Source organism: Sycon ciliatum, chromosome 3 (genome assembly GCF_964019385.1).
Source record: "Sycon ciliatum chromosome 3, ocSycCili1.1, whole genome shotgun sequence".
In the NCBI taxonomy this organism is placed as follows: domain Eukaryota; kingdom Metazoa; phylum Porifera; class Calcarea; order Leucosolenida; family Sycettidae; genus Sycon; species Sycon ciliatum.
The window spans coordinates 6,043,421-6,175,920 of NC_088645.1; the positions used below are offsets into that span (position 1 = coordinate 6,043,421).

Here is a 132,500-nt window from a genome sequence, read left to right on the forward strand (position 1 = left end):
GCTGGACCACAGTTGCAGGAGAGGAAAACTGATAAAACGCATTATACAAGGCGGGCGGACCACGACCGTGCAGATCTGCCACTGGCATGTCCACAATCCACATACACGCGATCCAGTCTCACACGTACTGCGCGTGCATAGATGAAGATCGTCGACAAGAAGTCTGAACAAAGCACCTTACACTGGTCAATTGTTACTGTAGGGTTTATAGGGATTTCATCACTGTACTCAGCAAGGGAGTACTCAGTGCTCATACATGTATATGTGTAGAAGATATCATGACGATAAAGGTGCTCTCAACAAGATACAGGTATATACTATCTTATAATTATGGCTGCGTGCAACTGTAATTGCTCGCAATGAGACTGAACTCATGATGCTCGCAGCATCGACACATCCAGCCACGGAATCATTTACCATTTCTGATGCAATCTCGTCCTGCAAGCCACGTGATATTCCATTTACGATTCTGGCCATTAAAACTGACAACTATCAACGAATTTCCTGCTCGTCTCACAATAGAGAGTTCTGTCAAGCAGAGGATTCAACATCATTAGAACTTTCCATATACGTATAGGACGGTGTGAGCGGGATACCGGGAATACTTTGGTGCTCTGTTCTAGGATGGCGCTGCCATGGTTATTGCGAGCAGTGTGTGCTGAGCTGCTTTCCGCGCACTTACAAGTAACCAGCACTAGTGGATGTTGGTGGTGTATAGCTAGCGGGGAGGTGTATAGCTAGCGGGGAGGCGCACTTACTGCTGCCATAAAGGCCTACTGCTACCAGTCCGGATAGTCATGCCGTGTCGGTGAGTGTTGCTGATGGCGTACGTAGAGTGCATGATGGTCACAATGTAAATCCATAGCATCCTGCAGATAGGACACCAATGGCCAGGTACAATACACTCACGGAGATCAGACCTAGACGTGGTGTGGTGAGCGAACTGGCAGCACTCGAGTTGTCATCAAACCGACCCGAGGAGTTTGGATCATGAGGCAGAACATGCTCTTCTTCCATTTTGCCTTCTTCCTTGGCCACTTCGTCGAAGAGTTCACCAGCAGCAGCACCACCACCAGCACCACCACCAGTATTCTGAGCTGAGGGGTTTGCCTGAAGAAGGTCGGGGCTGAGTACCTCCGCCCCGTTAGGAGGTACCATCTCCTGTCTGGGACCCGGACTCTGTGCAACGGCTGGGAAGGTGTTGTGGTGACCCGGTAGTGCCACCGCGGCGTTCGGCTGTTGTCCCTGGTGATTGGACAGTACGGTTCTTGCACGGTGTTGCTGAGGTGAAAGGGTCGCCGCCTTCACACCAATGTACGTGGTCATACGCCGAGTCATGACGTCACGAGCCATGACGTCAATGTGGTATTCGGTCTGGGGTCTGAGGTTGGAAAGGCGGGCAAACGGGCGGCGGTCGCAGCGCTCTTTGACTGTGGTCGCCTGCTGGAATTGGTCAGCGTACGGACTACTGTGAACGTCCGAGCGTTGATGACTACGTGCTTCATGATACAGTACGCAATACTCGGTGCGCATCTGATACCGCTGCCGGACTGGCTGCCATTCGACGTTCAGAGCAGTCGCCTCTAGTGTCCCGACCCTGGCTTGGGGGTCGTCTGGCACACGAGGATAGGGACTCGTGCTGGGACGGAGTGTGGCATAGATATAGAAACTAGCCACTTCGTTCATGCGCTGGTTAGCTACCTCCATCGTGTAGACACCTCCCATGTCCTCTTTGATGTAGTTGATAGAGCCAACACCTATGCTCCGACCATTACCAGCATTCAGCTCTGTGACGTCGAAATCGAAATTTGACCTTACCGCCCCGGAGTAATACTGTCTCTTTGTGCGCCTCAGCTTTTCCTCCTTGGCTTGGCGGCGGAATCTCGTGTGTCCATTGTTGTTGTTGTTGTTGTTATTGGGTAGGGGTGCATACAGAACGTGCGTGAAGAACGGATGCTGCATCATGAAGACGTTGTCGTGTGAGATATTCCACGTAATGGCGCCTCGCCGTGGATGCACAGTAATTCCTACGCTGCCACCCTTCGGTACTGAGATCTCGAAGTGACGTCGCTGACCACCCCTGAGCTGCTGCGCCATCAGGCGATCCTGCACCATAGTCACAACTCCACCTCCGAACCCATTGCTTCCACCACCGCCACCACCCTGCCAGGGTGCTCCGAATGGGTTGTGCTGCTGCTGCTGCTGCTGTTGCGGATGAAACCCACCATAGTGTTGGGCGATAGGTGAGTGTTGGGGCTGCGGAACGTTCCATTGCCCCTGCGCTGCTGCCTCATACGCACCCAGGTAGGTTAGAGTCAGCAAGACACGAAGCAGAGCGATTGGTGTGAGAACCCCTAGAGGAGACATGACCAGCACAGTGCTACAAGACACGATCACCTACAGCGTCTCCGCTTGTACCTTCCTCGCGGCTACAGCCACCCAACAAACAGCAGAGGACGTGCCCACAAAGCCACCGCTCTACGGTGGTGACGGCGCCGTCCTGTAATTAATCGTACAGAGGACGTCGCGGGTTGCTCCACTGCTTGCAAACAACAAGCTCAGTCCAGAACGCCACCTCCTTCGCAGCACCGCCCGACCACGGTACGCTACACCAGCATGCGATGTCCTCACTGCTGTTGTCTAACGTCTTGTCTAACAGCGTGTCTTGTAGCTTGTAGTCTTTTGTTCAATCCGAGCGCAAACTAGGCAACAATGCTTGTAACATCGATTAGTCAGTCACCTTGCAGGCGGACACAAGAGAAGAATTGAAGCACAGTACCGATGTACCCTGAGTGCTTTCACTGACTGCTCTGCCTACGCTCGCTGTTCTGTGGCTGATGCCAGTGATGGTGGCAATTCTTCGCGTACAACTGGGCCAGCCGCAGCAGCATAATGGGATAGGTGGTCAGCCGCGACCGTACCTGTTAAAACAAACTGCTGCAGATTAGTGAGCCCAGCACAAGCAGCCGGTGTTGGCGTGAAGCAGCCTGGCGGTCGCTGCTGCTTGAAACTGAAACTGAAATGCTATCCAGCAGCAGCTGCAGGTGTTGCAGGCCAGGCTGCAGGGTTAGGCCTAGGGTGGCCCGGGCCGTCCTGACAGGCAATCCTAGCGGTTTCTGGGTCCGCCTACCGAAACCTCAGCTCACTATGACTGAGACTAGAGCTAGCTAGCAGTAATCCCGCGTAAAGTGCTCGCACCTGCGCGTGTGTTGCTACAGTACTGGTACTTTTACTAGTTTAGGTAGCAGTGCGGTATGAACAAACTCGGCTAATGATGTTGACCCAGGTCTGTGACAATACTGCTAATACTGCTAATACTGCTAATAGCCACTCGTGCACTCTACACACTGGCCTGTTAGTGGTGCACACAGGTGTAGTCAAATGATCGAAGAGACGCTTAGCGACGCAGAGCGGTTGATTCATGACGAAAGGAGAGCTCTAGGCTGCGCTTGCGCCGCGTCGACGCTGCCGCCGAGAAACTCGTCATCGTGATCAACACGTGTCTGTTGGAACACATGCCACGACGTGTAAATCAGTCTAACTGGATCGCTTTCGTGCTACTGTGGCATGCATAGCAGTCTATTATGTTGTATTGCAGACCACTGCTACTGACAGTGTACTAGCACACACGCCAGTTATTATAATATTATGACTATCGTGCATTTTAGTACTGGATCTGAGCAGAATAGTAGCGACGCAGTGCAGTGCAGTGCAGTGCAGTGCAGGGCAATTCCTGCGTCTCATGGCCGACCGCCGTACTGCCGGGTAAACCTGTGTTGCTGAGCGAGTCATTAGCCGGTTTGGGGGGGGGGGGGGGGTAGCGGGCCAGAGAAGCAGGCGAGAGAGTTAGAGACTAACCCATATGGCCATGCGCCACAGCACAATGATATTTAAAAAAAATTGCCGCCATCAATACTACCATGCTTTGACCTCTCTGGCTAATACTAGAGAGTCGACATCGCTCTTCACATTACAATCGTGTTAGTGCAGCACGAACGCATTGCCTACGAACGTTCTGGATAATGACACACTGTGTTATGGAGCAAGCGACAAGTCAGCACGTGTCCGCTGCGCCTCTCTGACCAGCCAGCGAGCCACCAAACCTTTTCTGTCTGGATCTCAAGAGGAATGCAATGTTGCTAATGCTAAGTAATTGCTAACGCATGCCAACACTCCCTGGGTTCCCTAGAGACGAACCAAGACACCATTGCCTTCCCACCAGGCCAGAATGGCTGGCTGTAATTGTGGTGATTACGGTCACCTGTGACGTCACACATTATCAGTTATCACTTGCACTGGTGATTGAACATGGTAAATGGTACTATTCTAGCGTGAGCCCGGTGAGGTGCCTATCTGAGTAGACTCAGAGTATGCTCAGAACATCATACTCATACGTGTAACATAATAATTATTATAACGCGGCTTGTGGCAGAACTTCAGTTCCAAACCGTTGATGGGGTGAGCTGGTTCAATCACGCCCCAGGCCAGCCAACGGGAAGAAAGAGGATCGTGTTGGTGGTCTAGTTACCAAACCCCCGTCCTCTTTTGCAGCGGCGACCATGTTCCCTTCTCCAAGCAGAGCCCCGCCAGAACTGTGCGGCCTTCACTTCGTTAGCACCATATATGGACACCACAGGAAAGGTGCGGATATTGCGCTGGGAACCGCTTGGAGTTTCACGGGATGTATGCCCGAAGAGAGTATATTTGCTCAAGCACGGCCTGTCATCACTGCATATCATCTTCATCACCCTCATCGTCGCGTTGACTGCCTTCCAAAGCTTAGCTCTGCTACCTTCTCGCTCCCGTTTTGGTGCTGAAAGTGAAGTCAGATATCGATTGGACTGCGCGCTCACAAAGGCTCTACACGATTGCATGTTGCAATGCGTGAGCGTGGTCATGTGTGTTATGTATGTTCTGCTGGACGCGGACGGGTCGGTAATGTGTCGAAAGGCAGCTCGGTTCGCTCCACCAGCCAGCAATCACATCAGAGCCGATCGCTGTGCCGGCTGTGTGCCGGTTTCGCTGAACCGCCGCTTGGCCCTCGCGCGACCGGTCGCCCTCAACACGCACACGCATGATCCCACGCACACACACGCACATACACACACGCGCGCAAAGAGAGAGACACACACAGTCACGGTTCAATTTTGGAATGTCACCAGGAGCTATTGGCTTAGCAAACAGAAACAGGAGAAAGTGCTCAGCTGCCCACACCTGTATCCACAGAGATTGAATTTCAAAATCACACATCCGCGTAGCAAATCCATTGAATTATTATTTCTATTGACAAAGTGTTAGGTGCATGTAGCTATGAACGCGGAGTCATAGGACGCGACATTCCCATTTCCGCCCGTTGTAAACAACCGCATTAGGTGTGTACAGTGCGACGCAATCAGGAGCAGCCCAGCGGGCAAGCTGAGAGGCGAAGGGAAAGCGGTGGAGACAGCCATGACCACGCTGAGCGGCCGTGAGTGAGATCTCGTATCCTGCCGTTATCATGTTGATACGCTCCTGGTCAGGATAAATCCAACCTCCATCGCATCCTGTCTCACTTTCACATCTAAAAGTGGCGTGCTTCATCTGCAGACTACTATCCAGCACTTCCTAGGGAGTATGTAGTCGTTGTTCCGGCACGATGTAATTGTCTGTCGTGCAAAGTAGCGGGAATATGCCCTGATTGTGCGTCATTTGCATAACATGACGAGTTGCCAATGCCCTACTGCCGCTGGTCCCACCCCGCCCCGCACGACTACAAAAGAAAGGACAGCTTGGAGACGGTTCGTGTTGGCGAGCACAAAGGGTACACGCGTACATCGTTCATGGTTTTAATCCAAACAGGACAAACTTGGCAACAGCTGTCAATGGTTGTTTTTGATTCATGTCCAGTGGTATTAGGGATGGGCCGATTCCGCCTACATTTGTGAATTCTTTCATTGCCAAATTCTTTCATTGTGTTGATGACAGCTCGGTGTCACTGGGTGGGTGTTTCATGCAGTGCGCTCGATCACAGAGCCTCCGTCAGCCTCAAAAAGGCCTGTGGGCAAATAATTACGCAGAGTCAATGCTCCGGATAGTCTTGTAGTAACACCAGCAGGGTACCGTGGTGTATCCACGTTTGAATGGGGTTTGATCGCTTTTATTGTGGTTTCTATGTTATGCTCTTCACTGAAAAGTGTGTGAGACTTCATTCACTCTTTGTCTCTTTCTTTTCGTCTTCTTTTATAGCACATTGGGTGTTTCTTGCGTACTTACCTTCATTTGCTGTTGCTCTATGCCCTATTTTTGATGGTTTTAATTAATTATTGGGATAAAAAAACGATTCGCCACCAGTAGTTTACCCCTCCCTGGTATTACATGGCCAGTGAAAACACGTGTCGTGTTATGTATGTATGTATGTATGTATGTATGTATGTATTCTTTATTAGTTGGATCTCACATTCAGCGGAATCATACGTGCGAATGCTGATTATGCCAAGTAACAGTTGGAATTTACACCAAACTTGCAAAAGGAGACGTGTGATTCTGATACAAAGTACCTGTGTTTAATAGTAATAGGAACCGATTACCGTCTGGTAGGAAGAAGAGCATCAAACTTTTCTCTCTCTCTCTCCCTCTCTCTCTCTCCCCCCCCCTCTCTCTCTCTCTCTCTCTCTCTCTCTCTCTCTCTCTCTCTCCCAGGAAAATAAGCATGTGGCCATTATCTTGAATGTTGATGGTATGTGTGAGAAACATACACGTGTCTCGTCTGACAATGACAGGCTGTCCATGCAGCGACGCTTGGGCAGTGGGCACGCAGAGACAATAATGTCACGCCCGTGCTGCAGAATTCGAAGAGGCACACGAGTGCTCTTTGCGGTACACAATCAGTGTGTTGTTATACATGATGTAAAACACAATGCTAACGTGTCTGTGGTACATGATCATGCATTATGTTCATGCTTATGTACAACAGCACAGACAAGAACGGTAACAACGTAGCCACAACACTACGACATCAGGGCAATAGTCAGCACCTCGACAGTTGAACTCCATTGCTACTACGGTACATGACGCTATACATATGATTGTACCTGTGCATACAACCCCCCCCCCCCCCTGTCCTGTGCATACACCCCCCCCCCCGCCCTGCCCGTTGCACACACAAACACCACCACTCCCTCCTCCCCTACCTGTGCATACATACAGTATTATAAGTGCTGTAGAAGGAGTTTAATACAGAGTTTAATTTTAATATAATATGATTCCCAGATAATGATATCAGGTATAAGTTGATATCGTTACGGGAAAGCGCGAGCTCCGGTGTAGGAATCTGGAAGCAACCACTTTCCCAGGTAGTATCCCTGGTATGCCGAGGAACGGTAAACCTTCTCAGAGTTCATGTCGTTCTCCAGTCTTAGCGTTTCAAACACAAGTAAATACAAACCCAAATCATCATGTCCACGCGCATGTGGGGGCTTCACTCCTCATGTTCAGCGCCGAAATGGTACATTGCATGTGCATGTATTACTAATACTATTACCCGTAGGCGTGAAATGTTCCTGCCAGCGCTAGTGGACGTGGGTGCATGATGGGGTTGAGTGGAATGGTTATGATTATTACAGTGCCAAGAGTGTACAGTCATGTATAAGCCTCTGGTCTGGGAGGTTATAATACTCTAGTAACAACCAGGGAGTAGTACAATACTATTGTACTACTCCCTGGTTGTTACTACCGTATCCATTGCTCCAAGTCTGCGCTATAGCATTCTGCGTGCTTCCTTCGTAGCCTACTTACACTGTACACTGACATAGCCAGGGTAGGAACATTGTCATTGCGGTGCGTCTGCAACCGAGAGCCTAGAACATGCACGAGCAGCACACCTACTTGTAGCTCCCAGACTGACCGACTGCACCTGCAGCACACCTAGCTCCCAGACTGACCGACTGCCCCGAGGTACTGTGGATAGAGCCGCATCCGCGCACACGCGTGATTTGTGTCTCTTCTCGCCGCGAGCATCTTGCCTCCAACGACGACGACAATGATGGTGCTGTTCTGCACGTTCCTGCCGCCATGATGGATTGTGCAACGTGTGCAAGAAGCCCTGACAACATGTTGCTGTCCTCAAGCTAGTAGTGCCCTGGATTCACTCTGAGCTAAATTGTTGCTAATGTTGTCCTGGGGTGGTGTTGACGACTGCACGAAATTGACCGACCCGCGGGATATTGCTGGTCTCTCCGACAGGGAATGTAATCATCTGATTGGGATAGGCGATTTCTGGGACGCAGCTCGGAAGCGTTTCAATGCCATGCAGCCTTGCAATGCCTGTTCGACCTGACAACAGCTTGCAAGTTTCAGCTTGCAAGTCTCAGCTTGCAAGTCTCAGCTTGCAAGTCTCAGCTTGCTCAGTGTTCGTGGGGTTGTGCAGCATGCTGCATGATGGATAGTGGACACCGACCGCATCATGTTAGGACAGAGAACAGCGTGATGGCAGTCAGTGTGCTGCAGGCACACATCCTTCACTGCCCGAGGTCGAGGGTACGGACGAAAAAAACAGTGTTTTATTTCAGCCTGAGAGAAGTGACGGCCAGCATGGTGAGCTCGTCCTCTATCTTTATAGGCGAGACAGGGAGGGAGTGGTGTAATCAGCTCTACTGATAAGATATTTTAGGACTCCCTGGCGCAGCTACAACATGTACATGAAACCAAGGAGTCGTAAAATACCGGTATTTTACGACTCCCTGCATGAAACCAAGGTTTCATGGCTGTACTCTTAGTTGCATATGCCTGCTGGCAATACTGCCAATAGTCGTTATGCCGGAGATCTCAAGTCACGTGACCAGACAGCGTCCGAGCCTGCCGGCGCAGCTGCTCCATTGCCAAAACTGGCAAAAGACACAAACTCCACGGACTGTGAACACAGTATGGAGTGTGTCATCTGCTAGGTAAGTACTCGGTGTAAGACGAACTATTGCTTAGGCCCATAGCAGGGCACGGCGTGACAGCAGCAGTGCGTGGTACACCACGGTATGCTACTGTGCAGCCATATACAGTGCTGGCAACTGAAATCCGACCCCCTCAGCGGTGCGCTCACATCGCAAAGACCCAACACGGGATGGTAAAACTACGAAACAGAGACCGCTAGAATGTGAACCCACCGCGCAGGGGTCGGATTTCAGTTGCCAGCACTGTACTTCAAGTGCATGTAACAGTGTGGCAGAATCGGTGTGATCAGCATTCGTTGGTGTTTGTGTGGTTCGCTGACGCTACTTTCACTTTCAGTGTGTGTGTGACACTTTCTTCGTTTGTAGTGTGCACTGACTTAAGGATGCGGGCCCGTGTGTGCGTGTGTGGGGGTCAGGTGGGTGTGGCCGTGTGGGTGCGTGCGTTGGCTTACCGTGTAGTGTGCTCAAGGCATGACAAACTGCAGATACACAGCTACACAAGCAAACCATCAAAAACTGTACAAAAGAGAGCAGCAGAAACAACAAAAGCCGAAGCGAGCAACAGCGCAGCACTAGCAACGATGTGGACTAAGATCAGGATCAGGAGAAAGAAAAAAAAGAAAAAGAAAGTGCCCCCTGTGAGGATCGAACTCACGACCTTCAGATTATGAGACTGACGCGCTGCCTACTGCGCTAAGGAGGCAGCTGAAAGACACACGCATATGAACGCGACTTGACCACAATGACCCCAGGCGCTTGGCCATATAAGGAGCCAGTCAACCGTGTGACTCGCCGAGCCCTTTGGGACCAACAACTGTGTACTGACGGCATCAAAATCATGCACAGAGGCCTACAACTTACAAGTAGAGATTGTAGAGGGTGTGGACAGGGAGTTGTGAATACATGTACTGGTACAGCTGTACCAGTATTCGTTCAAATTTCCTCTTTTTAGTTATACCAAGACAACAAGAGTCCATAAACATTTTTATGGACTCTTGGGTATACATACTTGGTCACATTACTTTATTTTAATGACAGGGAAGCTTGCTGTGAGAATGGAATTTCATTCGGACAGTTCTTCTGCTCCGCAATGTCGAGACGAGGAGTGAGGTAAATCCACATCAGCAAAACTGTATGCACTATGCACCATGCACACAGCACTATGCACACGACACTATGCACTATGCACACAGCACTATGCACACGGCACTATGCACACGGCACTATACACTATGCACACGGCATCACGTCGTGCAAGTAACCAAACTCCGAAGAGCCAGCATGCATGGCCCTGAAACTCCCACCCTGGTCCCAACCATTTGCCCAAATGTGAGCTGAATGCCAAGACAATCATCATTGTGGGTAGAGGACATTATTATGGTTACATGGTCAATACATCACCCGTCTAGATGTTGGTATGAAGTGGTATTACAAGCACGAGTTTGCCACTCCATACACACGAGCGCCCCCCCCCCCCCCCCCACACACACGTGATGATGTCATTAAAATTAAGGACTGTCTTCATTGCAAACTGCAGAATAAAGCTCGCGCAGAGCCAACATTGTGCACATGTACACATGTGGAGTCAGGCACATTGACAAATCACACGTACACTTCAGATCAGGTACATAATTGGTGGATCTAAGCAGCATAATTATAACAATAGCAATTCTGTTGATCGCAATTCTAAAATAACAATAGCAAGAGCAATAGCAATTTATTAGCAAAGTAAACATAATCAGCAGCGGGGATAACTCTCGCAGAGTCCAGCTGCTGCTCTGCAACGAATCAATGCAGTTATGAACAGCTGCTGCCGAAAAGGGCATGGTAAATATAGATATGTGGTGTGCTGCGGTGTGTGTGTGTGTGTGTGTGTGTGTGTGTGTGTGTATGTGTGTGTGTGCGTGTGTGTAAGTTGACATTAAGATTGCGGTGGGAGAATACAGCAAGGCGTACGGGAAACACACGGACGATAAGCGCACAAGGCGGCCAGCGGATGAGCACCATTGTGTAGACACGATGCAACAGCGAGCGCTGCACTTCACTTGGACATACTCGTGGTGGTGATGCTACTGATGCTATGGTGAGGAGATACGACAGGATGTGACGTGGGTATGTCCGGGATGATGGTGACATGATCCACAGTGGCATGATCCACACAGCAAGACAGGTGGTGGCAAGTCTTCAACATGGCCCACAGACAAGTGGCAAGTGCTTAGGTTGATCTCTCTGATGTTGCTACAGGATTCTAGCTAGTACATGGTGGAGGGGAGCTTCCAATTACTTCACCATACTAAACCGTTCAAATAGTGCGCTGTCCAGTTAGGGGCGTGTTTGTGTGTGTGTGTGTGTGTGTGTGTGTGTGTGTGTGTGTGTGTGTGTGTGTGTGTGTGTGTGTGTGCTCACATGCACAAACACACACACACCCCCGCTGTACACATCGTGTGTGTGTTTGTCTGTTTCAGCACGTTGCTTCACAGCCAGCATGCGCCACACACTCACACGCTAACACCAGTAGAGGAACCCAACGCCTGGGCCTACCTGAATTCCTTGCTCGGCAGGGACCTTCTTCCCCGTCATCTCCTACACCTGCCATTTCTCAAAGAAATCGTTTCCCTTGTCGTCGACAACGATGAAAGCGGGAAAGTCGACAACCTCAACCTTCCAGATAGCCTCCATGCCCAGCTCAGCATATTCGAGTACTTCAACTTTCTTGATGGACTCCTGCGCAAGCAATGCGGCTGGTCCGCCGATACTGCCAAGGTAGAAGCCGCCGTGTTGCTTGCAGGACTTGGTGACCTTCAACAACAAGAACAAGAACAAACGAAGATGACAACAACAGGTCAGAACAAGATCTTATAGGCTCCCATGTCCCCACCAGGCAAGCAGCGTCTGCTTGCAGGGTCCCTCTCACGTGAACACTTGCTTGCATGATGACTTTGTATGTATGTATGTATGTATGTATGTATGTATGTATGTATGCGAACAATGCCCACCGGCACACATACACACACAGACACATATCTATACAGAGAGAGAGAGAGAGAGAGAGAGAGCGAGAGCGAGAGAGAGAGAGAGAGAGAGCGAGAGAGAGAGAGAGAGAGAGACACACACACACACTGTACTGCACTCGCTCCCTGCCAAAACTGGTCCAGTGGGTCTCCCCGGGAGAGGGGAGAGAGACTCAAAACATCTTGGAAAGATGACTCAATTGGCTATTGAACCGCCCAACACCACCTGACATCCCCAAACTCTGGGTGGACTTGAAAGTGATCCCACTTATGGGCTCACTACACCTCAGTAAGTCGGCGAGGACAAGGTGCAGAAAAAGGATTGACGGCATCAGGGTATCCGTCCGGGGATCCAACTGCAGTTACCCCTGCCCCCAGTGAAGGTAATACTTGCTTGCTTGGTGGCAGGTGCAAAAATACACCTTCAAGCAGCCGAGCCCGGTGGCAACAGACCCAACACTATCTGGCCTAAGCGTACCCACCAACCGAACACACACACACACACACACACACACACACACACACACACACACACACACAGCCACACCTACACACACACATCCACCCACAGAGAGGTCCTTACCTGTCTGCTTCTATTGCCCTTAGCCAGCATAATCATACTGGCACCGACTTGCTGGAACTTTGATACATAGCTATCCATACGGCCGGCCGTCGTAGGGCCAAATGAACCAGAAGGCATACCCTGGCACAAAGAGGAATACACGGAACCCAAAGCAAACGAACACAAGAAGACATGATCGTGTAATGAACACAACTGTTCATGACAAACGGAGATCAGAAGTAGAGAAGTGAATGACAATCCCCAGCTCTCCAATAGAGAAGTGAATGACAATCCTCAGCTCTCCAAAAGAGAAGTTATCGACAATCCTCAGCTCTCCAATATGTACGGTACCTGTGCTGCCTGGTGTTGAAGAACTGCGGGTTCAGGTAGTAGACTAGGCTGTTCATATTATTTTGTCATGCAGAACTGTCTATACACAGTTCAGCAAGCGTGTACATAAGAGTATCCTGCACTTGGTAAAGTTCTAGCCTCTTAGTTCTTCTTCGGCGCATGGTTTTGCTGCGCCCGACAGTACTGTACGCACGCCAATACACTACTGCCGGGCGCTGAAGACTGTGACGGAGCGTGGAAGAACGACCAGCCAAGAATTTCACCAAGCACAGCATACCTGCAAGCCCACACGTTAACGGCGAGACCAAAGGTCGGTGTTGTGGGCTTGCCTCACCAGCACAGGCTTGCTTTGCAGCCCCTACTCTCCCTGCTGTTTTGTTATTGTATACTCTGTTGTCTTCTCCCCTTCTGACGAGTAGGTTGTGTACTCAGTAAAAACAAAAAACAAAAAAAATGTATACACGTTGACTCCACTGTGCATAGACTGTAATACATGAAAATAAGAACGGTCTAGGCTAGGAGGCTGACCCCCCCCCCCAGTTCTTCGCCACCAGATAGTACTGTAGACATAATAAATATGAGAAGAGGAGTAGATCCGGTGGAGCATGAAGTCACAGTGACGCTCACTAGTACTGAGTGAGTAGTGAAGAGCACCAGAGCAAGTACGCTGAGTTGCTCATATGTTGTCTGGCGTCGTCTGACTAAGACTCATGAAACTCAGAGTACGCTTGTAGCAACGGACAGGACTGTTTCATTGGCGAGCACTCTACTGGATTACTGGCCAAATTGCTCCCATTCCTCTGCACATACAAACAGTCTTCCAAGTACAAGTACAGCCGTGGACAAAGAAATCCGGCCCCCCGAATCAAAAGAGGCGCCGCGTTTCCATTCCAAATACAGTGGTCCCTCTATAATCCGGCACCATTTGTGCCACGAAAATCTGCTGGATTAGGGAGGGTGCTGGATTAACAAATCTGATTTACTGCTGCAATGTGCATGAAGAGGACATTTTGGCTACTGAAAATTGTGCTGGTTTATCGAGGGTGCTGGATTATAAAGTACCGGATTAGAGAGGGACGACTGTACATACATGTACATCTTGCATGGTCCAAACACCCAGGGAAGGGGTCCAAACACCCAGGGAAGGGGCCGCAGGTGCCGAATGAGCCTTGGCACTGCTTTCAGCAAACGGGTTGGATTTATTTGTCCATGACTGTACATCTCCCGGCACATCTCCCGGCACAAAAAAATCACGGTTCGCGTCAGACTGGACATAAGCACAAGCACCACACACAGCCAGCCACACCCACAACCACACACCCATACACTCCCCCCCCCCCCCCCCACACACACACACATTGGCTAACCTCCGGTGTCTTGGCCGGTCCGGCATAGTAGACGGGATGGTCCAGCATGTACTGCGGCATACCCTCACCATTGTCCAATCTCTCCTGTAGCTTAGCATGCGCTATGTCACGTGCCACCACTAATGTACCTGTTAGAGATACACGGGTACGAATAGGATGCTCTGAGAGAGTGCTCAGGATGCTCTTCATAGGCTGGTTCAGGTTAATCTGCAGGAGCATGAGCCAAAAACAAACACAACAACGAACATTGGAGTGAATGCCAAGAGCAGGAACAAGGACATAGGGGCACGGAGATGCACACGACAAGAGGGTCACAGAGAGAAAGAGAGGGGGGGGGGGGGGGGGAGAGAGAGAGAGAGATAGCGATAGATAGAGACATGCAGTTCTTACATTGACCACTTCACCACTCAGGTTATCCTCAGTGACCTGAGGTAGGTACTGTCCAGGGTCTGTCTCTAGCTGTTCCAAGAACACTCCCTCAGGGGTGATCTTACCAAGAATCTACAAGAACATACGACACATACACATACACACCAACACCCAGACACCCATAGATACACACACCAAGTCACATACATACATCAAGTCGTACACAGATGTACATTGTATAGGCATACTGTAAGCAGACATGTACAGATACATAGAACTATGCACAGAGATGGAGACTAAAAGGAGAGCGTGTGTGTGTGTGTGTGTGTGTGTGTGTGTGTGTGTGTGTGTGTGTGTGTGTGAGAGAGAGAGAGAGAGAGAGAGAGAGAGAGAGAGAGAGAGAGAGAGAGAGAGAGAGAGAGAGCGAGAGAGAGAGAGAGAGAGACTAAAAGAAGAGCGTGTGAGAGAGAGAGTGAGAGAGAGCCAAAGAGAGAGAGAGAGAGACAGACAGAGACAGAGACAGAGAGAGAGAGAGAGAGAGAGAGAGAGAGAGAGAGAGCCAAAGAGAGAGAGAGAGAGAGAGAGAGAGAGAGAGAGAGAGAGAGAGAGAGAGAGAGAGAGAGAGAGAGAGAAAGAGAGAGAGAGAGAGAGAGAGAGAGAGAGAGAGAGAGAGAGAGAAAGAGAGAGAGAGAGAGAGAGAGAGAGAGAGAGAGAGAGAGAGAGAGAGAGAGAGGAGAGAGATCCACATTGGACCACTGGAGAAAACACAGCACAGAAAGCCAGCATACATGGAGAAGAAAGACAACCACACACCAAATATCACATGACTCACTTGTCTGTCAGCCGAGCAGGAGACACCGATACCGACAGGACAGGATGCACCGTGGCGAGGCAGTCTGATGACACGCACATCATGACAGAAATACTTACCACCAAACTGTGCACCAATACCAGTGTTACGACACAGTTCCAATACCTGCAATACACAACACAGCAGCATGCAAGAACGTGTGCATACAGTAGTGATGCAAAGGAATATTCAAATTATTCGAATATTCTAGAATACCGGCGCCCGAAACAATATTCGAATGCAGACAGCAGCATCGATATTCGAAACATCGATATTCGAAAAATCACACTACAGTGTGCATGGTTGTGTTTGTAGCTGCAACATTGATCTCCTGAGCAGTGTTGAGGATGCTGATGTATAAATTATGCTCTGAGAACTGTGAAGCTTGTTCTTAGGTCAGATCTGCTCCTTAACCCTTTGACTGCCGCTGGGAGGTGCACCAGGGCTCTAAGGACCAGCAAAACGGGTCATTTTTTTACTGAAAACACGCCAAACGTAAAAATAAAAAAATCGTAACTCTGGCATCCATTCTCTACATGCCAAGGTCTTTAGGTTCCTGGGAAGCTACTACAGCAAGGAAAACAATGTGCGGTAACACCAGTCTTCACGACAGAGTTTCAAGCTGACGTCATGTTTAGAATACAGTGCGCATTGTACACGTATTATCATATGCATTCTGGGCATGTGATGGACAGATCCTCAATTGATTCTGCATGAACTAGTGCAAGGAAACACGTGTGATGCGTTGACACCCAGTGCAAACGGCGTATAGCACTCGAGCGAGTAGCTTTACATCTTTTAAAGATGACGTCGGGATAGCTCTGTATACGGGAGTTGAGCAGTATTGGGGGGTGTTTTTAAATATATTTTAAAACCTTATACATAGGGTAAGAGTCATGCTGTAGCTCAGTTGGTTAGAGCACTGCTCGCGAATAACAAGGTCCCTGGTTCGAGTCCCGGTGGTGTGACTGATGATTTCTTTTTTTTTTTCATATCTGGCTTGCAAGTGTTGAGTTTCGGAGAGAAAAGAGCAGTACGTGGCATGTGGCCTCTAACTTCCTAACACTTTAAAACCTTGGTATCACTACACACATTGATGTCGGTATCTATCTAGTATCTACACTTGCCTTCTGTTCCCAGTCCAGGTCGCGGAAGGCGTGTCCGTGTGAGTTGCCCTCGGTGGGCAGATCGTCGAGGTACTTGCACGATGCCATCTTCACCGTCTTCAGTGTCATCTCAGCACTCAGGCCGCCGACAACGATGGCCAGATGGTACGGCGGACAGGCAGCCGTGCCGATCGTCTTGATCTTCTCGTCAACAAACGCCGTCAACTTCTCCGGGTTAAGCAGCGCCTTTGTCTGGACGCACACACACGCACACACACACCAGCAGATCGACAACAGAAAAAATAGAGAGCAGTTTGAGCGTTGGTGAGTTAGAAGTGGGGATTCACGGAGCCCACGTAACAAGCACTGCACATCAAAAGCAACAGTGGCAGCGGAAGCAGCAGCAGCACTAGCATCAGCGTCATCGACATCACCACCAGCCTCATTGCTGATAAATCACTGCTGACTAGACATGACAACAGTATAGTGTGTGTGTGTGTGGGGGGGGGGGGGGGGGAGGGGGTCAACAAGCACATGTGAACAATATGTTCATACATGTGTGTGTTTGTGTACGCAGGAGAACATCACCAGGTGTTGGCTCACCCAAGCTGGCCGCATACCTGTTGATAAAGAAAGGTCTTGTTAGCAGAGCCGCCGCCCTTAGCAATGAACATGAACTTATACTCATCACCGGGCACGGAGTAGATGTCAATTTGCGCCGGCAGGTTGGTACCCGTGTTGGCTTCCTTGAACATGTCCAACGGAGCAACCTGTAGTCATGGTAACACAAACACATACAGCATGAATGGAAAGGTTCGTCAAGACAAGCACATGCACATGGCAGCACATTACATAAAACAGTTGTGCTCGGTGAAATCCGACCCAAAGTGGAAAGGTGGCGCTCTGGACTAGCTCTGATTACATCATTGAATTCGTACATGCGTACGTCCAGCCGCATCCGTGCCACTGCCAGGGCGTCAAGGGCCGTGCTAGTTGAGGGCGCCAAACACGCACTCTGGGTCGGATTTCACCGCGCGCATCTGTAGTACACAATATGAATAAACAATAGCTTAGTGTTAGAGCATGGCTGGCCATAAACGAGGCCAAGGGTCCCTTGGTTTGAGTTCTGGTGGCGACAGTCAATTTTCTCTTCAGACTTCCCCTGTTTGCAACTCCCTTACCCTCATGAATGCGTTACAGTACAGTGTATACTATCAATACCAAAGACCCCAGGGGGCGGGGGAGGACAGGCTGGGTATGCATCTGTTCTGTGTGTGCACTGCACATGAAGGTACTGTTGCGGCAATAACATACATGCTCGATGCAAGTACAGTCGAACTGCTGGTGGTGAACACCTGCCAAGGATGGATCCTTCACTTCCAAATGTTCCCAACCAAATCAGTTTGTAACCAGTTTGGCAACATGGCAGGGATCGATTTACTTTGATTTTTTTGCATAGCAGTCACTGCTACACAGTTTTACAATTGACTAGCAACTCCAAATATTGATTAGCAGTTTTCCGTCATCATAAGTTTACATGTATAGCTGTACAATAGCAGGATTTCGTAAAGAAGAGGACAATAGCTGCAGTTGCTATTTGCTTTTCCAAGCGAATGTTCAACCTGAATATTTACGTTAGAGTTTTCGCTTGGGCACGTTACATGTTCAGCGTCCATCCGTCTTCGAGTTCTTCACAACACAATGTCTTTCAACAGGGCAGTTCCACTGATTCCTTCGACAAAGAAACCTCAGGAAAGCGCTCAAACGATCGGGACATTTCGTGCAAAGCACATCGAATTTCGCTTTTCTCCTTTTCTTCATCGAAACGAATCGACATTCCTGGCGCGTCCAGTTCTTTGTCCCTCTTCTGGGCAGTGAATCACTGATCAGATTCACTGACATGTTGGCTACATGAGACTAAGAACCATCTACTTCAACTGTGCCTTGTCGAACAGAAACAAACTGAGCTTGACAGTGAAAGAAGAAAGGAGAACATCAGGAAAAGTCACCGCCGTGTACAAAACTTCAGAAGACTGCAGTCTAGTCATGTACGACCAGTGCTAGTGCAGTGTCCAAAATCGAAAGAGCGCGATCCGCGAGTCCGCGACCCGCGCGGACTGAGCAGGACAGGCCAGTTGGTTGGAGTAGTAAAATACTACTCCCTAGTCAGCGGTGTGTACATCAGTCGCATGTAGACTGCACACAACTGGTCTTTGTAGTGCATCGCAGTTTTGGGCGATAAAAAACGAAAAGCGAATCGCAGCCAGTGAATTTTGATTCGCAAACTGCGATGCGAACCCGGATAAATCGATCCCTGCATGGGCATAATTATAATACGATGCTGGGATTTTAGTACCATCACAGACACATGTCCGACTTCACAAGCTGTATGGCTTTGGAGTGGGACCAAGTTACGCATTTGTTTTGCTGGCACCGCAGATTACCGAACACTCCCCATGAAGACCAGATTAAATTGTGTCCATATGTGTGTGTGTGGGGGGGGGGGGGGGGGGGGCTATGGCTTCTGCTGTAGCATTGCTAATATGCTATCATCGCCTCTGGCGATGGGCGTTAAAATTAGGGCTCAAACGATTAGTCCGATTAACCGGTTGCAGACCGGTTACGAAGAATTAACGGTTAACCGATAAAGATAACGGTTACGCAGTAACTTTTCAGTCAATTTTTCAAGTATCAGATCGTTGCAAAGTGTGCACTTTCGCAGGCTGTCGCACGCGTACGCAATTTCTGGGCTGTCAACTCGGTCATATCTGGTCTCTTGGTGTGAGAGTACATGTATGTATGAATGAGCATGCAAGAGAATGTACATGTGTGCGTTGTATACTGAATAGGGTACATATTTTTTGAATAAGTATAGTCAAATATACGGTTAAAAAAGAGTCCGCAGGATTGCCGTGGCTTATAGGTTATAACCGGTTAACCGACCGTTAGCTTAGCAGTTAACCGTCAGGGGTAAAACCGTGACCGTTTGAGCCCTAGTTAAAATGTGTGAGTGCGTGTGTGTGTGTCAGCTAGTTTGGTTGGTGGGTACACTCATGCCAGATAGTGTTGGGTCTGTTGCCAATGGACTCGGCTGCTTGAGAGATTTACAGCAATGCAGGGCATCCCCACTGTTTCATTGCTTACGGGTCCATAGTCCATTGGCCAGTGACAAGTGGTACTTCGGAGTACTACGTACGTGTACATATACCACATGCGGAGTGCCTACCTGTGAGTAGCGGAGATTGCGTTGCGTGTATGCATCATAAATGCCATGAGAAAGCGATGATTCATCCTCATCACACATGACGCGACGGCCACGTTTGCCCATCACGATAGCCGTGCCTGTATCCTGACAGCCGGGCAACTTCATACCAGCAGCAATGTTCGCGTTCTTCAGCAGCTGAAAGGCCACGAAACGATCGTTGTCGCTCGCCTCCGGGTCATCTAAGATGGAGGAGAGTTGCTTCAAATGAGCAGGACGAAGCAAATGAGCAATGTCGATCATAGCCTGTTTGGACAAAAGTCGCAGAGCTTCAGGCTGCACGACCGTAAAGCCGTCCTTCACCGTCACCAAACCCTCAGACGAAGGTAGTTTTCGGTAGGAAATTCCAACATCGTTGGCTGTCTTCGGAGACATTATGTCTTCATAGTGGAAAGTAGGCGCCGTGGAGGCAAGGCGAATGGCCTGAAGCCTCAGCGGACTGCTGAGGCGACTCGCGCACCTCATAAGCAAGGCCATGATAGCTTGAAAGTCCGCAGGAGCCCACCCTCGACAAGAAGCAGGCACAAGCTCTTGCGGTGTTTGTGTGTGTTTGCTTGAAGATTTGAAGCAAGCTTGCTGACATCTTGCAAAATAAAAAATCTTTCGAAAGTTTCTTTCTTTGTCGGGACTCGGCAGCGCCATATTTTGTTGGGGAAGTCCCGAACATTGCCAACCACACACCCAAATCGTTGGGGTTAGCCCTTGTAAATCATAAATCATAAGATGAAACAGTTCGGCTGAAAACTTCCTTCACATGCACAGGCTGGACACCTCAAACCTCCGATTTCAGTTACAGATTTATACAAATTCGATGCGAAACCAGTGTTACGTTTTCCAAAAGAGACTCTCCATGGAAACCAAAATGGAGCCGAATTTGTTCAAGTTTTCGAAAGTGAAATTTCTTACGAAAAATTAATGGTTTATTTGGATTGTACTCCAGTACGGCAAAATTCGTACCAACGCGAAAAGTACTGTACGTGGAGTAGATACTGCCTACGCAGCATGCATGGTTGGTGTGGTTGACATCATTTTGGAAAGATTACTCTTGTCGAGCTCTTGCAACCCCTACACATTCCGTTGTTTTCCAGAAAGAGTATGAACGATTTGTGAGCGACAAAGAAGAAAAAGAGCCAGTAGATTTGAGTGTCTGTTACTGTTGGTACCTGCTTGTTGGTTGAGAGTTTCCTTGAGGTGTCAGCAGATGATGCGTCCCTAGTCTTGCTGGTGATGGAATAAAACCAGAGGTGATTATGCCTCGCACGTCTGCCCGTCGTCGATTCACTGCAGCAAAGCCGTACGATGCGACTGTGGATTTCAGCTCGCCGCAGTTCAACCCGCGGCGTGCCCTGAAAGCCGTGAACCTGAAGCCGCCACATCCCGACGTACCACCGCTGGACAATTTGTCGTCGTATTTAGCATGTGTTACCGGACATTCTACAGGACCGGCGGCGGGTGTAAAAAGTGCCAGTGAGGCTAAAGTTTGCGCTTCTCCCAGCACAAGTACTGGAGAGCAACATAGTGTAGCTGACAATGCTGTCAGATCGGCTGTAGGTAAAGCATCCATCCAGACTGCTGGCACTGGCTCAGATTTGGCCGTGACTAAAGACGGCCAGCCTGTACAAGGCGGCAAGGCTGACGACTCGTCGCTAGCCCCCAGCGGACAGCGTGTGAAGGGCAAGGGATTCCTGCGGCTGAACACCACAAAGGTGCCATCGTCTAGTGGCAGTGGAGATGAGTCGGCTGATGCGGATATTGGCGATGCAGGTGCAGGTTCTGGCACTGCAGACGCTACCGGGACAGCAAGAGGAAACAAAACGCTTGGCGGTGGCAGTGATGGCGTGTCGGCGTTAGCGAACGCGAGTGCGGAACCAGCTCATGCGGACGGCATTGTGAAGCGGAGTTCCGTAGAACTGTTTGACAAGGCTGGCCCAGCAAGCACTGCCGGTGGTACTGGCAGTGGTGGTAGACATCGGGGCGGGGTTGTGAGCAAGTACCGGAAGACCTTGGAGCCTTTCTGCATGAAAGGTATGGCGGGGATAGAGACATGCGAATACAGCATTGTAAAATCGCTGTCTTCTCTAGCTGAGTTTGGCTTTGTTAATAATGCTCTCGCCATGAGCTTTCCATTCAGCCACAGGTCATCACACCAGCAGTGTACTACTAGCTGGTCCTCCATTGTTTTGGAATACAATGTAGCACGAAATGCTTTGCCAACGTTTACCTGTCACCATGAACATTCTAGCGGCACCCCTTGAAAACCGTTTAGACCTGTTTGTTTAAAGCTGGTCTGTGGTTTATGTCATAATTAGGTCAATCTCCAGGATAGCGGGACAGTTTGTACTCTCTGTACTAATATGTTTGTGTGTGTGTCTGTCTCTCTCTCTCTCTCTCTCTCTCTCTCTCTCTCTCTCTCTCTCTCTCTCTCTCTCTCTCTCTCTCTCTCTCTTTGTCTCTCTCTCTCTTTGTCTCTCTCTCTCTCTCTCTCTCTCTCTCTCTCTCTCTCTCTCTCTCTCTCTCTCTCTCTCTCTCTCTCTCTCTCTCTCTCTTTGTCTCTCTCTCTCTCTCTCTCTCTCTCTCTCTCTCTCTCTTTGTCTCTCTCTCTCTCTCTCTCTCTCTCTCTCTCTCTCTCTCTCTCTCTCTCTCTCTCTCTCTCTCTCTCTTCACCTTACTGTGCAGAGGAAATCTCCGGGCCACTTGCTCTGCTCGCCAAGGCTGTGCAAGAGAAACGGAAAGTTCGCGTTCTCATCCGCCGCTTCCGCGGTGCACGCGGCTTCTGCGAGGGTTTTATCACAGCGTTTGATCGGCATATGAACATGGTACGTGCGGTAAAATCCAGTGCTTTCATAGGCGATGGGTTGGTGCTATGTTTGCTGCACTCCACCAATAACAGGTGATTTGACATGGCTGATACTGGATAACACGGTTATTTCGACTGGAACATTATTTTCGGTAATTTCAGTAGAGAAACCAGGCACCTGAATTTAGATTATGTCTAAAAGGCTCTAGAGTGTGCACTGTATGTGAAGGACCAGTGAGCCCTCGGGGGAACTACACTGCTCTGCGTTTTGATTGTGGAGCACCTCTGAAGCGATACTTATGCAATGGTACAAGTACTCCGGAAAACACGTTGTTTGGTTGAGAGCATGTTACAAGGCGGGGGATGCACTGTGCTTGAAAACAGTGCTCCTGACTACAGCCTCCACGGTTGCCAGAGCCCAGGTCTTTAGCGTGGATGTTGTAGTCAGGAGCACTGTTTTCAAGCACAGTGCGTCCCCCGCCTTGTAATATGCTCTCAACCAAACAGCGTGTTTTCAACCAAACAAGGCTTATCTAATGCCAAGTACTCCAGAGTACCACTGAGGGCTGCCACTGTGTGTTTCAATCGCGTATGTTTATCTTTAGTGTAATCCGTGGTCTATACCACACACGACCGGGAGCACAAACTGTCCCTTCTCCCGGGGGTACTCATACAGGCAGGCTGTGAGTGAGTCCCTAGATACTGTGTTACGTTGCAGTATACAGCTGTATTGTCTGGCTAGGTGCAGTGTTACGCTAGTGTGCAGAGATGAGGGCTGTGTTGTCTAAGCGCAGCCTCCCAATACCGTAAAAGTCCGTAAATAAGTACCTGCCCGAAAGAAATACCCCCTTCATTCTTTTGGCTCTGTCTGTTAAAGTCAAGTCAAGCCCGATAAACATACGGCCCGAAATAAGTACCGGTACGATTCGCGCATGCAGCACGTAGCATGTACATCGACATGCAAATGACTTCTCCACTACACACAAATCAGGTCCGAAAGTTAGTTCGTGCCCGAAAGTCAGCATCCGTCCGGAAGTTAGTACGGGTGTGATCACTAAATTCGAAAGTAAATACGTACTTATTTACGGACTTTTACGGTACTTGTCAATAGAACCCGGATGTTGAACCAATAGATTATCTATTATGTAAAAAGAAAGGACAAATCCGTTGATCCCCCAAGCTGCACAGAGTACCCAATGTCAGAGACGCAGCTTAGTACATAGCAGACTCAGCGGAGGACGTTCAGGTGGGTTGAAAAGAAAGGACATATAAGTTACTAGTTATGACTAACAGTCCACCAAGGTACCGAGATAATATACAGTCAGATAGTGCAACAACAAGGCACAAAGCTGACAGGGATATTGATTATTGAGACTTTTGACTACCTGACACCAGAACCTGTGTTCTGTTCAGAGGTAGACCGAGTCCCTTGTGTAGCTCTGAGTATCACTGGAATATCCCTATAGAGCTTATGCGATGACATCATCAGTTGAGAATCTTGAGATGCTTCGGCAAAGTCGTGGCACGGCGATGCACTAGCTAAAGCGAATCCGCCGACTCATGCTGTATGTGTGTGTGCATGCGTGTGTGTGCTTGTGCATGTGTGTGTGTGTGTGTGTGTGTGTGTGTGTGTGTGTGTTTGTTTGTGTGTGTTGTGTGTGTGTGTGTGTTTGTTTGTGTGTGTTGTGTGTGTGTGTCTGCCTGTGTGTATGTGTGTGCATGTATATGTGTGCTTGCATGTGTGTGTGCACGTGTGTGTGTGGACGTATGCTTATCTATGTACTACTCAGATATTGGTTGACGTGTACGAGGAGTACTGTCTGTTGCCATGGCAGGTCGCTATGACGGACGTTCCAAACAAGCGCGGTCGGCACGGGAAATTCCTACCGATTGCTTCGGACGATTTGGCCAGCGCTTCGACTGGTGAAGACTCCGGGGGCATGTCTGCTTGCGAGGGCCTAGCCTGTGAGGCCAAGAAACCTCACATGCAGAGGCAAGACTCCCGGTCTGAGACATTGCCAGCCATTGCCAAGACGCTGAAACCCGTGCTGCGACGCAACACAGACCAGGTCGGCTTGCCATCCTCCGAGTCGTTAAGCCTATCGTCCGCCACTCCAGCGCCGGCGCCGGAGAAAAAGAAGCGTGCTCGCAGCAAACACTTAACGCGCCGTGCAAAGGAACAGGCCGCCATGCTGGCTGCTGAAGAGAAAGCGCAGTCCACAGCTTTGCTGCTAGCCCAGGAAGAGCAAACAGAGGCGGTGGCAATGGACATCGGAACTGACAATGAGTCTGCTAACGAGTCGCAGCCGTTGACAGCTGGAGACGAGCGAGTAGTTGCCAGGAAGACCAGTACCGCCCGCGACCAGCATGCTTTCACCGCTGTGCCTACGTTCGGTGCTGCAACGAGTGCTGTACAGGCGAGTTCCGTGCCATCCTGGCCCTCGGCTGATCCCATTCCAGGATTACATCATCACCATCATTACACACTGCCTCCCGCTGCTGGTAATCCTGCTGTCGCTGGCGGCCTCGCAGGCATACCGGGCCCACTGCCATTGAGGTGTGAAGCTGCCGGTGCAAGCGCTACGACAAACACGGATGGCTTTGCAGGGTCTGGTCACACACGGTCGACATCGGCATCAGCGATGCCGGCAGCGGCGGCGGGAGAAGTCGGTAGTGTTACACCTCAGGCCATTCTCTCTCATCTACTTAGTCGTGTGCAAACTGTCCCCGCAGGCGCTGGCGCTGGCAGCGGGGGTGGAGTGTTAGCTAGCACGGACACACCACTGCTGCGGCGCGACCGGGCTATCTCGTCACGGCCTGCAGCCAACACCGGTGCGCTGGGTCCACCGGGAGCAACGACGACGACAACGACAACTGCACCGCGTAGCGTGGAGACCCCGAACACCGGGGGTGCGCGACGACCTCGAACCCGGCCATCACGGTTCAGCACCCGGCCATCTTCGACGGAAACTGAGAACGCTACGTCCACCACCTCCTCGACTACTGCTGTCACGCCTAGGGCACCAGCAACACCAACCATTGCCCAACCTCCATTACCTGCCGAACAGCCACTGCAAGAGGCTCCTCTGCCGCAGTCGCTGGCACCGTTCCAGCCACCACCAATGTTATCGTCGCCGTCCAACCAGAGTGCGGACAGCTCAGGCGCAGCAGCCATGACTGGATTACAGTTTCCTGCGGGCGGTGCTGCAGATGCTGACGGCAGTGGCGAGAAAAAGGAAGCACCGCCGGTCGAAGTCAAGAAGCCGCGCAAGAAGATCGACATCCAGAAGTACCGCAATCGCCTGGGTCAGAACCTGTCGCCCACCGGCACACCTGTATCTCCGGCACTTACCAGTGCCGTGTCCACTCCCACGTCCGGCGCTAGTTCAGCTTCCAACACACCCAGCGTGACCCCTGGCACACAATCACCGTCGGATGCCATGCTCCAGACGTCTAACAACTCAACGACAGCGTCGGCCTCCATCGGCACTGCCGACGCTGCGGCTACGGACAAAGCTAAAGCGTCCTCGTCGTCTAGCATGACCACTCCCAACGGCAAGGAGAAGTCGAGTGGCACCAAGTCATCTTCCAGCCAGCCCCGCTCCGGCGGGGGACAGAGGACTAGCTCGTCATCATCAACAACTAAGCCATCGTCCGCAAAGGGTAAAGATGGACAGCGCTCCAGTACAGGTAGCGCCAGTGGTGGCAACGCTGCCAGCAAATCCAGTCGGCCCAAACCAAAGCCAAAGAAGATCCTGCCCGAGGCCGCGGAATCTCTCAAGGACCCGCGTTCACCGAAAGAGTCTTGCGAAGCGCCATCGCTGATTGTGCCCGCTTTCGCTGTGCGTTACGCGAAACGAGCCAAGGCAGGTAGTGGTGACGGCGGAAGTAGTTCAAGCACCTCCACAGCCAAGCATAAACGATCGTCGTCGGGCGACCGGCACTCTAAGTCTTCTGTAAAGCCGACGTCTTCATCGTCAACACCGTCCCACGGCAGTGCTTCCTCCAGGCCCTCGACTACGACACCATCTTCTGCTAAGAAAGATGGCTCGAAGAAGGTGACCCCTGAAAAAGCGTCTTCGTCCGCCGCCCATTCCCATCGCCAGCGGCAAAGGTCCTCAAGCGTCCGAACAACGCCGAAGAAGTCCGCATCTACTTCTAGCAACAGTGCGCCTGCGTCTGCTACTACTGCTTCTGTTAATGCTGGTACAGATGAAGTGACTTTCCGTCCGTCTCTGCAGAGTATCCTTGCACAGATCTGTGATGAGGAGAGTGCTACGGCCGATGGCGATGCCAATGCTGCTGCTGTTGCTACGTCCACACCAGCGCAAAAGCAATCCTGCGATGACACAGTACAGGCAGCAGTACCTACTTCTACTGATAACGCTGACAGAACAGCAGCAGCAGCAACACCCTCGTCCTCCTCGGTATTCGCGCAGCCAGCACCTTCCCAAGACTCGGAATGCACACCCAGCATTGCAGTGACAGTAGCTGAACCGTCCTCATCATCGGCGCCCGGAGCCCCAACCAGCGAGAGTACGTTCGTTCCGCCGATGCTGGCAGACCTAGCTGGGTCGGAGAGCAGCGATGTGGATGATTCTGCCACCGCAAAGCTGGCAAAGAAAGCCAGCAGCGCAGTGCCCAATCCGCTGAGCTTACCGGCCAATCGTGACAGTGTTAGTAGTAGACTAACTGCTAGCAGCAGACCTCGAACTCCAGTGAGTGCACCTGCATACAATGTTGCAGTGCCGGCGGTGGTACCAGCAGCAGCAGCATCACCGAAATCACCTTGCCAGCCGCGACCAGGCGCTGTGAGCGCGCCAGGTTATGTCTGTGTCAAGAAGGAAGACTCGCCGAGTGATACTGTTCATGTGAAAACGGAACCAACTTTCGCTACCACCGTCGGCAGCAGTAGCAGTAGCTGCAGTGACGTTTCCACCAATGCTGTTACTGTAAAGAGGGAAGAAACAGCAGCTGAGCAGCCGGCCGGTGAAGAGGCTACTTTAGATATCTTCCAGTCAACGCCCATGGAGAATGAAGATGAGATACCGGGGCTAGGCGATCCCAAGTCGTCGCGTGTCTTACCACCCCGCCATCACCACCGCCACACTGCCTCTGCCTCTACCCCTGGCTCCGGCTCTGTTCCCAAACTGAGCAGCGACAGTGATGACAGCATAGCTCCGCCGGCATCCATCGTCCGCTTTCCTTTCAGGACGAAATGCCGCAGCAAGCGCTCCACAGCCGGCGAGGCGGATTCAGAGAGCAGCAGTGACCCTTCTGACAATGACGGGTCCGATGACGAAGAAGCAACAGCACCGGCAGCCACAACGCCAACAAGAAAAGCGAGCTGTGACAAAGCTGCTGCTTGCACGCAGGAAGATAGCTCATCGGGAGAGCTCACCGATGACAGTGGCAGCGAAGTGGATGCGCCGATGCCAGCACCAGCAGCAGCTAGTCGGTCCAGCAGTACCGCTAGCAATCACCCTAGCGGTGGTGTTAGCGCACTGCCCACCACTGCTGCTGACATGCCGAGCAGTGACGGAGAGATTACGGACAGCGACGATAACAATGAGACGTACTCTGCTGCTAATCGCACTGCTGGAACATCTTCATACAACAACTCATCATCTTCGGGAACAGCAGCTAAGCCTGTAGCAGCCAGCAGCAGCACCACGGCCAGTGGGAACACATCCCCAGGCGTTCGCTACTCACGGTACTGCGACATTTCCAGCACGGAACGGCCGTCGTACGCGCCGCCCTCCACCAAGGAGATCATCCTGCCGCCGATCGTCAAGTCGCCGACCACCGGGCGTATCCGACACTTGCCGTATCGCGACGAGGTCTTCCCGCCCGTCCTCTCACCCAGCTCGTCGTCGGATTCCGACTCGGGAGGCGGGGGACGCTCTCCGGGGGCGCTGCGACGTCGTACGTGTTGGAATGGTGGCAGTTCTAGTGCAGTTGGCGCCAGTGGTACCGGTGCTGCTGCTAATGCCACTGCTAAATCACCCTGGTCTGTGATCGCGGGGCGCGGTGCGAATAGCATCGGCGGCAACGATATGCCGTCAGCATCATCGTCTGCCAATCCAGCAGCCGGTGGTTTAAGTGGATCGCACTCCTCGCAGGACTATATGCACGAGAGCAGCAGTCATACACACTCGCGTCGCTCCAGTCCCGACCACCACCGCCTGCAATCCAGACCAATGTCACAGTCGGACTCCTCTCGTCCCAGTCCGCCGCTGTGCAAACCGCCGCCGCCAGGGTCGGAGCAGCGCGAGTCTCGCAGTCGCTTTGACCGCAGCATGTCGTCGGATAGCAGCAGCCGCACATCCAGTGTGTCGCCCGTGCAAAGAAGCGCTCGCACTCCAATGTCCTTGCCAATAGGCCCTGCTGCTGATGATGACTCTGTACAGCAGCCTAAACCAATCCTATCTGACCTGCACCGCTTTGCTGAAGAGCGCTTTGTACCTTCATCGTCATCCAGGAAATCTTCGCCGCCGCCATCGTCATCAAGGAGGACATCATCTCCGTCGGTCTTCACCCAACCGTCTCCAGTTGTTGCCTCAGCTGCTGCCATCACCACAGCCGCCGGTACTGTGACTAGTGGTGGTGTTGCTGTGTCTCCCTCCATCAGCTCCACCCCGGCGAAGCCAGCGCTTGCCTGGGAGCAGCCAGTGGCAGATCATGACAGTCCGCCGCTGGCGACCGGTGCTGCTGCTGGTGATAATGAGCTGCCGCGTAAAGACCCCGTCTCGTTCATATCCGCCACCGTCTTCACCAGCTCTGCCTATCAGCCGCAGGCCATGCTGTATGCATCAACACTGGCCACCGGTGCGTCTGCAGCACTCTCTGACGCCCCCACCACTACACCAACACTCGCAGCGGCAGCCATGGTATTGCCCGCCACCACCTCTGCCGCCTCCAGTACGGGTGCATCAGCAAGCCCGCAGCAGCTGGCCAGCCCTGGACATTCCGTATCTCCAGCCTTACTCTCCACCACTAACACGGCGGGACAGTCGCCGAAACGCTCGCCGCTCATCCTGCCGTTCAAGGTCACCTCACGGAACCGCACACTCGCTGGACCAAAGGTACACGGAGCTAGCCCGGTGGTAGACGTAGCTACAACGGGTGAGTGTGAAGATGGCAGTGGCACTAACAGCGCCTCTGCGTCGTGTCGTGCCTATGCCGATACTCCATCCGCTGGCGGCGGCGGCAGTGCACTTGCATCCACGTCTCTAATCGCCGGCTACTCGGAGGAGGAGTCCTTTCAAGTGGACATTCCCGTGTCGTTTCCGTCGCTTACAAACGATGGTGGCGCCAGCCATCGGTCGGTGTCCACTGACGATCAGCGTACGCGACCACAGCAGTTACATCTTAAGAGCATGGCTGCATCAGCAATGGCTAGTAGCAGCAGTCAGAACCGTGCTGCCAACACTACCGCCGATCAGCCTGGGAAACGGAAATATTCCGCGTCGTCTTCCAGGTCCAAGCAGCGTCACTACTCGTCGGGTGACTCGGACTATTCGCTGGACTCTCGCCGCCGTAAGTCTGACTATTCACGGTCAACGATAGGATCACGCGGCGGCGGTGGTGGGGGTTACTATTCCAGCGACGACGACCGTCGGGGGTCACGGCACGGAGACGCTAGCCAGTCGTCGAGACGCGACTCCTTTCATCGCGACACTGCTGCCCGATCATCGTCACGGCGAGACGGCAGTGGCGGTGGTGGTGGTGGTGGCAGTAGACGTGACAGTCGGGAACGCGAGCGTGCTTACGAGCGGCGCGGCAGTCGGCACGATGACAAGTACGACGACCATCACCGTCGCTACGACGATCGCTACTCCAGCCGAAGCAGCGCCACGAAGGACGGTCATGAGCGCAGCAACAAGGACGGGTCTGCGTCCAGGACGGCACGTGAGAAGTCCTACGACAGAGATCGGCGTGACGACCGCGGGCGTAGCTATGACGATCACTATGCCGACGATCGCTATAGAGATGCCGAACGATCTCGCGGCGCCAGTGATTATCACCGCAGCAAGGACAGGTCGAAGAGAGATCGCTACGATGCCGACTACTCCACACGCACGGGTGGTGGTGGCAGTGGCGGGGGCAGAGGGGACCGGGATAGAGGCAGATCAAGATCAGTGAGCTCTGACGATGGACGTCGCGGGCGCTATGTGGAGGATGACCGACTGGCCCCGACCACTGCTGGTGGTGGTGGTCAGTATTCGAAGAAACAGCGCAAGCAGCGGCGTAAGGACAAGCGCAAGGAAAAGCGCCAGCATTCACCGCCCAATCAGAGATCATTGTCGCCTAGGCAACGCTCACCTAGGCAACGATCGCCCACACGGTCAGCATCGCACGCTGGTAGCAAGCGCGCGGGCAGCCCCCCACCTCCTGGTCTTACCAGTTCTCGTCAGCGTGCCGCGACTGACTCGTCTAAATACCCGCCGGTACACTCCATACCGAGCAAGAGAAAGCATCCCACCTCTCCAACATCCTCGTCACCCGATCAACGCGAGAAGCGCAAGCAAGGCCGATCACTGAGCACCAGCTATGCCACTGCGGTGTCGAAGAGGGCAGATAAAAAACAACGCTCATCGACTGGTGCTGTTGTCGGGACAACCAGCCACTGTCATCCGTTGTTGAAACACCTAGGTGAGTACACTGATGATGATGACGATGATGATGGCTCAGACTCGGACATCGCACATAGCAAGGAGCAAGCGGAGAAGGCGGCTGAGACCAGTCGCTCTGTCAACCCAACCAGTGGCAGCTCTGCGATTTCTGGCACTGCTGATGCTTCTGTCCAGTCCTGTGGCGGTGGTGGTGGTGGTGGAGTCGGTGATGCTCGAGATGGCCGTGGCGATGGCCAGCGTGCTGCTCGCACTACGCTCAGTGCTGCAGATCCTGCTGCTGCTGGCACTGGCAGTGTAGTGGCAGGCAGTATCACTACACGGGATCATTATCACACTGCACAAGATGACAATGCTATGTCAGAACGCAGCCGATCGCTATCATCTCAACGACACGAGCAACAGCAACAGCAGCACTCTCCGTCACGCAATGGTGCCTCGCTAGGCACGCAGGAAGCGGCCGAAAGCGACGATGTCTGTGTTCAGACGATGGTCATTGAAATGGAAATGTCGCCACCGCAGCAGCAAGGCAATTCGCCTGTTATTTTACGCGCACACCAGCACACAGACGCCTCAACACACCAGCAACATGGTAGTCGTCAGCAACACACAGGCGATACCGCTAGGTATGGTACCTCACTACGTGCACAGCGTATTGGGGCCGCCACCACGTCGCATCTTGCCGACAATCCTGCAAAATCGTCGACTTTGACCGCTCACGATACAACCAGACTTAGCGCAGTGTCGGCTCACACACCACCACCACAATCATCACCAGCAGCACACGCGCTATCCGGTGGTGTCGGCCGCTCAACGAACACTCAGTCATCAGTACTGTCCCTGGCGGCAATGACGGCCACCGTGTCTACATCCGCTCAAACAACCAACGCAACCAGTGGCCATACACGGGCAAAGCCAGCAGCATCGCGCACCGCAGCGCAAGCGACTGAAGCAGTGAAGCCGCGGCGGAAGGCATTCACACCGCCAGAAATCACGTTCGACACGAGCCAGTACCGGACGGTACGTCGGCCCAAGACGGGCGGGAGTGCAGCAGTGGATTTGTCTGCCACCACCACCGATGGCACTGGCAATGACAGTAACGACGAAGAACTGGAACTTCCCACGAGTGCTTGGCTAAAGAAGTTTGCGGAGCGCTGGTGGCACATGCGCGGCTCCAAGCTGACGTTCCGCCGTCGCACCGCCAAGCAGTTGTTTGTACGCGGTGACAATGTTATGATGGTGTCCATCGTCTGAAGGAGAGTCTTGTCCCAACCCTGGTAAGTACTCGTTCTGTCTGTCAGGGAGCGCGGGGGGGGGGGGGGGAAGAATGGGGGTTACAACCCAGGCAAGTACTGTACACCACGTTGTTTTCGGTGTCATTTAAATTTCAGTAATTTCGGTAGAGAAACCAGTCACCTAAATGGCACTGTAGCATGTACAGTAGGTGCAGGGAACCGCTGAATGGAAGAAATAGACGCAAGCAAGCACGGGATCCTATCATTGCCTGACGAGTGCACAATACAGTCAATAGTAATAGTAGGGCTGCAACGGGTAGGGGTTTGGTCGGGTAACGAGTTCGCGTATTTCTGTCCGGCTAGCACGGGTACCCTATTAGATATTTGTTTGACATAGTTTGTGCAGTGAGTGTGCACTTTCGCTGCATTGAAAGTGTATAGTAAGCAGTACTAAGCACATGGCTGTGCTGTTTCCATGCACCGTTGCGAAAACACCGTACTCCCACTACCTGGTCAGGTTCTCAGGAGCAAACTGCTACCCGAATACCCGCTCTAATCACGGGTAGCACGGGTACTCTACTACCCGTCGTTGACACCCCTAGTTCTCTTACCACTCGCACTTTTCCGCCGACTGACTTGACACTTGAAAAGCGCGAGCTTCAGGGTGGAGAGCACTTTTCCAATAAATCCCTAGAGTAGTTAGAAGTGTTTTCCTCTAAGATTTGGGCGTTTGTTGTGTTTGCACGGTGCAAGTCGCGCACTGTGCAGAAACAAAGGTAAAAAATGTGTTCTGCTGAGTTTTACTCGTAAGTGCCCATGCCACAGCCGTCTCTAAGTGTAGCTGCACTGCTTTTCTCTGTGTGTGTGTGTGTGTGTGTCTGATTGTGTTGCTCTACAGCCACCAATAGTGTCGGGTTTGCTCTGCTGCGTGCACACTGCTCCATAGTCGTCTCCTGTCGGGTTTGATTGCAACTGCAACTGGTATGGATTGTTGCTGGTTCGTTTGTTGTCCTTAGCTTGTGTGTTCATTGTGTGCAGCGATGTGTCTGTGGCGTTCTTTGTCCTTGCATCATCCGACGTGCTGGTCTGATTGCGATACAGCCGTAGAAATTCTTGCCGCCGCCCCCGCAACGGCGTGTTAATATATTTGTGTGTGCGTGTGTGGTAATGTTGTCTGTTAGCTCGCCGTGTACTAGTACTAGCACACCCATTGTTGTTCGTGAGGCTCAGCACACATGGACCAGGGTATCTGCCTCGGCCCGTCCTCTTGTTCTGTCTTTTATTTCTCCAGTACAGCTCCTACATGATTTAACAGATACATTTCCAAGTCACTTTCATTCCTGTCTCGTTTCTTCCATACGTTTTATATATTTTTTATGTCATTCTGCTGGCTGCTTTTTAGACTACGGTATTCTCTCTCTCTCTCTTCTATTCTCTCTCTCTCTCTCTCTCTCTCTTTCTCTCTCTCTCTCTTTCTCTCTCTCTCTCTCTCTCTCTCTCTCTCTCTCTCTCTCTCTCTCTCTCTCTCTCTCTCTCTCTTTCTCTGAATCTCTCCTTCTCTATTTTTGGATACATATTTAGAGTATTAGCTTTGACCCATTAGCTACTTAGTGTGGCTGTCAGCATTTCTAGGCTTTCTTTCTCTTTTTAGTCTATTTTTGTCTCGTTGGGGAGGCGCCTTGCTGTTGTAGCTATATCAGGGCACACTGATCACATGCGCACACACACACACGCGCGCGTGCACGCACATACACACACACGCGTGTGCTCGCACATACACACGCACACGTGCGCGCTCATACTTTTCGTTTGCGTAGGTGGTTAGCAGTCCCTTGTTGTTGTTGCTTCTAAAGCGCTGGTTGCGTACCATGTTCCTTTGTCTTGAGCCAGATATCAATTTTTTGTACCATGTTCCTTTGTCTTGAGCCAGATATCAATTTTTTGGCTTGAAATTGAGCTACCGTCCGCAAGAAGCTTATCTTATCCAACCTCCATTCTCACCCAAGCATGGCACTTCAGACACTGATTGGCCACCGACTGGATTTGATTATTTTCACTGCTGTCCATTGCAGGTACAGTGTATCTCTCTTTTGTACTGTCTACAAGATCATGTTTTTTTCCGGATTCCGATTTACACACAAGTCGGCCACTGGGCCTCCATACTATATGTATGCCATCCGGGAACTCTCTTCTTGTTGTGCGCTGCGCTGCGGTGCGCTGCGTGTATGTGTGTGGGAGGAGGGGGGGGGGGGGGTTGTGTGTGGATATGGGTGGGAGTGTGTGTGTGGGTGAGTGTGGTTGGGAGTGGGTGTGGATGTGTGTGTGTGTGTGTGTGTGTGTGTGTGTGTGTGTGTGTGTGTGTGTGTGTGTGTGTGTGTGTGTGTGTGTGTGTGTGTGTGTGTGTGTGTGTGTGTGTGTGTGTGTGTGTGTGTGTGTGTGTGTGTGTGTGTGTGTGTGTGTGTGTGTGTGTGTGTGTGTGTGTGTGTGTGTGTGTGTGTGTGTGTGTGTGTGTGTGTGTGTGTGTGTGTGTGTGTGTGTGTGTGTGTGTGTGTGTGTGTGTGTGTGTGTGTGTGTGTGTGTGTGTGTGTGTGTGTGTGTGTGTGTGTGTGTGTGTGTGTGTGTGTGTGTGTGTGTGTGTGTGTGTGTGTGTGTGTGTGTGTGTGTGTGTGTGTGTGTGTGTGTGTGTGTGTGTGTGTGTGTGTGTGTGTGTGTGTGTGTGTGTGTGTGTGTGTGTGTGTGTGTGTGTGTGTGTGTGTGTGTGTGTGTGTGTGTGTGTGTGTGTGTGTGTGTGTGTGTGTGTGTGTGTGTGTGTGTGTGTGTGTGTGTGTGTGTGTGTGTGTGTGTGTGTGTGTGTGTGTGTGTGTGTGTGTGTGTGTGTGTGTGTGTGTGTGTGTGTGTGTGTGTGTGTGTGTGTGTGTGTGTGTGTGTGTGTGTGTGTGTGTGTGTGTGTGTGTGTGTGTGTGTGTGTGTGTGGTGTATAGGCATACATGTTATTGCGATTGTGCATAGTTAACTGTTGGTATGTGTGTAGGCACAGGCTCTGATCTGCTGTTGTGTTTGTGTGTAGGAATCCGTAGCCAGTCTACCATGGTCTACTAGTAGATCTGTGGGGATTGCCCTATCAACAATTTAATAATAATAATAATAATAGTATTAGTGATGTGCACGGGTAGTCGGGTACCCGTGCTACCCGTGAGGACCTCGGGTAGTCGGGTACAGAATAGTACCCGAAAACGCGAAGTCGCAGATGACATCATGTACAGTGAGTGCACGTGCACAAATTCATGCAAAACTCCGCATGTCTACCCAGTGTGTAAGGGAAGGGGTGCATTGTGGTGTTACCATGGAAACATTACCCGATCGGGTACCCGTGGAAAAATAAACTGCAATGTACTATGTACATTTATGTACTCTTGCTAGTACTACTGTGCTGGTACATGTGGAGGGATGCCTAGTTACTGAGTAGTTCATTCATTTTATTCATTCAGTCTGTCTGTGTGCTCCGCCCATACAACACAGCAAACAACAACAACAACAACAACAGAGTTGCATAGCCAGTGGCTGGCAATGGCAATTCATCCGTTCATTCATTCAGACTTTATTTGAAGGATTCTCCAAAAGTACATAACCCGGCCCAGGGGGTTACTACAATTGTACTTTTCCTGGTACAGTGTACACTGTACAGTGCTGCCCAATGAAATCCAATCACGTGTGTCAAGTTGGCGCCGTGCACCTTTTCGCAGCCCCGGTGTTCGCAGGTCTACAAAGCTGTGCAACGCCTGGCTCCTACTTGAGAAACTCAACTGGATGTCATCAAGCACTACTGTATGTGTGCGGGCACTGCGGGGATCTCGAACGTTATTCTGGTCTACTACTGTATGGGTTCATGTGTGGAGATCCCTAGTTAGTACTGTAGTTGGTATGTGTGTAGGCCTGTAGCCTGTAGGGATCCCTATGCTGGCGTATAGTATAATGCTTGTACCGGTACATGTACAGCAAGAGAACATGGAAACCATGACATTATACTCTTGCTGTATAGGGATCTCTGGTTGGTCTACAAGTGAACTGGTTTGCAGTGTGTAGGGATCCCTAGTCGGTAAAGTAGTGTGCCGGTAATAGCCTGGTATGCAACCAACCGATCCCCCGGGACATTACGGATGCATGGCCGTAGTCGCATAGTGGTGAAGTTGCTAGCTCTCACAGACCACAGACTTTCAATGATTCCTAGTAACCCGTTTCAGCAGACCAGCGCGCCAGTAACTAACTAATTGTACAGACCGTGATCACTGATGGCCAAAGACATCAGATTATTCTAACCTCATGAATAAAAGTAGCGCCACGTTAGAGTGCTGATCCTATTTTCTCTTGTTGTTGTTGTTGTTGTTGTTGTTGTTGTTGTTGTTGTTGAGGTAGTTGTTTCTTTGGCCAGCACTGCTGTAGTTGTGTGCACGATTCCAATGATTACCATGCAAGGTTGTGGGTTGCCATGCCGTTGCACCCCCCCCCCCCCCCCCTGGACTTGGCTGTGGGGACTCCCCAAGCAGCAGAGGGTAAAGTCATGAGATGATGGTGCTTCAAAGGCCTGAACATCATCTAGCTCAGGTGCCATGGTGGTGCCCTCTTGGAGAAGGGCCTGGACGTTGAGGCTTTGCAACCCTGAGCGGGGGTTATCATGGGCATGTACTGTTGGCCTTTGGCAGTATTCCGGGCAGTGTCCCTTGCATACCAGTTCGTGTGAGCAGTGCACACGCACATTGCCATCAGTTCTGATCATCATGGTCCTTGCCTGAGCGGCAGTGAGCAGCCTGATGTAGCCAGCCGATACACACACTAGCACGAGGGCCAGGTGTCCAAAATGTTTACTTTCGTTGCAGTGGAAAGCACCCAACTGTTCAGTGGGTGTCTCAACGTGTAGATGGGACCACAAGGAGCTCCACAATAATTTTTAAATAAGCTGTATAGCTATACATGTACCGTACCACACACACACACTGTAGCTGTACATGTACCGTACCACACACGCACACTGTAGCTGTACGAGTAGAGAGTGGCTCTATGTCATGACATCACCATCGTGGTTCAGTGTTCGGGTACCGCACACTGTATCATGGAAAGGTCAAACGGTGGTGTTGCAAAAGAAGGATCCACGAGCGGAATTCGAACCCAGCAGCCCTGTCTTTCCGGGACAGTGCCCTACCGATTAGGCTACGGGGATCACACACACACACGCATGGGTCCTTCTTGCTACACTGCTCCCCCGCCCCAACAGACTGTGTCCTCACGCCGTACCTACTCGCAGGGGGGGGGGGGGGTACGATGGGTCGTGGGTTCGAGCCATTGCCAGGCGTCAATGTTGCAAAAGAAGGATCCACGAGCGGGATTCGAACCCAACACCCCTGTCTTTCCGGGACAGTGCCGCGGCGTACCGATTAGGCTACCGGGGATCACACACACACTCATGGATCCTTCTTGCTACAGTGGATTGCCCAGCTCGACCGGATTCCACAGTGTAGTCAATGGTTTGCTGCTAAATGGCGTGTCGTGTGACAACGTCGGAAAGACTAGTTCCGGAGTCGCTCAGTGATTCAGTGTACCAGCATGGCCATGCAATGGGAACTGCCGCCGATTTTTGTTTGTTCTACATAGGCATAGGCCATTGTAATAGCCTTCTGCTCAGCAAGGATTCCAAGGAATCCCCCCCGGGAAGATACTTACCCCCATCATGCCGCCGAGCCCTGACATCAAACCAACAGCCGTCGAAACGCATGTACGTTGTCCAATGCCCGTGCCGCTCCGACAAAAACACTCTCGTGCGTGGTCATCGTCTCATCGATTCGTGAGGACTGAGGAGTCGTCAGATATATCGGTAACGCCCAGTCCACATTCCTTCTCCGTTTTTGTTTCCTTCCAGTGGCATCTTCCTTTCTGCTCTGTTTTACTTTTCTCCTTTCGTTCGTCCCTCTTGATATTTGTAGTCTTTGTACTGACTCTGTTGATCTCAAGGCAACGAACTGGTCAGAAATAATAAAAGCCAAACCAAACCAAACGACTTCCTGCTTGTAGTCTCGTCGTAGTCGTGCTACATGTACCATGACTTCTACTGTAGTACTGGGCCGTCCTTGTTATAGAGTAGTAGCTGCTAGTACTTGCATTTGCTGGGCTGGCATGCATGCACGCTGCACATGAGTCATGACCGTAAAAGACGCGTTGTACCTCCGACCTCGACCTTGAGGGCTCGAAGTCAGGGGTGTCGTAAAAATACTTTTTTTGACGACACCCTACTCGAAGTGCATGCTCCGAATATGGGGAAGGGAGATTTTTTATGACTTGACCAGTCCAGGTTCGGTCGTGTCGATCGACACGCCAAGATTCAAGAAAGAAGTTTGAGCGTCAGACGAACCCGAAACAGCGTATTTCGACATTGCTATCTTTTCATTACTACATTAGCATGACGGGCTGAACTGCTCCGGACAAGTAGTTTGTGAGTGGAACATGATCGCGGAGGCAATTTAGTGTAGTCCTAGGAGATGCCAAAGCAGCGTGGCTTTGTCAATGCTTGTCGCTCTGTGAGCAGTGTGAATTTCTCACCGCATATGGCACTTTCAGTCTTTGCATTTCCGATAAATTTCGAGCGTCAACAATGGTCAATGTTCAAGCAGCAAGCGAGAACAAGTCAATAATGTTTGCTCGAACAAGGTGATAATATAATTGCAGGAGTAGTTGTTGTTCTGGTTGTTGGACTTCTGCACTGTGGTGGCTGAGTAACACAGCCTGTAATGCCGTGGCTTGTTGAGTGCGTCCCTTCCTGCTGAAGCTCGAGTTCCAGGCTGGTCCAATTGTCAAGTACTCTCCACTCAGTGTCGGCTGAGAGCAGAGACAAGCTTGCAATAAATTCGGAGATCTCCAGTGGCGAGTGTAAGCTGTGAGGTAGACTGGCAAAACGAAACTGGATGCCCAGGAGATTGCGGAGCGGTTTCGACCGCTGCTGTCGTTTGTCGATGAAGACAATGTCCTGCCATTGCTCGTGCACTGGATACAAGGTGAGACTGATGCTGCAATACACTGCAATACACTGCAATACATTGACGTGTGCATGGGCTACCATGTGTGAGCAAATCTTCTTTGCACACACAGTAGCAGAGGAAGTAAGTTTAGTTGCCCATCATACTAGTAGTGGTAGGTGTATGTATGTAACTGATAATTATGTATGTATGTATGTATGTACATTGTATGTATGTATGTATGTATGTATGTATGTATGTATGCATGCATGCATGTATGTATGTATGTATGTATGTATGTATGCATGTATGTATGTATGTATGTATGTATGTATGTATGTATGTATGTATGTATGTATGTATGTATGTATGCATGCATGTATGTATGTATGTATGTATGTATGCACAGTAGCAGAGGAAGTTGTCTATTACTAGGGGTGTAGCTGCAGTGTCTGCCCCAGAGCCGGGTCAGTCGGGTCAGCGACCCGGTTGCAGGGTACAGTAGGTATCGGTTATAGCGTGGGTGTTTGAAAAACGACTTTCTATTCTTATTTCCGATATTTCTTACACACGATAAATCAAGTGTGGCATATCATATGCATATGCGCAGGGGCAGGAAGATCATCGTACATGCAACGCAGTACTTCTGTGCATGTGGCTGGTCATAGTCCCATAGGCTTACATGTGGCTATGCAATATGAGTTGCATGGGCACAACAGTTGAATCTGCAGCACTACGACGCAACGAGAGTCACATCAGAACGGAATTGGACAGATGTTATTACTACAGGCGATACACTTTGTACTAATCTGGCATGTTTCGCTACACAAAGTCCATTCTTAGGACCGACATATTCTACTATGGGATAAAATTGCTTGTAAGAATAAATGTGCACTTGAAATCCATGTTATGATTATGAAAACATGAGGGTTCATTCTTGTAGGCAGTATATTCTTTTACACGACCACGCTATAACCGATACGCACTGTACTTGGACCCGTTTGGAAAAAGAACACCGGGTCACCTGTGACCCGGTTGGGATTATACAGTAGGTATCGGTTATCGCGTGGGTGTTTGAAAAACGACTTTCTATTCTTATTTCCGATACCGTATATTCTCTATTATAAGCACAGGTCTCCATTACTAGCACAGTCTCTAATACTAGCACACTGTGAGCACCTTTAGAAACATTATAAGCACAGACTCTATTATTAGCACGGTCTTGGTGGAATCAATGCTGCATGCATGATATCTAGCATGCATTTCTTCTCGTTCTGTATGGATTGTATTGTCATAATTGATTGAAAAAATAAAAGCACGGTCTCCAATATAAGCACAGGGTAGAGGGGTGTTGAAAAAATATAAGCACGGCGCTTATAATAGAGAATATACGGTATTTGTTACACGCGATAAATATAGTGTGACGTATCATATGCATGTGCGCATAGCCAGGAAGATCATTATACATGTACGTACAACGTAGTGCTGCTGTGTATGCGGTTGCTCGTACTTCCAAAGTAGTCCCATACTGGGCCATGGCCTGCATAGGTTCACTATGTGGCTGAGCAACATGAGTTACATGACCACAACAGATGCGCTTGCAGCATTATGATGCAATTCGAGTCGGTTCAGAACGGTATCGGGCAGATGTTATTACTACAGGCGATACACTTTGTACTAATATGGCATATTTTGCTACACAAAGTCCATTGTTAGGACCGATATATTCTATTACACGATAACATTGCTTGTAAGAATAAATATACACATGAAATCCATGTTATGATTATGAAAACATGAGAGTTCATTCTTGTAGGCAGTATATTCTTTTACACGGCCACGCTATAACCGACACGCACTGTACACCAGGGAGTCCTATTATGTACAGCTGGGAGTACTATTATGTACAGCAGGGAGTACTATTATGTACAGCAGGGAGTACTATTATGTACAGCAGGGAGTACTATTATGTACAGCAGGGAGTACTATTATGTACAGCAGGGAGTACTATTATGTACAGCAGGGAGTACTATTATGTACAGCAGGGAGTACTATTATGTACAGCAGGGAGTACTATTATGTACAGCAGGGAGTACTATTATGTACAGCAGGGAGTACTATTATGTACAGCTACCTGATGCACATGTACATGCAGTAGCTGCACTTGAACGTTTGAAGTACCCGGCTCTGACCCGGCTCTGACCCGGCTCTGACCCGGCTCTGACCCAGTTGGAAGAGGTGTGCCAGGTACACGTGTACCCGGTTGGTTTGAAATCCTAAAGCAGACACTGAGCTGGTCCCCCTTTTAGAGAGGGGGGGGGGGGGGGTGGCACGGCCGCATACATGTACATGCAGGGTTCTAGCCAAAGGGGGGGGGGGGGGGCAGCGCCCCCCCCTACTCCGTTTGCGCGCCCCCTGTGAAAAAGCGCCGCCCCCCTACTCATTTCCCGATTTTTGTGTTTTTTCACGCCATTCAACGAAAATACAGTCGATAGTCACTACTAGAGGGTTCATAAAGGCACATTTGTGAGGGGTGAAGTCGGGGGTTCACCCTGTATGTTACATTTTGCATGGCAAGACAATTTTGGACAATGGAAAAAATGGGTCATGGGGTAACTTTTTCCCATGCCCCCCCCCCCCCCCTACTATTGACCTGGCTAGAACCCTGTACATGTTTTTCGATTTTGACAGCATGTTACAAGGCGAGGACGCGTAGTGCTCCTGACTACAACCATAACCCGGTTGGCAGAGTCCCGGTCTTGCGGAGCTACATGTACTGGTTGGGGTAGAGAATCCTAGAGAATATAATAATTAAATAATCGACGCGGAGACAACAATTTTATAATAGCTATAAAGAGAACAAATTCTGCTGTCATCGCCACACTACAACAAAGTCATGAAGGTTTACCAAAATCGATTTTCTTGTCACAATCATCAGTGGGGGGGGGGACGAGGTTGCGGTTGGTGGAGACGAGGAATCGGATGGTGATTGTGATCGTAAGAAGTCTGCCGTTTTTCTTCATCTGTTGTCTCACCCTAAGTGTCTGCAGGTGTATGATGATTTTAGTTTTTCTGTTCTTTGTCGTGCACGGTACGCTAGTCAGTTGAAAGTACTTGAGGCTGTTTGTATTCGTTTGCATAAGCCTGATCTTTGTAAGCAGAAGAAACATGTAGTTGCGTTAAGATTGTTTTCGTAGGTGCACAGCATGATTGTTTGTCTCACTACATAGTTCTAGCGTTGCAATTAGTTCCTCACCCCTGTTGCACTTAGCTCTCACTTTACTTCTATTGTCTCACCTTCCCTCATTCTATTTTTAGCACTTTGTTTTGTTCTCGTAACACGTTATTGAATGTAGATAAATTATTGATTTGGCATGGTTATTCTTCAGTCACGGCTTTCCACTGATGATTGTGACAAGAAAATCGATTTTGGTAAACCTTCATGACTTTGTTGTAGTGTGGCGATGACAGCAGAATTTGTTCTCTTTATAGCTAATATAATAATTATTATTCTCTAATAATTATTATCATAGAATGCCCCTCCTTGAACTGGTAGAGCTACTGGTTTCAATAGAGTACTGTAATTTCACAGATTTTCGGTGTACTTTTATTTTCGGTACTTTCTGTGCATCTGTTTCGTACCTAAAGTTTCAATACACCGAACAAACACTAACACACATAATCCAATAGGGACCAGCTACTCTGTACCTAAAATTTCTGTTCGCCTAACCTGGCCTTTTGCCCTCGTACCGAAAATACCTAAAATTTCTGAAATTAGAGCACCGCCAAACATAGCATGTGAAGAAGAGGTTGGTGTGACTTCGGCGATAGGAGGGAAAGAATGTGTTGCTCCCTACATGGGAGCTCGCGGTTTTCCTGCCGACAAACATGCCCTAGGCTTAACAGTTACTGTAAAGCATTTCACTAAATAACGAGGAGACAATACAGTCTGTATCGGCTATAGCGTGCCCATCACTATAACCGATGCATCACTATATGCGATACGATCGATTTTTTTCGATCGACACATGAAAGGCAAGGAAATACTTCCAGCATGCCGTTTTGACAAATGAGCATGCTGCATAGTTGACAGTGCCCGCATTTCCATAAAAAATTCTGTTATGTACATGTACATGTGTCACTATCAAAATAAGCAACGTGAAGAAAGTAAAAAAAATTGGGCCTTTGATATTATTCATTGCATTCCCAACTCATCACAACCACGCGCTCTTCAGCCAAACCATACAGACACCAGCAACGACACTTCCGTTGAGAGATAATAACTATTGCTCCACGCCTCTAGACAGCTGTTTCGCTCCCTGTCGGAGCTCATCAGTAGAGGATGATAATGATGATAATGGAGGAATGATCAGTCTTATACACTAGAAATGGCGCAAGTGCGCGCTTTCCACATATATCAATGGCATATGCAAGCTGCTAAAATGGTAAAGTGTGAGAACAGCGATAAATAATCATAGTACGCGCTCATTGGTGGAGAAACACACCACACAAGCGACGAAAATCTTACGCGGAATACTGATGCCAATGGAAAGTACAGTCATGTATGTTGTTTATTATTATGATGTTGCAATGGTTTGGCTGAAGAGCGCGTGGTTGTGATGAGTTGGGAATGCAATGAATTGAAAATATGGCCGAAAGCTCTGTCGCAATATTTAGTTTTGATATTATTGCTACATGTATTTTAAAGTTATCACTATAGCCGATAATAATAATAATACTAGTGTGTTATGCATGTTTTGATTCTTTGTTGCCATCATAATATCCGATATATCATTACATCCGATAATATTGGTTATAGTGATATTTGTACTCGATAAAATACGTTTTGCTTTTGATATTTCGTACCAATATCACTGTAGCCGATAATTATGTTCTTATATCCGGTCACTCTATAGCCGATGCAGACTGTAGTCGTAGCAATGAATAAAACTAATTGTTAACTGGTTTGAGGGAAAGAGACAAACGGGAAAAGTCTGAAGAAAAAATTGACTAATTGTGCACTCATAACCATGTATAAAACAATTATTAAAATGAATAAATTCCCAAATGCTTTCTCATGACTATCATCAGTGGAATCACAAGCTGCTATTTGTGATTATTATTCTAGCTATATAACTGGTTGTTTTAGTGATTCTTACTATGTGACGATGATCCACTGATGATAGTCACGAGAAAACGTTCTGGAATATTTTCATTTTAATTATTTTTTTCTGTCCTCCTATTGTTTGTTTTAATTGTTTTATACATGTATATGATTGTACATGGTTATGAGTGCACAATTAGTTTTATTCATTTGCTATTTTTCTGTAAAGCAGCCAACTTTAACTTTTAGCAATGGTTTGTTTCCTCCGATTTTAGTGAAAAGAGTCTTTTGTTTAAGCCTTGGTGTGAAGGTTGTAGCCTGCAGGCACGGTGACCAGGTGACTGGTGACTGGTGACTGCTCACTCAACCGTGTTCGATTGGGAATAAGGGCCGGGCGCTGCATCGCAGCCTTCTCGGACCGAAACCAGGCGACTCAGGGGCCAACAGACTACAACATTATAGGCCAATCTCGTTCATCCGTGCTTTTAGTAAATGAGAATGGTGTAACTCCTCTGTGGTATTCGTCCACCATGACGGACATGACAGACATGACAGACCCATGACAGACCCATAGCTGGAGTTGCACACTCTTGGCGGTTGCTGTATCTCCCCATTTACAAGTCGCACATGATTTCAAGTCTCACCCAATGTTTACTTCAGAGACTACTAGTACTTGTAGTGATTGTTTCCATACATTCACATAACTAGAAATTCACACTCAATTGTAGGTCACACACCCTCCTTTGACCTCCTTTGACCTCCTTTGCCCTCCTTTGACCTTGAAGTTTAGTGCCAAAACTGGTGGGACTTATATCCGGGGAAATCCGGTGCTGTTAGTCAACAGATATTCGGCGCATGCAGTCAACTTCGCTAATAACGACTGCGGGTATAACGACAATTCGCGACGAACGACAGAATTTCCATGCCCAGAGCAAAGTCCCGTCTAACTGTAATACATATAATGAGACTTCGGGTATAACGACACTTCGCGACTAAGGACACTTTTCTGATGCCCCGCCGAGTGTCGTTATACGCAAAGTTGACTGTATTTTTTTTCGGCTATTTTCGGCCTGGTCATGTTTGGCCGAAAATTTGTTGCGGCCGAAGTTTTGTTTTTCAAGGTTCAGTGTGGCAGTGTATGCAGGCGGCAGCAGTAGAGGCCGAAAATGTGATGCGGCCGAAATGGGTTTTAGCCCTGGGAGGCCGAAATTTGAATGGGCCGAAAATGTGTAGACCTAGGGTGTGTTTGGTTGGTACGATCTAGAACAGGATCGAACAGCTGGTGCCCATGCAGCAGCCTCATGTCAACCAAACGGTACTCCAGAAACAGAGCACATTTTTGTGAAAAATGTGCCAAACTTGCCACTTAAACTTGGTGCATGCTTCAAAATGTGTATGGGTCACCATGGTTACTGTGTACGGTACAACAAGTCCAACCCGAAAGCATATGCATGTGATCATTCGGGACCAAAATCGATGTTCCCGTCAGGTTTCACTGTGAAAAAGTGAAACTGCTCGGTCTGCTCCGGCCTCGAGGCCGGAGCAAGCAGAACATGTTCTGGCCGACCCAGAACAGGTGCAGTCCCAACCAAACGAGCTGTTCTGGTGAATCCTGTTCTAGGTCGTACCAACCAAACGCAAGCCTTACAGTATGTACCTTTCGTCTGTTATCAGTCAAGTAACATTGGGTGGCAATGACCGGCCATCACCCAAACTGTCAGTGTGTTCAACGGTTTTGGTAGAGCAATGCTCGGTGTTCTCAAGAAGCTCTACTTGTACAGTGGATCCAGCCCCCCTCTGTTGTTTTCACATGTTTCGTTGAGGGCTTCCTTCTACGTCTGGATTGTTTCAAATGTTTATTCTCACAACGGCCTGTGGCCAATAATATAGAGACTGTTGTTGTTGTTGTTGTTGTTGTTGTTGTTGTTGTTGTTGTTGTTGGTGGTGGTGTTGGTGTTGGTGTTGTTGTTGTTGTTGTCATTCTCTAATTCTCTTCGTCATGGCTCCACCGCCCATAGACTTCCCATCTGTGTGTGTGTGTGTGTGTGTGTGTGTGTGTGTGTGTGTGTGTGTGTGTGTGTGTGTGTAATGCACGGACCATACAGACATGAGTGTGTGTAATGCACGGACCATACAGACATGACACGTCCGTAGTTCTTTCGGCAGAGAGTGCGTTATTTGACTGTGCGGCTCACTGACAGGAATCACTTGTGTGCGTTTGTGTCGGTGTGTCTTCACGTATGTGGACGCGCGCTTGTGGGCGTTTTGTGTGCGTGCACGCGCATGCACGTGCGTGTGTTTGCATGCGTTTGTTCTCTAATGCAGATGCGTGCGGGTTACTGTCGAACGTGTCTGGCTCTCACCCCGATCATTCCGCACAAGTGTCGGCGGATCGCCTACTCGAACGCATCAAAGACATCTCCAGCGTTGCTGCCAGTACGCGTCACACGCGACCAGCCGCCGAGGAAGGCCTACCACACTACTCCACGCCTCGCAAGCTCTCGGCACCGCAGTCATCGCCGGCATTCACGTACACAACCGGCTCCCTGAGCTCCGCCACGCCGCGTATGAGCGACAGGGAACAGAGAGATGCGGACGAACAGCAGGGTCAGCCAGCGACACAATGTATCGGTAAGCTCATCCAGCGCTTTGATGCTGGTCAGTCATCGGCCAACGCCACTGCGGCAGCGTCTAAGAAGCCTCTGGCGCGACTACCGGAGCTACGGTCGCGTGCACTGACGTCACCGTCTCAATTCCGCCCTCGCCCAAAGCCGTCGGACACGTCAGCTGCGATCACACCGGATCACGCTCCAACGTTCTGCGACTCGCACAAGCACGCTCCAACCTCGCCAGCGTCAGTGTTTGGAGCACCAGGCGATGACGCTATCTTGGGCATGGCGTCATCGCACATGCAAGCAGCAGGTGATGTCACCACCATGGGTATGACGTCACAGACACAAGCAGGCGCTGTCACCACCATGGATATTACGTCATCGCACATGCAAGTAGCAGCGGTGGCTGCAGCTACGGAGGCTGGTAATCTACCAAGCGGAACAGCACGTCGCAACGCCGTCCAGTGGCGATCAAAGTCACCACCGACCGATGCATCACCACCAGCTGCATCACCACCGGCTAAGCTAAGCGTACTGACACGTCAGGAAAGCGATGCTGCTGGCACCACTGACGAATCGCTTATGCAGTCACCACCAACCGACGCGAAAGCTAAGCGAAGCATGCTGCCGAGTCAGGAAAGCTTTGCTGCTGGCACGACCGACGAAGCCCCTACGCAGTCACCACCACCGACCAATGCCGCAGCTAAGCCAAGCATACCCGCGCGTCCGGACTGCTATGCTGGCTCCACTGACAAGTCGCTGTCGTCAGCGACCGACCTGTCAGCGAAGCCAATCGTTCCGGCGCGTCCAGACAGCTTTGCTGGCATCACTGGAAGTAGGCCGCATATCCAGGAGAGGAGAAAACGCACTAGCAACGGGCCGCCACGCGTCCTGCACTCCTATGTGAACGTATGCACATCATCATCGCGAAGCAGTGTGCCAGTTCAGTCGACTAGCACACCTCGTAATAACTACACTACAGTGGCACTGTCTAAGCGTGCCAGTTCGCTGGCTGCCAGCGCAGTGCAGCCCACGCTGTCTCTAAGAGCAGACGCGAGCGAAACACTACAGCAACGGACGGATGAGAGTAGACCGCAGCCCACGCCATCGGCAAGAACACACGATGCGAGCGGAGTGCAGCCTACATCATCGCCAGCAGTAGCAGCAGCAGAATGTAGCAGCAGAGTTCCGCCACAGGGGGAAGAAATGATATCAGTCACCACTGGCGATGATGCCACAGCGGCAGCAGCAGCACCACCACCAGGGTCGCCATTGGCAACAACAGCACCGCTGTCGCCGTTGACGCCGAAGTCCCCATCGTCTGGATGGCGTTCTCTGAACTTTTCGCTGGGCAAGCCAGGTTCATGTCCGATATCTGATTCTGTTACTACATACAGTATGCAGTCAGGTGACCAGCACCACCAGCAGCAGCATCACCAGCAGCAGCAGCAACAACAACTGCAGAAATCGCTACCAAAGTCGCCAACATCACCACGCAATCTGTATGAGACTACAGTCCCCGCGTTCAGACAGCACCGCATTATGTCAACCACGAGCTGCGGCAGTACGTCCCCGACGCCGACCTCAACCAGTGGCGGCGTTGCCACCACAAAGCCGCCAGTTCCACCGCGCTCGCCGCAACACAACGCCACGCCTCCCACTCCGGCGACTCTAACATCGGACGCTGCTGCTACTACTGACGATGACTCCGAGCTGCCACAGTTGGTGTCGCTAGACAAGCTGACAAACGCCACCAGTGCTCAGGCATCGCTGGCACAGTTATGGCCGAACAGCGGCAGGCGACAGCGTGGCAATAGGCGGCGTAACAGTAGCGACACATGCGCCCATTCTGTTTCCCCTGGTGGTCGGGATGCTGGTGATTTACGACCGGCTTCTCCCCGCTCTAAGGGCAGCGCCAGTGGTCCTAGCAGCACTGGTAGCAACCCCGACAACAATCCCCCGCAGCACGCCCTTTTGAAGAGCAGACACAGTGCCTCGATGCCGCAGATCATGCTGGCATCACCGCCGACAACCCGTTGTCCTAGCTTTGGCACGGTCAGCACAGTTGGCACGGTCGGCACAGTTGGCACGGTCGGCACAGTTGGCATGGCTCAGCAGCCCGCTAGAATCAGCCAAACTCAGGACGCGGCGCCGTTCAAGCCCAATTTGTCTGCTCACACAATTACCGAAACCACCGCCGACAACACCACGGAATCAACATCAGCATCAGCGTCAGCATTCACCGACCACTTAGAGCCACAGCAGCAGCAGCAGCAGCAGCTGTATAGTGACGATGACGTAGACAATGATAATGATGATGGTGTCAGTGGTAGTGATAGTGGTGGTGTTGGACCGAAACAGGTCGACTCTGAGAGCTCCCTACTCTCCACGATGTCCGGGGATGCGGAGTGCGAAGGCGGTAATTGGATATCCGAGGCCACTCGTTTATCTCTCACTCGGATCCTAGACGAAGTGGTCCTGGGCCAGCAGTCGCTGGTACAGAAAAAACGAGTAAATCCGTCGCCTCCGCCACCAAAGTCCAAGCCTTCGTTCATGAAGAGGGCGTTCACCCTGGAGGCTTCCCTAGAATCCAAGTTGTCTCAGCTGCGGCAAACGTCGTGTGGCAGACTATTGGACAGAGCCACGAGTGCGGACAGTGGCATGGTGCTCTCCTCAGTTGTGGGACCCGATGCGTTGAGCGCGTTGCCCCGTGATTCGGTGTCAACTACAGCGCCCGGCTCGCCCACGCCATTCCAGCGCATGCAACAGCAGCTGCCAAAGAGACGCAGGCCGTCTCCTCTCGACCTGGAGCGCAGAAACACAACCTCGAGGTCCTCCACCAAGGACTCTAGCTTATCGTCCAGCAAAACAGCCAGCAAAACGTCCAACAAGGAAGCGATCAAACCTGCCAGAAAGGAGAGCAGAAAGAACGCCAACAAGGAACCAAAAAGAACCTCCAGCAAAGAGGCCATCAAGACGTTTGCCAAGTCAGTGAGTAAGGCCACTAGCAAAGACGCCCTCAAGGCCACTAGCAAAGACGCCCTCAAGACTCTCAGCGAAGACGCCCTCAAGACTCTCAGCGAAGACGCCAGCAAAGATGTCAGCAAAGACGCCAGCAAAGATGTCAGCAAGGATGTCAGCAAAGACGTCAGCAAAGACGCCAGCAAAGATGTCAGCAAAGACGCCAGCAAAGATGTCAGCAAAGACGCCAGCAAAGATGTCAGCAAAGATGTCAGCAAAGATGTCAGCAAGACCATGACTAAAGAGGAAAGCAAAGCCACAAACAAAGCCACCAACAAAGCCACCAACATTGAATCTAACCAAGCCAACTTGAAGGACTTGAGCAAAACAGCTAGCAAAGATGCCAGCACGGACATGGACAAAGAGGAAAGCACAACCGACTTCAAGGACTACGGCAGAACGTCTCCCCGTGTCAGCGTCAGGTGCAGCAAGAGCAGAAACAGCAGCCCGGCCGTGGGCACTGGTCAGAGGGGTAGCGTGGCCGATGCTGTCATAGGTTCGCTCAAGAACCGCACACAGTCGTGCTCGATCTCGCGTTCCGCGAGGGTCTCGCACGCAGGGCGTCCACATCTGCGCTCCGCCGCTGACAAGAGCAATAAGCTGCCGGGGCTGGGCACGGCAACCGCACAGCCGTCGTCCAGTTTACCACAGCCCACCCTCATGGGTGCCGATGATCTGCTGGCTGACGAGGCGGTGTATGAAGCATGCACAACGCCGGCTCTGCTCAGCACCAGCACGGACAATCTCTTCGACGTCGGCAATCCGCTGGCTGCCGCCAGTGGCCCCACCGGTAGTGTACCGCTAGCACTATCCACACACTCTGCAGACGTGGCACTGGGTAGCTATGATCACTATCAGCTTGCCCCTGATCTAATGATCGGTATGAACAACAGTGGTGGGAGTGGTGGCAGTGGTAGTAGCACCAGTGCTAGCACTAGCACTAGCACTGGTGCTACTGGTGTAATGGGTGTTGCCGCCACTAGAAGCACTGAACCACATAATCTGCATGTGCATAGCAGCGGTGGTGGTGATGACTCCAGTGAATATTACCATCACATCAACATTGCCAGTCCCACAATGTCCAATGACTTGTCGCCCCCAAGTAACCATCCACTCAGCCCCATGTCACCCGTTAAACACCTCACTGCCGCCGATCATTCCCTGCTGCTACCGGCGACGGCGTCGTCATCGGTGACGAACTCTGCCGTGTACGAGGACTGCTCGTCGATGCTGAACAGCACGCTGCGTGCTCCGTCATCGTCACTCACTGGCTCTACCAATGGCAACACAGCCGACGGTACGCTGGTCTTGCAAACCGACGACAGCAACAGTACATATGAATATTGTAAGCCACTGGTCACTGACCCCCTTGCCAGCGAACACATCAGCCGATCTAGCACAGAGGGCTCGCTGACAGCAACCACTGCACCACTATCGTCGATGGCCAGCACCAACAACAGCAACAACCACAACAGCGGTGTCGCTGGCAGTAGCAAACCACCCTCGGCGCCTTTCCTAGCGCACAACAGCATGTCCTCGCAACCGCCCCACTTGACTGGCTCAGTAGTGCCCAGCTTCCTGCTCAAGCAGTCGCGCCAGTCCAGTGAAGAGCAGGAATATGACACGCTTAGTCACAAGTCAGCACCGGACTTTGCAGCATGCGCTGGTAGCAGTGGCGGCAGTCCTGGCAGTGCCGTTAATCTCTACGACCATCGGCGCGCCTCGCAGCCACCGCTGGGCGACTCGCTCGAGGACGAGTACGTGGACATGAAGACGGCACTCTCCTCCGACAGTCTACTCCGGGACACGGCCGTGGCGATGGCGGGCCCCGGTGGACGGCTTGGTATCGGTGTCGGCAGCTCGCGGAACCCCGGCTACTCGTCCATCCGCCCCAGCTTCTCCACGCCACTACAGACGTCCAGTGGGCAGCCGTTACACGGACCTGCAGCGACGTCCGCCGTCTCTTCCTACTCACTAACCGCCGCCGCCCCTCAGGTACTGGCCGGCGGTGCCGAGGAAGACGAGGACATTTACGCGGCCATGAGCTGCTCAGTCCTGGACACGCACACACCACTGACTAGCCGGCACCCGTCCGTTACACGGGAAGGTTCGCAGCAAGACTTGACCACCGTCTCATCGGCGGCCGTGACGGACGAGGAAGCGCACTCCGCTCCGCCACCGTCCACCCAAGTCGGTGACGGCGAGAACCTGATATACGAGGACATGGCGTCGCAGACATTCCGTCGCAAGTCGCAACGCAGGAACAGCAAGCGGCGATGCGTGGGTCCATCGCTCTCCGAGGAGACTATGCGTGAGGCCAACGCCGGGGCGTCCATCTACAACTTCAGCAGCCTGATGGTAGGTACGCTGCAGAAGAGAGCGACCACCAAGAAGTGGCAGACGCGCTTCTGCACGCTGGAGACGTACCGCTTCCTATACAGCTCCAAACCCAACGCCAAGGTCACCGAGCAGAATATCATCGCGCTCTTCGGATACCAACTGGAGCACACGATCGAGGTGCACCCGTACGCCTTCACCCTGGTTCATCCGACCAAACGCAGCTTCACGTTCAGGGCCTCAGACTACGATGACCTGTGCCACTGGTGTGCCGTGTTCAAACAGGTACTGGATGCGTGCGAGAAGTTTGCACACTGGACCAGCACTCCGTACGCGCCAGATCCCGGTAGATCGCTGAGCGGTTATGGCTCAGACGCGGAGTTGTGATCTCAGTAACCCACCCATGCTGTGCACTGTAGTAAACTCTGTCGTGTTCGCTCTCCCTGCTATCGTCTCTGCGTAACCGTGGCATGAAAATCTCCGTACCACGCCAGTTAGCGCGCTATCCTGGTGGAGAGGGAGCGGAACACCGGAGTGCATTGCGGTATCACTGGATTCCGTTCACTTTCTGCTGTGCTTGCTTGCTGGTGTGTGAGTGACGGTGTGTTGTGAGCGTGCGAATGTCCGGATGTCTGCACCTCTTGCCAGGAACAGCGACCACGTCTGGATCTTTGCACTGTCTTAGCTTGTAGATGCGGTCTGCGGTATGCTATGCATCATCAGGGCCTTGGCTGGCATTGTGAACATGGGCCTTGGCTGAGTTTGCTGCACTGCCACCCCATAACTCATATTGTATTCGGTGTTTCACACAGCACGTGATCCCGTGCGTTTTCCAACTGTTGTGTGACAGAAGCAGTGCTTGCAGTTTGTCTGTCCTAGCTCCACCTAACCTCTGACAGAGCGTGTTTTAAACAATTCAAGGCCAACAGTGCGTTTCAGGCGTTCCTTTTGCAAAACGAGGCTACACGAAGTATCAAGTTCTTTCGTTTTTTTCTCAAGAACCGAACACAAACATTACCAGACGGGAATGAACGTTTGTCTGTAATTGAGCAGGCCAAGCACGTGCTCTATTTTGCACACCTCTAACCTCAGGGTGTGGTCAGGGTGTGGTCAGCGCTGTTTGTCTTCTGCCACCGAAATACACTCCCTGCTAGCTCCCTGCTAGCTCCCTGCTAGCTCCCTGCTCTACTGCAGGCGCACAGATTTTTTTAACGAAATCTCTATATTTTCTTTGTTCGTTTTTCGACGTCCAGGCAGAAAATTCTAGTTTTTTCTAGTATTTTGATAACTGGTTTTCTGGCCCGTGTTTTCGTGGCGCCTTTTATTTCTTCCCCCTAACAGCAAGGAGCGCTTTGCGACACAACACCGTCGCAACGATATTTTGCTCAGGGCTCGCTGCGGGAGTTGACATTTTTACCTAACCTCTCTGTTTCGCTTCCGTAATTCCAGTTTTAATCACAAGTATTTTCATTTGTATCCATGCTGCTACAGTTTGACTTATTAACACAATCATGCTGTATATGTTTTACTTTTCAGCGCTTTTAATTTTTGCATTGCAATTTTTTTCTAACTCCGTATTCTGGTTGTTTTCCGGCGCACTGCCGTGGTAGTCTGGGTGCCTGTGTGCGTGTGTGTGTGTGTGTGTGTGTGTGCGTGTGCAAGTGTGCGCATGTGTGTGTGTGTGTGTGTGTGTCTGTATGTGCGTGTGTGTGCACTGTGTGTCTGTGTGTGCACTAGGCATAGCCCGATTTTGCTAGCAATTCTGCTAGCAAAATATCGAAGAATTTTGTTAGGGAATTTGCTGGCAAAACGGAGCAAAATATCGGTGTGTTCGCTGGAAATTGGAAGATTTTATACTTATACGGTGCACGTGACTCATATTCGCACAGTTTTACCAACTCACTTTTTCTCATTTTTGCTAACATGTGACCCACTTTCGGTCAGTTTTCCCACACGTGATACAAATTTGGGAGCAAAATATCGAGCGGCCTGGCAAAATGAAAGCAAAATATCGACTATGAGGCAGCAAAATTTTGCGGCAAAATATCGAAGCTTCCCTGGCAAAATCGGGCTTTGCCTAGTGTGCACTGTGTGTGCACTGTGTGTCTGTGTGTACGGGTTTGTACAACGGTGTGTGCGTGAGTGTGCAGCGGTGCATGCACAGACAGACCCATTGTCCAAAGTAACGTTACAGCTGCAATGCGCCCGATGGGAGCGAGTGCGCCCTCAGTGCCTGATGTCTACCCGTACCTGCGGCTACGCCTGTTGGAAGCATTGAGATGTCCGTCTTATTATGCCACATGGTACAGTACTTGTAAAACATGTAGTTCTAGGTGCATTAAAATTTCAGTGCCAGGGACCTGCCAGGTTTCGGGTGTATTAAATAAATGTAGAATTAGGCGACCAGCTTTCCCTTCACATACAGTGCATACTCTAGTGCCTTTTAGGTGTAATTTAAATTTAGGTGCCTGGTTTCTCTACCGAAATCACTGAAATTAAAGTTACACCGAAAATTGTATGTTCTACAGTATTGGATAGCTGTCTGTCTGTCAGTCTGCATGTGTATACTGCCTGTGTTGTACTCTACAAAGCGTAGTCGAGGGCTGGCAGCTCTGGTTCCAGCCGCAGAACACCCAGTGGTAATCATGGAGTAATAAATACCGGTAGTTTGCCACTCCCTGGTTGTAGCGCTCACTGGGCTGAGGTTTACAAGGTTTAGCAACTCAGAAACTCCCCCGCGCCGGCTATGTAGCTGGTTTGTCTTGCGTTCCAAGTAAGCAAAGCCCGATTCTGCCAGTGAAGCTCCGCTATTTTGCTGGCTCATCGTCGATATTTTGCTTTCATTTTGCCAGGCCACTCGATATTTTGCTCCAATGCGAGGCCATACTTGTATCATGTTGTGAAATGATGTGTTGTTTTCCCGTGTGATGGCATTCCCCAAACTGTCTCGTCTAGTCGCGTGCATGTGTGATATGAGCATGCGCGATGTTGTAGTCGAGAGTCCTTTTGTCAGTCTTCTTGTTCGTCTCTGTCAGAGTAGTCTACCTTTCCGTAATGTCCAAATATAAATAATGTAATACAAACCAGTCTTGTCCTTTGTGTCCTGCGTCCCGGGGAACGGAATGGCTGTGATTCCGTTACAACGTGGTGCCGAAACCCGGGACGCAGAGGATGAGTTAGTTTGTAATGAGTCTGTTCGTCGTCGTCAACAACGAAGTAACTGTTACTTTGAAGTAAACAGAGCGTGGGAGCGGAGGAGGTGAAGAGCTGGTGGGAGCGGAAGACGACGCGGAGAGGAGGCAGAGAAGGTGATGGACTAGAACAGTCACTGTGGACTGGAGCCTGAGACGGCAGGAACCGCGACGGAGCGTGTGGCCGTGGCTCGCCAGAGGACAGTGGACGAGTCTGGCGTCACCGACTGTGTGTCGTCCTTGTTGTTCGTCTTGTTGTCTTGCTCGCTGTGTTGTTCTCTCTCTGTTCAGTTCGTTGCTTGTTGCTGTGTTGTTTCAGTTTGGTTGTTGTCGGTCTGTTGCTCTTCTATTCGTTCTGTTGTTCTCCATTGGTTTTGTTGTAGATTTATTTGGTGCGGCTGTGCGCATGTTATTATTTTGTTGGAGCTTCGGCTCCCGTGGTTCGGTTGGCCTTGTGTGGCGTGGCCTGGTCGTAGAGCGTCGGCTCTAGGTTTTTGTTTGGCCCTGTTTCGTGGCCCGGATATTAGAGCGTCGGCTCTAGGTTGATGGTTGGTTTTCGTTTTTCTGTTCTGCTGTGGTTCCTTTTGCTGTTGTGCATGTGGAACGTGGTGTCGGTTTATTATTTTGTGGAATGTCATCAAGGGGGCAGGTGTTGTGAAATGATGTGTTGTTTTCCCGTGTGATGGCATTCCCCAAACTGTCTCGTCTAGTCGCGTGCATGTGTGATATGAGCATGCGCGATGTTGTAGTCGAGAGTCCTTTTGTCAGTCTTCTTGTTCGTCTCTGTCAGAGTAGTCTACCTTTCCGTAATGTCCAAATATAAATAATGTAATACAAACCAGTCTTGTCCTTTGTGTCCTGCGTCCCGGGGAACGGAATGGCTGTGATTCCGTTACAATCAGGTGTTGGAAAACCGACCGAAAGTGGATCACGTGTGAGCAAAATGAGAAAAAAGTGAGTCGTGTGTTGGCAAACTGTGCGAAAATGAGTCACATGCACTGTGTACCAGGTAAGTATAAAATCATCCAATTTCCAGCGAACATACCGATATTTTCGGCTCCGTTTTGCCAGCAAATTCTCCCGACAAAATTCTTCAATATTTTGCTCGCAGAATTGCTAGCAAAATCGGGCTGTGCCCAGTTCCAAGCCTACTTGCTAGTCCAACTGACTGGCAACGTGTGTGTGTGTGTGTTTGTGTGTGTGTGTGTGTGTGCGCGCGCGCGCGCGCGTGTGTGTGTGTGTGTGATGTGATGAGTTCATCCTGAAGTCTGACTCTCTCCCTTTCAAGTTCTATTTTACTACTCCCACTTGGTTTGTATGCTAGAGTCCATCAGAAGGGACTCTAGCCGTAATCACCAGCTGGTGCCTGTCCTAGCCGGCGGGGTATTGTGCAGTGATAGGAGTTTGAATGGAATTGAATCTCAATAAGATGATGATCAAGGTCTACTCTCCATCAAGACTTTCTTAGGGTTCCCTGAGAAAAAAGGCGATGACGGCTGTTGGGGGAATTCCCTAGTAGACTGTAGAGTAAGAATAAAAAATAAAAAATAAGAGCACTCTGATGTGCACATTACATCATGACACATAGTCATTACTATGTGCTGTCACTAAGAAATGAAAGATCAAGTAGTTTTTTCGTTGGTTCGAGGGAAAGATGCAAACGAGAAATAGTTTATATCAAGTGGTCTGTGTCAAAATTAATAACTCTGGAGTAGGTCACACAGGCATCAACAGCGTAACAGATGGCATGAATGCACGGTGCTACTGACACTGCATGCATGCATGGCTAGCTGAGCTTCACAGCACTGTACAACACTGTACACCAGGGCATGCCATGCATCTGCAGCACGCACTGCGCTGTACAGCAACGCATGCCATGCATCTGCAGCACGCACTGCGCTGTACAGCAACGCATGCCATGCATCTGCAGCACGCACTGCGCTGTACAGCAACGCATGCCATGCATCTGCAGCACGCACTGCGCTGTACAGCAACGCATGCCATGCATCTGCAGCACGCACTGCGCTGTACAGCATTGTACAGCATGCATGCATGCGTGCATTGTCATCATCGGCCAAAGGCCAAAGTACTTGCTATAGCGCTAGGCCAGCACACAACGTACCATGCCCGGCTCAGTGGTCAAGTACAGAGGTCCATATATGGGAAGGGAAAGAAGTGGCATTGCCCGTATACGAATGCAACGCAAGCAGAACGCACTGCGTGCACGGCCGTGTAGCCTTCGTCATCGCCTGGGCAACGGCTATGTTGGCATGGTTACAATGTGTCTGTGTGTGAGTGACTGTGATCACGGTGCCATACACATACACTCCAGAGGTAGAGCGCAATGCGGCGGGTGATGTTTGAGTATGCTTGCAATGCCCTGTAGCTGCTCACAGCCAATGGCCTCGGGGGAGAGTGTGCGGGGACTGAGCACTCTCGACGAGCACAGAAAGCAGCAACTGAGCTTGACAGCTTTCCACTAAGTCTAAGGTGAGTCAGAACTTGAATGAACTGGACAGGAAGCGACACAGCATAGAAGAACCCAACACAACACTGATGCTCACCTCTCATACATAGAGTCTCTCTCACTGCAAGGGGAACAATTACACCACTCCAGTGGTTAAAGGGGAAGTGCATCGATTTTTCGAGTAGGGTCCAGAAAAAAGACAATTTGATATCGGTTCAAATGGCATATCTCTCGCTTCCATACGATAAGCCAAACTTGCCAAATCGCCAATTGTATGCTCATGTTGCCATAGCGACCAGCGCAGTGATGACGTATGAAAGGCTTAGCTCCTCCACAGAGAAGGTCGATCACTGCAGAAATTGGTCATTTTCAATTTTCTTATTGTATTCACGATGTGAAAGAAGTGCTGTGTTCAATGCTGTTAGTGCCGTGAACTATTTATCGCCCTTCTCATGCATTTCCCTAGGCTGACTGTGCCTAGGAAATGGTTTCCTCCAGGACAAGATGCTTGGAATTCGCCATCTCTCCTGAGACATTTTCAGCAAACTTTCAAAAAAAAAAAAAATTCACGGTTCGCGTGAGACTCGGCTGGAAGCCGGGTTTTCCGCATCCGTAGGAACGCCACCACCCTTCAAGGATCAAGGCGCAGATGCAGCTCCTAAACTTTCAAACCTACGACATTATTTCATTCGTCAATCTCCACCACCCGTCGTCTCACCTGGCTTCAGAAGATGTTACGAGAGATAGGAGAGTCGCCAGGAAGCATCACATTCATCTTCAGGAAGTGGAAAGAGCAAGCGGCATGGTCCTTGGTTGGGGGAAATGCTGAACGTCTGATTTGTCCCAACCAAGATTTCAGCATTTTGTTCGTCACTATTTTCGCTTGTCTGCTGGTGTCTCCGCACTCCAGCTTTCTCCTGTCGGTGTCACGTCCCAGTACACAACCGAGAGGACTACTAACAAACAGTTCACTGCACTAACAGCATTGAACACAGCCCTTCTTTCATTTCGTGAATACAATAAACCAATTGAAAATGACCAAATTCTGCAGTGATCGACCTTCTCTGTGGTGGAGCTAAGCCTTTCGTACGTCATCACTGCGCTGGTCGCTATGGCAACGTGAGTATACAATTGGCCATTTGGCAAGTTTGGCTTATTGTATGGAAGCTAGAGATATGCCATTCGAACCAATATCAAATTGTCTTTCTTCTGGACCATACTCGAAAAATCGATGCACTTCCCCTTTAAACGTCCAATCCAGACCGCACACAAGCACAAGATCCTGACAACACATGCGCACAATCTCACCATGACAAACAGTGCTCCATGCACACTGAGGATGTGTGTGTGTGTGTGGGGGGGGGGGGGGGGGGCAAGACTACACTGGCTATCACAGAGGTCAAGTGACTGAGATTATTGCTGCAGTTGCATACCAGTAAGCATTGTGTGCAGTGGCAAACAATGAAAGTTAATTAACAGTGTTAGTTTTGTACAGAGATCTGAACGGCAAACCAACACACACACACACGCACACATGTACACGCACACACGCGCGTGCACACATACACCCCCCCCCACCCCCACACACACGTATACACATGCATGTCCCAACACATCACCACCCCACCTCTCAAGGTGGTTGGATTCTTTCACTCACCTAGGCTGGGCTATGGCTCGGCTGCTGTGGTGGCGGTGTCCGTGCTGGTTGCTGTGATGTTCTGATAAGCCGCTATCAGCTCACTCCAGCGTGTTGACTGGCGTGTGTACTCTTGAGAGTCCTGCGTGTGTTGTGTGTACGTATCCGTGTACACTGTGCTGCACGGTATGGGCGGTGGTGGGGTGGTGGGCAGAGCTATACACAAGCATATTATAGGTACACACACATACACACGTACAGAAACACCTTACAGGGGCGTCGGAAGGTAATTTAGGGTGGTAAGGTCAGCCATATGAGGTACAGTTTTACTTATTGGGAGGGCTGGCTCTGCTGAACATTTCCAAATTTAGAGTCCAAATCAGTGCTTTGGATTGATTCATGGGGTACCTGGGGGCAACAAGTGGTACGGTCATAACCATAGAGTGTCCGATGCCCCTGCCTTTTAAAACTAGTCATGCCCATCAGCAGAGGCGGTGATAGCAACCAGTAAACAATACAATCTCTCTTCCCACCGCTGCTGGGTGAACAATCGACTTTGCACAATACAAGTCATGATGCAAGCTGGCCCGCTGTGAGATCCCATCTCATGAACGGAGTAGCGTTCTAATGAACAGTGCTTGTCGATCAGTTATTGTCACACAGCCCATGCCGTTCATTGCGTGTCCTACTATGTAGGATGGCATAATAGCACCCGGCATTCTTTTATTCGTGAGTTAGATTTCACTGGTCAGTACGCTATAATTGAAGAAAGAAATCCAATACTGTAAGAGTTGAAAGTGTGATGAGTTTAGCGATTCAGTGCAAGATGTTCTCACTTTACAAAATTAATAATAGTGGGTAACGACCCTGCCACCACGCACCTGTCTTCTAATTCTCCAGTACAGAGGAGAGAAGGAATAACACACGTGTAACGTTTCTGGAGTCAACGATGAATTCTCGTCAAAACGCTAGACTTTGTGCCATGTTTAACTCTTAAAAGCTGTGTTCACAACTGGCGCGTGTACGCGTGAAACCACGCGTTTGTGCGTATTTTGCGTACGGAAACGCACCGAAATGGAAATTCCAACATGTTGGAATTTTCAGCGCGTATCAGGCGCGTACCAGCGTACATGCCAGTCACTTTGACTGGCGGGGTCAACAAATTAGTACTCGAAGGTGTCGCACGCGTTAAATACGACTTGGATTCCTGATTTTTGTGAAAGCCTGAGCGCGCATTTAGGCACGCATGAACCGCAAGCTTACTGCGTCCACGCGCCAGTTGTGAACACACCTTTACAGTGCAGTACAGTTTTAAATTGTTGCTCACCTTCACATATCCTGCCATCACCAGAGTACCCACTGCGACACGTACACAGGAACGACCCATTGGTGTTGATGCAGTGTGCCGTTGCGTTCACCGCGCAGTCGCTGCTGTTCCGCTCGCACTCGTCCACATCATGGCATTCAAACCCGTCGCCCTGGTAACCAGGAGAGCGGCAGAAGCAGGCGTACGCGCCCACGGTGTTCTGACACACGGCCAGCGCGCTGCAGTTGTGCAGCTGGGCACTCGTACTCGTAGCGCACTCGTTTATGTCCGAGCAGTTCGTGCCGGAGCCCTGGAACCCTCGGCTACACTCGCACTCAAAGCTCCCAAACGTATTCGTGCAGCTGGCCAGCGGATGGCAGTCATGTAGCGCTGCCACACACTCGTCCAGGTCCCGACACTCTGCCACACCATCACCATAGTAACCCAGCCGGCAGAAGCACAGGTGCGAGCCAACGCTGTTGACGCAGGTGGCGTTGTCATGGCAAACATGGCTGCCGGCCCGGCACTCGTCAAAATCGGAGCATTGCAGGCCGCTCCCCGTGTAACCACTTTCACACTGACATTGGAACGACCCAACGGTATTGGAGCAGTTGGCCTTGCTATCACACGGCAACTGAAGACATTCATCTTGATCTGTACATGCCGTGCCATTGCCGAAGAATCCTACACGACATTGACACACAAACGAACCCGGAGTGTCCGAGCAGTCGGCGTTCACGTCACAATCGTTCAGACTCGCGTCCGCACATTCGTCAACGTTGGAGCAGTGCGTCCCGTTACCTTGGAAACCTTCGGCACACACGCACACGTGCCCACCCAGCGTGTCCGTGCACCTGGCGTCGTCATGACAAACATGGCTGCCCGCGGAGCATTCGTTGACGTTCGCACACCGACGTCCGTCACCGCTATAGCCAGCCTGGCATGTGCACATGTAGCCGGGCGCCATGTTGCTGCACGTCGCCATGGCAGCGCAGTCGTGCACGCCCAGCGCACACTCGTCCACGTCCGAGCAGTGGGTCTGGTTGCCCTGGTAACCGGGCAGACAAGTGCAGAAGTACGAGCCAGCGGTGTTAGTACAATTGGCGAGCCCCGTGTGGCAATTGTTCAGCTGTGGCGTAGCACACTCATCCCTGTCCTGACAGGAGAAGGCATCGGCTTGCTGGTACCCAACAGGGCACAAACACTGGTAGTTAGCATAGGTGTTGTTGCACAGGGCCGGCGCTGTACACCGACTCTGTCCATTGTCACATTCGTCAATATCCACGCAGACCACTCCCGTGCCGGTTAGCCCCGAGCCACAGCGACAAGCGTGACTGCCGTTGAGATTTACGCAGACGGCGTCGGCATGACAACTGTTCAAGCTCTGGATTCCACACTCGTTGATATCTTCGCACGAGACGCCATTGCCGCTAAATCCCGCCGTGCAACCGCAGCCGAATCCACCGACAGTGTTCGTGCACACGGCGTGCTGGTGGCAATTGTGTGAGCCGAGTAGACACTCGTTCTCGTCCTGGCAGAGGAATCCATTACCGGAGAAGCCGCTATCACAGCTGCAGGTGAATGAGCCGACGGAGTTCTGGCATGTTGCAAACACGGAGCACGGTGACTGTATACACTCGTCATCATCCCGGCACGTAAACCCGTCGCCACGGTAACCAGAGTTACACAGACAGCTGTATGTGCCGTGGGCATTGTAGCAGGTGGCGTTGGCATCGCACCCGTGCAGCGCCCTCGTGTCATCCTCGCACTCGTTCAAATCATCACAGTGAGTCCCATTGCCTGTGTGTCCCGCCCTGCACACGCACACATGGCCGCCGAGGGAGTCCGTGCACGTGGCGTTGTCATGGCAATTATGGCTGCCGTCCCGACACTCGTCCACGTTGCCGCAGTGGACGCCGTCGCCCGCGTAACCATGGAGACAAGCACACCGGAAGCCGCCGGGGACGTCACTGCAGGTTGCCATGGCGCTGCAGTTGTGCGCCCCGGTGAGGCACTCGGCAATGTCGGCGCACTGAAGACCGTCTCCCGTCCAGCCGTCGCGGCACACACACTGATAGCTACCCGGAGTGTCCACACACGCCGCATTCGCATCACAGAGGTCCGCCGCCGTCATTGTCATAGCAGCAGTGCTGTCATTGGTTGACTGCTGCGAGGCGAGACATTCATCCACGTTAATACAGTAGGTACCATTGCCTGCGTAACCACGGAAACACGAGCAGTTGTACGCACCTATCGTATTCACACAGTGCGCCGACGGACTGCACTCAAATGTGCCTTCCAGACATTCGTTAGCATCGAAGCACACCTCGCCCAAACCGTAGAAGCCCAGCCGGCATTCACAGCGGTGCGAGCCATGCGTGTTGAAGCAGTTAGCGTCGGCATGACAACCGTGAAGCGATGCGTTTTCACACTCGTTCACGTCTTCGCAGACTGTTCCGTTGCCATGGAAACGAGGGTTGCACGCGCACGCGTAGGAGCCGATGACATCTGTGCATGTGGCATCATCGTGGCACACTGGCGGTGCTTGGAGACATTCGTTGATTTGCGCGCACGATGTGCCGTTCCCAGAGAATCCGACCTGGCAGGCACACGCGTAGCTACCGATGGTGTTTGCACACACGGCGTTCTGCGAACAGTCGTGCAGCGCACCACCGGTGCTTTCGCACTCGTCTTGATCGACACACGTGATGTTGTGTCTCACCGTGTCAGCATCACCACTGCTTGGGAGAGTTGTAGTGGGTATGTTCCCAGTAGTAAGCTCATAACCCTGCGAACACGCGCAGTCAAACGAACCCAGTGTGTTGTGACAGACGGTATTGGCGCCACAGAACACAGAAGTACATTCATTGATATCACTGCATTGCAATACACCATCACCGCCAAATCCCGCAAGACACGTACACTCGTAACTACCAGCCGTGTTCCGACACGACGCGTTGCCATGGCAAACACGGCTGCCGCCGGCGTCGACGGCGGCACACTCGTCCAGGTCCTGACAGTGGGTCCCGTTTCCGTGAAAACCTGCGTCGCAGGTGCAGTCCCAGGCGGGCGGTGAGTTTGTGCAGGTGGCATTGGGACTGCAATCGTCCAGTCCCAGTTGACAGTGCTGTACGGCCATGCATTGCAGACCATCACCTGTATACCCAGTGTTGCACTGACACACATACGATCCTGGATTGTTTGTACACGTCGCGGCAGACAAACTGCAACCGCCGTTCGCCACAGCACACTCGTCGGCATCCGAGCAGTTCGTCACACCGTCGCCACGGTAACCATTCAAACACTCACAACGGTAGGAGCCTATGATGTTCACGCAGTGTGAGTTAGCAGCCGTGCACTGCCCAGGCGTGAAGCATTCATTCTGGTCCTGACAAGTGAATCCATCTCCCTGGTAGCCAGGCAAGCACGAACAGAGAAAACTACCCTGTACGTTGGTGCAGACGGCATTCGTGTTGCACGTACCGGGCATGCATTCGTTTATATCTGTGCAGTTGTGAAAACCATCGCCGCTGTATCCACGGCGACAGCTGCAGGAGAACGCCCCCAGCAAGTTCGTGCAATCGGCCCCCCTAGCACATGCTAGTGTTTCAAACAATGGCGACGATGTCGATGGCATACACTCATTGATATCCTGACAGAGAAAGCCATTGCCTGTATAGCCAGAGTGGCAGGTGCATGTAAAACTACCGCCGCTGTTGGAACACGTGGCGTTGCTATCACATGGCGATGATGTCATGCATTCATCAATGTCCATACACTCTGTGCTGTTCGGCAAACGAGCCGATCCATCGCCATCGTCGCCGATACCGGACATTAATACTTCCACATACCCCGTCATGCACGTACAATTATACCCACCGACGGTGTTGAGACAGTCGGCGTTTGCCATACACGGCGGGGACGCGGACGACGACATCATACGGCATTCGTCGGTATCGTTGCACTCGGCTCCGTTACCATGGAAACCAGCCGAGCAAGTGCACCGGTACGAACCGGGCGCGTTACGACAGTTGGCATGGCGATGGCACGGCGAGAGTAGACATTCGTCAATATCCGAGCATGACCGCCGGCCATCACCGCTGTACCCTTGTGAGCATTGGCATGAATACGATGCGTACACGTTTGTGCATTCAGCATTAGCATGACACGCAGATACCTGTGTTGTACCATTGGCATCAGGCAGGGTGCTTACTCCTGTTGTACACTCGTCAACATCCGCGCAGCTGGAGCCGTTGCCCGTCAGGCCGGAGTTGCACGTGCACACGTACCCGCCGTCCGTGTTCGTGCACGCCGCGTCGCTATGGCACACGTGTGTGCGTGTCAGGCATTCGTTCTGATCAACGCACGCCGACGCGTTGGTAGCGTGCCGGTCGAAACCAGACGAGCACTGGCAGCGAAACGATCCGACAGAGTTGATGCATACGGCGTTGTCTTGACAACGGGCAGTCTGCCGATGACATTCATCAATGTCAGAACAAGCTAACCCACCGCCTTGAAATCCCGTGACACAGCTGCAGTTATAACTCCCCGGAGTATTGAGACAGGTGGCGTTGGCGTGACACGCATGCGTTCCCGCAGCACATTCGTCCCGATCCGCGCAGCCGAACCCGTCGCCGACGAACCCCGCCGCGCACACACAGTCGTAGCTGCCCGGCGGTTGGTTCAAGCAGAATGCGCGTGCATGGCACGCATGCGTGTTCAGCATGCATTCGTCAATCTCACTGCACTGCTGCCCAGTGCCCGTGTATCCTGCGATACACTGGCATGCATACGATCCAGGCGCATTGATGCAGACGGCGTTGCTATGACAATCATGGCTGCCGTCGGTTCCGTTGCCGCAGGACTCGGACGGGCTGCACTGGACACACTCGTTGGCATCCCGACACGTCGTACCGTTGCCAAGGTAACCAAAGTGGCAGCTGCACGAGTGCGACCCAGGAGGGCTGTTGGTGCAATCGGCGTTTGCGTCGCACAGGTGCGTGTTTATCGCACATTCGTTCAGATCCGTGCACTGAAAACCATCACCCGTATATCCGGCATTGCACGTGCACATATGGGCACCAGCGGTGTTCAGACATTCGGCATTGTCATGGCAACCGCCTCGGTCTGAGCCCACACATTCGTCGATGTCGGAGCAGTTCACACCGTCACCATGGTAACCAGGCAGGCAAGAGCAGCGATACGAACCGGCCGTGTTTGTGCACTGCCCGTTGTTGACATGGCAACGGGGTGGTGATCCGGGCGCGAGGTCGAGGCATTCATTGATGTCCGCACACAGCAGTCCATCACCTGTGAACCCACTGTAATGAGAGTGGTGGTCAGAGACATGGGGAACACAACAGAAAGCACTCAGCAATCCATCGCCTGTGAAACCACTGTTATGAGAGTGGTGGTCAGAGACATGGGGAACACAACAGAAAGCACTCAGCAGTCCATCGCCTGTGAAACCACTGGAATGAGAGTGGCCAGAGACATGGGAAAACAACAGAGAGCAGAGCAGAGTGCATGCAGTGCATCAGTGTGAGTTGAGAAACAATTCGTAATCTTTTCACAGTGCAAAAAACCCAGTGCTGCTCAATGAAATCCAGCCGCGTCATTCAAGAACGCGTCGGGCGTTGCGCAGCCCTAGACCTGCCAACACTGGGCTGCGAAATGGTGCAAGGCGCACACTTGAGTGACACGACTGGATTTCATTGAGCACTGAGCACTGTAGAGGGTGACACACTTACATGAGACACTTGCAGGAGAATGCTCCCTCCACATTGGAGCACACTGCGTCGCCATGGCAATTGTGCACACCAGTAGCACACTCGTCCGCGTCCTGACAGTTCGTTCCGTTACCAAGGAAACCAGTTATGCACATGCATTCGAAGTTTCCCGGCGTGTTTCGGCAGCTGTGAGCAGAGAACAGTGTACAAGCAAAGATACATCAGTGCACCTGCACATGCTTTCAACACCACAAGTGCAGCAGCGCTGCTGGTCAATTATACCCGATCCCATGAATACTGTAGTGTCGCGTATAAAAGCATGACCCGTATAAAAGCATGACCTGTATAGATGCATGACCAGCATAGAAGCATGACTCGAATAGAAGCTGATTTTTCTAAGCGCGCCGTGACACAGCAGCACGATTTGAATAGAAGCCGCTCTCTGCAAAGTACATATACACGTACATGCGTGGCAGTATGTACTGCACAGTGTAGACTGATGATGTTGACGTAGAAGCATGTTTTGAAGAGAAGCATAACTTGAATAGAAGCATGGTTCGAATCCCGGCTTAAACGGTCGTAAGCACCTGCTTTTATACGCGACATTACGGTATGGCATCTACTAGTATTTGAAATGTGCCCCATTGTACCCCGTGACACGTCCCTGACACGTCCCTGCTTACCTGGCAAACACATCACAGTCATGCATAGCCGTGGAGCACTCATCAACATCAGCACACTGTAAACCATCACCTGAGTAGCCTGGGGTGCAGGAACAACTGAATTGGGTGTGCACATACACATACACACACACACACACACACACACACACACACACACACACACACACACACACACACACACACACACACACACACACACACACACACACACACACATGTACGTACACACAAACACAAACGCACACACACACATGTACGTACACACAAACACACACACACACACGTACAAACACACACGCTGATGCACTCACTTGAGCTAGTGCATGGCTGTGCTACGGCTTTGCCATAGCATCTAATAGTAACCGATGATGTAATCTCGAAATCTCTATAGTCATTAGTCAGTGTACAGCACAGTGAGACCTTGAACACACATACAGTATGTATGCACTAGATATGCTGTAAATCGGTAATCAACGATTTTCTTGCGGATGGCAAGGGATCCGGATAAAAGAGGACTGGATAAGCGAGGTCTGACTGTACACCATTGTATGACAGTCTGACTTGAATAACAGCCGCGTGTTTGCATGCAAGCCGCGTGATGTGAACAGACTGCTGAATGCAGTTTACATCATTCATGATTACGAGGTCCCGAACTTTAACGTTACTGGACTGGAAAGTTCAGATAAGTAGTTCTCTGCTTGTTAGTTTCATCTTGGCACATTTTCCCACCTTGGTTGTAAATTTATCTAATTTCTTGTACCGTGACGTTTTTCATTTTTGTCGCTATGGCACTGATTTATTTTTTGTTTTCTCTACAAGTGCCCATGAGCTCTAATCTGGTTAGAAAGGAGGAGCAAAGCCGGTTACCGGTTAGTGAGACCTACCAACTACACTCAGTCTTGTAGTGCACTCGGCCGACCTGAAGACTCGGCTTCATAGTGAACTCGTAGAAGCACCAATATCATGGGAAAAGAGGAAATGGAGAAGGGCAGAAGAATGCTAGGTGGGACAAGCATGAATGAAAGCGAAACACAATGGCTTGTGTAAAAACTTACTAAATAGCACAAAGGTGAAATGACTCAATAGAGAGTTTTACTCTCCTCCTCACCCTACCTGTATGATCCAGCAGTGTTTGTACAGCTAGCGACCATGTGACAGTTATGACTGCCTGACGCACACTCATCCACATCCACACAGTCCGTGCCATTACCCGCATAGCCGCTAGCGCAGCGACAATCGTAGCCGCCCGCCGTGTTCAGGCAGGCAGCATTGGCATGGCAATCATGGCCGCCCTCCAAGCACTCGTCGTCGTCGACACACGATTGTCCATCCCCATTGTAACCACCAATGCAGGAACATGCATAGGAACCAGGGGTATTCATACAAATGGCATTGTTATGGCATGGGCTGCCACTGATGGGATTCAAACATTCGTTGACCTCCGTACATGATGTGCCATTGCCTGCAGAGAACGCACACATGGTGTGGTACCGGAGGCAAAGCCGAGTCAGAGCAAGCAATACTGGTAACCATGGCAGACAATTTGGCTAGCGCCGGTGACCTAATAACTGCAGCATTTACATACCGGGTAGGCTAACAGCATCGTGAACACCTGATTATACGGGGCTTGAGCCAGCAACCATTTGTTTACAAAGCACCGCACACACATGTGGTACGGTGGTGCCCCAGCACTTGCCTGTGTATCTTCCACATCAGTACACTCACCAACATATCCACGCCCACAGCTGCAGTCAAAGCCACCCGCAGTGTTGTTACACAGTGCGTTGCCATGACAATCATGGCCGCCCAACGCACACTCATCCAAATCCAGACACTCGGCGGCGGTTCCGGAGCGCACGCTCTCCGCGAAGCCTTGCGCGCAGACGCACGTGAATCCGCCTTCGTAGTTTACGCACATTGCGTTCTCCTGGCATGCATCACCATCGGCGTTGCTGCTGCTACCACCACCATTGCCACTGATCAAACATTCGTCCACGTCGTCGCAATCCGTACCGTTACCGGCGTAGCCAGGGAGACAGGAGCACGTGTACGCGCCCGGCTGGTTCTGGCAGGTGGCGTTGCTATGGCAATCATGGCCGCCGGTGGCACATTCGTCACGATCTTGGCACTGGACACCTAGAGTATAGGACAAGAACGGCAAGTACACACACAGCAGAATGCTGCTAGACATGATTCATACGGTATATAAAGGGCAATGGTGGAGGAGTTGGTTGGGACATGAGTAGGGCGGTCTGTCAATGCACAGCGGCGGTGTATGCTGGACTGGAGAATATCAACAAAAATAGCACCAAGCCACGTTGGTAGATTGCAGTGCAAAATGTCCACAGGTGCTTGACAGTATTCGACAAGTCAGAGACCATACCTTTTAGTTCATTACTATCTCAGAGAAGACCTCTCCGACCATTCCTCTCCGACCATTCCTCTCCGACCATTCCTCTCCGACCATTCCTCTCCGACCATACCTCTCCGACCATTCCTCTCCGACCATACCTCTCACACCATTCCTCTCCGACTATACCTCTCACACCATTCCTCTCCGACCATACCTCTCCGACCATTCCTCTCTGATCATACGTTTTAAATTTCAGCATAATCGAGGCATTTTCTGTGACAGACCCTATGCACAAGCCATATACTAGTACACTGAGTCTTGTTCCCCTCGCTCCCTTGATATTGTGTTCTCCACTTACCATTTCCCATGTAGCCCTCATTGCACGCACACAGGAAACCCGGCTCCGCGTCTGTACATGTAGCATTGTCATGGCAACCGTGCAGCATTTCCATGCACTCGTCAACGTTTGTGCAGTTGTCCTGGGCACTGTTGGCACGGTAACCTGCAGGGAAGAACCAGAGGAAGACAATATGTTGTTACTGTAAGTCTACATATTTTCGGCCCATTCAAAGTTCGTCCTCCCAGGGCTTAAACACATTTCGGCCGCATAGTACTTCGAGTAGTAGTATTCTTTTATTTATAGTGGAGAAACCAAAACAGGGGATGCCTAATAACAATGGACCGACTGTCGCATCAAATGTTCGGCCTCCCCGGGCTAAAACACATTTCGGCCGCATCACATTTTCAGCCTGTACTGCTGCCACCTGCATACACTGCCACAGGGGACATTGGAAAACAAATTTTCGGCCAAACATGACCAGGCCGAAAATAGCCGAAAATAAATATGCGCCGAATATTTGTAGACTTACGTAGTTGATTTGACTACCTTGTGAAGCATGTAGGACTGGCATAGGTATTACATGCCAACCACCTCGATTTGGCCGCTACCGTCCCCGATATCGAGGGTGGTAATAGGCACCCTAAGTACATTTGCCGCACACCTCACGGCTACAATTGTATACATTTTCATACCTAGGTACAGTATGCCATTGTGCCGATCTCAGGTTTGCAAAGGTTGGCAGGCATGTTGGTTGCAAGGTCCAACTTGCAAATGTGATGCGACTTCCTGCTAAGACTACTGCACTATCGAAACAGTCACGGCGATTTCGCCGAGAAGCGGGCCAGCCAAGGCTTGACCAGGCAAGCCAGGCAGATCAGCCAGTGCAGACAGACCAGATAGTGTCACCTGCAGAGCTTTATAGCACCTACACCCTCTTTGCAGTGTGCACTATGTTTTTGTTTTCGCTATTCTCTTCTATTCTGTGTAGGCATGTGCACTTTCATAAAAACAATTTAAAACAAAAACAGTCCGCACCTGCTTCACATGAGCAGAAGTAACTGCCGGGCATATTGTTACACAGTGCATTGACGGGGCACAGGGCGGTCGTGTCTGTACCACCACCACCACCGCCAGTACCAGTACCAGTATGTGCCTGCTGACACTCATCCACGTCCACACACTGCGTGACTCTGCCATCCCCACTGTACCCACTCCTGCACTGGCACGTGAAAGACCCGATGGTGTTCGTACAGTTGGCGTTCTGCTGACAGTCGTGCACGCCCACGGCACACTCATCCACATCTGCAGGTGTAGGAGGCATAAGACGGGTACAAGTACGTATGTAAGACCAGGACTGACGGAAGCAGTTTTTGATTGGTTCGGCCATACCCTATCCTTTCATACTTTGTGTACAATATGGCACCCCAGCCTTTCATACTGTGTGTACAATATGGCAGGTACATGTACACACATGACAGAGTTGGTCCGACCATGGCCTGACCAACCGGACCGGTTCCACCGGACCTGAAGACAGTGCTACACATTGGATAACATGCAGGTTGAGTAGTGAGCACCAGCATAACGGCACCACTCCTACTCCTACTAAGGTGAACAGTGAATCAACAGGCACATGCATGCCCACACCCTGCCGTGTCCAATATGCCCACACCCTGCCGTGTCCAATATGCCAACACCCTGCCGTGTCCAATATGCCAAGACTGGTTGCAGCGAAGTATCGGAAATTGAGACACTTTGATTTCCAGCTAGCATGTTGTTACATTCCTGCTTACTGTGCTACACACCAGGTGATTCTGTGTTATGCTTGATTAGTGACCACGTTACTTTCACGTACATACCACGCTAAAGATGAATGTGTGTACCAGGGTGTGCCAGGGGTGTACCCGGGGTGTACCAGGAGTGTACCAGGGGTGTACCAGGGGTGTACCAGGGTATACCAGGGGTGTACCAGGGGTGTGTCAGGGGTGTACCAGGGGTGCGTCAGGGGTGTACCCGGGGTGTACCCGAGGTGTACCAGGAGTGTACCCGGGGTGCACCCGGGGTAGAGTTCCTACAGCAAACCTCCACTATTGTATGAAGCGTGTACCTTGGCAGCAGCTTGAGCTGAACGAAATGTCGTCAATGGCAATGTCGTTTCCAGCTTGCAATGTGTTGGGTGCAATCACTGTGAACATCAGCTGTGTGCGTGTGCATGCAAACAAAGGGACAAACAAAAGAACAAACAAAATGACAGACGGACAGACAGACAGACAGACAGGGGTGCCCATATGAATACGGAAAAGTCAGTCTTTTTCCCTACCCATCATCACACTTCTGTGCATACGGAGTTACTCAGTACATGTGCAATAAAACCTGCCCTAACCGAACGCCCCGCTTGGTGCAGCGGAAACTGTCCTGATATGACAAGACTCCGCTTGATCCAGGGATGCACGTTCGATCCACTGCACCTTGGTGCACTGATGCAAATTTGTCTGATCAATACAGGATAGGATTCGGCTTGGTACAAGACCCGGCAAACACAAGTCATACTGTACCTGGAATGTCTGTCCGTTGAAAGCAGGCAAGGCCACTATTGCTGGCATCCACTGATCGCCCTGATGTCCCGTCTTGCTGAAGATAACACTGGTTGTCTGGTTCAGTGTGATACTGACGTTGAGTGTACCGATGTTGGAACCTTGCATGTGAAGGTAGAATATTAGACTGTAACGGAAAAAGGCAACAATGAGGGTAAGGAAAAACAAGATAAGCAAGTGACTGTAAAAGGCTTTCAACACACGCCAAACAGAGTACAGGTAATACCGTATTTGGGAGCTACAGCCATTATATAGTTGCAGAGTGGTTCAGCCAGAGCCAGCGGTTCAGCTGCACTAACTGATACACCTGTGTGCCACCATCACAACCGTGACATTCTTGTCACGTCATGCAATGAGATATTGCTAGTGCATGCTAGGCGTACACACACATGCACACACACATGCACACACACACACACACACACACACACACACACACACACACGCACATACACACACGCACACTCACGCACACACACACACGCACACACACACACACACACACACACACACACACACACACACGCACACACACACACACACACATACACAAACAAACACACACAAACACACACACACATTATAATTATCAAATACCTGCAAGGATTTGGTATATTGGCTGACGTTGTCATGTACATGGCTGACAGAAGACTGGCTTGTGTGTTGGCTGGCAAGTAATTACCCTCCGCATACATGAAGTGACCTACGGCAGAATCACAGTGCAAGAACATCACCATTGCAGTCATAAAATATCAACTCATCACCCATTGAGCTAAACAACAAAGAGGGGACGGGAGGGGAGTGGTATTGGATCTCTTTAGCCCGAGACGCGTAACTCATTGCCTAGGTCGTAGTCAGCATACTCCTGTCACCACACCAGCATATGGCCGGCAGAGGTACTACATAGTAAAAAAACCCTGTGAAGATGCGACTGGAGTTATGGTGGTATATGGTCACCACACAATATATGTGCGAGCTACACCCCTGAGCTCCAACTGTATCTACCATACAAAACAGGCAGATAGGCTGATGATTGCGGGTGTGGTTCACAAGCCAATCTCCACCTCAAACACATTGGACACTTCACCACAGATGTGTTCTTTATCATTCATCTCAACATTGTACCCGGCCCATTCACATCCTTGGCACACCTTCCCACAGTCGGGCCATCATGAACAGGGCGTACTCTGGACATCAGCAAGCCATTGGAAACGGAAATTCTGGCAACGAAGGAAACACAAGTCTTTTCACTTCACCTCCGATCCGCAATACACGATCCAAGCAATGGTTGTACGTGGTGTAGTCCAGGGCTGTTCGTGTGTCGCGGGTTGGAGGTGTAGTGAAAAGATGACAAAGCTGCAATGGAGCTTCAAAGTTCTTAAAAAGACGACACAAGTACAAGCGAAATTGATGACAAACTCACCAGCGCCAGTTTTCACCGTATTGTCAATGAGCGGTCCAGTCTGTGATGTCGGTGTGCTGCCGGACACACGGAACCAGTCGAACTGGTCGTTCTGCGACTGCGTGAAGTAGTTGTGATTCGCTTCAAATGTCTCCAGTCCGGCCAAGCACACTGTACATGTATGTGAACACAGGCATTCACAGAGTGAAGGTCCCCGGATTGAGGGAGAGAGAGAGTGAGAGAAAGCGGGCAGTTGTGAAGGAAAGCTGGAACCGGGACAGGGAGGGTTACCGATGTGAAGAGAAAAATCAATATTGTACAATGCGGCTGAGGAAGAGCTATAGGTAAAGTGCATGATTCAATTCAGCTCAACGTGCCCTGCTCGAGGACATTGTGATCACAGACAACAGCGAGTAACATTCATATATCAACTGTCAATCCTTACCATGTTGCAAGACTGGTGGAGGAATGACAGTTTCTGCGCAGCATATCAGAGGAAGAACAAAACACGACACAGTATTGAGATTTGAGACCTCCGTACCCTCGTGACAAAGCCTGTCAAATTTGAACATCCACGCCTGCCAGCAGTACGAGTCCACGCCTGCCAGCAGTACGAGTGTGTGAGCTGTGTATGGCCATGTACTAGAGGTGGAAGCTACTGGTGTGGACAGTGAAATTCGTTGAGAAGTCAAGCGGCCACGCCGGGTGCTGGCCTGGCAGCCGTGAGCACTGCTGGTCCATGTTTACAGTATGTACGTGAACTACAGTGCATGTACGCGCTAAGGCAGTAAGGTCGCCGACCCTGTTCATCCTATCACATTTCAATGTGCACGACAGTCGACAGTACTACCGTAGTGAACTGGTCTGAGAGCTACCCAGGATGTGTACCCATCATGCATAGAACAAGGAAGCGCTCGCGCTCTGAATGGTGGCACGGTTATTGTTGAAAGGGGTGTGATCAAAAGGTTTTTGATTTTTTGATATTACTATATTTTCAAGCATTCTCCCTGAGAGGCAAATAGATGCCTATCGAAGGGAGTCTCCTGGGGAAAGGAAGTGAAGGTAGCTGTTATGACTCGGAGAGGGAGGAGGGGACATCACAAGGTGAAATAATAAAACAGGTGAAAGAGCGCACAGTGCCCCGCTACGTCCCTTTGGTTAGAACCCTGCCGTGCATGCAATGCACTCAATGAACACAACTATCTGTTTATACGAATGACCTATGTTAACAGCAGCACTGCCGTTTCCTAAGAACTCTCCAACTCCACTGCAGCTCTTTCTTTGCACTTGTAAACACCTTCATTCCCTGAACAGGCTCTCAGCTGCACAAAACGAATGTGAGGACTGCTAATATTTCACCCTTTGGGCATCATCAGGACATGGCGAAATACTGGCAGCTGTTTCATTCCTCTTGTGCAGCTGAAAGTCTGTTCGGGGGGGGGGGGGGATGGAGGTGTTTACAAGCACTGTATAGACCCACAACAGCATGGTGTTCATTACCCAAGCAGCACTCTGATGTGAAGTAGAAGTCGTCGATTGCAATGTCTCCAAACTTTCCACTGCCGACGACACCATCGAAAGCCAGCTGGAGTGCAAGTAAAGAACCAGACGACAGAGTAGCATGGTTATATAATGCTACCACAACTAGTAATGTGTCAGTGACCAATGGATAAGACTCAGCAACTGTACAGTAGATACATGTGCATGCACAGCAGCCATGTTACCAATGACAGTGCATGTCTGGTGATGGTAGATCAGGGGGTTGCAAGACAGGAGGAGGAGGAGGAGGAGGAGGAGGAGGAGGAGGAGGGAGGAATAGGAGGAGGAGGGAGGAATAGGAGGAGGAGGGAGGAATAGGAGGAGGAGGAGGGAGGAGGAGGGAGGAGGAGGAGGAGGAGGAGGAGGAGGAGGAGGAGGGAGGGAGGGAAAGAGGGAGGAGGAGAAGAAGGAGGAGGGAGAAGGAGGAGAGAGAAGGAGGAGGGAGAGAAGGAGGAGTAGTAGTAGTAGGAGGAGGAGGAGGAGAAGGAGAAGGAAAAGGGAGAGAAGTATGAGGAAGAGGAAGATGAGGGAAGGAGGAGCAGGAGGAGGAGGAACACGTTGAATGATCTGTGAGAAGCCTGACGTCTACAAGAAATTGTAATGTCAGTATCACATCACCATTCTCTACACTACAGCATGTCCTGTACCTGGAATGTGTTGTTTGTGCTCATGGGTATCCTTGCTTCCAACCAATCACTGCCTTGCATTCCCTGCCGTGTCCACACTGTCTGTGATGTCATTGCTCCACTCGTCGATGACAGTTGTAGCAGACGCACGGTCAAGCTGCCAATCTACAAGCACCACAATCAGCAGACCCCTGTGATGTTCACCACATGTGTGGTTATTTTACGAATAAGGTGGAACAAAATAAATAAACAATAATTGCAACTCCGAGTTTCACGCCTTGAGGACTAAACCGTCATTGTATGGCTATTTTATGTGGCTTCTCAGATATACACTGGGTAAGTTCAGTTATGGAGGTTATGCGAGTAACATCATCTTGGTGAGTCATCGGAACCGCATATAGGCTCTATGTATACAGCGCGAGTCGGCGGTTTCCATGGTTTCGCTTGAGCTAGTGCATTTGCCAAAGCGTCTCAAATTGCATAACCGCTATACACTGAAGTAAGCCCAGTTACGCACTGGATTGGCTAAGCATTATTGTATGGTTGCGCTTGGTGAAATCCGATCCAAAGTGCAGAGCTGGCGCCTTGGACACGTTCTGATTACATTATTGTGTTTGTACATGTGTATGTCCGGCCGCATTCGTGCCACTTCCAGGCCGTCAGGGGCGTGCAAGTTGAGGACGATAAGTATGCGTGTTGGGTCGGATTTCACCAAGCACAACTGTACTTCAAGTATCACTAGTGCATGTATTCTTACCTCTGACCCAAACATGCTATACCAGAAGACTGCACTGCACAAGCCAGGACTGCTCGACGATGTCATGCGATATGACGGTGACATCATCGTTGCGCGATCACCAGGCTTCCGTGGCGATGATGACTCAATGTAGGCGAATATGCCGCCCGCCGTCCCCGTGGTGTGGTCATGTTTGGGCCCAGTGACCAGAGTCGACGTCTCTTCATTGGTGAGAAGCCAGTCGAATGTATCCAGTGGTGGTTGAGCTTGCGTGAAGCTATGCCAGCCATTTTGAAACGTGACTATCCTGGGATTGGTACAGCCTGAAGATTGTACACGACGCAGAGCAAGAAACAATACAACATAACCACTGATCGGGTTTACCTGCGCCTCCTGCGCCTCTCTTGTCCTGCTACCTCGTCAACTGATGGAAACCTGTGTTGAGCAGTTTTGAAGCCGACACCATGGCGTACATTGTAATTGGTTGCCAGATATGACTAGTGTCTGCTTCCATCGCCTTATCCAGATTTCATCTACAAGAAGCAAACGTGTGTGTGTGTGTGTGTGCATGCATGCGTGCGTGCGTCCGTGTGCGTGTGTGTGTGTGTGTGTGTGTGTGTGTGTGTGTGTGTGTGTGTGTGCGTGTGTGCGTGTGTGCGTGTGTGCGTGCATGTGGTGGAGGGTAGGAGGTGCATGGCGTTGTCATAGGTAGAGGCTAAGCCGTGGGGATAGAGGCTAAGCCGTGGGGATAGAGTTGCTGGACATTCAGCACATGACTGCCACATGATGTCGGCCATGTGGGTTGCAACTCCACTCAACCTCATGTGTCTATGGGTTACATGCTGTCGGCCATGTTGGTTCCAACTCCACTCAATTCCTGCATCCATGGGTTACTTAACACAGTCTACATGTGAACAGACAGGAATTGTGTTCCACTGCGGGGACCTTACCATTCGGTATATTATTGCAGACGCACAGACGTGTCGAAGTTCCCACCGGTGAAACGGTGCAGTTCGAACAACACACGTCTGTCCCACCTATCCGATGTACTGCCCCCGGCGATGTGGACAATGCGCACCCTCCGCACACCGACCCTACTAGACACGGTGTTAGTGCAGCGTTCACTACTGCACAACACAGCATGGACACAACACGCACACAACACAGCATGCACACAACACGCACACAACACAGCATGGACACAACACGCACACAACACAGCATGGACACAACACGCACACAACACGCACACAACACGTACACAATATGGACACGGTATGAACACAGCATGGGCACAGTATGAACACAGCATGGGCATAGCATCATGGGCATAGCATTGGCATAGCATGGACACAACATGGGCATAGCATCATGGGCACAACATGGACACAACATGGACACAACATGGACACAATGAATGAAACAAAAACAGCAGAACAGATAACAAGAGTCAGAGCTTTGTAACATGGAAATTGTGGGCACAAGTTATGCGATCGAGTCCACCAACTAAACCAGATTTTGAACAGTCAGACATGCACAATCTAGCACAAAACTGACAAGGAGTACTGAGACATTCCACGGCAAGAAACCCCCATTCCATGCTACAATTTTTTTCCTTGGCTCACCATCTGAGTTCGTAAAGAGTCAGATCGTCCTTCTTTACAGGAAAAGGGAGCTGAGAAAGTCAAATGTCAGGTAAAGCTGCATAGGATACTCAGGTCTCCCACCTTTTTTGCCAGTGTGTGCGTGTGTGTGTGTGTGTGTGTGTGTGTGTGTGTGTGTGTGTGTGTGTGTGTGTGTGTGTGTGTGTGTTGGTACATGGTGTGTGTATGTATGTGTGTGTATGTATGTGTGTGTATGTGTGTGTGGGGGGAGGGGGGAGAGGTGCGTGCGTGTGTGTGTATGTGTGTGTGTGTGTGTGTGTGTGTGTGTGTGTGTGTGTGTGTGTGTGTGTGTGTGTGTGTGTGTGTGTGTGTGTGTGTGTGTGTGTGTGTGTGTGTGTGTGTGTGTGTGTGTGTGTGTACCAGGCTAAAAATAGTGGCGGTCAATTCATCAGCCTTGCAAGCAGTTGAATGGTGTAATCCCAGCACAAGTTGCTATGTCTAACATAGCTGTTCAATATCCTCGCTTCCGCGATGGGCAGGTCTGAGGTCTGAGGTGTGTGTATTATTATTATTATTCTTATGAAATGACCCAAAGCCAGGCAATATGCCTATCGAGGGTATAATGTGTTCATGAGTGGTACCAGCTTCAGAATACTAGTATATGTACTGCTAGTGTTCTCTGTTGGCAGAGCATACAGTACGGTACTTATGCCAATACAAAATGAAGCCTGTCAGGGATGTCTCTGCGTGTCTTATGCAATCATGTTGTGTAGCCACCAACCTAAACACACACACATACCATGCATAGAGATTAGGTCGGTCAAAAACGGATCGAACAAAGGGAAGGTTGATCATCTCAGGGCGAGGAAATTGCATGAGTTGACGAACCATCCAGATTTTGCAGGAGCTTTCAAAACGTTATGTAGGAGCTCTTCGGAACATGCTAATGAGTATTGTCCTTCTGTAAAGTGTAATGATCATGTTCATCATACCCATACCTTGTTGAACGCTGAATAATACACCGACAAGTAACCAGATGTAGTTCAACGAGCCGCTGCGACGAGTAGCAGTGCTGTCCGCGTCCATTGCTTACTGCTCTGCGCTGCACTGTCTGTAGACTCTACCAGTCTCGATCCTCCTCGTGCTGGGTACAATCGCTAGAGAAACCCGATCCCGTCCCGACGAAAACTAAGCGCATAGCGCGCCTTTGACTCAAGCGAGCGCTAGCACGGATCAGCTATCCCGGTTCACTACGTAGTCCATGGACCAGATGGACCAGATGGACTTTGGACTCTCTGTAGCCTTCTGGTTCAAAGATTCATGAAGCAAGAAATTCGCCAACAAACTGGCAAAGAAGTAATAATTGAGCCCTGTGATGAGAAAAGGGACCAAATGGCTTTTTTTACTCAAACCGAGCTCTAAACATCAGAAGAAAGCTGGTTTCATGCAGAAAACGATGCAAAAAACAGAGCTGAATTATCTCAATTTTTGACAAAGCTACGGTCAATCTTCTAAGTGTCTTTTCAGATATTTTGCAGCCATACGAAGAACAGGATCATACAAAACTTTGAGGACTTATTGACACGAAATGTATGGGAATGTTTGAGCCTGCACACAGCCTGTAGTTACTGGCAATTGACACTGACATTTGACTGGGCCAAGAGGAAAAACTGTACAAGGTAATACTGGCATGCCACCACCATCAAACACACAAAGATGGAGCAAGTCCACGTCCCGAGACATTAAAAATACAGCAAGAAAATATACAACCAGCAGCAATTTGGCATTAAAAAAGTTTTGAAGTAGCCGTGAGGTAGCAGAGTCTGTTACATTACTCCTCCACCGGAGAAGCACTAGTAGCGGCACTAGCAGACACATGCACAGCTGGCTTCGGGCAGAGCTCATCCTGGAATTGGTCAGGCACATGCGGGCGGATCTGATTATAGAGGTATTGCTGTCGTTGTTCGGATAGTCCTGGTGCTTGAAGGACTGGGGGCATCCCTGCGGCAACAAGGGCGTCTTTAGACGTGGTGAGCACCTCCACATCGCTGTAGGTGTCTTCCAGGGATGCCTTGACACTGACAATACCGGGCTTAGCTGCGTCGAATACCATGTGCTGAACCTTGCGGATTCCTTTCACTGGCTTGAAATGTTGAGCCAGAAATGTATCCCAGGCTCTCCATTCCAAACCAGATCCAGGAATCAGCTGGGCCTTGTTGCAAGATGCGCTTTCATTGACCACTGCCACCAGCTGCCCCATGGTGTAGCAGTCGCTACGCCGGAACTTTTGCTTCAGCAGGCCAAAGCAGCCATCGACAAGGCACCGGGTATGGCCAGTCAACATGAAGGACAGTTCAATACGGTCATGCAGTCCCATAATCACCCTCCAGCAGAAATACGCTACGATAGTCCGATTCTTGTTCTGGCCTGCGCAATTATCACAGTGCAGGAGGCAGCCTTTCTCATGTAGTCCATAGAATGAAAAAAAATGGTGCAGCATGGAGGCCACCGCGTTCGGACCATGACTCGACTTGCCGTCTTGCCCGATGGTGTCTGACTCGTCGATCAGGTAGTTGACCTGCTGAGGCACAGCTTCATTGTTCACACCGAATATTTGCACCTTACGAGGTGCCTTAAAGTACAGGGGGCCCTCCTGACGTGCCGACTGCGGCAGTGCCACGTTCTGGGCAAAGTCGAACGTGTAGTGCGGGTGGTGCAGATCGCGTGAACATGGCTGGCTCAGCTGCTGCTGGATAGTCGTACATGCATCAAGCTCTGCCCGGGCCTGTAGTGTCGCTTGACGGTAGTAGTCACGCTCTGCTTGCGTTGCGTCGAGGTGTTGTTTGAATTCATCGCATGCTGCACTCTTCTCGGGTTCCGTCCGTGCTTCCTGAATCCGTCGGCGGAAATTCTCACAGCGCGAGCATACGTCAGTGCGCGGCGTCATAATCTGAATGTTTGGCAAGCAGTCAAGCCAAACGGACCGAAATGTGTGGTAGCCCACAGCCCTGATGCCTGATTCCTCTAATGAGGTCACATAGCACTTGTGGATGGATTTAACCGTTGATGACGCTGGCAGATAAGTTGGCGGTGCTCCAGCTCGCCCTCGAGTCGGTGCTGGCTGTGGTATGCCGAAGCGCTCAGTGTAAGTTTTTAGAAATTGCACAACGGCAGACACAGTATCGTACGACAAAGCATGTTTAGGCTTCCTGCCGACATTGCCATGGGTCCGTGGCACCAGCCCATTCTCCTCCAAATGTTTTTTCAGATTTTTTAGTTGCTTTGATCCGATGTTGTACAGCAATCGAAATCCACCGGCGCAAACCTCTTCGCCTTGGTAAGTATACCGATGCCATTGCTTCTTTCTCTTCTTCCCATGAGTCGTGGTGTCAGTAGAGTACTTGGATGACTCAAGAAGGCCCAAAATCACCAGCTCCTTCTCCCCTTTCTCCATTTCTGCGATGTTGAGCTGCAGCAGTCGAACATCTTCTGCATCAAACTTGTCCAAGCACTTTTTGCTGCACCCGCAGTTCACAGTTATTTCTTCCGCAGCTGCCGCCTCAGCAAGCGCTGGTTCTGCAGCCTGCGCTGGTTCTGCAGCCTGCGCTGACTCTTCGCCGAGGTATGATGCTGCAACTGCATCCACATCGAGTGACTCGTCCAAAAAGTGGTCTTCCCGATCATCGCCGTCTTCATCAGAGGAAGAGGATAGTTCTGACAACTCCAACGACAACTCCCTGTCAGAATCATCACTTGACTCGGCAATCTCCACTTCGATGCCCAAAAACTCTCTATCTAGCTCTGTCAAAGCTTCCCTGAGACTCGCATCAACGGTAAATGTTGGGATCGACATGTTTGCAAACAAATTTCTAAGCAGAACGAGAAAGAAACATCTGAAGTGATGTTCAAAGATTTTCTCTTTGCAACGGCAGCTCGCGGACGCGTAGCCTGCATGTCACGTACACCGTTCTCTGGCATGCGTGGGCCGATTGTGACGATCGAAATACGTACAGAAAGGCCACCAAAGCAGCTCTGCACTCGTTTTTACCGCATTGAATCACACAAAACCCTTCTAAAGTTATTCCAAATCCAAGCGAATGCAGTCGAAAATCAGCGATTTTTCAAGTGCCCACTTTCAAACGCGTTGTACTCAACTGTCAGCTGACAGCCATTTGGTCCCTTTTCTCATCACAGGGCTCAATTATTAGTTTGGAAATTTATACAGTAGTCTACAAGTTTGTTACGGTACTACAGGGTTCGTCGAAACTAGCCGTGGATTACAACGACACGCTGTGAACAGAAAGCGCCGGCAGCTTCATTTCGCTATGGCAGATGAAGGTTGGTTACCACAACGCTCAAGCAACCATTCGGAATAGTTTATTCCTCAGTTTCACAAATGAATGCTCATACTTGTCAGCATGCACGCTGGAGGTTGAAATTATCGGAAATGCCGAAAAATTCCTTGCCGACTCGAAGCTTGAAATTGGAACTGACCTGCATGCCGTTATGCAGTGCGCATGGTGCTCATGGTGACGGGCGATCAGATGGCTGAGATTATAGTATGTGTCATCTTTATCGGGGAGGATTGAAGGGGCGTCAAAATATCACCTCCACGTGCGTTCAACTGTAACAAATGCACACGATGTAGTCTTTTTGACTTGTTGAACAAGCGGTCAACACCTTCGTGGCAGTAGTCCTCGCGAAGAGCAGATTCTGATTTCTGTAGCTTGTGCGAGTAAAAGTGTCAAAACCTGGCTGGATCGCATGTAATGTGGAGTAGTCCCGCAGTTCTGGAATGGTGTGTAGATCTATGTCATGTGTGTTTCGCTCAGTGAATACAGGGTAGAGTCTACCTGGACTACCACTGTGTGAGATGACTGTTGGGTACTTGCTGTGGGCCGGGCTGGTGCAGATTACACCAACATAATTGTAGGTTGGTTGCCATAATTTTTTTATGACGTGCCAAGATCACTTGACAAGCACCTGCCAATACTGGCACTTGAAGTGTCACTCACCTACATGGTGGCAACTGAAATCCGACCCCTGAGCGGTGCGTTCACATTCTAGCGATCTCTATTTCGTAGTGTTACTTACAATCCCGTGTACGTGTTGGGTCTTTGCGATGTGAGCACACCGCTCAGGGGTTGGATTTCACGGTTACCAGCACTGCACATGTAGGTCACATGCACAGACACAGCGAATGGTACTTTACCAGACAGAGACAGAGAGGGAGAGCATACAGTGCTGCTCAATGAGATCCAATCGAGTGAGTCAAATACTGGCGCTCAGGGCGCTCTGCAGCCATAGACCTGTGAGAGCTACATGGGCTGCGAAACAGTGCACGGCGGCAACCTAGCTTGACTTACGCAGTCGGATTTCCTCGAGCAGCACTGTGCAACCGACAGACCATAGAGACGCCAGGGCACACCACGGCAGAGCCCCCCCCCCCCCTCCCAGAACAAGAATGTTTTGTAAAACTGAACAATGGCAGTCAGGAAATGAGGAAAAGTGGTCGTTAAAACCACGTGGTCTTTAGAACCAGGTCCCACAGTGTCGGTGTAGAACTGTCGGTGCATGGATCAACAGTCGTTAGGAGCAGGTGGTCGCTAAACCCAGAGGTCGCTTACACCAGGTTTTACGTATAGAATATAAGCTGGGTCCCGAGTGTTTACGGGAAATAAAAACCCTCGGCAAAAAACCGAGGCAAAGCCGAGGTTTTTTGCCGAAGCTAATATTCTATTTAAATTATAGCATAAAAAACCTCCAGTCATTTCCCTAAAAAGTGGTTTTTTTATAGCACCAGGTTTTTTATACAGTTTTTTTTACAGCACCAGGTTTTTTTATATTAGTGATTACCAGAAATATTACCTGCTTTTTAGAACACGCAAATGACTGGAGGTTTTTATACTATAATTTAATGTGCATTATTGGCTTGCACCGGGGCTGCCCTCAGGTTACAGCACCACAACGCTTCGTGCAACAGAGAAGAACATTAAAAATTTTTTAATAATGTCACACATGTACGCGCATGTGATACCCGGGGCTGGTAAAAAAGAGAGAGAAAACTCAGGAGCACTGCCACATAACAGAAAGGGAAGGAAGATGATTGTGGTCTGCTGCGCAACGGACCTTTAATATGGTGATTCTCATTTTTCGGGGCTAGCAATAAGCAGTGTGGCTTGCTTGCATGATGCTGCCTTCAAAGGCTTCATTACATCCACACAGACTCGGATGGAGAGCCAATGATCAATATAGTAAAGAAAAGGACGAAGGAACTGCAAGTTATGCTATGATGTCCACTAACACCACCAGTTACTTGACAATCAGCTCATGCGATAGCATTGCACAAAATTGACCGAAGGTACTGATGTTCTACAACTGACTGGCTATAAGCTCTAGCAACTGCCAGTAATTTGTAGTTCCTTGGTCCTTTTCTTTACTATAAATACATCCACACAGTGCGCAATATCAAACACCACCCACACCAGCCCGCTGCCTGGAAACCAGCTACATTGCAATTCCATTCCGTGCTGAACTTCAGCTAGTGCATGCAACCAGAATTTAGAGATTGCGCTGGTACTCGAATGAAGTAAAGGCCCAAAGGGGGCAAGACTGGTTATGCTGATGACAGATCTGAGATACTGTAGTGAGTTGGATGGCAGGAGTACAGCTGGGGCGGGATGCAGGGAAATTGCATCCTGAAGTCTGTGCGCCACACATTCATCCATAGTCCCAGTTGCACATTTTTGCTTACGGACTCCCGCTGTGAATTATATTGGCCGGGAATAGGAACCGCCAGCTCTCGATTGGAAATAAACTGCATGTGCACACACATACACACACCAACTGCCCCCCTCCACACGCACACACACACACATGCACACACACATGCACACACATATGCACACACATATGCACACACACACACACACACACACACACACACACACACACACACACACACACACACACACACACACACACACACACACACACACACACACTAACTTACTAATTCAGGCAGCCCAACATTACCGCTCCACACATAACATAACACCACAGTTCAGAACATGGATGACCACAACACCCATACAAACAACCAAGGATGAATACGGCACGAGAACTAAACAATCAAAACAACCTATACCAGCAGGGTCCAAAACAGCGCGGTCATTCAAGACCGAAGAGATGTTTTTATAAGAAGAAAGCTAAATGTAGAAATCAAAAAGATGCCTAGAGTAGAGAAAAGGCTAGGAGAGGATCACTGAAAAAAATAGCTTTGATAAATAGTAGGAATTGTCATGGTGATGGCCAATCGGATGGGTCAAAGGTTGACGGACGGCTACAGGTCAGGGTCACATGATGGGAGAAAATAAATAGCATGAGAAGAGACGGAAATAGCACGGCGATGTCCGCAAACCATGTCAAATATATACTACGTAGAAACACACACACACACACGCACGCACACACAGGGGAGTGGCTGGACTAAGACCCTCTGAGCGTAAGGAAATGGTTAAATACTTAAACTTCCTAGGAGTATGATCTCGCACAGCATTGCGATGTTCGCCTCGTACGGCCCTTGCCTGCCTCATACGGCAAACAAAAACAAAACACAGCCAAATGCGGTCTCAAACGGAGGTGAATATGTTCTACACAACGGCAAAGAGCATTGCAATCGGCACCTGTGGATAATGTACGGATCCGGTGCACCTCATTATCAGCAATGGGGGGGGGGCAAAATACTATAGTGGGGTACAAACATAGCATTACATCAGAGACCACCATACACTGGCTGCTACATCACACTTTACAAACATAGCATTACATCAGAGACCACCATACACTGGCTGCTACATTACACTTTACAAACATAGCATTACATCAGAGACCACCATACACTGGCTGCTACATTACACTTTACTACTTTACCAAGTATGGCTATTATAATTACTACTAGTGTGAGTTCAGGTACTCGTACACACTGTTTTTGGTATCTAGCTGCATACAGCCTAGTAGGCCACAGATTGGCAGCTCCAACGACCGATGATGATGGCGGCTTGCAACAATGGTGTTGGTTTGGAACAACACGGATGGCATGGACAGCGCGGAGAGATACAGACGAAAACAGAGGCCCACAGTCAGCCATGGCAGGTAGTCGAGGACAGCATATCAATGACCGTCAGCATGAGCAGTGTCAGCAGTATCAGCAGCGGGTGAAAAATTAGCAAGTACCAGCCACGTACATGCAGCCAGTCAGGAACATCGGAGCAAACGGCCACGGTACGCCTCACTCGGTATCGCGACGAGGGTGCCCAACGAACACGAGGCCTGGCAGTCATGGTCCACGAAGGGTGGAGCAGCGCATTGGAGCAGCACAGTGAAGCAGTGCTGTGGAGCATCACAGCGAAGTAGTGAAGTGGCGCAGCAAACTAGAGCATCGCTATGGTGCAGGGCACTGCAGCATCGCACTGTGGAACACCACAGTGTAGTGGAGCAGAGGAGCATCGCATTAGAACATCACACTGAAATAGTGCAGTGGAGGAGCGAACTGGAGCAGCGCAGTGATACATTTTAATTACATCTGCTCATTATCAGAGTAATTCTACAGGATGAGGAGGGTGAGTTCGCAGGCATGCTGTCAGAGGCAGGCTGGAGGTAAGACTACATACAGCGTTGTCGTCGCACCAGACAGTGCAAGATACATCACATCGGTAGCGCTGTTGACACACAGAGGCTACCATCGATGTGCATTTTCTACACGGGGGTAACGGCTGCTGTGGTTCTCGCGAGTGCAACTTTACAGATGTATATACGGACACGCGGACAATGCAGGCACGCGGTACGCGAAACAAACTACGCTGGAGCATTAGACATGTACGGATGGAGCAGCTCCGGCATCAAGAATGTGTCCCTGTGTCTCACCAATAACTCTGACAAACTGTCTAGTGGAATACTGCTGTTGTAAGGCTGAAACATAGCCACACAGCGACACAGTAGCGCACAGCCACACAGTGACACAGAAGCGTACAGGCCAAGCCCTGGCAAAGTAGAAGCTGTATTGGTGCACGGAATGGAGTAGCGATGTACATACGTAGCGATGTAGTGAGAGAGATATTGGTACAAACGTACACACACGTACGCACACACATGCACACTCCGATCACCAGCACCATCATCTACCGGCACGTTTGTCCATCACGTCCATCCATTCCTTCGCTGTGCCGCTGTCTTCAAATTCAATGCAAAAGCTTTTCGTACCCTACACAATGCAGGAACGCACACACATACACATACACACACACACACACAGAAGCAGGAGAGATTGTCACTACTCAACCAAAGATCCGCGTGGACACCGTAAAAGAATGACTGCAGAACGCACACACCGGTGAGCACCGTGGCCAATTGTGGAGGTTTCTTTCTAAACCTATTCACTTTATAGCTGAGGCCTAACACTGCTAACAGAATACACATAAAGTCATGTCTCCATCATAGCCCTCCCTGGCCAGAGAAATACAACATCATGAATATAATAGCACCGGGACCTATGCAGTCCTAGCACCACACATACACACCACATCAGCCATGCTACAGCTGATATGCAATGGGAGTATAATATGTACATAGACTGGGATGCGAGTTTAAAATCCTACCTCATGCATCATGACGATGCCATCGCGACAATACTCGCAGCGGAAGTGTGCGTCCCTGTAGAGTGTGGCGAAGACATGCATGTGAACACACACACACACGCACGCACACACGCACGCACACACATGCACACACACACACACACACACACACACACACACACACACACACACACAATAAGAATGAACTTAACACGAAAACAAGACGCCCATCGGACTCACTACTGGTGTACTTGAAGTACTTGTCACACTAGTCAGAACAACAGATGGCTTGATCAGTCACAGCTTAAAGTTTCATGCCATCTCAGGCACTCATCAGGTGATATGAACATCAAGAAAAATAACCCACTATTTAAAGCCCAGTATGGCGGGACAAGGATAACAGAAAGCGCTAGGGGCGCTATCAACTCATATCCGATTCAGTGTCATAGCCAGTAAGGATCGCGGTACTAAGAAAGGTGATAAAGGTGATAAAACCGAGCTGGCACAGCTAGTGAGATGCGCGGTGCAAAGATGATGATGGTGACAAGGCGGCAGAGAGCTATCAACTGGCCCTACTGCCTGGAAGCAGGGTGCCGAGAAGATCATGTTATTGGTGTTGATAGCATGAATTTATTTTGATGTCGACATTTAGATATCAACTCCGACCGCTTGTTGAGGCTCGATCTCCTGTCGGCAGTGATTATTCTCGCCTTCTCCTCGAGGCACAGGCTGCATCTTTTCGTTATGTTGCTGTAGGCCTTGGCCTTCTGAACCACTCGCCACTTGATGTCGTGCGTCTTGCCATTATCTTTCAATTCCCACATATGCTTTGAGAGGCCCGTGGATTTGCGGTATCCAGGAAGCTTGATGGATGTCTTGTAGTTCCCGTATCGAAGCTTGAATGGAGGCTCCGTACTGCCAATGTAGGTCTTGGGCCCATCGCTGTGGCCATCACTCGACACCTCCGCCGCGTAGACTATGCTGGTTGCTTGGCACGCTCCGTTGAGAGGGCACTGGTCCTTGCGACGGCAGTTGCACGGCTTGTCCGGTTCCTGGACGCACAATTGACGCTTATGCTATCAACACCGATAACATGATCTTCTCGGCACCCTGCTTCCAGGCAGTAGGGCCAGTTGATAGCTCTCTGCCGCCTTGTCACCATCATCATCTTTGCACCGCGCATCTCACTAGCTGTGCCAGCTCGGTTTTATCACCTTTATCACCTTTCTTAGTACCGCGATCCTTACTGGCTATGACACTGAATCGGATATGAGTTGATAGCGCCCCTAGCGCTTTCTGTTATCCTTGTCCCGCCATACTGGGCTTTAAATAGTGGGTTATTTTTCTTGATGTTCATATCACCTGACGAGTGCCTGAGATGGCATGAAACTTTAAGCTGTGACTGATCAAGCCATCTGTTGTTCTGACTAGTGTGCCAGCTAGACCACTTTGGTCTTGAGCGGGGCAGGGAAAGACCTCTAGACATTTTCGAATAATTCAAATTTGGTTTGAGCTTTTCGAGAAATTTCTTCGGGATATTGCTCAGGCAATCCCCCCCCCCAATCTTTCCCATAATTATAGATTTCTAAATGATTGGATAGCAAACGCCCAATTCCGGGAAATTTAGGCACACAGTGATTATAGATTTTATGTGGTATAGATGCTGGCCTAACTATTCTTTGTTTTAACCAGAGGTCTATACTTTTGAAATGCACTATAGGCAGGCAAGTGACACAAGATCTAAATGCGCACATCCATGACTTACAGCTTGATCTCGCCTTTCTCTGCCAGCTCAGACAGCTCCACTGAGAACAGTCGCTTCTCTGACAAAATGAGTTGCCTCTCCTCAACTTTGTAGCCCTGCAGAAAAGGATGTGAAATAGAACACATAAGAATGAGAGAGAGAGAGAGAGAGAGAGAGAGAGAACACGTGTGTGTGTGTGTGCCCGTATGTGCGTGTGCAAGAACAAACAGCTGGCCATCACAACACCCTGACACTGTGCACTCTGGTGATCCTCCAAGAAAACAAGTGTAAGCTCAGATACGAAGTGAGCCAGTTTTCTAGAAGACAACAATCTGTTCAAGAAACTACAACAAAACATTACGTTACCTTGTGACGGCGGGTTGGAGCGGTCCGCTGAATGACTTCATTCTTGCAGAACGGATGCCTGCTCAACAAGAAAGTTACATGCACCCACACACACACACACATGCGAGCGCGAACACACACACACACACAGACTTTCAGATCCATGATGCGGCCAGCTATACACACCTGCAAGAAGGTGGGCTGACCGACTGGCTGCTGTTGAGGCTTCCGAGAATACTACTACTGCTACTACTACCGTGGAAACAAGGCCATTTAGGTCAGTGCAGAAGCTGGGGTGGATTCCTGCAATTGCACTGTAGCCAACTCAAGACTCTTGACGGCGTGGCATTTTCGCACTTACCATATGGGATAGTTGATCTTCTGCTCCTTGATGAGTCGCTTGTGTTCATCCAGAGCAGCCTGTGTACGCCCACGCTCCACGCTAGCTGATGTGCTGGAGCCACTGGAGTTACATGGTGTAGCAGCAGCAGCAGCAGCAGCATCAGTGCAAGTGGTAGCACTGGGTAGCTTCAAGTCATCCAGCAGGTCCTCCTCCCAGTCTTGCGACGCCGCGTAGAAGTGCTCCCAGATCTACGGTCGGACAAGAGGCGAACGAAGAGAATCCGCAAACGCACACACAAGCGTACACACGCGTATACACGCGTATACACACGTATACACCCACACACCCACAGAGCACAGTTGCATCGGATTGCACTCCCATGACACGTGTACGCACAACAAGCAGCACGACGCCCACAGCACCACTGCAGGCACTAGGCAGACATGAAACCCAAGAGATACAGTGTCAGTCATGCCTTGTACCACAACACTTTCATAAAACACAAATATGTTGATGACCGTGTAAAATACCCGCGTATAAGGTTCCGGTAAGAACATAACCGTCAATCTCCCATACCCGCTACACATCTCAAGTGAGTATCAGTGAGTATCAGAGTTGACAGACAAACATGTAGCAGCACAGTAGTACAGTTACGAGTAGTCCAGAGGTACAGAGGTAGAGTGTGTAAAGAGGTACGGAGGTACAGAGGTCCAGTGTGTAAAGAGGTACGGAGGTACAGAGATACAGTGTGTAAAGAGGTACGGAGGTACAGAGATACAGTGTGTAAAGAGGTACGGAGGTACAGAGGTCCAGTGTGTAAAGAGGTACGGAGGTACAGAGGTCCAGTGTGTAAAGAGGTACGGAGGTACAGAGGTCCAGTGTGTAAAGAGGTACGGAGGTACAGAGGTCCAGTGTGTAAAGAGGTACGGAGGTACAGAGGTCCAGTGTGTAAAGAGGTACGGAGGTACAGAGGTCCAGTGTGTAAAGAGGCACGGAGGTACAGAGGTCCAGTGTGTAAAGAGGTACGGAGGTACAGAGGTCCAGTGTGTAAAGAGGTACGGAGGTACAGAGGTCCAGTGTGTAAAGAGGTACGGAGGTACAGAGGTCCAGTGTGTAAAGAGGTACGGAGGTACAGAGGGGAAGAAGGGCAGAGGTACAGTGTCAGGGGCGTCGTAAGGTATTCTAGTGTGGTACGGTCAGCCATCTGAAGTACAATTTACTCGTGCGGGAGGGAAGGCTGAGCCGAACATTTTGGAAATTTAGAGCCCAAATCAGTGCATATTATTGATTCACGGGGTAATTGGGGCAAATCGTGGTACGGTCAATACCGTAGTGACAGTACCGTAGGCGACGCCCCCGGGTGTGTACAGTCAGTGGTCACTAGTGCAATGGATAATACAACGTACGTCAGTCTGGCTCTCCAGACCCAGTGTTGGAAATGAACTCTTCATTGGTGGTGGTGATCGCTGGTCCACATTTTCCCAGTCAAATCCTACACACACACACGCACGCACACACACACACACACACACACACACACACACACACACACACACACACACACACACACACACACACACACACACACACACACACACACACACACACACACACACACACACACACAGCAACATTACCATCAACATCAGCATCAGCAACAACGCGAACGAGCACAAGAACACCACCGCCACCGCCAGCACCAGCATCAACATCCAAAAAACGGGACCAAAATCAAGAAGGAACATGAGCAGCATGGGTGAAGTCACATTACGCAAATAGAGCAGCAACTGGCACCTTGGAAAGAAGCACAAAGATCTAATGCTCAGCATTCACCCCCCCCCCCCTACCATAGAGACCACACAGAACCCTGCACCCCCCCCCCCCCCCCATACCGCAGAGACCACACAGAACCCTGCACCCCCTCCCCCCCCCCCCCCCCATGCCATAAAGACCACACAGAACCCTGCCCCCCCCCCATGCCATAAAAAACACACAGAACCCTGCAGCCCCCCCCCCATGCCATAAAGACCACACAGAACCATGCACCCCCCCCCCCCCCCATACCATAGAGACCACACAGAACCCTGCCCCCCCCCCCCCCCATACCACAGAGACCACACAGAACCCTGCACCCCCCCCCCCCCCCAATGCCATAAAGACCACACAGAACCCTGCCCCCCCCCCCCCCCATGCCATAAAAACCACACAGAACCCTGCAGCCCCCCCCCCCCCCCCCATGCCATAAAGACCACACAGAACCATGCACCCCCCCCCCCCCCCATACCATAGAGACCACACAGAACCCTGCACCCCCCCCCCCCCCCAACCATAGAGACCACACAGAACCCTGCACCCCCTCCATACACACAAAAACAAACATACATCCCTCATTTTTCAGTATACACAGTCACTATGTGTATGCAAGCATACCGGAGAAATAGGAATGCTCCTTGAGAGCAGCAAAGTCACCCATTTCTCTGCAGCCAAGCCGCTGTTTCTGATCCTTGACCTGTCATGCACACACACACACACACATGCGCGCACACACACACACACACACATGCGCGCACACACACACACACACACATGCGCGCACACACACACATGCGCACACACACACGCACACTCACACACACAACATAGCGCAACACACACACGCACACACGCACGCACACATACACACACAGCAGCAGATACGCAACACAGCGCAACACACACGCACACGCGTGCACACACACAGCACCATACAACACCGTACAAGAAAGAGAATGTGAGAGACAGCAAGGATTGTGATTGTGGGCAGCCATGCATCTGTTGATGGAATGCACAGGCATATGATATACCTTAAAAGTTAGTTCACAAGGAGATAATAAGCGAGTTCGGCAGAAAGGCTGTTCAACAGCCTACTCCTCAAGGGCGAGTTACAAACAATTCGAAGTCAGGCTATGGGGGGCCAGTGGCAGTGGCAGGATAACACAACACTTGACCAAAAGGCATGTGCTGGCATTAGAATCCAAAATTGAAGAAAGATGCCACGAGTGGGTTCAGTATGAGAATGATGCAGGTCTGGGTACCATGCTGCCCCGTCCAGTGAACCATAGAGAAGGGCCGAACTATGCATGCATTCTTTCAACTATCAATGGTCAGGGCTGTGTTTGCGGCCAGCAGGGCTGCAGCCTTGACCGGGATCGCGTGCTGCATAGACCACCACCAACCACTAACAAGTACCATATCCGGCAGCGCCGAGAGTTACAACTCCCCGATGCACGGACTTTGAACACATCGAGTGAGCCGTGAAACTCTATGGTTGCCATGGCAAAACACTGGTAAGGTGCCGGCAGTTGCCTAATCTTGGTTGTTACACAGGCCGTGCCGTGACACTATTCACCGCACTGCTACAAGGAAACAGATACCGACCACTCCTACCTACAGTTGCGCTCGGTGAAATCCCACCCAAAGTGCAGCACTGGTGCCCTGTACCAGTTTTGATGACATCATTGTATTGGACCATGTGTACGTCCGGCCGCATTCGTGCCACTTTCGTCAAGGACCGTGCAGAGTGAGGGCGTCAAATGTGCGCTCTGGGTGGGATTTCAGAGAGCACACCAGTACTTCGAATGCACGTGTGCTTACCACAAGTTTGCGGACAATGTCCTCCGTGTCCTTGGGGAAATCATCCGGGAAGGTGAAGTCGCAGGCTACGATGCGATTGAAGATTGCATACTCGCTCCTGGGCAGCAGCAGCACAGCAACAGCAGCAGCAGCAGCAGCACAGCAACAGCAAGCAGCAGCAACAGCAACAGCAGCAGCAGCAGCAGCAAGCAGCAGCAGCACAGCAACAGCAAGCAGCAGCAACAGCAATAGCAGCAGCAGCAACAGCAACAGCAGCAGCAAGCAGCAGCAGCAGCAACAGCAAGCAGCAACAGCAGCAGCAGCAGCAGCAGCAGCAGCAGCAGCAGCAGCACAGCAACAGCACAGCAACAGCAACAGCAACAGCAGCAGCAGCAGGCAGCAGCAGCAGCAGCAGCAGCAGCAGCAGCAGCAGCAGCAGCACAATGGAAAGATGAGTCAGAAAACAAGCAAAACCAATTGAGTGTGGATCTGTAAGTTCAATAATTTTTTTAAAGGATCCGTGTAATAGCAATAGGCCATTCATACAATGTGCAAACTCACTTTTATCGTACCGTTAACCGTTTCCAAGGATATTTACTCGCATACTATAAACTTGGACACACAAGTGCAACTGATTTTTGAACTTGGCCGGGGCCTTTGTGCTCACGATTATACTTTGCACACGAGCAACAGTGTCGGTTGTTGAAAGTACGCGCAGCAAATGCAGTGCGTGTACAACTTGTTCAAGACGGAAATTCAAAAATTAAAATCACCCGGCATTTTCAGGAGATCACTATGCATATACCGGTACTGACGCGTGCAAAGTTTGCCCAGCACCGTGTGAACTGGATCACGGTTTTGCAAGTGTTATCTTGGTCACACACACGTGCTGCATGTGTCTGCACGTCGTGTGAATGGCCTATCAGATCCAGTCATACTAGATGTTCTGCACACATAGTACTGTAAAAGCCATATATATAATGAAGTGCCAACTCTAACGAGTTAACGAGGAGAAATCTGTCGTTAAAATAGAAATCGTTATACAGAAATCGATACATATACTGTCCTATTGAGCGTTGAGAATGAGTGAGAATCGTTACCTTTGGGACACGTAAACTAGTCAATTTTGGGAAATCGTTATATACGCGCCTCGTAAGAATAATGGCTTTTACAGTATCAAGAGTCCATAACCCCAAGAGTGCGCAACTGGGGTCTGGCTGCTGTAGGCCCACTGTGCGGCGGAATTCCAACATTACGTCATGCCGCTGAGGCACAGAGGACAAAACTCCGCATTCCGCGGTGCTTGGAACCAGGGAGTAGTACAAGCGCAACGAACGTGTACGTCATTTTTGACGTAATGTTGGAATTCCGACGTGTGGATCTCCATGTACAGAGTTGCACACTCTTGGGGTTATGGACTCTTGATAGTATAGCATAGCACAGCATAGCACAGCACAGCACAGCACAGCACAGCATAGCACAGCACAGCACAGCACAGCACAGCACAGCACAGCACAGCATAGCATAGCATAGCATAGCATAGCATAGCATAGTATAGCATAGCATAGCATAGCATAAGAAGATCACCACCCTCAAGGATCAAGGCACATATGCAGGTCCTAATACGGTGGGAGGTGATTGCATACATTATTCCCACCAGCAAAGTGCCCAAAAGGCGAAAATCTCATTCACTGCGTCAAAGTGGTGCTGTGGCGATAATGAAAGATCAATTCTCATTTCTCTAATTGTCCGCAAACTCCAACGCAGCCACTTACACATTAAGGAAACTGCACTTCTCAACTCCAAACTCCAAAAAACGGTCTCTTCACTGTGATTTCAAATCAAAATTTACACCAATTCTCATTTCCCAAAGGTAGACAATTCAACAAGGAACAGTCCTACTTTGCTGGAGTGCTCAAGTGGACAAGTCAGAAAGCTACGGACTGAGCGGGTGAGAGTGGTAAACAACTATAGCATGCACAGGCACACATACACACTCTAAAGACGACAGGTTCTACTGTCGTGGACATGGAAATCCAGTCGATTGACCGGGGCCGGCGCCCTCAGCGCGTACAGAACGCTGCTTGCATGCAGTGCACAACGTCATGTTGATTCATTAACCAGGGCGCCGCATACTAGTACTAGTAGACCATGGTAGACAGTCTGCTCTTTCCGCTCTATCTTACTCACGGCTGCATGGCCAGCGCCCTGGGGCCGCTAGACGCGCGACCGGATTTCCATGTCCACGACAGTAGTATAGATTGAGAAGAGTGAGACTCGGCCAGCAAAGCCGGTGTGTGTGTGTGTGTGTGTCACTTACTGTCCAGAGAACAAAGTGGTACCCGCTAAGAACTGAAAGATGATACAACCTAGTGCCCAGAGGTCCGATCTACAACAACAACAACAACAACAACAACAACAACAACAACAACAACAACAACAACAACAACAACACACACAAGCACACGCATACGTACACACACATGAACGAATGCACGCGTGCACACACACCCACACACCCACACAGTCAGAGAAAATTACATGACAACACATTCAGAAACTGCAGCACACCCCCAGCCAGCACAATCACCGTGGCCAGCCCAATCATCTACTGCAAAACCGGAAAGTTTAACGACCAAAAAGTTACACGTTTTGTAATTTTGGCATAACGTGCAGAAAGTTTAACGATGGCTACCAGGCCACCCATCTGTATGTGCATCTTTATACAGACATCTAGCAACAACGTTTTTGTTCAAATAATGAAAAATAATTGGTCGTGAAAACGTTCGACTTTGTGACTCGTTAGACTTTCCGGTTTTACAGTCTGCTGAGTGATTTCTGACTCTTACACAAAACGGAGTGTGTACAAGTACACTGGAACCTGCCTAAGACCACCACTCAAGGGACCTTCAAAATGTGGTCTCTGTTGCCAGGTGGTCTCCTTATCCAGGGTCGTTTGACTGTTAATAGCATCCCTTGGTCCCAGTTACAATGATCTTCTGAGGCAGGTGTTGCCTTATCAAAGTGGTCACCTTGACAGATTTTTACTGTACAGCTATCATTTCACGCATGCTAGGCACACCAGTGCAGCTCAGAGAAACACAGCTCAGCCCGGCGTAAAGTCACTAAAGACTACACCACCAAGGTCTCCATGTCACAAAGCATTCGTTCTTTACAAACACACACACACACACACACACACACACACACACACGTTGTTTGGTTGAGAGCATGCTACAAGGCGGGGGACGCACTGTGTTCAAAAACAGTGCTCCTGACTACAACGTCCACGTCCTCCGCCTTGTGCCATGCTGTCAACCAAACAACATGATTGTTTTCAACCAAACAGGAGTATCTAATAACTTACATGTGCAGTAAAACCTGATGTAAGCGATCTCTGTGTTTAGCCACCACTTGCTCTTAACGACCGTTTTTCTTGCACCGACAGTTCTACACAGACACTGTGGGGTCTGGTTCTAAAGACCACCTGGCTTTAACGACCGCTTTTCCTTGCTCCGTGGGGTGGTCGTTTTAACCAGGTTTTGCTGTGCATGTATTCAACAACGGCACTTCACTTGTGTAATACACAGGAATACTGAATAGTACCCTTGCTCTCAACTCAACCAGCAGTAGATAAGGGGCAATCACTAAAGTTCGTTTTAGTCCCTGAAACGCAGATGGTTCATTTCGTATTCAACTTGTAGTTCGGTAATGGTGCAATACGGAAGCATGGACGGTGAAAGCAAACTCCTGCCGTGGACATTGAAATCCGATGAGATGACCGGGGTCGGCAGCCTTGCTGCTTTTACATTCAGATGCACTGCAGTTCACGTCCACACTGTAAACATGGCTGCAAGGCTGCCAGCGCCCCGTGGCTGCTTAGATTCTCAACGGATTTCAATGTCCATAGCAGAATATCATGAAGTGTGATAGAGCGCAGACTCACGAGTAAGCAATAGGCCTCCTCTGCAGTACCTCAGGCGTCACGTACTGTGCCGTGCCTACAAACGATGATGGACTGGAGTCTACACACACACACACACGCACGTACATACGTATACACACACACGCACACATGTATGCACGCACATACGCATGGGAGAGAAAAAAACACTGAGGATGAGAGGATGCAAGTCTAGTTTCATGCTGATGGTAATCTTCAGTAACCAATGCTGTAGACAAGGTGAGACAGATGGAGAGAAGACTAGAGACCCATCCACATACAGACTCCTGATATAACCAGGTAACAATAGCAGGGGGGGGGGGGGGGGGGTCAGGGGAAACAGTTTGCCCCGTAACCCACTTTCCATCTCCCCAAAATGTCTTGCCATGCAAAATGCAACGTACGGGGCTCTCCCCAGACAGGTGTGCCTTTTCTGTTAGTGACTATCGACTGCATTATTGGTTGAAAGGCCTGAAAAGAACACAAAGTCGACAAATACCCTCCTTTGGCAAGAACCCTGTGTAACGAACACCATTGTGCAGAACTAAGTTCTAGTTCTATATACTGTATAAGCACAAATTTTCGTTCGGAATTAACTTTCGCTAGATTCGTTAGGGGGCGCGAAATAACTTTTAAGTTTGTACCAAACTATAAAGTTTTTTTTCTGAACGTTCGGGATGACAGACCTCGACCAAAAGCGAAATTTAGTACGTAACAAGCCTGCTGGTGGAGTGAAATAACGAAAGATTTCATGAACGACAATTTGTACTTCTACAGTAGGCGAAGAGTTCATTCTACAGTCCATTTCAAAACTATAGACGCGTACCTAGGCAAAAACCGTTATGCCAGCATCTATACCACATAAAATCTGTGATCACTTTGTGCATAATTTTTTCCAATTGGGCGTCTGTTATCCAATCCTTTAGAAACTATATGAGAGTAATTGTGGAGCGATCCTGAGCAATATTCCGAAAACTATTCTCACAAAGTTCCAGCCAAATTTGAAATATTTCAAAAACCCTACGCGTCTATAGTTTTGAAATGCACTGTAAGAGAAGTTCACTCACAGTATACAAGCAGCAAGTCATGACTGTCTGACACGAGTGCACTTGGTTTACATGTGGCCCTTCAAGACATGGTTCGTGATACATGAAAAAGGTGCGCCACAAAGGGTCAATTTTGTACGGGTTCAAACAAGGACATGGACAAGGGTTCGCTGTATCACAAAATCGGCCATATACGCATTCGTTACCAGTGGAGGTGACTGTAGACTGTAGAGTGAGGTGTCACTCAGAACATGACAAGAACACTTCTCACAAAACCAGTAGCAACACACAACTACTTACACAAAACATTTAAGAATACCAGAAGGCCACGGTCCTGTCTGTCTGTCTGTGTGTCTGTCTGTGTGTCAGTCTGTGTATCAGTCTGTCTGTCTGTCAGTCTGTCCGTCTGTGTGTGTCTGAACCTTCTACTGTCAACAACGTTCTGGTAGAAAGTGCCTGTTGCACCAGTTGCAGCAGGAGCAGCAGCAGCACCACCACCACCACCACCACCACACATACACACAAAGCAATTGAAAACATACCATAATCAGCATCCGACTGCAGCACCCTGGCAGTTCCGAAATCACTGAGGAGAATGTGCCAGTCGCGACCAAGAAGAATATTCTCAGGCTTCAGATCCCTGCAGAAAGGCAACAGACATGCAGACACAAGCACACACACGCACAAACACAACAGAGAGAACACATGCACAAATGCCAGTACACATGCAAAGTCACAATCTGAGAGCGAAGAAGGCTATCAACGAAAATACAATTGTTCTTTAAGAGTAAAGTTAGCCAGATTGGCGGCCGCGTCACCCGACGTATTGAGGAACACATCAAGCAAAGACATTCGCATTGAAAATACATACAGCGGGCATGCAAACAGATCTATTGCCCAGTTGCCCAAACACATGCAGCGCTCAAGCTGAAACAAGGTGGCAGACAAGCCTAAACCAAAATTGCATGGAGAAAGCAGGGCGGTACAGTAACACACGTGACAGCGCACCTGTGTACTACACACTGGCTGCGAAGGTACTCCAACACAAGGACAATCTCCGCGGCATAGAACTGTGCAGACTGGCGATCCATGCAGCCAACCTGTCAGCAGGAATGAATTACAAGAGATAATCAGATTCCCATCAGACTTGCACAGGTGTAGGTGAATTATCAGGTGCAACTGTGAGGCTAACAGACCTAATAGTGATAAAGCAGGCCATTCCAGTACAGTAGAATGTCGGAGTGTCTCGCCGGCCGGCACTTTGGAGTTCAAATTATCAGGATTCCATCCGTACTAAAGCAGTTACCCCCCCCCCCCCCCTCCACACACACACGCACATGGACGAACAGACGCACTGACACACACACACACACACACACACATATGGGCGCACGGATACACACACACATACACACACACACACACACACAGCCACACAGGTGAAGGACAGCCTCCTTGTAGAGCATAAGGGCGCACAGCTACAGACACACATGCCAACTTACGCGCTGAAGATGGGCAAACAGCTCTCCGCGCTTAGCCAGACTGAGACAAAAGTCTACACATCAGATACAGTATGTGTCAAGGTCCACCTGTAAAGTAGGATGACTATGGACTGAGTATTGACACCATCACTATCACAACAAGCTAACTATGCAAGAACTACTACACCAGCCTAATTCCATGAAACTTGATAGAAAGAGTGTGAGGAGAGAGAGAGAGAGAGAGAGAGAGAGAGAGAGAGAGAGAGAGAGAGAGAGAGAGAGAGAGAGAGAGAGAGAGAGAGAGAGAGAGAGAGAGAGACACACACACACACACACACACAGAGCGACAGAGAGCGAGAGAAACAGAGTAACAGGGAGAGGGAGAGACAGAGAGAAAGAGAGAGCTAAATAGAGAGGTAGAGAGAAAGACCAAATCACATTGGAAAGCTACCAGAGGGTGTAGTACGAAAAGTACTTAGAACACGATGTGAGTTTTCGCCGTTGAAATCCCATATGCAGAGTTGCACACTGTTGGGAGCTTATGTCTTATTGGTACCCAACAGCTAGAGTACATGAGGGACCGTGGAATACAATACTGTCGTGCGCCGAAGAACGGTCGGAGCGCCGAAGAATGGCCAGGCTAGAATTTCACCAAGCACAGCATACCAATGTATACATGGTGACTCAACTGCGCATAGACTGCAATACATGAAAACAAGAACTGTCTAGGCTAGGAGGCTAACCCCAGTTCTTCGGCGACCGATTGTACTGTAGCTATAGTGATCAATAAGCACTATACTTGTATTCGGTGAGGATACAAAGACGGGCCTCATCTTGAAACGTGCAGTGCAACTGCACGACAAACGGATGCTTCAGTTTGCTCAGGATGTCGCGCTCACCAGTGACAAACTGAACCTTCTTTTCACGGATGATCTTCTGTTTGTCAACGATCTTGACTGGAGAGGACAGCGAAACAGAGAACCAGGCATACAACAGCACGTTAATAGGGACAGACACACACGGACACAGTCATACAGACAGACAGACAGACACACAAACACAGTCATATAGACAGACAGACACACACGAACACAGTCATACAGACAGACAGACACGCACACAAACACAGTCATACATACAGACAGACATACACACACACATGCGCAAATACAGCCATACAGACAGACAGACAGACAGACACACACACACACACACACACACACACAAACACAGCCATACAGACAGACACACACACACAAACACATTCATACACATACACACACACACACACACACACACACACACACACACACACACGCGTCATACGGGCATACCGATACACCACATAGAACCCCCCGAGAGGCCTGGCAATAGAGAGCTGAGAGCTGAGTGTAGGTCTACAAGTTGTGGTTCTCCAAGGCACTTTAGTACATGTAGGAAGTATTGTGCAGCCAGACGGCCAGACAACAGAAAGCAATACAACTTACCTGCAACTTCCTTCCCCGTGGCCTTCTCTATACCAAGACGTACCTACAACAGAAGCAGTGTACACGCACACGCACACACACTTTGATAAAGTGAATAAAAGGGGTGTTGGCCACGCTCATTTCCGGCTACTCGGGGCCCTCGGTCGTCGGCAGTCGACAAGCTGGCCGACCCTAAATCTCTCTCTCCGTAGCCTCTTACTCCGCTGGCCAGCACTCCCCGTACTGCAAGTTGCTGTGTGTATGTGTGTGTGTGTGTGTGTGTGTGTGTGTGTGTGTTGTGTGTGTGCGTTGTGTGTGTGTGTGTGTGTGTGTGTGTGGTGTGTGTGTGTGTGTGGTGTGTGTGTGTGTGTGTGTGTGTGTGTGTGTGCGTGTGGTGTGTGTGTGTGTGTGTGTGTGTGTGTGTGTGTGTGTGTGTGTGTGTGGTGTGTGTGTATATGTGATGTGTGTATGTGTGTGTGTGTATGTGTATGTATGTGTGGTGTGTGTGTGTGTTTGTATGTGTGCTTGTGTGTGTATGTGGTGTGTGCATGTGTGTATAACACTTTGTGTGCGTGCGTGTGTGTGTGTGTGTGTCTTTTCCAATCGTTATCCCTCCGTCAAGACGAAGGTGCACGTGTATTCGGCCGTTGTCTTGTCGACGCTGCTGTATGGTTGTGAGACCTGGGCAATTAAGGCCGTGGATGTTCGTCGGCTTGCAGCCTTTCACCACCGCTGCGTTCGCTTCCTGCTGGTTATTCCCAGAGAAACACAATGGCAGGAGCACATCTCCAACATCATTCTCCTTGAACGAGCCAAGGTACAGCCGATCGAGGAGACACTTGAAACGCGTCCACTCCGCTGGTTAGGCCATGTTGCTCGAATGGATGACTCCCGTATGCCAAAGTGTATCCTCTTCGGCGAACTGGACAAGACCCGGCCACGTCATGGGCCCCGGAAGCGGTGGTGGGACAATGTCGTGTCCGACATGAAGGACCGCCAGATAGTGGACTGGTACGACCTTGCCCAGGGTCGCAGAGAGTGGAGATCAGCATGCAGCACCATTTCTCCGATCGAGCCCGTCACCTTAGACCGCGTTTGCACTTGTGGAAAGCGCTATTGCCGTCGCCAGGACTTGACTCGCGACGCCCGATTCTGCTCGTGACTTGAACACTGTTGGTCCCTTCGGGACCTGCCATCATCTCCGGATGGGCATATTGTATTGTATTGTGTGTGTGTGTGTGTGCGTATGTGTGTGTGTGTGTGTGTGTGTGTGTGTGTGTGTGCGTGTGTGTGTATGTGTGGTGTGTGTGTGCATGCGGGCACGTGCGTGCATTTGTATGTATGCCTGTTGGCGGCTCTGTTCCAGCAAGCGTACCCGAGAGAAAGATCCCTCTCCTAGAAACTGAGTGAGGTTGAAGTCGCCCGGTCCTCTCTTCCGCTGTGCGTTCGCCACGGCCATGGCAGAGGATGCAGCGGGGCCTGCAGCAATGATCCCCGGTGCCTGCTGCCTGGTGCTACTGGACGCCACACCATTAGAGCTGGCCCCCGTGGATGCAACTTCGGTACTAGCCATGTACGCTGTCTGCTGTACACAGTAACACAGTAACAGACACAAACACAAACACACACACACACACACACAAGTACCAAGGTAAACACTCAGCAATTATCTACCATGCAAACCTGGGTAGGGGGGGGGGGGGGGGGCTGGGACAGGAGAGGGTTGAGTAGGTCCTGAACATAAGGGCTGATGACAATAGACCTTATGCCAGTTGTACAGACCCACGAAATCCCGCAGAATCTCATAGACCCGGTTGGGTGTTCATTGTGTGCTATGCATGCGCATTTGACCAATTTTAGCCTCATAATGTAATGGCAAGCAATCGCTTTTCCAGCTTCTTCACTTTGGTTAGAACTAATGACTAGCTAGATCTTTGTCAGAAAAGGTTTTCGTATGAAATGCCTTCAGGGCCCATTTCTTAGTGGAAATAGCAGAAAGCACAATAGGGTCCTGCACATTTAACACCCAACCGGGTCTACGAGATTCTACGGGATTTCGTGGATCTGTACGCTGGCATAAGGCTTATACAGGTTCAGGGGTTGCCTGAAACGTTTGCCACACGTTCATAAGCACGAAAAACAAACTACAATCTTCTTGTGCTCTGGCAGAACCATTGTGTTCGAGATGTGAAACAATAATATAATTCTAGAAATTTTGTAGAGTTATTGTTTCACACCTTGAACACACACACCCATGCGCGCACGCACACGCTCACGACTGCAACTGCATGACTGATCATACCAAACCCACAAACAGACACTAACGATGGAATGGTAAAATAAATGAAACCCCAACAGTACGCTCCTCAACACAGAAATCAAAATTGAGAAGGCAAATTTAATGCTTCGCTTGGCGGCGCGCTGTCTTCATTCCATTCTTCAGGCAACCCCAAGTGATCGTTTAGTATCGTCTACTGTATCAGTGTATGCGCTCTTACGATACGAGTTGACAGCATGAACGAATTGACCCTGACAGTGCTGACAGCCATAATTTTATGTGAGTACGAGCAGAAGATTAGGGAACTGAAATACCAACGTCAGGAACGAACGTCTTTCTCAACGCGGCCCCAAACTGCCACACCCGTCCGCAATAATTCTAACTCGTAAGAACTGCAGGAGCTCCTGGGGTTACTCGGGATGTGACTTCGTAGTCTTACAGCACTTCAACTTACCTGTGAGTGGAGAGGGGCTTCTCAAGACTCAGATTAGCAGCAAGATTCGATTTAGAACGCAACGCTTCACCAAACTTGGTCCCGAGAACTAAAATGCAACTGGTGTCGGGTATTGACAGGGCCTCACACCACGAGCAAAGGCTCTGTAGAAACCTACAAAGCAGTCCTCAATCGATTCGTGACTCCTCACCTCAGGCTCTGCAACAAAACAACTAAAAAGTTAGTTGTAGATTGTATGGGTAGATCTACCCCCGCCTGTGTAGGCCGTTCATCTTATCTCCCGCAGTCCCGGCCTGGAAAAACACAGAAGAGATCCAGATCTTGCAAGCTTGCAGAGCTAGCTAGTATAGAGTAGAGAGAGCATGCAAGCAGGGCACATGCTGCGCTCGTGCATACAGCTCAGCAGTTCATGAATTCAGGCCGGGCCGGTAAATCTACATGTATGCGAATGCCACTTGTCAGTATGGTGGTCGGCCCAGGTCGGGTTTGTGCGTAAAGACAGTTCGGCGTCATCCATGTCGACTGGGCATCCTTCGTAGGCCAATCAGACTTTTGCTCAGCTTTGCCTTTGGCTCACAGCAAGAGGGCCTAGGTGGGGGGTATGCTCGTGTACTCTTGCTTGCTCATAGCAAAAGTACATAAACCTCTTGTTCATACTAGTAGCAGGAGTACATAACCAATGGCAATGATTATGTACTCTTGCTAGCAGGGAGTAGTACAATATATTGTACTACTCCCTGCTTGCTAGTAGCAAGAGTCAGGGGCGTAGCAGCCGCTCCGGCCGGACCACTTTTCGCCCGACCACGACCACCATAGTAAAACAATGCCAAAAGTGCCGAGAATGCAGGATTTTGCACCCTAATTTCAAAAAAATTCCGCGGGGAGATCCCCCCCCCCCCTGGCCGGACCACCGCCAACGGCGGTGCTACGCACCTGAGAGTACATAACCCCTCTTGCTAGTAGTCATAATGTTGCTGAGCGCTGCGAGGCACTGAGCCTGGTGGAGAGGGGGGGGTATATTTTGCCCGGGAATGACGGGGACAGTTTTATCCATTTGAATTTTCTCTTTAATACAGCTTTTCATAAGAATCACAGCCATGCCATGCCATGCCCAGTTTTGCCAGCACGGGTTTGCAAACAGCGATTTGCCCACAGCCAGTCAGGCTCGTCCAAGATCACGGTGATTCACGGTGATTCACGGTGAATCCCAGTGAACAGTGATACATGTACATGGAAATGGTGTCGGCCATCCTGCCTGATCCTGGCACTTATTCCTGGGCATTTTTTTTAAAGCGAATCATGTTGAACGGGCAAGTACACCGAAATCAAAGCATTAGAGGCTTCAAGTTAACCCGAAATCTCGATATTCAAATGCTCAGATTTTGCGGCCAATTTCTGCTTTGTTGATCTCCATATCTTACCGGGAGAATTGCCAGCGGAATGTATCGCCAGGCAACCATGCCCGCAGTGCATGCATATCAAGGGAGCTCTAGACCCAGCCGTGTGATACCTGCACATGTACATGTATGTGCAGGACTCCCTCAGATATGTAAGAGATTAGCAGCGGCTCCAAGTAGAATAAACGATGTTGCAGACGTTGACCCCTGGAATGGTACATGCCGGCATGCTGTACAGCGCCAGTGTACAATGTACAATGTACAAGACCTCCCCCAGTGCCAGATACAGAGCATGCAACTCTCACCTCCTGTGGCCCTGCCCGCATGCAGTCCCGGGGGGGGGGGGGGGGGGGGGGGGCGACGACAGTGGGCGCCCATGGCTACCAGTATGATTGTACAGCTGTTCGTTCAAACCAAGAGTACATGAAAACCAGAGTGTGCAGCTTGGGGCCTTCTCTGCCATGGGTGTCTGTCACGGCGGAATTCCGTGATTACATCATATTTGGTGCCGATCTGAGGCGGGAACTGGCGTAGTGCGTACAACTGAGCTGCAGTTGTGCAGAAAGAGACCGGCTTGAATCCTGCGTGTACGCACTACATAACTAAAAATGATGTAATCACGGAATTTCGCCGTGACAGCAACCCATCCGAGCTGCACACTCTGGTTTTCATGTACTCTTTGTTCAAACTGAATACTAGTACACTATTGAAATAAAACAAAAAAAGTGATGGCAGTGCAGAGTCCACAATAAGCGGCATACTGAGTACGCACATGTACATGCACAGAAGATAATGATAGGGAAGCCTTGTTTGATACAGCCAACTTTGCGTATCACGACACTCGGCGGGGCATCAGAAAAGTGTCCTTATTCACGAAGTGTCCTTATACCCGAAGTCTCATTATAACTATTACAGTTAGATGGGACTTTGCTCTGGGCATGGAAATTCTGTCGTTATTCGCGAATTGTCATTATATCCGCAGTCGTTATTGGCGAAGTTGTATGCTACACGGCGGAGGACACATTGCGTTGAAAACAGTGCTCCTGACTAATGCGGAATGGTGGCAAGACCGGAGCCTTGCCACCCAATGATGGTTGTAGTAAGAGCACTGTTTTCCAAAACTGTGCGTCCTCCACCTTGTAACATGCTGTCAACCGATCAACATGTTGATTGTGCAGACGAGTGAGACGATTCGTTCTACAGTAAGAACACTGTTTTCCAAAACGGTGCGTCCTCCACCTTGTAACATGCTGTCAACCGATCAACATGTGCAGACGAGTGAGACGATTCATTCTGGTATTGAATAGTTTGTAATTATTTGCCTTCACCAACAATCAACAGATGACTATTACTACATGTATGATATCACCACTCCACAGTGGTGATCACAAGATGATGTCATCATGCAAGAACGATGACATCACGGCCTGAAGACACACGGTTGGGAGGGCTTTATGTACCTGCACTCTACTCTATGGTAGTATCTAAACAAAGACAAAGACATGCAGGGAGTAGTAAAATATCTACTCCTTGCACAAAGCAATACATGTGCTGTAACACTACCAACCATCAGTAAGTTCTAATACAGGACCTACACCGAGTATTGCCAGTATTTGAGATGAATGCGAGCAGCACAAAATACTCTCATTAGAGGACATTGAGCAAGCACACACCCTGCTCAGTTTCCTGTGCTGGGCAAGCGATGCATGGGGAAGTTGTTGCGCAGCTGTGTGTCGGGATGCGTCTTGTTCGTGCAACCGTGCATGATCTCCGATTCCCATTTCAGTGTTGTCACGCCCTGCGCAGTACGTGCATACAGCGTGTGGCATGAGCGCACACAGTTAGACACACACACACAAACATGCATACACACGAAAGCACATGCGCAAACACACACACACACACATGCAGAAAAGCAGATGGAGTGATTCCCTGACGAGTAATGAGAAAGAACGAGACAAATGCACATAGTTGAACATGAATAACCTAATGATGCAAGCTGGCTACGGATCTCACTTCTTTGGTGTGAAGCCTGGAGTTACGTCAAAATAGCTTGTTTCATATTTTCCACGTGGTGCAATCCAAGGAGTGGCGTGCATGAGCTGATCCTACTACAGTACCGAAGAACGGGGGTGTGGGGAGGGGGGGGGGGGGTGTTCAGCCTCGTGTCCTAGGCTGTTCTTATTTTTAACTAGGGCTGCAACGGGTAGGGGTTTGGTCGGGTGACGAGTTCGGGTACTTCTATCCGGGTAGCATGGGTACCCTATCGGGTATTTTTTTGAATTTTTGACCCAGTTTGTACTATGAGCGTGCACTGGCGCTACATAGGAAGTGTATAGTAAGCACGTAGCCATGCTGTTTACATGCACCGTTGCGAAAACACCGTACTCCAACTACCCGATCGGGTTCTCAGGAGCAAATTGCTACCCTACTACCCGATCGAATTACGGGTAGCACGGGTACCCTACTACTCGTTGACACCCCTGTTTTTAAGTACAGCAGTGTCTATGTGCAGTGGAGTCGCCGTGTGTATAACGGTATGCTGTGCTTGGTGAAATTCTAGCCTGTTCATTCTTCGACCCCGGACGGTACTGTGGCCGCACTGTCAGAGGTGCAGGCAGTGACTGGTTTATAGCCGTGCCAGGGAAGGAGGTACATGTGATTAACAGTTCTCCGTGACTGCAACGACACAACACCAGAGAGCCCAAGACTAACTCAGGCCCGCCGGAGCCGGTCCGGCTCGTCAGGTTATCACCGGATCAACCGTTCGGCCACAAACACATGTTTCCTACTGTGGAGGGCATGTGTACCCGCCATAGCCTACACAAAGTACATGTATGAAAGGCCATGTTGCCAGACCCATACCTGCATGCCAACCATTCCGATTTGGCCGCCACCGTCCCGATATCGAGGGTGGTAATAGGCACCCAAAAGTGCATTTATCGCATGCCTCACGGCTAAATTTGTACACATTTTCGTACCAAGGTGATGTCACTGTCCCGATCTCAGGTTCGCATACTAGTAGGTTGGTAGGTGTGTGGACCAATCAAAACTGCGCCCGGCGGTCCTGTAACTTAGTAGAAAAACTTTTCGTTCTTAATTCCCTCCCCCACCTACCCACCCCACTGAACGAAAAAATATATATATAGACTTGACTGTTGACAGCTAGAATGGATTGATGTTTCAGCTATCAATATTTTTCATGAAGCTCTCCTTGACCCACCCACCCATGAACGAAACTTTTTCGTTTTGTGTATAAAAGATTGATAATTATGGACGGCCCCTTTACCTTGATAAATCCCACGACATTCTTGTAGTTCTGACCGTCGTCGCAGTACGCGCCGTAGATCTGTGAGATGCTGAATCCGCGCACCATCACATGACCCGACTCAGCGTGCTCGCCGATGGCAAAGTTCAGCGTGTCGTTGTAGTGGTGAACCTTGGTGCTGTGGATCGCCTGTAGACACACAGCAGTCAATTCACATAAATTCACATATATGTACACTTGTACACTTGTACAGTCACGTTGATAGCGATTATGTTAGGAGCTACTTGTACGTTTGTGTTTTCTTGTTTGTGTACATATACATGTATGTGTGTATGTGTGTGCGTGTGTGTGTGTGTGTGTGTGTGTGTGTGTGTGTGTGTGCATACATGTACGTGTTCATGCACACACGCACACACTCATACATGCACATACACCGTCACACACACACACATAGCCAAGGCCAAGCTGACATGCAGAGACTGACGCACGCAAGACGCACGCAAGACCCGGAGACCGCGGCAAAACAATGATCACTTCAGAAAACAAGCGGACAGAGAGGACCTGAACAAGTAGATGAGAACACAATACTAGTTCCAGCCTCAGGGGCGTCGGAAAGTATTTTAGCGTGGTACGGCCAACCATATGCTGTTGCTATTGAGCATTGAGAATGAGTGAGAATCGTTACCTTTGGTACACGTAAACCAGTCAATTTCGGGAAATCGTTATATTGCGCCTCGTTAGAATAGTGGCTTTTACAGTACTTGTTTGGGTTTGGGGTGGCTCCTCCGAAACATTTCTAAATATGGAGTCCAGATCAGTGGTTTTTATTGCTTCCAGGGAACCATGGGCATTGAGTGGAAGGGTCAATACCGCAGTGACCGTAGCGGGTCCGATGCCCCTCAGCCTAGATCAACCTACTTCAGCAGCCTACATCAGTACACGTGCAGTGTGAGCATACCTGGAGAAGGAACTGTGTGCCGTCGGGAATCTTGTACTGACGGAGGTCTTCATCCTGCAGGAACATGAAAACATGTAACATTACAAGATAGGCACATTATAAGTCTACAATAGTAGCCATATATGGCAGCGCCGGCCGACTGTGCTGCCATAATATATGGCCCTTATTTCAAAAAGAGGAACAACCCTGGACTGTAGCGGACGTTGAAACTTAATTCCATTGAGAATTCAAGCAGCCACGGGGTGCTGGCCTTGCAGCCGCGAGCACTGTTGGCCTATTGTTTTACAGCGTGTACATGAACTACAATTAGGGGTGAAACGATTAGTTCGAATATTCGTGTATTCGTTCGAAAATTTCAAACTAGCGAGTATTCGAAATTTTGCACTCGATCGTTTTTTTGGTTTTTTGTTTTGGTATTGGCATTCTATTTTTCAAAAACTTTCGTTGCATCGCTCGTCCACTGGTACATGGTATGCATGCGTTATGCATGCCTTTGAGTCAGTATTTTATGACTTGGACGATGGGATCACCACGGCAAGTAACGTTAGTTATGAAAGTACTGATGAAAATCGTTACTTTTATTACACTTTGTACAAGACGTTGGCGACTTTTGTTCTATGTTCACAGATAATTTCTTCCCAATTGGTCGAGAACTCACAAATCTAGAGCTCTTGAATTTTGATAAAATACTCGAAATAATCGGATACTCGATCGAATATTATGAACGAGTGATCGATTGGTCAAAATAGATACTCGTTTCACCCCTAACTACAATGCATGTGCATGTAGGCGCTAAAAGCAGTTGAAGGGCGCCGGCCCCGGTCATCCCATCAGATTACAATCAGTCCAATGATATGACAGTAAGTGTGAGTTACAAAGTCTGAAGAAAAATGTTGAATGGTCTCTGCTGGGATGACGACTACACCATAGCTCAGTGGTTAGAGCATCGCTGGCTACAGGCGAGGGTCCCGGGTTCGAGTCCTGGTGGTGACAGTCAATTTTTTCCTTCAGACTTTTCCCGTTTGTGTCTTTCCCTCAAGCCAGTGAACACAACAGTAGGTAGAACTAAATGTAATGGTCAGACCCTGGAACAACCTCATCACCGTTGTTAGTACATGTGATGGTCAGACCCTGGAACAACCTATTACCGTTGTTGAACAGTGCCAGTCAGTGAAAGCAGGCGAATCACCGAGGCACATTCAACGTGGATAGCGGCTGAGGGTATACATATGTAGGACTCAGTGACCAATCACGGTCCCCGTGACCAGTCAAACAGTCACAACCCCCCCCCCCCCCCCATGACCAGTCACAACTTAGTTTACCAGTCACAATGCCCCGTGACCAGACACAAGTCACCACACATGTACATGTGTAAAGTTAAATACGGACAGCGGCCGAGGGGATAAACTATAAAGGGTCATTGGAACATGAGCCCATTCATCTGCACGGCTTAGCCCAACACAAGATAGATAGAGAGAGAGAGAGGGGAGGGGGGGGGGGGAGACTGAGCTGTGTTGCAACTCCAAGTTTCATGTTGTCACGATCATCTGGCTTACCCCAACAAACGTGTAGCGTCCGTCAGCACCTCCACTCTTCAGCGACGTCACAATTGCGTCATTGACTTGCGTCGACGTCATCTCACTGGTGATGCGAAAACCAACCTAAGACCACGCATGGACGTACCGAGGGTGCACAGCGATCAGTGGAGCAATGTCAGGGGCGTCGGATGGTATTGCACGATGTATGGTACGGCCATGAAGATGGGGGTCTGATGGCCGTCCCCCGGGGAAATGTTTTAGGAAAATTGGGCCCAAATAGCCAATATTTCATTGCTTCAGAAATCACAGGATAAACTTATTGGTGCGGCTTTGGGCGCACCTGCCGCACCGATTCGGACGCCCCCTGAATGGGTATTTTCTGGCAAAACAACTACAGTGCATTTTCGTTAAGAGGAACGCTGACAAGACAAACCATGATCCTCCTTAAAGCCATTCAGTTCAACCCCTTCGCCACCGGATGTGCTATCACATACTGCTAACAGCCATGGCTTTGAATAATAATAAGTACCGTATCTGCTGGAGTATAACGCGCACCTGAGTACAATGCGCACCCCCATTTTTAAGCAATGTTTTGGCAATTCAAGGTATATGCGGAGAATAATGCGCAGCCTTGATTTGAGTGCAGTATTAAACATAAAGACAGTACTATAGTGCGACCATTGTCATAAAAAGTGCATTCAGATGGCTTGCGCAGGGTCAGAGGTGGCACACTTCGTAACAGTTTGATGCATTGCCCTACTTTTCGAAGTACTATACATGCTCATTTTTTAAATATTCGGAGCATGGTGCGCACCAGCGATTTGGGGCCAGAAGTAGTACCTCCAAAGTGTGCACTGTACTCCGGCAAATACGGTATGTTTGTGTGTGTGTGGGGGGGGGGGGGGGGGCATGAAAAAGATAAAAGTCAATCTTGTGAATAAGGACCTCGGGTATAACAACAACTTGCGAATAACGGCTCAATCTTCAGACCTAGTGGCAGATGGCACGTATTCATCTAAAATGGCGGACGCCCACGCTGCATATATGGTATGGGCGCACGTGAGCCACGCTGTGGGGACACTTGTTCGATTCCGCATACAAATGTATACAAATGCGTGGAAAAGAAGTTTCTCTAATCGCTGGAACTTGTGAGTTTCTTTCGATATAGACTACTGGTCTTCAAGGTATACAATAGTAGTGACCCAACGAAGTGGAATTTGCGGAATACAACGTTCGATACGGCTCAACAAGTCAAGAGTAAAGTGCGAATTTACTATGTACGCAAATGAGAAAACCTACTTGTTTCCCCGCAGCGCTAGTCACGTGCGCCTTCAGTGAATACGTGCCATTGTCTACATAGATTCAATGTCACGAATAACAGCACCTCATGAATAACGACACTTTATGAATAACAGTACTGTCTTCACACACGATCCAACTTCAAGGGCGTTTTTCGCAAGGTTGACTGCCTATTGGTATGTTTCAGAAATTTACGGACACCGCTATTGATAGAGGTCATGGTGGTGGAGACGTTATGCGAATGATGTCATGGTGGTGGAGAGGTAAGGTTATGCGAATGACGTCATGATGGTGGGCCAGTACGCATGCAGTGGAACCCGGCTCATGGGAGTCATGGGGTAAAACCTGTCCAGGCGACCACTCAGATGAGGCGACCACCTGTCCCAGAAGACCACTGCAACCATGTACTAGGACTGGCAAGAATCAGGACCATGACTAATGCCCTTTTCTCTGGTAAACTGCGCTGAAGTTTACCCTAAATCCTAGGCTGTCCCATTCGGCTTGCTGCTAACACAACAGTTGCCTACTCTTACCAGGCAGCATGCGTTGCCGCATCCTCCGCACGAGTTGTGATCGCAGTCCGGAGGCACACAGCTCTGGACGGCGGCAAGCACGACCGCTAAGACCAGCACACTCAGCACACGAATCATGATTCAAATCAAGAATAATAATTATTATTGATCCAACAGTACTACTACTAGTCCACTAGTAGCTGTAGACAATAAATGGCCAGTGAAAGGACAGTGAAAGGTCTCCCAAGCAGATGATTTATGGTGACTGGAACGAAACGGAACGAAAACGGGCTGTACTGGCCTTGAATTGTTTTCAAACCGTTTACTGTACCAGGTTTACACGAGAACCGCAAAGCGGCAAATCGTTTTGAACGGAAAACGGAAAACGGGCGATCAGGCTGGAGCACGTGCTGGCTTTTGTTTTTTTGTACGTGCTGGTGCATGTTTTTTTTGTTTTTTTTAATATTACAGGTACCCGGCCGGACCCGGTAGGTTCGAGAAGGACGTCGACTGGCGGACTGCCAACTGGTCGACGGCAAATAACTATACATGATGTACGGTATGTATCGTAGTGTGATTATGCCGCCGTATGCCTACGTACGCCGGGGTACGTACGCCGTAGTCTTAGTGCCCGGTGTGGTACGTCCCTGGTTCTGTCACACTCGCTGCTAGAAGTTGAACTTCTTCTTCTTCTTCTTCTTCTTCTTCTTCGGTATCAAAACAAAACTTAGCAGCTAATACATGTAACCATGATCAACTGTAGTAATACTTTGTGACGACGTCAGCTCTCCTTCAGGTCGACGAGACGACATCTATCTGCTGACATGTCGACACACTGCATGCACTGTGTGATGACACCAGCACCCGCCGCAGCTGATGGTCCCATGATCTTGGCAAGCGCGCATCGTGAATCAGCTGATTTGGCTGACATAATTATTGTTTTGCGCATCATGCACCCACGTCTTTTATCGTTTGCTCACGACAGCAGTGAACATTCTAGCACAAAGATTGACATGCATCATCCTGATATGATACATCACCGGACTAGCACTCGCAGCTCTACTTATAAAAGTACTTTGAGTTTAAACCAGTTTGGTGAAAGGTGAAGGAGGACCCACCATGACTCTCAGGAGCAGTGCTCCAGCAGGCTCTAATCCAGAGACCAGACGGATTGGAAACCCTGCCCATACGCACCCTCTAAAATGATCTAATCAGACAGTCAACCTGTTCAGCACAGCCACTTCCAGTCCGCCCATAATCATAAGTATGCAGAGTGCGAACACAATCATAGTCATTGCTGCGTTCAGCCTGAATCGTGGGCACAGCCAAATCTGAGAGGTACTACAAGTAAAGTAGTGCATGTATAGCATAGAAAATGCATGGACCGGACTACCGGTGCATGTACAAGTGAGAAACTATTTATTATTATTATTAAATTTTTGATAGGGCAATCCCCACAGGCCTAAGGCCTTTTGACAGGGTACCCTAAAAAATGAAGAACAGAATTACGGAAGGTATGCAAGGAAGAACTAGAGCGGACCTCCGCTGGGAGGGCATTCCAGCGGTCAGAGCCAAGGAAAGTGACAGAAAATAAACCATAGCGACGTTTGGCTGTCGGAAGAGCAAGGGAAGAGGACACTTGAGAGCGGGTGTCTACCTCTATCATTCCCCACCCATTTCACCCAAAGAACATCCAAAAGTTCAAGACAGCAGCTTATCACCATCTCCTCAGAACGAACTGGCACTGGGCCACTCATAGCATACGCGAGTAAGAGGGTACAGTGTCCTACCCTGCTTGGACATACATGTAATCTCTCCTCACGGGCAGCCTCCTCTTGAATTTAAAAGTCTAACAGCGTTCACATCAATACTCAACTTATTCTTTTGCTCACTGAGCAATACAATCTTTCCATTTTCTTTCTTCTGTTTTCTTTTTCAATTTAATCCTCCCCACCCAATATCCCTTTGGTGCGTCCATGGAGCTATGAAGCCGAGACCTCTGGTCGGCGGAGCTTAATGGGCCCCACCACCACACTCCATCATTCACCCCAGTGTCTGGAGATATGTGGATTTTGTAGAGAAAAAAAAAAAAAAAACTAGTGCAGGTAGAATTAGAGCGGAGACAGAAACAGTTAGCAACAAAGACACTAGCCAGATCATGAAGCGCACGGTACGTTAGAACGTACAGCTTGAATTGGTACCTAACAGACAAGGGAATGATATGGTAGCGGGCAAGAACAAGGGAGACATCAGATAGGCGGGGCATGCAAAATACAATACGCAGCGCTCTATTGCTAAGTCGGACAACACGGTCATGGAGGGAGGCAGAAAGGCAGTGAGCAAAGGAATTAGACCCATACTCAAGTATGGACTGAATGGAACAGATGTAGAAAGCCCTCTTAGCATCGATCGTTAAATGGTCTCGGACCTTTCTAAACATTCCTAACTTACAGCCTATTTTACGTTCTAATTGTGCAATGTGAACCCCAAAGGAGAGATGTTCGTCAAGAACTATACCGAGGTATTTCACGTGTGCACTAGGGGTGATGGTGACATCTTCAATCTGTACGTTGACATCGGGGTCAAGAGGTTTCGACTTTGGCCTGAACACAACAAGCTGGGTTTTCGAGGAGTTCAACATAAGACCTCTCGTTGCCAAGAATTCCTTTACTTTGATGATGTCCTCTGTGAGGTCTTTGCATAAGTTCTGGACATTCTTCCCCGCCCTGTATAAAGACACATCATCTGCGTATTGACGGGCTTTGCAGTGTTTGGGCACAGCGGGGAGTTTCCTCACGGACAAGTTAAATAGAAACGGCCCTAAAACAGAGCCTTGTGGAACGCCTCTGTTGCTTGTGTATGGTTGCCCTTGTTGAGTCTTAGTGACCACGCACTGCTGTCTGTTTGTAATAATAATAATAATAATAAAACAGGTCGCGTAATGAAGCAGCATAACGATAGATGTGCAAAGTCATGATGCCTGGTCCGCTTCTGTCCTGGGTTCACTACCCCGTGCGTTGCAGCCGCGAGCAAAACCAGCTCAGGCTGAGAGTCACCTCCATGATTGCTTGTCCAAAGCGCGCATTCTGAGCCCACTCAGATCAGTCATGGTCTTCAGTGGCATGTCTCTGGCAGCTGTGCTTGCCTTGACTGCCGTGGCCAGGTTCGATTTCGGGCGTCCACGCACACCGGTGACATCTCGACGGAAGTAGTTGTCCATTGCCTGCTGTGGCGGGGCATCTGAGGGCATCCTCAGAACATGACCCAACATCCGGAAACGGCGGACAGCAACGGTGTGCGAAAGTGGCTGTGTGTGTGCTCTGGAATATAGGTCTTTGTTGGAGATGATGGCGGGATACCTAATTCCGAACAAGTTCCGTAGTTGACGTCTATGGAAGGCGTTCAGCTTCTCCAGTGCAGCCTCTGTCAGTCCCCAGGTTTCGCAGTTGTATAACAGTGTTGGTAGGACGATGGCATTGTAGAGACGAAGCCTGGTTTCCTCGGATACAAGTTGACGTCGTATCCAGAGCGAATACATGCGGCCATACGATGTTGATGCTTGGTCCATTCGTCGGCTCAAGTCCTCCTCTTCCCCCAAGAGAGAGCCAAGTTGCTTCGATCTTCGCCATTCGGTGGTGGAGGCAGAGATGTGAAGCCACTCTGTTTTGCTGCTGTTAACGTTGAGTGACCAGTCACCCAGGCCGTCAGCTATCACGGGTAGGGAGTTGGCAAGCCATTGTCGCTCAGTCGAATAGAAGGAAATGTCATCGGCATATCCTGTTTCCTGTGGTATTGCTGCATCAGTGTCTGGCCGTGGTGGTAGTTTGCTTCGAGTCTCCCTCAGTGCTGCTTCCAGGTAGCAAACAAACAGAACCGGGCTCAGCCCATCACCCTGTGGTGTACCTAGCGTGCTAACAAACGCCTCCGCTGAAGTGGCACCCACTTTCACAGAGAGTGTTGTACCATACAGCAAATGGTGAATCAGGCAAGCCTCGTCAGGTCCGGTAATCTCTGACATAACAGCAAGGAGCTTTGTGCGGCTAATGGTGTCGAATGCTTTCGACATGTCGAGGCCAAGGACGTGGCAATCCCACACGAAGTGGGTGGCCTTAGCCGAAATCCAGCGCTGTGTCCACACCACATCGGCAGTGCCACGGCCAGGCCTGAAACCAGACGAAGTGGATCCAAGATAATGCGACACACGTGGTGTGATACGTTTGAGCACAACGAGTGAAATGACCTTGCGCAGGGTGTTCAGCAATACAATCGGTCTCAGGTTTGCAACTGGTCCCCGCGCCTTGTTAGGTTTTGGTAACGGTATCAATATGCCTGGACCAATAACACTACACAGGTGGTCGCCCCTGGTGATGCTGTTGTTGATCATGGTGGTGATGATCGGGGAGATGTACTCAGCACCGTATTCATGGTATTTGAGGAGTTCTGCGCATACACCATCCGGCCCACATGCTTTCTGATTTCGCAGTCGTCTCAAAGCCGCCTCTACTTCTTCGGTGGAAACGGGCGTCTCCAGTGTGTGCGGAGCTGGCGGTGGCAGCAGGTCATCAGAAGTGTTGAACTGCCCCTGATAGTGATCACGTATGCGAGATGCCTTTTCCTCATCGCGCATGAGGATGTGACCATCAGCCGACTCGACGAAGAGCTGCTGCGGCTTGCCACGTTTGAGCTGGGAGGCTGCTATAAACATTTGCGCGGAGGTTGGAGCGCTCTCAACCGCCTCGGCAATAGACCAATCCCGAAAAGATTGTCTGGGTTCGTGAAAGGGGGCACGCGTGCAAGCCAGCACGTGTGAAGTGCATCGTTTTGTATTCAGTTTGTGTGTGTCAGCTCATGGCGGAGGAGAGAGAGACTTTTGCTCGCCGAGCTGAAGCTAAAGGATTTGATGGAGTCCTGCCAGCAGCTAGTCAAAGGACCTTCGGTACCTTAGGCAGACCCTGACGGAGTTTGGAGGCCAGCAAGCTCTCGGTGAGGAGAGAAACATTCGCGTGGCGATGGACTCTCCGTAAAAAATGCAAGCTACATAGCGCCGACATACTGCAACAGGCCACGATTTCAGCTAACTAACTCGATCTGCCGCTTCACAAAGTTCAACTATTTACAAGTCCTGACTGTTGTAGTCTGAAGCTGGACTCTCATCGCCCACCTACAGGTAGCTTTTGGAGCTGATGGATTTCCCGACTTGGACTCCTTCCGCAAACTCTCGCAATATTACTACAGTGTATGCTGTGTTTCCGCACGCTCGTGTCGACATGTCACCTATACTGTACATGTACCGGGTCGCGGAGGAGCTTGACGACCTCCGCTGACTCCAGGTTTCCGAAATACTGCCGTCGTCTTCGTTGATGTTGCTGGTGACATTCTCCCCTTGCAGGACGTGCGCATAGTTGTCGTCTCGGGGGTAAAGACTATGTTGTCTTTCGAAATAGTTCTTCATCACGCTCGCGCGAATGATGTTTCTCATCATGAACTCGTTCCGACGGTGTGACACGGCGATGGTCTTTGGCGGGGCACTGGCTTGGCGAAAAAGATATCTTCTTGTACAATATAACACTGATCGGCTGCAGATGAGTACAGTCACTTCGTGGTTGGTCCTATAGGAGGGCAGCTGCCAGGAAAGAGGCAGAACTCATCGAAGACGAAGCGCTCGCAACAAACAATAGCACTCGAAATATCTCGTAAGATTTAGGGCCTATCGCTTTGAGCCACAGCGCTCACAGCCTTACCTACTTCATCAAAGTGAGCTCTACATGTTCGTTGACCTCTTCACACTACACAGAAGAGCGAAACAAGGATTATGTCTTAGCATTTCAACTCCAACAGCAGACCATTACCAGTGCGAGAGAGAAATCTACAAAGGGCTTTGCTTTCTGTCGCATCGTCTCTCTTGCATGCAACTGACGAGAAAACCGTGTACTTACCCTCGCATTCACACGCGAACTATCAAACACGTCCTGTGCCGCATGCTGATCAGGTAGTGCCATGTATGTATTGTATAGTGTACTCTCAGTTGACATGCCCCCTTTCGAACCCAGACAATCTTTTCGGGATTGGTCTATTCTGTCCAGGCGAGAGTTGGCTTCGGTCCGTTGGATATTACGGATTTCATGCATAACACAATTGCGCTCCTTCTTCAGCTGCGCAGCATCATGGTGTCCGGACTCAGCTAATATTCGCAGTTCCCGTTGCCGCAGTGAAAGCCGAGCAACCTGTGCGTTTGGTTGAACGAAACGGTTCCTAGCCTCGGATCGGTGCAGATGACCAATGGCGGTGTCTGCTGCAGACTTGATCGCAGATGTGGCAGCTGACCAGACATCAGCGGGAGCATCACTTGCCGGAGTTACTTGAAGGAGTTAGTGTTGGGCTGACTGCTCAGCAAACTTTCTCTCTCCCACTCTATTGCTCTAAATCTTTACTATCTCCCAACCTTTCTCCCAACCTTTCTGTCACAGCCTGTCAGGCTACCCGTGCTTTGTTTCCGCGTGACGAGCCTTCCCGTATGGCTTTGAGAAACGCTCGTATCGCGACGTTCAATGTTCGTGGACTGTGTTCGAACTCAAAACAGCAACAACTCGCTCGTGATTTACAAACGTATCGCGTCGACTTCTGTGGACTTCAGGAGCTGAGAGCAAAGGACCCGTTCGACAGAAGCATTAGTAAAACTCACAGGCTAGTGAGCTTTGGCCTGACAGACGACAGCCATGGCGGAATTGGCTTCGCTGTTTCAAAAAAATTCGAACCGTGCATTTCAAAAATCAAAAAACTGTCGGATCGAGTGGGCTATGTTGACCTATCGTTTCCGCAAGCCAAGAACTCATCACTGCCAGTTCGGTTTGTTGTGGCACATGGACCCACGAACCCAAGGTCGAAGGAACAGCCTGAGCTCAGAGACCAGTTCTACGACGCACTATCTTCCGCATGGAATGGGACAAGCAAACGAACGCTTGTCATCGGAGTGGGGGACTTCAACAGCAAAGTTGGCAGCGCTGTCACCTCGTGTGTCGGAAATTACAGCAAAGGGGCCCGCAACGAAAACGGCCAGGCGCTCGTGGACTGGGCAAACTCTCACCAGTTGTTGCTAGCCAACACAGTATTCCGCTATTCAATGCGCTACCGAACAACATGGACTGGACAGGTTAGAGACAGCAATACGAATCGTACTAAAAAAATCTACAACATGATCGACTATGTGGTGGTTCCATCGCATTGTAAGCCCATCATTAACAAGGCCCGATCGTATGCTGGTACAGAGGTGTTCAGCGACCACAAGCTAGTGATCGCTGACATGCTTTTCTGTGAGCTATTCAAAATCTTCCAAACAAAATCAAAAAAGGAGTCGCCGTATGCTGTCCATGGATTAATAGATGGCTCCCGTAGACCGGAATATCGCTCGGCTCTTCGGGCACACCTTCAAGTAACTCCGGCAAGTGATGCTCCCGCTGTCTGTTTGTAAGGTAGCTGTGAAACCATTGCAGAGCGACTCCGCCAATACCAATCTCAAGTAGTTCTTGAAGTAACATGTTGTGGTTGACAGTGTCAAAGGCCTTTGACATATGAAGGAAGGCAGCCACTACGTAGTCACCCTTGTCCAAGGCGAGCATCCAATCGTTGGTAACACAAGTCAGCAAGTCTTCGCAGGACTGGCCTCTGCGGTAGGCGAATTGCTCTGCAGGGAGATGTTGCAGTGGGGGTGGTGCATTCTGGATGTAGCGTATGAGTTGATCATGCACTATGTGCTCAAGTAACTTTGACATATGGGGGAGCAGTGATATTGGTCTGTAGTTGGAGGAGACCGACTTATCACCGCGCTTGTGGATGGGGCGAACATGGGCTGACTTGTACAGAGCTGGGAATTCACCAGACGTCAGAGATTCAGATAACAACTTGGATAGTGAGGGAGCGATCTCATCGTTGATTAACTTGTAAGCAGCAACTGGAACATTGTCTGGTCCGGTGGCTTTACGGCTTTTCATGCGTTGGATGTAGTATTGCACTTCCGGAACACTGACTGATGAAAACTGAGCTAATGAGTATTCAGGTAGGGGGCCGTGAGGCATGCAATGTGCACTATCAGAAATCGAGGGATCGTTCACGACTTTCGCAAATGTCTTTGAGATGTCGGAGACATTAGCAGCAGGTTCCTGATTTGCTTTAGCTCTGCCAAGTAGATTGTTTATAATACCCCACTGTTCTCTTGGGTGGCCTCTGTGGCAGACAAGTTGTTCTTGGAAGTATGTCGACCGTGCTCTAAACTGTTGTACGAGATCTGACTGGTCTGGGTGTCTGAGCATTGCACGGTGCGCCCGTTTGCGCTTAAACAATAGAAGGCGGAGTTCATCATCCATCCATGGGGCTGGAGCGTATGCTTTCTTGATATTCACACGTTTAACAGGGCAATGCTCGTCTAGTGCACCCTGAACTGCAGTCTGCCAATGTACAATGCGTGTGTTTAGAGACTCTGGCGATGAGGCACTAGCGTGGTGAGACAGGTTGAACATTTTCTCAGCGGCTGTTTCTTGGAAATCTATGATATTCAGAGACCGAACTGATGGCTTACGTATCTGTATTTGTCTACTCGTCTGGTGTGGCTGAGCATCAGAATGGACGGTGAAATGAACATGAACCAGATTATGGTCTGAAATATCACACGCAATTACAGTCGAACTACTGAAGACTATATCAGTCCCGCTGAGTACTGCAGGTGGTGTGGTGAAAGTGGAGTTGGGTACTAATACTAGATCTATCGTTGTTCCGCTTGGATATCTGGTTGGTGCGGTACTAGCCTGCTGGATGGCCCATGTATTATGTCATACATTATGTCATGCATTACGTCATGCACTGCCGTATTTCCCCGGCGATTATAAGTCGCACTTGATTATAAGTCGCGCCCCATTTTCAGGTTTGAGCCATGTTGTTTTGATATCAGCGGCTTCAGTTGTAAGTCATGCTCGATTATAAAAGTCGCATCCCCTTTTTTACTCTTGAAGTTTAGTGTAAAAGGTGCGACTTCTATTCGGGGATATACAGTACATCATGCACAGCCGGGCACTACAATGATTACATCTAGTCTACCCTAGGCACTAGTACATTAGCAATATTCATAACTCTGTTTGATAGTCACGAAGTATTTGGAAACTAATATAGTAATTATATATCAAGGGATAGACGAAAAACAAAACTGGAAAAACAAAAATCCACTCCAAAGTTTGAATACAGAGACGGTCACCGCAATATTTTACAACCGTTCATTGCCAAATATGGAAGGTATAACTAATGTCTGTGAGTACGCTGGGATCAGCAATGCACTGTTCAACACCGCACACGACCATGCCCAGGTGGCTGTGTGGGGTGTTATGTGAGTACGCTGGGATCAGCAATGCACTGTTCAACAGCGCGCACGACCATGCCCAGGTGGCTGTGTGGGGTGTTATGTGAGTACACTGGGATCAGCAATGCACTGTTCAACACCCCTGACGACCATGCCTAGGTGGCTGTGTGGGGTGTTTACGGTAGAAATTACGTCATTGCGCAATTTCTACCCACTCCCGCATTCCTCCTCGGGGTCCGTAGTGCAGCCATCCCCGCTGACACGTTTACCGCCCTCTGAGAAGCTCTGGCCGTGCTCCTGCTCCGCACTAGCGGTGACATCGGCATCGGCATCTACTGGGTCGGCAGCAGTTGCACCGCCACCACCAACAGAGGCTCGCTGAGGTGCCGCAGCTCCGCCGGTGGGTCTAGCAGGCCTGGCTGAAGCGGCAGGGGTCTTCTTGAGTTCCTGCCGAAGTAGCAGAGCGAGCTCTTGGTGTGACAAAATCTGCATCGGGTCCTCCATAGCCTCGACTAGTTCGAAAAAGGCATTTTGACCGCCACCTTGTATGTGGTCTAATAATTTGTCCGCCTACATCGGAGCAGCACAGACACAAAACACATGCGTATGCGTACACATGCACATAAACAGACAGACACACACACACACACACACACACACACACACACACACACACACACACACGCACACATACACACATACACACACACACACACACACACACACACACACACACACACACACACACACACACACAGGGTATTCAGAAGAAATTTCGGAAAGATGACTTAAACAGCTAATGAACCGTTCAACGACGGAGGCAAACACACCTCAAAACCCCAGTAAAGGTGCACGATACTTGATACTACAGTCCATTCAGAAAAAGATGGACTTCTAGCTTTTGGCCATAAATGGGTCAAACGTTGAGTTTTTTTAGAATTTTTTTCTGGAATCCCCTATGGAATCCTCTTCCAATTATGTTTCTGAAGTCTATTTGTCCAAAAAGCAAGCCATAGCAAGAATAGGATTTCGGCCAGGTTTTGCCCCAAGAGCACTGAATTGGGAAAATCCATCAAAATCCAGCCCGTTTGACCCTGCTTGCAACAGTGCATTGTACGGTTCGAATCCCAGTTCAGGTACCCTTTTTGGACCCTTTTCAAATTTCAAATTTCGCAGTACTGCACTGTGTACGATAAAATCTTGAAAAATCGCCTAATACGGGAGCTCGCCAGAGCCAGGGCCCATCTTTTTGTGAATGGACTGTAGTGTGATATGCTGAATCAGTGAGAATCCGATAGAGGCCCCACTAGCACTACTGATCTCACAAGAACTAATCATACACCGATGCACGCACATAGTCTGGCAAAGAGACAGGACCAATTGCAGGCAGGGAGATAGACAGACAGATAGACAGGACACATGCAAAGGGGCCACAGACAGACACACAGACAGACACACAGACAGACACACAGACAGACACACAGACAGAACGAAACAGACACACACACACACACACGGAGGATGCAGGCAAGCACATTAGCAGGCCAGGCGACAGACCAGCACGCCTTTCTAAGGGCAAACATAGTCAAAGAGCATCAAAAGAACTGCTACAGGGGTCGGTGTTGCTATGTGGGCTGAAGCAAGACTACTGCAAGTCAACAATTTTCGGCCCGGGCATTATCGGCCTAAAATGCGTTGCGGCCGAAATTTCGTTTCGCAAGGTTCAGTGTGACAGTGTATAGGGGCAGCAGCAGTACAGGCAGAAATTTATATCAGGCCAAAATGTCCTTTAGCCCTGGGAGGCCGATATTTAAGCGCGCCTAAAATGTGTAGACTTGCAGTAAGCCAACACCAACCCAACACCAACCCAACACTCAGCCAGCCAATCAAAACTCGTGAATGACCTTGTCTCCTCACCTGCTGCATAGAAGTACGTTTGGTATTCATCTCCGTGTGCTGTATGTCATGTTTGACTTCGTCGTCGATCACGAAACGCGAATACAAGACAGGTAGCAGTGATGCAGCGCTGATGCCCGTACGCAACTTGTCCCGGTTTGCTATAAGTACACGCTTTGTCCGGTCATCCATATCCGTGTGGCACTGTGAGTCACCCAGATAATATCAACACAAGCGAGGAGTTGCACCGCTTGGACACAAACACATATCTGCAAGGTCGACGGTGTACACACACGCACACACACACACACACACACACTTGTACTTGTTGCTCACTGCTAAAACGGGTCACGTGGGTCTCCCCAGGAGAGGGGAGAGAGACTCAAAAGGAATCTTGGAAAGATGACTCAACTGGCTATTGAACCGCCCAACGGCCGACACCCCCTGAAATCCCCAAAACTCTGGGTGGACTTGAAAATGATCCCACTTATGGGCTCACCACACCTCAGTAAGTGGGTGAGGACAAGATGCAGAAAAAGGATTGACGGCATCAGGGTATCCGGCCTGGGATCCAACTGCAGTTACCCCTAACCCCAGTGAAGGTAATACTTGCTCCTAGTGTGGGTGGCTAAATCAGAGTGGATCTGATCTAAGCGTCACAAGCACCATTGATTACACAAGAGTTAATCTAGCCCGAAGCAGTCCATGGTTAGCAGGTATGTATACTTCAAATAGAAAGTATATGAACCCTGAAACCAACACAGGTGGAAGAGACAACAATACACCTTCAAACAGCCGAGCCTGTTGGCAACAGACCCAACACAATCAGGCATACGTGTTCCCAGCAACCGAACTAGCTGGCACACACACACACACACACACACACACACACACACACACACACGCGCGCGTGCCCCCCCCCCCCCCACACACACACGCGCACACACACACACACACACATGTGCGCACACACACACACACACACACACACACACAACACAGCCAATTTCAAACAACAAGACTGCAGGAAGATACAGTGGGAATTGGTCACACGGAAATGCAGTGATGACTTTGACACGCACTCAAACTACATGTAAAGTGCTGCTCAATGAAATGTGGCCCAGTATCAGCGAGAATCGACCTTCGGGTGAAAATCATTTTTTTCAGAATAAGTCATTTTCTGCAACGGCAAAAAACTCTTGCTTCGCGCTCTGCACATTCAAACAAAAAATTAGTTCATCGTAACAATGAATGCTTTTGATCGTCCTAGTAGAAGGAGAGTTCGTTCACGATGGCCAAATAGCTGCCGTCCGGCTCTGCCAGAAGTCATTGGATTTCTTAGGCAGGAATCGTCGCGTCTGATAGAGAACAACCACAGTTTCCAGAAGATGTTTTTGTCGACGCCCAATTCCTATTTAGCGACCAGAATTTCAACTTGATTTAGGCGCACCGCCAAAGGAGCTCTCTGCTGGCAAAAGTACTTTCTGACATCTGAAAATCCTTGTTGGGCCCTTCTGAATTTAGTACAGCTCTGCTCAGGAGAAATACTCAACGAGGAGAAACTAGTGAGGCGACGGCAACAGAGGTAGACGAACTGAAATGTCCTGGATCAACTCGAGTCAGGACGAAAGAGCGCTGCCGCTAGTGACATGATCTGAAATTTCCCAGGCTCCCACCCTGAACTCTGTGGTGAACACCAAACCCCTTGGACGGGGCAAGACGCCAAGAGCTGAACATTGATTGATGAGCTACGAACTCTCTGCGCTCAGTGCTGGAATCATGGCGCACTGACGCGCATGCAGCCAGTTCCCACAGAGCTCAAATTTCACAGAGGTGCAGCAGTGATGGACTACCTCTAAATCGTGTATGAGATGAAGTGTAGGGTGTTAGAATGTTGTGCCTGTGTCGTATTCCCTGTGGGATGCACAGACTGGGACCCCAGGTGTAGTTGTAGCCACCCTCCCTCCTGTTCTGCATTTCTCTGGATTTTCAGCAGACTTGGGATGGCGTTCAAACAGTTTTCATTGGTATGCAGATATGAGGATCAAGGCCATCCATACTCTATGCCAGAGGTTGCCCAAGACTCGCAAGAGTTGTTTTACAACAAAAACTGGATGGATGATTTATTACACTGTCTATTTTTTATTTATTTCACTGTAACACATAGTATTCCGATATGGAAAACACTGTGATAAATTGTTGTATTTCCTGATATGTACCTATGCTTGTTTGAGAAGCTTCTCGGTCATCAATATTGCTTTGTTTGGTCTAATACTTTGCCATGTGATCACTAGATACCTATAGATGACAACAGCAGAAAAAAGTCATTTTGTGAAAAATCACCCTAAGGTCCATTTTCGCAGATACTGGGCCATGTGATTGAGCGAGTGAATGCCAGGCTGGGCGCTGTGCAGCCCCAATCAAGCAAACACTGGGATGTGAACTGGTGCAGGGCTACGCAAACTTGATATTCACGCAATCAGAATTCAGTGAATATCACTGTATTTTCCCTGGAAACGACTTTACACATGTACACGTGTACCTGTTTAATCCGTGGACAGCATGTTACAAGGCGGAGAACGCACTGTGTCGAGAACAGTCTGTCCCTCCAGGAAATCGCGATTCCACGGATGCAACAAATTTCGTGATTTTGGCCAAAACCCGCGATTTTCCGCGTCTTTTGTTGTTTTCTGCACTTCTTTCTTTACATTTCTATGCAATTTTCACGCAGTATACAGTGTTTTCCATGATCCTGTACGTAGGTTATTTCCACAGTACGCAAATAGCGATTCTAAGTACGCAACACATTTTGTGATTTGGCCCAAATCCGCTATTATCTGCCAATAATTCCGCGAGTTACTGGCAAGTTCCGCTTTTCTCGCCGCATTTTTTGTTGTTTTCTGCCGCAATTTCTTGCGCAAGTTTTCGAGGATTTTTTCCGCGAATTCCCGCAGGGACAGAACCGAGTGCTCCCGACTACAATCATCATCGGTTGGCAGAGCCCCGGCCCGGCCTTGCCACCCTTTGAACCGTATGGGGTCTGGCCCCAGGTTCGCAGCCTCATTTATCATACTAGGGAGTCATTCTAAGGTATTTCTTCTTTGTACTCAAAGTCCAGCCGTGTTGCTTTGCACTTCCTCAGCCCAGCACTACTACTACTAGCCTATTTAGAAGCACGTGCAGTACAGTGATTTGTGTGTTCAGTTGCGCTCAAAATTCCACCATGCCACTCACCACAACAGCCGGTAGGTAAGGATCGTCCGCTTCACACCGTTTGCGCGCCTATCCTCCAGCTAGCGCAGGGAAAGAAACCTTTCACCGATTCCTATAGGAGTTGTGCTATCCTATCGATCCTGTGCTTCTTGCGAACTCGGTTGCGATCCTCGCGATGTATGAATGTTGGCCAGTGACTGATCACAAACAGCGTCCGCACTCCGCAGTGTGCAACTGAGACTACCGTGGCCCACGGCCACACGAAGAACACGGTCGCTGGTATTTGTCTCTCTCTTTCTCTCTCTGCAACTGCACGCTACTGGACAATAGAACACACAAGACGGAAAAAGGGGTTGCTTTGAACTAATACTACTGTACTGTACTTGTTTGCACCTCAAAACCAAACTGGGCATACTACTACTAGTACTAGTACTAGATCATGGGAATCGTTCTAGTGGCTCTGGATTTCCCCTCCTCGGATCACGCTCTCATCCATGCACAACACTGGCCCTGGGTTTTCATGGTTTTCCCTCGCAATAAAACAGTAGCACAATCATCACGTACAAGCACTGCCAAGTGGACTGTCTGATCGACGACACTGACACTGCACTGTACCACTACCACTACTGCTTTTACTACTGGCAGTACTAGCATGACCAGGGCTAGGGACTCGTAAAAGCTTTTACTTTTTTAGGAGACTCATGCTATATGCACTGACTGTGCATGTGCCTCGTGTGCGGCCACCACTACCGATACCACTACATACTGTAGAGGCAGAAAATTTCGTCGGTCAATAATTTCGTCCAACTCCAAAGAAAAGGAGTTCGTCCGGTTGAAAATTTCGTCCATGGATCATAAGAGTGTATAGAAAAGCTGGACGAATCGATATTCGTCCTACATTTAATTTAGTCCAAAAGCTCCATGGACGAAAAAGACGAAATTAAATTCCAGACGAATATTTCTGCTTGTACAGTAGTCATTGTACTATCCGATCCACCACACAGTACCAGCGCAGCATGCAGGTATCTACCAGGTAAGTCAGTGAGCTCATGCCATGGGCATGATGATACATTGATATTATGATAGTAGTGGCACAACTGAGAGAGTGTGAGTCGATGGTGAGTGCTAGTACTAGATCTAGTAGACTACTACTAGTGGCAGTGCTAGCACTAGCACTCATGCATGCGGCTAGGCTGGGGCCAGTGGCGCAGTGGGGGCTCGCTGTGTTTCGATTTCGGAAAGGTAGGTGAGCTGTGAAGAGTGAAGTGAAGGCGCTCACATTGCTCGGACTCCTCGCAGCTCTGCTTCAAAAATCACAATCCGGAGTCTGGTGTTGCTGCAGACTTTGATGTAGATATCTAGGCGACGCTGCTGACACGAGGCGGCCTGTGAACTCTAGCCTGTGCGGGTACAAGAAGCACCGACCTTCACCGCCTGCAACACAGGAACGCTAGCAATCCGCTGACTACTTGATTCTTGACACGTAAGTGAGCTTGGTATATGCTCACTCAATTTGTTTTGTCCATTTCGTTTTGCTTGTTCTTGGGAACACAGCCCCATGCTGTGTGATCAGTCGTGTTGAGTGAAAATTAGCGACGCGCCTCACTAGTAAGATCATTCATCGCTATAATTTTGCAGAGAACTACAATGCACAAGGCTAGTAGAATAATAATAAATAATTATTTGTAATAGTTGCAGGCTCGGCCTCATTTTCTCTGTGCTGCGCTGATGAGTCCATAAAGGACGAAACAGTTCTGTCCGCAGATTGAGTAATACTTGCAACTGTGAGTTTCATGCTAGCAATCAGCAGGCAACAAAGCTGGAATAAAACCGATCGTTGACTGTTATAATTATAAACATGCTGCCAGTCACTCCGGTGTTCAAATCCACACCACACTATCATCCGTACGATTACACAGAGGTTTGCCCTGTTGCCTTGGCGATGTGCCGAATCATGCCGGGGTGAATATTTCATTTTTTTGTTAACTCAGGATCTAGGAGTTCATTGGTGTAGAGCATGCCGGATGCTGTCTAGACCTATTCCAGCCACTGTGGATGGTACCGTTAACTGTAGATGGTCCAGCCACTGTCTGTAGATGGCCCAGTCAACTGTAGCCGGTACAGCCACTGTAGATGACCCAGTCAGCCACTGTAGATGGTCCAGCCACTGTAGATGGTCCAGCCACTGTAGATGGTCCAACCACTGTAGATGGTCCAGCCACTGTAGATGGTCCAGCCACTGTAGATGGCCCAGGCACTGTAGATGGTCCAGCCACTGTGGATGGCATAGCCACTGTAGATGGTCCAGCCACTGTAGATGGCCCAGTCAGCCACTGTAGATGGTCCAGCCACTGTAAATGGCCCAGGCACTGTAGATGGTCCAGCCACTGTGGATGGCATAGCCACTGTAGATGGTCCAGCCACTGTAGATGGTCGAGCCACTGTAGATGGTCCAGCTTCTGTAGTGTAGATGGTCCAGTCAACTGGTCCGGTTCAGCGAACTGAGGATCGCCCAGCAAACTGTGGGATGGTCCGATCCAGCGAAATGAGAGTGGTCAGTGGCCAACTATGGATGCTACTGCTAGCCGAGAACCGTCCGGTCGGCCGACTGAGGGTTGATCTATCATACGTTGGTGCCTGTTGGAGATTTTTTGGCGGGTATTTTTACTAAAAAATGTCACCTTTCACTTGAGACTCCGATAGAGTTTTCACAACTTTTCAGCATCCGTAGGAACGCCGCCACCCTGCAGAGATCAAAGGCGTAGATGCAGCTCCTGAAGCGGTGGGAGGTGAGTAGATAAGCCCACCAGCAAAGTGGTCGAAAACCGAAAGTCCCTTTGGCTGCATCCATGTTTCCCTCGTGCCACGCCACGTGTTCCCAATTATCCATGGGTCGCAGCACTCAAATGACGTGGTTTAACTTTTTAGAGCAGACGTGCTCTTTGCCATTCACCTTGCAACAATATCAAGCTCGCTTATCAATCAGTTATTGCAACGTTTCGGCAAAATTGCCGAAACGTTGTGATAACTGGTTGATAAACGAGTTTGATGTTGTTGCAGGGTGAATGGCAAAGAGCGGGTGTCCTTTAAGAAATTTTTCCTATGAATGAATCTGCAGGAAGCCTCGCCACTGCTACGTTTTACTCACGATAAATTCAGATAAAACCGAGAGATAAGTTGATGTAGAAAGGAAAAGGACATTATGGATACGAGTTAAGGGTAACTCTCCACCTCTGTACCATGATATACAGTCAGACAGTGCAACAACTACTATGTAGGCAGAAAACTGAAAGAGTACTGAAACATTCGACGTCCTGACACGTAGCTTCAACACATCTCCTTTCTACATTTATTATTGGCTCAACATCCGCCTGCTGAGTTTCAGATAATTTGATGTGCAGTTTTAGGCACCTGTTTTCCTCTCTCAACCTTGCTTTTGTGAAGTCACTCATGTTTGCATTCATTTCGCGGTGGTGTTCTTCTCATATGCCACTCGTTACTGTGTGAATGCGATGGTTCTCTGCAGGAATCTGCAGTCATCTACTGTGGTTGTTAGTACAATGGACCCGGTGGAAGCAAAAGTCCTGAAGGGCAAGCACATGGATTTGCAGAAAAGCCTGCATGTGAAAGGAACTATCCTCGACTACTTGCAGTCTAAATCAATCGTAGGGGAGACACAGTATGAGGATATCATGAAGAATGGAGGTGTGGAGAGAAGTCCTCGTGACATGGTACGTCTCTGCTGCTGCTGCTGCTGCTGTTGCTACTGCTGCTGGTGCTGCTGTTGCTGGTGCTGCTGCTGCTGCTGCTGTTGCTACTGCTGCTGGTGCTGCTGCTACTGCTGCTACTGCTGCTACTCCTGTTGCTGTTGAACAGGTCTAGACAGCATTCGGCATGCTCTACACTGATTTTCACTGCTGTGCTGTGGCTTATACTCCAGTGTGGCTTATACAGTCAGACCTCGCTTAGCCGCACACATCTGTTTTC

At 49.9% G+C, this 132,500-nt stretch overlaps 8 protein-coding genes and 1 non-coding gene across 11 annotated transcripts in view; 3 read left to right on the top strand and 6 right to left on the bottom strand.

Moving 5' to 3' along the window:
• Positions 1–9,551: 9,551 nt before the first annotated feature.
• On the bottom strand, positions 9,552–9,624 carry Trnam-cau (transfer RNA methionine (anticodon CAU)). The gene has a single exon. It is a non-coding gene; the product is annotated as a tRNA-Met (tRNA).
• An 804-nt stretch (positions 9,625–10,428) lies between these two features.
• LOC135811262 (fumarate hydratase class I, aerobic-like) lies at positions 10,429–20,382 on the bottom strand. The gene is made up of 8 exons (XM_065324472.1): positions 19,764–20,382; positions 17,158–17,307; positions 16,559–16,789; positions 15,414–15,557; positions 14,603–14,713; positions 14,213–14,419; positions 12,516–12,635; positions 10,429–11,720 (listed from the first exon to the last, which is right to left on the bottom strand). The coding sequence occupies exons 1-8, from the start codon at positions 20,274–20,276 to the stop codon at positions 11,505–11,507; spliced, it is 1,692 nt and encodes a 563-aa protein (XP_065180544.1). The 5' UTR covers positions 20,277–20,382; the 3' UTR covers positions 10,429–11,504.
• Positions 20,383–20,832: 450 nt separating this feature from the next.
• On the top strand, positions 20,833–34,362 carry LOC135811263 (pneumococcal serine-rich repeat protein-like). Its single transcript, XM_065324473.1, has 4 exons — positions 20,833–21,824; positions 22,476–22,615; positions 24,387–32,506; positions 33,363–34,362. The coding sequence occupies exons 1-3, from the start codon at positions 21,050–21,052 to the stop codon at positions 32,481–32,483; spliced, it is 9,012 nt and encodes a 3,003-aa protein (XP_065180545.1). The 5' UTR covers positions 20,833–21,049; the 3' UTR covers positions 32,484–32,506; positions 33,363–34,362.
• A 4,552-nt stretch (positions 34,363–38,914) lies between these two features.
• LOC135812411 (mucin-17-like) lies at positions 38,915–52,926 on the top strand. Its single transcript, XM_065325784.1, has 2 exons — positions 38,915–39,504; positions 46,895–52,926. The coding sequence occupies exon 2, from the start codon at positions 47,137–47,139 to the stop codon at positions 52,924–52,926; it is 5,790 nt and encodes a 1,929-aa protein (XP_065181856.1). The 5' UTR covers positions 38,915–39,504; positions 46,895–47,136.
• Positions 52,927–57,172: 4,246 nt separating this feature from the next.
• On the bottom strand, positions 57,173–80,101 carry LOC135811264 (fibrillin-2-like). Its single transcript, XM_065324474.1, has 19 exons — positions 79,741–80,101; positions 78,089–78,265; positions 77,160–77,461; positions 76,424–76,567; positions 75,738–75,822; positions 74,683–74,715; positions 74,259–74,408; positions 73,433–73,538; positions 72,797–72,962; positions 72,349–72,439; positions 71,280–71,546; positions 70,263–70,406; positions 69,277–69,687; positions 68,665–69,013; positions 67,552–67,647; positions 66,890–67,054; positions 61,161–66,460; positions 59,855–60,049; positions 57,173–58,241 (listed from the first exon to the last, which is right to left on the bottom strand). The coding sequence occupies exons 1-18, from the start codon at positions 79,826–79,828 to the stop codon at positions 59,865–59,867; spliced, it is 8,259 nt and encodes a 2,752-aa protein (XP_065180546.1). The 5' UTR covers positions 79,829–80,101; the 3' UTR covers positions 57,173–58,241; positions 59,855–59,864.
• A 5,703-nt stretch (positions 80,102–85,804) lies between these two features.
• On the bottom strand, positions 85,805–105,383 carry LOC135811265 (putative 3-phosphoinositide-dependent protein kinase 2). Of its 2 annotated transcripts, none has more exons than XM_065324476.1 (17): positions 105,090–105,383; positions 103,733–103,939; positions 102,379–102,421; positions 101,710–101,847; positions 100,913–100,965; positions 100,419–100,510; positions 99,953–100,050; positions 98,368–98,446; positions 96,742–96,810; positions 94,443–94,539; positions 93,240–93,318; positions 92,216–92,301; positions 90,828–91,057; positions 90,488–90,545; positions 90,143–90,237; positions 88,399–88,453; positions 85,805–88,004 (listed from the first exon to the last, which is right to left on the bottom strand). In XM_065324476.1, exons 2-17 carry the CDS (start codon positions 103,928–103,930, stop codon positions 87,918–87,920), a joined length of 1,557 nt encoding a protein of 518 aa, XP_065180548.1. In that variant the 5' UTR covers positions 103,931–103,939; positions 105,090–105,383; the 3' UTR covers positions 85,805–87,917. The 2 variants fall into 2 exon arrangements, with proteins under 2 accessions (XP_065180548.1, XP_065180547.1); XM_065324475.1 differs by having other exon boundaries at positions 103,733–103,942.
• Positions 105,384–107,777: 2,394 nt separating this feature from the next.
• Positions 107,778–114,470, bottom strand: LOC135811266 (uncharacterized). The gene is made up of 5 exons (XM_065324477.1): positions 114,083–114,470; positions 112,269–112,373; positions 110,713–110,766; positions 109,776–109,943; positions 107,778–108,284 (listed from the first exon to the last, which is right to left on the bottom strand). The coding sequence occupies exons 1-5, from the start codon at positions 114,197–114,199 to the stop codon at positions 108,165–108,167; spliced, it is 564 nt and encodes a 187-aa protein (XP_065180549.1). The 5' UTR covers positions 114,200–114,470; the 3' UTR covers positions 107,778–108,164.
• Positions 114,471–123,127: 8,657 nt separating this feature from the next.
• LOC135811267 (uncharacterized) lies at positions 123,128–129,075 on the bottom strand. Of its 2 annotated transcripts, none has more exons than XM_065324479.1 (3): positions 128,535–129,075; positions 125,322–125,504; positions 123,128–123,974 (listed from the first exon to the last, which is right to left on the bottom strand). In XM_065324479.1, the coding sequence occupies exons 2-3, from the start codon at positions 125,490–125,492 to the stop codon at positions 123,612–123,614; spliced, it is 534 nt and encodes a 177-aa protein (XP_065180551.1). In that variant the 5' UTR covers positions 125,493–125,504; positions 128,535–129,075; the 3' UTR covers positions 123,128–123,611. The 2 variants fall into 2 exon arrangements, with proteins under 2 accessions (XP_065180551.1, XP_065180550.1); XM_065324478.1 differs by having other exon boundaries at positions 125,322–125,569.
• Positions 129,076–129,780: 705 nt separating this feature from the next.
• Positions 129,781–132,500, top strand: part of LOC135811269 (uncharacterized) — a 4,550-nt gene continuing 1,830 nt past the window's right edge. The window contains exons 1-2 of the mRNA XM_065324480.1: positions 129,781–129,996; positions 132,040–132,244. Of these exons, the coding sequence (XP_065180552.1) occupies positions 132,074–132,244 (171 nt within the window). The 5' untranslated portion in view covers positions 129,781–129,996; positions 132,040–132,073. The remainder of the gene's footprint in view (positions 129,997–132,039; positions 132,245–132,500) is intronic.

What these genes read in the sequence shown, in the direction of transcription:
- LOC135811263 (XM_065324473.1), top strand. Translation starts at nt 21,050, where the DNA reads ATGCCTCGCACGTCTGCCCGTCGTCGATTCACTGCAGCAAAGCCGTAC. An exon ending in GGAGCCTTTCTGCATGAAAG is followed by an intron (nt 21,825 to 22,475) that starts GTATGGCGGGGA and finishes CTTACTGTGCAG; the next exon opens with AGGAAATCTCCGGGCCACTT. An exon ending in TTGATCGGCATATGAACATG is followed by an intron (nt 22,616 to 24,386) that starts GTACGTGCGGTA and finishes TGTACTACTCAG; the next exon opens with ATATTGGTTGACGTGTACGA.
- LOC135812411 (XM_065325784.1), top strand. Translation starts at nt 47,137, where the DNA reads ATGAGCGACAGGGAACAGAGAGATGCGGACGAACAGCAGGGTCAGCCA.
- LOC135811265 (XM_065324476.1), bottom strand. Translation starts at nt 103,930, where the DNA reads ATGGCTAGTACCGAAGTTGCATCCACGGGGGCCAGCTCTAATGGTGTG. An exon ending in GAGAGGGATCTTTCTCTCGG is followed by an intron (nt 102,422 to 103,732) that starts GTACGCTTGCTG and finishes CTTCTGTTGTAG; the next exon opens with GTACGTCTTGGTATAGAGAA. An exon ending in GGAGCATTCCTATTTCTCCG is followed by an intron (nt 92,302 to 93,239) that starts GTATGCTTGCAT and finishes GTGTGTGTGTAG; the next exon opens with GATTTGACTGGGAAAATGTG.
- LOC135811264 (XM_065324474.1), bottom strand. Translation starts at nt 79,828, where the DNA reads ATGGACGCGGACAGCACTGCTACTCGTCGCAGCGGCTCGTTGAACTAC. An exon ending in ATAGCATGTTTGGGTCAGAG is followed by an intron (nt 76,568 to 77,159) that starts GTAAGAATACAT and finishes TGGTGCTTGTAG; the next exon opens with ATTGGCAGCTTGACCGTGCG. An exon ending in TCCACCAGTCTTGCAACATG is followed by an intron (nt 74,409 to 74,682) that starts GTAAGGATTGAC and finishes ATACATGTACAG; the next exon opens with TGTGCTTGGCCGGACTGGAG.
- LOC135811266 (XM_065324477.1), bottom strand. Translation starts at nt 114,199, where the DNA reads ATGATTCGTGTGCTGAGTGTGCTGGTCTTAGCGGTCGTGCTTGCCGCC. An exon ending in GCGGCAACGCATGCTGCCTG is followed by an intron (nt 112,374 to 114,082) that starts GTAAGAGTAGGC and finishes GCGTGGTCTTAG; the next exon opens with GTTGGTTTTCGCATCACCAG. An exon ending in GACGCTACACGTTTGTTGGG is followed by an intron (nt 110,767 to 112,268) that starts GTAAGCCAGATG and finishes ATGTTCCTGCAG; the next exon opens with GATGAAGACCTCCGTCAGTA.
- LOC135811267 (XM_065324479.1), bottom strand. Translation starts at nt 125,492, where the DNA reads ATGGATGACCGGACAAAGCGTGTACTTATAGCAAACCGGGACAAGTTG. An exon ending in AACGTACTTCTATGCAGCAG is followed by an intron (nt 123,975 to 125,321) that starts GTGAGGAGACAA and finishes GCTCCGATGTAG; the next exon opens with GCGGACAAATTATTAGACCA.
- LOC135811262 (XM_065324472.1), bottom strand. Translation starts at nt 20,276, where the DNA reads ATGGCCTTGCTTATGAGGTGCGCGAGTCGCCTCAGCAGTCCGCTGAGG. An exon ending in AGACCTTTCTTTATCAACAG is followed by an intron (nt 16,790 to 17,157) that starts GTATGCGGCCAG and finishes GTGTGCGTCCAG; the next exon opens with ACAAAGGCGCTGCTTAACCC. An exon ending in AGGGCAATAGAAGCAGACAG is followed by an intron (nt 11,721 to 12,515) that starts GTAAGGACCTCT and finishes TTGTTGTTGAAG; the next exon opens with GTCACCAAGTCCTGCAAGCA.